The 134,567-nt window shown below is 40.3% G+C and overlaps 12 protein-coding genes and 2 long non-coding RNA genes across 18 annotated transcripts; 6 read left to right on the forward strand and 8 right to left on the reverse strand.

The window, feature by feature from the left end:
• Positions 1 to 2,391: 2,391 nt before the first annotated feature.
• Positions 2,392 to 5,580, reverse strand: LOC132994042 (GTPase IMAP family member 4-like). The gene is given in 4 exon segments (XM_061064129.1): positions 2,392 to 3,000; positions 3,037 to 4,987; positions 4,990 to 5,106; positions 5,565 to 5,580. Coding segments are annotated over 3 exon segments (816 nt in total). The 3' UTR covers positions 2,392 to 3,000; positions 3,037 to 4,304.
• An 8,638-nt stretch (positions 5,581 to 14,218) lies between these two features.
• LOC132986486 (protein NLRC3-like) lies at positions 14,219 to 23,167 on the forward strand. Its single transcript, XM_061052973.1, has 8 exons — positions 14,219 to 14,303; positions 15,035 to 15,113; positions 15,695 to 15,923; positions 16,143 to 17,940; positions 18,690 to 18,863; positions 19,454 to 19,615; positions 19,900 to 19,946; positions 20,460 to 23,167. Exons 1-8 carry the CDS (start codon positions 14,254 to 14,256, stop codon positions 21,050 to 21,052), a joined length of 3,132 nt encoding a protein of 1,043 aa, XP_060908956.1. The 5' UTR covers positions 14,219 to 14,253; the 3' UTR covers positions 21,053 to 23,167.
• Positions 23,168 to 28,442: 5,275 nt separating this feature from the next.
• Positions 28,443 to 32,710, reverse strand: LOC132986591 (zinc finger protein 239-like). Of its 2 annotated transcripts, XM_061053079.1 has the most exons (3): positions 32,632 to 32,710; positions 31,321 to 31,401; positions 28,443 to 30,583 (listed from the first exon to the last, which is right to left on the reverse strand). In XM_061053079.1, the coding sequence occupies exons 2-3, from the start codon at positions 31,336 to 31,338 to the stop codon at positions 29,474 to 29,476; spliced, it is 1,128 nt and encodes a 375-aa protein (XP_060909062.1). In that variant the 5' UTR covers positions 31,339 to 31,401; positions 32,632 to 32,710; the 3' UTR covers positions 28,443 to 29,473. The 2 variants fall into 2 exon arrangements, with proteins under 2 accessions (XP_060909062.1, XP_060909051.1); XM_061053068.1 differs by lacking the exon at positions 32,632 to 32,710 and having other exon boundaries at positions 31,321 to 32,625.
• Positions 32,711 to 40,610: 7,900 nt separating this feature from the next.
• Positions 40,611 to 42,200, forward strand: LOC132954265 (cilia- and flagella-associated protein 45-like). The gene has a single exon (XM_061026797.1). It carries the CDS (start codon positions 40,611 to 40,613, stop codon positions 42,198 to 42,200), a length of 1,590 nt encoding a protein of 529 aa, XP_060882780.1.
• A 10,755-nt stretch (positions 42,201 to 52,955) lies between these two features.
• Positions 52,956 to 57,008, forward strand: LOC132986633 (uncharacterized). The gene is made up of 5 exons (XM_061053139.1): positions 52,956 to 53,085; positions 53,882 to 54,116; positions 55,672 to 56,007; positions 56,192 to 56,479; positions 56,746 to 57,008. The coding sequence occupies exons 2-5, from the start codon at positions 54,026 to 54,028 to the stop codon at positions 56,871 to 56,873; spliced, it is 843 nt and encodes a 280-aa protein (XP_060909122.1). The 5' UTR covers positions 52,956 to 53,085; positions 53,882 to 54,025; the 3' UTR covers positions 56,874 to 57,008.
• Positions 57,009 to 61,182: 4,174 nt separating this feature from the next.
• LOC132986680 (galactose-specific lectin nattectin-like) lies at positions 61,183 to 65,078 on the reverse strand. Its single transcript, XM_061053222.1, has 9 exons — positions 64,958 to 65,078; positions 64,788 to 64,878; positions 63,549 to 63,671; positions 63,410 to 63,439; positions 63,273 to 63,323; positions 63,085 to 63,176; positions 62,469 to 62,594; positions 62,213 to 62,309; positions 61,183 to 61,467 (listed from the first exon to the last, which is right to left on the reverse strand). The coding sequence occupies exons 2-9, from the start codon at positions 64,834 to 64,836 to the stop codon at positions 61,397 to 61,399; spliced, it is 639 nt and encodes a 212-aa protein (XP_060909205.1). The 5' UTR covers positions 64,837 to 64,878; positions 64,958 to 65,078; the 3' UTR covers positions 61,183 to 61,396.
• Positions 61,183 to 74,602, reverse strand: LOC132986662 (galactose-specific lectin nattectin-like). 3 transcript variants are annotated; one of them, XM_061053210.1, is made up of 10 exons: positions 74,468 to 74,592; positions 74,298 to 74,388; positions 73,341 to 73,463; positions 73,202 to 73,231; positions 73,065 to 73,115; positions 72,877 to 72,968; positions 72,017 to 72,142; positions 71,761 to 71,857; positions 71,202 to 71,274; positions 61,183 to 61,373 (listed from the first exon to the last, which is right to left on the reverse strand). In XM_061053210.1, the coding sequence occupies exons 2-9, from the start codon at positions 74,344 to 74,346 to the stop codon at positions 71,204 to 71,206; spliced, it is 639 nt and encodes a 212-aa protein (XP_060909193.1). In that variant the 5' UTR covers positions 74,347 to 74,388; positions 74,468 to 74,592; the 3' UTR covers positions 61,183 to 61,373; positions 71,202 to 71,203. The 3 variants fall into 3 exon arrangements, with proteins under 3 accessions (XP_060909193.1, XP_060909183.1, XP_060909173.1); XM_061053200.1 differs by lacking the exon at positions 61,183 to 61,373 and having other exon boundaries at positions 70,873 to 71,274; positions 74,298 to 74,385; positions 74,468 to 74,602; XM_061053190.1 differs by lacking the exon at positions 61,183 to 61,373 and having other exon boundaries at positions 70,873 to 71,274; positions 74,468 to 74,591.
• Positions 61,269 to 72,192, forward strand: LOC132986719 (uncharacterized). Its single transcript, XR_009675540.1, has 2 exons — positions 61,269 to 61,373; positions 71,202 to 72,192. It is a non-coding gene; the product is annotated as an uncharacterized LOC132986719 (long non-coding RNA).
• Positions 74,603 to 78,133: 3,531 nt separating the features above from the next.
• LOC132986721 (uncharacterized) lies at positions 78,134 to 78,516 on the reverse strand. Its single transcript, XR_009675541.1, has 2 exons — positions 78,474 to 78,516; positions 78,134 to 78,419 (listed from the first exon to the last, which is right to left on the reverse strand). It is a non-coding gene; the product is annotated as an uncharacterized LOC132986721 (long non-coding RNA).
• A 90-nt stretch (positions 78,517 to 78,606) lies between these two features.
• Positions 78,607 to 81,557, reverse strand: ddt (D-dopachrome tautomerase). The gene is made up of 3 exons (XM_061053295.1): positions 81,261 to 81,557; positions 80,302 to 80,477; positions 78,607 to 79,312 (listed from the first exon to the last, which is right to left on the reverse strand). The coding sequence occupies exons 1-3, from the start codon at positions 81,366 to 81,368 to the stop codon at positions 79,240 to 79,242; spliced, it is 357 nt and encodes a 118-aa protein (XP_060909278.1). The 5' UTR covers positions 81,369 to 81,557; the 3' UTR covers positions 78,607 to 79,239.
• A 2,104-nt stretch (positions 81,558 to 83,661) lies between these two features.
• Positions 83,662 to 87,958, reverse strand: chchd10 (coiled-coil-helix-coiled-coil-helix domain containing 10). The gene is made up of 4 exons (XM_061053285.1): positions 87,798 to 87,958; positions 86,435 to 86,666; positions 85,452 to 85,593; positions 83,662 to 83,924 (listed from the first exon to the last, which is right to left on the reverse strand). The coding sequence occupies exons 1-4, from the start codon at positions 87,836 to 87,838 to the stop codon at positions 83,905 to 83,907; spliced, it is 435 nt and encodes a 144-aa protein (XP_060909268.1). The 5' UTR covers positions 87,839 to 87,958; the 3' UTR covers positions 83,662 to 83,904.
• A 6,999-nt stretch (positions 87,959 to 94,957) lies between these two features.
• LOC132954276 (zinc finger protein 420-like) lies at positions 94,958 to 109,339 on the forward strand. The gene is made up of 7 exons (XM_061026808.1): positions 94,958 to 95,464; positions 98,458 to 98,588; positions 99,542 to 100,423; positions 105,814 to 105,880; positions 107,751 to 108,245; positions 108,696 to 108,757; positions 108,818 to 109,339. The coding sequence occupies exons 1-7, from the start codon at positions 95,176 to 95,178 to the stop codon at positions 109,217 to 109,219; spliced, it is 2,328 nt and encodes a 775-aa protein (XP_060882791.1). The 5' UTR covers positions 94,958 to 95,175; the 3' UTR covers positions 109,220 to 109,339.
• An 8,888-nt stretch (positions 109,340 to 118,227) lies between these two features.
• Positions 118,228 to 126,136, reverse strand: tmem176 (transmembrane protein 176). The gene is made up of 7 exons (XM_061053238.1): positions 126,006 to 126,136; positions 124,079 to 124,207; positions 123,310 to 123,420; positions 122,770 to 122,826; positions 121,990 to 122,136; positions 119,699 to 119,815; positions 118,228 to 118,842 (listed from the first exon to the last, which is right to left on the reverse strand). Exons 2-7 carry the CDS (start codon positions 124,202 to 124,204, stop codon positions 118,783 to 118,785), a joined length of 618 nt encoding a protein of 205 aa, XP_060909221.1. The 5' UTR covers positions 124,205 to 124,207; positions 126,006 to 126,136; the 3' UTR covers positions 118,228 to 118,782.
• On the forward strand, positions 125,651 to 132,183 carry si:dkey-9i23.16 (uncharacterized protein LOC571915 homolog). 2 transcript variants are annotated; one of them, XM_061053272.1, is made up of 6 exons: positions 125,651 to 125,788; positions 129,270 to 129,354; positions 129,492 to 129,602; positions 130,683 to 130,739; positions 131,367 to 131,537; positions 131,993 to 132,183. In XM_061053272.1, exons 2-6 carry the CDS (start codon positions 129,274 to 129,276, stop codon positions 132,098 to 132,100), a joined length of 528 nt encoding a protein of 175 aa, XP_060909255.1. In that variant the 5' UTR covers positions 125,651 to 125,788; positions 129,270 to 129,273; the 3' UTR covers positions 132,101 to 132,183. The 2 variants fall into 2 exon arrangements, with proteins under 2 accessions (XP_060909255.1, XP_060909245.1); XM_061053262.1 differs by lacking the exon at positions 125,651 to 125,788 and adding an exon at positions 126,206 to 126,358.
• The last annotated feature ends 2,384 nt before the right edge of the window (positions 132,184 to 134,567 follow it).

Consider the following 134,567-nt stretch of genomic DNA (forward strand, 5'->3'; position numbering starts at 1 on the left):
AGCCATGTTTCCGCAGACTTTTAATTTTTGCACATAGATGTGTCTAAACATGCACAGGACACATGGAAAACACACTAAAGAGCATATAAAACCAGAAAAAGCATAATATGGGACCTTTAATAGTTTTAGCTAGCGATTAGCATTTAGCCATTAGCATTAGCGATCTTTTTAGTGTAACCAGATAATGATGAGATAGATACCAAAAGTTCATCAAATAGGCTACCGTATAAAACATTATTATAATGTCAGTTGTTTTCATGACCAATATATCCGAGCTTTAACTAATATCTTTCTCTCCGACACAGTGGATAAAACAAACGAGCAAGCACTTAATGACACAAAAACAGGGACTAGTCTACAGCTGAAACTCAACAGGCTAAATTCACTCATCACGTTTCAAACGGGTTTAAGACTCAACAGAAAACTGTTTCTGTGTTTCACGGTTAGCATAGAGTCCAGAGATAATTATTTCAATGATTAATCTGTGGTTTTTCCTTCTGTGCTTTTATCAGTCTGCAGGGCACAGCATCACTACCTGTGCAGGTGGAGTGCTCAAGGTGAGGTGATATGACCCCGCCCATCCCGGGGGAGGGACGTGGAAAGAAGAGGGAGGTGGAACAAAATATTTACACAGTAAATTTTTCATGTTAAAGATGTTGGAAATCACTGCATATCAAAATCTACAAGTTATTTTCTTTGCCAATCTTTATTAATGACAAGAAAAGTTCATAACAGAAGAAATAGACTGAATGTAAATATCAAAACAGAAAAAAACACATGAAAAGTAGGCTACATGTTCACTGTTACCTTTAGGCTACTGTTGAATATGGATTAAAGACTGTTTCAAACAGAGGAAAGAAATATTGAATGTAATAAATGAATGGCATGCAGGGGAGAAAATAAAATAACATGTAGGCTATGTTTACTGTCTCTATTAAAGTTTAATGTTGCTAAGAACATGTGTTAACACATATCAAAATGAAATAACAAGATATAATAATGAAATATATTGAGAAGTTGTGGCTTTGTAATCGGAATGGCAAAGTTTGGGACTGATATAGCCTACAGGCCGCATCCTGCACAGAGGTGTTGCTTGTCAACAGGCAAGGCAGGCAACTCCCTGGGGCCCCAGGACACTGAGGAATCACCTGAGGGCTGACACACTGCAAACCACAGTAGTAGCTCAAAATGTGTAAATTTTTCAATGACAGTAGGAAACTCCCCTAATGGGGCCCCATCTTACAGCACTCACTCTCATTGCCCTGCTTAGCATCTTGTGTATTACTCCTGTGAAAACCAAAGTTTGTCAATGAAAATCACTGATGGAAAATATAGAGGAGTTATCTGTCTGGGAGCATCAGGCCACTGGAATATATAATAGTGATTGGAGGGTCCCCTAATACATTTTTGCCTCGGGCCCCAACAGACTCTAGAATCGCCACTGATCCTGCACACTTGATTTCTACAGACTGTACAATGCGCCTCCCTCTGGGAATACTATGCAACTAAACTTCTAAATGACATGTTTAGTAGCGCTTAATTTATTATGGGTTACAGTGGTAACATTTCCAGTTCTTTATGAAAGATCTTGAGTTTATCCCAGGCTGAAGGGGATCATTGGGACATTTCCTCCAGTAAGCTCTGGAAACATCCTGGGTCTACTCCCAGTTTAATGTGCCTGAAAATCCTCCAAAGGCATCCTAATCAGATCCCCCAACCAGTGAGTCAGGTACCATCCTAGATGACAAACTGACCTTAAATGCGAACACTGATGTCTTCTGCAAGAAGGAAAATTGTAAACGGCTCTTCTTGAAAATGTTGAGGGGTTTTAATGTTGACAAATCTCTTTTAAAATTATTATTATTATCATTTTCATCTTTTATTTAGTTAGAGATGATCCGACAAAAACAGTCTGGGAAATATAGTTAAACTTTTCCTAAAGATTGTTGTCTTTGACTTTAATTATCTTGGCAATGTTTTGTCTTGGCAAGTGCCACTCAGAAAGCAAAGGGCATCCTGGAAGACCCTCACCACCCTCTGCATGCAGAGTATAGACTTCTGCCAACAGGAAGGAGGTTTACTTGCATCGTTTTCAGTTCAGTGATATCAGCCGCTATGCCACTAAGGAGGACAACACTAGAGCCTTGTGCTGATGAGTGGTTGCAGATATGTTAACTGGGATCACACCACAAATAGAAGTAAGGGGCCATGGAGAAACTGTTTTTTTTTAATATTTTAGGGAAAAATTAAAGACCGAGAACCAGAAGTGATCCCGTTTAGAACATACCCGAAGAGCAGTGTTTCCCAACCTTATTTCCTGTAAGCCCCTGTTTTATTTACTTGAGGAAAGGTGAGACCCCCAGGATCCACACAAAAGAGGAGAACCACTGCTTTCAAATTAACATAGATTTTAATTGTTTTTCATTGATAGATAACATCACAACAAAACATGCCAACATACTCTTGATCTTTACAAAATAAATTAAAGTAAACTATCAAGTATCCATGATTTTAGTTAAAGGGATACTTCACCCGTTGAAACATGAATCTGTATTGACATTGGGTCATATATGTAGTAGAAATGTGAAATAAATTTTGAAGTTGGTGCCTTCTTGGCCAAGAAAAGGCAGAAAGTGTCTTTTTGGCTCATAAAAGATAAAAGACACCAAATCCCAGAATGCACAGCACTGCAGGCCACTCCCAATAAGGTCCTCTAGTTCAGAATCAGAAATACTTTATTAATCCCAGAGGGAAATTCGATCGTTACAGTTTCTCCAAAATATTCAATATAGCAGTAGAAATATAATAATAAAAACATTTACAGACATATTTACTTCAACACATGGCAGAAAACAGACTCTATGTCTGTGTCCATAGGCAAACAGTGAGAGCACCGACCGGTGTCAAGTAACTAAGTACAAATACTTCATTACCTTACTTAAGTAGAAATTTTGGGTATCTGTACTTTACTGGAGTAATTATTTTTCAGCAGACTTTTTACTTCTACTTCTTACATTTTCACACGATTATCTATACTTTCTACTCCTCACATTTTAAAAATAGCCTCGTTACTCCTATTTCATTTCAGCTTGTTTTCATTCCTGCTTGTCATCGTTCAAAAAAACACAAAAAAAAAAAAACCTATCCAGATAAATCGCGCCATCCGGATAGAGTGAATTTGATTGTGGTTGGATGAGAAGTATACACCGACACCCTAGTGGTTTGTACGCGATCCATCGCACCTGCACATGACACAAATCACGTCACACTCCAGCAAGGAAATAGCAGACATATGTAGCCTAGTACGAAGATGTCCGTGGCAGAGACAACCATACAAGGGTAATTGTTACTAAGCCTGCCCTGGGTTCACCAATTTCTTGTCTAGTTTTGTTATCTTACATCCGTTGCCCTCACAGATTCCTGCAGCTAAGCGTGGATGTACATTTACATTCCAATAAAGGCTATTGATAACATGCCTCTGAAGTTTGACTTTTTGCACCATTACAATACTTATAGACAACTAGTCATCATATCTTCCGCTCCATGAAACACATGTTAATGCTCAGTAGTACACATATATGGTTCTTTAATGTATTTGCATTGTACTAAAATGCGTTCATTTTCAATGGGCATAAATGCGGCTGAAACAGGTGCATCCCACATTTTTCAACAATAACATTTTAATATAACATTGTAGTCATTATGGCCTTTAGAAAAATGTATTTTTGGGGAGGTGGGGTAGTGCACTATAGGCCCCTGTGGCGCAGCCTAAGCTTTTGTCCTTAATGGCATTTTTTTCCCCCTTACATTACTTTTACTTTTATACTTTAAGTAGTTTTGAAATGAGTACTTTTACATTTTTACTTGAGTAAAAAGCTTGAGTTGATACTTCAACTTCTAAAGAAGTCTTTTTAAACCCTATATCTATACTTCTACCTGAGTAATGAATGTGAATACTTTTGACACCTCTGCTAGCGGCGGCCAACGGTGGCTAGCGGCAGCCCTGGCGGCCAGCGACCCCGGCGGCTAGCGGCAGCCAGCGGCGGCCAGCAGCGACCTCGGCGGCCAGGGGCTGCAGCAGCCAAAACATAAGACCGGCCTGTCGGCAGCATCCATCTCACCGCTATATTTATATTTTTTCGCCATTATCAGCTTTCTCCATAGAGCCTGTTATCATAGCTTCCAAGCAATATGGCGGACGTTAAGTTTCGCTTCTGGGAGTGAGTTCCCACCCACTGATCTGTGATTGGTCTGTAGCTTCAGTGGTCGAAAATATGAGGAACTAGCATTGTAGTTTCACCCCGCTAACCACAACAGCTTCCAGTGACGCAAAAATCGTCATATTTTTTTGGACTCTTTTTCTGTCTCTCAGCCTGGAGCTGCTCACTAATCTTCTTCATCGCTTTCTCATATTTATGCTCTATCCTTCTCTTTATTTCTTCTCTTTCTTTGCGTATTTGCTCTTCTTTCTCCTTCAGGATGCCTTGTTGCTTTTCTTCGATTATCCTCTCAGCCTCTTGGAACATCTCGTTGGTGTAGTGATGTCCTCCGTTGTTCTGGACTATACTTCTGATCTTCTGGAGCAGCTTGATGACCTGAGAGCGATTTTTCTTCTTATTGTTGAAGACATGGTACTGGCCGTTACATCTGGCCACGAGCTCCTGCAGGTCGGGGCTTTCAGCCAAGAACTTCTCCATGGAAGTGCCTGTAAGCTGGTCACCATGAGTGAAGAGAACCATGCTGTATCTCTCTGCTGCCTGCCCAAAGATTTCTTGAATCCTTTGCACCGTCTGCTTCGCCTCGTCAGTGACTCTGCCCAGCCTGATGACCACCAGGAACACATGGGGTCCAGGAGCAGCAAAAGTGAAGCACTGGGTGATATTTTCTTCTGTTTTCTCCTCATCAAATCTGGTGTCAAACAGGCCTGGAGTGTCGATTACATGAATCTGTTGTCCATCCACCGTACCATTGCCCTTTGAACAGTCAAAGACTCTGCACTGAACTTGGCTTCAAACCACTTTTTTCCAATAATGTTGTTTCCAGTGGCACTCTTCCCATTTCCAGTCTTCCCCAACGGCACTATTCTCAGAGCCGTATCATTTTGTGCTGTGTAGACGAAAAAAAACAACATTAGAAAAAAAGTGAATGCTGCAGGTGTTCAATGGTTTTTGTAAACTGGAAAAAGTCTATTTCCGTGGGCAGAGCTTAGTTGAGATAAAAGAGATCTTAATTAAATATTTCAAATTGTTCTCTGTATTTTTTTCACTTTTGATTCACTTTTCAGAGAATTCGTAGTTTACTGCATGTTTTTATGCAAAGGTGGAAAAACATGATGATCACATGACTATGACCAATTATTACAGGTCGTCCAGGCTGTCTCATCTCATTGACTTCTTCCGATGTGATGTCAAAAGCTTGGAGATAAATTCCTGCTATTAAAGGCAGGGTTGGTAATTTTCTCCAGATACACTTTTTAAGATTTTGGTTGAAATTGTCTTTAGGTCCTGACAGAAATTAATAACTCATGTGCTCTGAAAAAGGAACATGTCTGACACAATGCATACGGGTGTGCTGTGACATTCTTTTATAAACGAGAACAAAAACTAAATAAAAAATATAAATTGTATTTCAGCTTATTTCTTACTCAACAGTGGCAATTTTCTGTTTTTGTCAAAACCGAAAATGTACTTAAACAGCTAAACTAATTGTAAACTGTACACTTCACGTTATATTAAAATAACAAAATAATTTGTGATCAAATATATATACATATATATCTGTAAACAACAAGAACAAAGAGAGGGTTCACATACCTGTGTAAAATAAAATACATTCAGTACAGCAACTTCATACGACTGGGCTTCAACATGCACACCTTTAAAGGGGAGAAGAAAATACAGCAAACCACAAGAGAAGCCACACGGATGCTCTATCTTAAAGTTCGCCTAATTAGCATATACAAACTAAGTGCTGTACGACAAATAAAACTCTTCAAATACATTAACCAACAGTTAACATGGTATTAAAACGTCTGTGGGCCTAACGAAGTATAGTTGAACCACTATTTAGCATGTTTTTCCCGTGTTTTAACACTTCATGAACTGACCTCAGCGGGGTCTCAGGCCGTCTGAGGAGAGGTGAGCGAATCTACAGGATGTGACATCATCACAGCAGACCGCCAAAACAAAACAAACTCCAAAATAAAATACAAAAGTGCATATAAAAATATATATAATATATTTGAAAAAGATGACAAAATGTAAATTTGACTTAAAGGACGGACTTTTGGTGAATTATAAATCATTTTGACGAAGCATTTTAACACACCTGTTACATATACACAAACTGTCCTCAGAGGAAAACTTGGTCCCTGTAACAATGTTTGAAGATGAAATGCTACGCAAGACTTTATGTTGGGGGTCCCGCAACAGTGAAACCATAACTCTCCTGGTAGCTTTTTAGCTCCAAACTGTTTTCCAGGGACCCATTTTTGTCTTTGAGAAATGTTTGTGTATTCAGTTTAGAAAATATAGCATCAGTTTCACTTATTCAAATTTCACTATACCAAATCTCCACACCTTTAAAGGCAGAGTTGGCACTTTTCGAAAACTAGCATGATTTTGAAAGTAGCATTCCCATCTGCACCCACCCCCCTCCCCTCTGTGCTCCCTCAAAAGAAACGCCCCTCACTTACATGCAACAGCGCCATTGGTCCAGAAGCGGACCTCAGTTCATACTTTGAGTGTGGGCTCGTGCATGCATGGGGTAGAATACGAGCAGGGAGACAGGGAGGCGTGTGATTGGTTCATCAGATTGGTACCTCGTGGCAGACATTGTTCAAAGTTTTTACAGGCTTACAACTTCTACAGATGACAGATTTTCTTTGTTCCTTTTTCAGAGCACATGAATTATTAATTTCTGTCAGGACCTAAAGACAATTTTAACCAAAATCTTAAAAAGTGTATCTGGAGAAAGGGGACATTCGATGAACTGCAGGTTTTTTTTTTGCATTATTCAACACCTTGCTGCTAGATGTCTGTGTGTGTGTGTGTGTGTGTGTGTGTGTGTGTGTCCCAATCACCCTGAATTCAGTCTATAAGGGGATATAAAATATGTGAAACACTTTCCTGTTATTAAGTATTTGTGAATTCATTCTTATTCATAAATTCATTATATCCCCCCACAGCAGTGCCTCCCGCCAGAATAGACTGTGCACGCCCCTGCGGTATACTTTCCCGTCGCAGTCAACTTTCACTTTCCATGAAATGAGTTCCTGCCTCTTGGTGTGACGCAGCTTATTTGTTCTATCCACAGAGAGGTTTGTATTCGACATTTTTAACAGTATGATTATTTTAAACTCTCCTAGCCTACAGTTCAGATAGAATCAACAGTCGGACTTCAGACCTTTTCTAATGTGTATGCTCTCAGTTTTGCTCTTGTTTACCGCCGGGAAAGAGTCGGTGTCGGGCGGCTGATGACGAGTGAAAGAAGAGAAATAAACGAGTCCGTGTTCGCGCTGATGTCATTATTTGTCTTTGCTGTGGTTTAAGACGATCACGGGCAGTATTTGGATCATTCATGTTGAGTCATTTCCACCGAGCTGTGAGGCACAGCTGTGTGAGGCACAGCATGTTGTGTTATGGTGTAACAGAGTAGCCTACCTATACCTATCTATATTGTAACATTGTAACATTGTAACCTATAATAATGACACATCGGGTCTTATTTTCAGAAGGCTACTGTCATAAATGCACTCGCGCTGGTTTTTATAGGATATTGAAATTATACGGAGATGAAGTGTAGGGGGAACTCCGCAGATAGCTGTAAACATGAGCATTATGCTGCATTCGTGTGCTCCTCGGATGGTCCCAGTTTCCGAAATTGGAAGTCGTCCCTCCGACTTCAGTGTGTTCACGTGATTTCAGTTCAGAAAGTCGGAATATTGTAACAGAAACAGTAACAAACATCGTGGATGCGACGAAAGAAATGTGTTGAATGTCTCTGGTACAAGTTATATCAGCAAATAGCCTGTAGCCTAGTTGATGTGCAATGCGTGAACTAATAAAAAGGAGGCATATCTTAACATTAACCAAACATATTTTGTGATGACGATTATGTCGGCAAGTCGGACACCTGACTTTTTTTTCGAGTTTCCGAGTTGTTGTTCCGACTTGAGCAGGCGTTCAAATGCATTTTACAACGCGGAATCTAATTTTTCCGATGTTTTCCGACACCACATGAATGCACCATTGTGTTTACTTAGGTGCCATCTTGGAGCGGTGTAGCAGTGGCTCTGAAAGAAAATGTGGCTGCAGGAGGTCTATAGGCCTACATAAATAAAATATTCATAACTCGCGGATTGTTTTGTCACAAACGTCAGACGTGAAGGCTGGTTATGATCCAGGATTTTAATATTTACAGTCTAGGTTATGTCCAGGAAACTTGGTAACATAAAAAGGCAGTTTTTCATATGAAAATTCTTTATAAGTAGCCTAGGCCTATTATTAATGTAATTCCCTTTACAGTGAATCACACCTCACAAGATGATACTTCTCATATAAAGGTTATGATATTAGGCTATTTTAAATGTTTAATTTATTACAAATAGTTCAGATATTTTAAATAATAAGTTTGAGGAGTGATACAGCTGGATCAAGGTCAAAACGTTTGTTGATTTTGGGTAAAATGAAGATTGTTGGTAAAGTTTTATGGATAAAGAAAAAGATTTTTACATTAACTTAAATAATGTTAATAATAATGGAATCAAACCAAAAATTGATTGAGGAAAAAGTAATCATGCTTAATTTGTGTGATGTGGTTTTTTAATTCTTTGGTAATGTTTTACTTATTTACAAAAACTTTGATATTTAAGTCTTTAATTGGTCACAAAACTCCTGAAAAACGGGGGTTTTCGGGTTGAGCTGCACGTGTGAACGAAAACAGACTTTTTTTTTCACCCAGACTGTATCCGCAGTTTCTCCTGCCAGCCCCCTTGTATTTTTTCTGTATGAGCGAGCTGTTGTGAGAACACAGCGGGATAACGTGTAGTCTCTGTGTGTACTCTGTTGCTTCGTCTGTCTCTTCCGCATCATTCTTTTTACGTCACGTCTTTCATCACGAGACCCCTTTGCCCATCAAACTGCTATTTAAAGTTTTCAAAATGTTTAATACTCCGATACTTTCTCGATACCACATGTTTTGAACAAATATAATCTCCGTTATTTGCATGATTCTTTGTTTTGAAGAATACTGCAACAGGTGCGATGAAAGGAAATTGATTAATGAAACATTGTAAGCAAACTCCCGGACTCTGTCTTAGTTGTACAAATAGGTTGACAACAGTACGGAGCATTGCAGACATTTTATTTTACAATTTAGACAGAGTGCAGGAGTTTGTCTGCATTTTTTTTCATCATGTCCACATAGAATCTATGTCATAGATAGATATGTCTAGGTTTTGGTACAGTCCTACTTCAGTCAGAATAGTGTGTGTTGGTGATGTCACTGAGGTTATCATGTAATGTGTGAGCTTTCTCCCTGCAGGTGTTCACGTCTGTGTGAAGGTGAGGGCTCAGTGATGGATCCCTGTGAGGACAGAGGGGAGGACGTCCCCCCCTCTAAAGGCGCTCTGTGTGAGGAAGGTCAAGCTCAAAGGTGAGATGAAGCCCAGGCCAGTATTCAGACATTATCCTTCATATCATTTTTATAAAGTGAGTATTTTTCTGAAAACATGATCTTTAATAATTGTCAGGGTCCATCAAACTGCACACTGTGCTGAACATGAACCCAGATGTGAGTCCGGGAAGAGTGTCTGGTCTATGGATTGTCCCGTTTTCTTTAAAAATGATCAAAGGTGAGAGATTTCCAAAAAGTGGTTTTTTTTGTTTTTTTTTTATAAAGATTCGTTTGTAGTGCAAACTTAACAGTTTCAGCTGCAAAAACATTTCACTAACACATACAAACATTTCACAAAATGCAAAAACATTTAATTAAGAGTCATAAAATCATTTTGTGAAACATGAAACTATTACACGACATGAAAAACATTTCATGAGACACAAACAAACCTGTTTTTGCCTTTCCTTCATAGTTTAAAAAAAAAAAAAGATTTACTGAACTCTCCAGATCATAACAATTCACCAAAACTGGGTTCAAACCCATGAAAGATTTAATCCAAACACATTACATCCATAAAGACCTACGTAAGCGATCCGCTAGTCCGCTGACCTTTTGATGACCTCTTATAACACTTTATAACAACCAATGGGAGCCTGAGTTGAAAGGAGGTGCCGCCCCCTGTTCTGACGGCCAATTACATGCGCCTGCGCCAATGACTGACATTTCTTGTAGCCACTGAAATTCTCTAAACATGGCCCTGCTGCTTCTATCAATACTTTGGGGTGATTTCTTCATGCACACACTAAGGAGATTGATTTAAAGGATGAGAGGTTTTCAGAACTGCATTACAAGTATTAATAGGGTGAGATTCATATCAATATCAACAGACAGATCTTTGTACAATTAGACATTAAACACCCCCATACAGCTGGAATGGAATGATCCTGGTGTTCGACTGAGGCTCTCACCTACAAATCGTCGAAGATTTGACTACATGGTCGTCAGCCCTAAATGGCACATCTATATCTAGCACACAAAGTTGAATTAAAGGGATTGTTCAGGTTTTTTGCAGCAACATTTTTTTTTTTCTCAGGGAGTATTTTCCTAAATATGTGATTTTAAATAATTGTCAGGAACCATCGGACTGCACACTGTCCTGAACATGAACCCAGATGTGAGTCCTTAAAGAGCACCTGGTCCATGGATCGTCCTGTTTTCTTCAGAAATGGAGAAAATGCTGAACACAGGTGAGAAATTCAAAGAATGAATGTTACCATTTTTTAAATTGTTATGAATCAGATGCTCACGTTCACACAGTTTGCTGACCAGAACAACCAGTCTGTTGAGCAATATCTGCATTTTACTTATCATGTTACTTCAGCATCTTTTGCACTATGCACCACTGCACTGTTTCATATTTAGTCATGTAAATATTAATCTTTTCTTATTATGTTTATTGTTGATATTTAATGTTGTACCTGTACATAAGAGAGCACAGATCACCAAAGTTAAATTCCTTGTGTGTGTAAGCATACCTGGCCAATAAATCTGATTCTGATTCAATATATAAAATGCTACATATATTTTAAAGTTCAGTGCTTCTTAACAAAGATGTGTGCTAAGTAAGTAATCAATAAGACTAAATGTGGGGTTATTTATCTGAGAAAGACAATTAAATGAATATGTTACCATCTATCTAGTCGGTTATTTCTCCTTTCACATTTTTTTTTTTTTTTTTACTTTTTACGACTAATTGGAGCTCACTTTTCTATTCTATCTTTCTTCAGAGATCAATCAAAAATACATTCTTAATGCCCAGAGGGAAATTCAAGGTGCTTAACAAAGTGATAGGAAGCAAAACCTGAATGAAGCGGTTCATAACAGGCCGGATCATAGTACGTTTGTACTGATCCAGATCTCTGAGGACAGAGTCACTCCGAACTTTAAAGTTAAAATCAGTTACTGATTTAGACGGTTTATCTTTAGACCTCTAATAAATAAGGTATAACCCTACGACCCAAAGCTGTCCATGACTTGTGGAGCTGACAAATTTGTGCAGTACACAGTCTGACCACAGGAGGCAGCGGCAAAGACAAACAACAATCTAATCTGTCAAGTGGTCAAAGAAAAGTTTGGTCAGTCACATCAATAGTTTAATTGCCCTTACCTGGAGCGCCGATAGCCAAGCGGTTATGTTGCACCCATGTACAGAGGCTGTAGTCCTCGTCCCAGTGCCTGAGGGTTCGAATCCGATCTTGGCCCTCTGCGTCGTCCCCCACTCTCTTCAGCACTCCTATCCAATAATGGCAAAAAGGCCCAAAAAGTAACTTTTGGTAGCTCAAAAATTCCCCCTTGGCCCACCTGCAAAAAAAAAGTAAAGGTTAGTTTTCTGACATCCTTAATTCCACAGCAAAACTTCTTCAGTACTCTAATGTCAGATTCAGTGAGAGCCGCTCCAGCTTCTACACTACATGGTGAATATACCTTTAAAGAGAAATATGTTTCATCTATATACTTCATCCATCCAGAAAATAACTCAGAGCCCCAAAGATGAATATATATTGTGCACAGTGAGTGTATTTAAGTGACGGACTGATTTAGTCTCCGTGTTCTGTTTCTCACAGGACGAAATGCAAAGAAGCTGAACTCAATGATGCAAGGAGTGAATGGTCTATGGATCGTCCTGTATTCTTCAAATGTAAATGTGACTGCAATGATCAAAGGTGAGGACTTCAAACTGATGATAAAAAAGAGAAATATGTGTTTTGTAGAATGAATTGCGAGATCTCCAGCTTTAAATTCTTTCCTGACTAAACCTCCTCACACATGCACAAAACTCCAGAAAATCTCCTGATATTTCCAGGAGCCCCCTAGTATTTTTTTACACATGAAGTCCAAGTGGGCTGATGTGAGAATGCAGCAAGATATTATCTGCAGAATTCACCTCACACCAGTGGGAGAGGGTGATGACGTTAATATCCTGGGAACCTTGCATGGTGCATGGACTGTATGCATGCAACCACTAAAATCTCTGTGTATGTGATTAAACTGCTTCATTATGTTTTCTGTTCTCCAGTATGTTCTTCTCAGCTCTTACGTTGATATTGTGATTAATTTGAACTATGCATGGCATTGATATAAGGACAGATATTCCCATTAAAGTGATTGTATAGCGGACTCTGTTGCTTCGTCCTCTACTTTTGCGTTGTTCTATTTAAGTCATGTCTTCCTCCTGTGCCATTTGGTAAAGAAGGCAGCTGTGCTGTGCAGCTCCATCCTGACCATGTGCTGTGTAGGAGAGTTGAAGGCAGGGAAGTATCCAAACCAGGCTGTGTTGCAAGATACTTTCATTTGGGCTGCTTGGACAGTTATTGAAATAACACACGCCCTTGAAATACAGAATGAGTCCATAACAGCTCCATAACAAAGCTCTGCCAGTATACCACCTTTGCACTTTTTCACTTTTAGGCTACATCTCTTAGCTGCAATGACCAGTTATCTTCCCTGGTTGTCTCTAGCAACCATCAAGATCTTCACTTGGATATATTCCAATCACCCTCTGATTAAGGTAGGAGCTTATAGTGATTTGAGGTGAAGGCTTCTTCCTTATTCTTTTTTGCAGTGAATCTTGTGTTTTGTACTTTCTCTCTTCTGGAAAAAGGCGCGTCATTCTGCCCTAAAGGGTTTTCAGGCTGCCTGGGTCCTGGAATTCTTTCAGCAGACTCTCATCTGAAGTTCTGTTCGTTGTCTTGGGTTGTTCCAGGCTAAAGATGGAGGTTGGGATGTTTCCCCTTGAGGCTGTGCATTGATTTTTTTTCTGAGAATCCTTCTCTCTCTGAAGTCGTATCAATTTGTCTTTGAGTTTTGTCACTTTTATTCTTGGCATAACTGGTGATGGCAGACTGTACCTTAACCATGTATCTCAGGGAGACAACTAAACCACTAATGCATGCTGAGGTCAGCGGGTGTAACAGGTCACTTCTGATGACAGGCTGAATTATTGAAATATTTCTTTCTACATGCAGACACTAATGTTTACATCAGAGTATATTTACTAATGACCAAACCAGGAATTTAAATGGATCTGAGTTCATTCAGTTGTCTTTACTGTCAGATACAATTAGAGATGTCTAGCCACAGGCATTAAGATTCTAGAAATGTAAGAAATATTACTGAGCATTATTGGAATGCTGATGTTGCTCTGTGTTTTAACTCGACTTCCACATTATGTGTCCGTCCTCTGTGAGCTTGACTGCTCCGCTGGCCACCAGCTCCATAGCAGCAGCGGGGATTTTGAACATTTCAAAAAACCAGAGACTCCAAAAAGTACTTTGAGTTTTCTGTTGTGTCTTTCATCACTAGAAGTACACTGATGTACACAAGTCTGAATTCGCTTTGCCATCAATCGGAAAGGGGTTTCCTCCCCCAGGAGTCTCCTTTTCTTCTGCGCCTGGGGTGTCGCAAAAGACACATTTTAATACTAAAACTCATGTTTAATAAAATAACTCCAATCCCAAGAGATCCAAAAAGTTGTCACAGTTAGTGTGTATGTGACTGAATGATTGTGTTTCTGTGTGTTGTGAATGCAGGACGCTCGGACAACCTAAACCCAAGTATGCTAAAAGTGACTGGTCTATGGATCGTCCTGTATTCTTCAAAGGGGAACTCGACTTCGGTTATCAAAGGTGAGGATTTAAATCTGATACTGAAAATGGGATTCTAAATCTCCAGCTTTGAAACCTTCACTGACTGATGAAGTTCACTGAGCACACATCGAGGTGTTAGCCAACTGCCACCACGACCAGGCCCTGGAAAAAGAAAAACAATGTCTGGACAGATGGATGGAGTATCTTAAACACTGAAGCAGACACCCCCATCTCTCACTCTAGTCCATTTTTTAGATCCTGATGCTGAAGTTTTACATTTCTTGGACTATGGCTGAGTCAGGCATCAAAGGTTCAATCCAAGTCTCTATGACGGACATCATGTTACAGTTCTTACTTTCTTGCTGGAAGGATGTCCTGCATCTGTGTTCATCTAGATCAGTTTCCATTGACTGGACATGAACTGAAAAAATACTTTCCTTCTAGGATTTCAAATTTCCTGAGCCTAACTACTAGCCAGGCCAAGAACTCAGAGTTCTCTTTGCTTCTCTGTTTTCTAGTTAGGGCAACAGGTAATCCTGACCTTGACTACTTCCTATTGTTGGTATATCAAGTTGAAAAAGTGTTGTCCACCAAGTTGTTCTGGCTGTCCTCACCAACAATCCTGAGGAACCTACAAGAGCTCAGGAGCTCCCAGGAAAATATGTGATATTTCATATATTCATATGCATGTATCCCTCATGAAAATGAACCTTGTGTTTCTTTTGTTGAACAAACACAATGGTAGCTGATTCTGCTTTATTCCTCCTCAGAGTCGACAAGGAGAGCTTTGATGTTCCTCGTGATAAGTCCGCCCAGCAGCATCAAACACACCTGGACTCCATATTTGAGGTCTGTACATGATCAACAAGTAGGATAGGATAGGATAGTACTTTATTGATCCCCAGAGGGGAAATTTGGGCGTTACAGCAGCACAGACAAGAAAGCTCAAGAATACACATTAAACAGAATAGATAAGATAAATAAAAATAATAATAAAAATAAAAACAGGGGGTATATACAGTACAAAAAGAATGATGAAGTTAACTGGGGGGAATTGGGAATTGAGACAGTATTTTCAGAGAATTACAAGATAAAGTGACAAGTGATTAAAGTGACTTGGTATGATAAATAGCAGTAAGTAATGTAAACAGCAGTGAAGAGAGGCAGTGTTGTACCACAGTAATGCAGAGTGCAGTTATATAATATAATGTAGTATAATATAATATAATATAGTGCAATATGAACAATATAGTGTAATATAATGAAATGTTATATAATATAGACTAGTATAATAATATAATAAAAATGACTGTACTGTAAACCTATTCTGTTCACAATAATCTCCATGCTGCTCCATATAGTATTTCCAGCTGAAGTTAGGTATGATGATTTTAGTTTGATTACGTTATACATATAACTTTCTGTTACAGCTGCTGGAGAAGAACATTTTCACTTTTGTGAAAAAGGAGCTGAAGAACATCAAGAAAGATCTGGATCCAGATTCCCAAAAATGCACAGAGAGTCAGAGGGCGGATGAGGAGATGTTAGACTGGGGGGATGAGGAGGAGAGGAAGAGCAGTAGAGAAGCTCTTCTGAAGATCATGCAGCACTCCCTGAGGAGAATGAACCACAAAGAGCTGGCTGACTGTCTCCAGCGAAGTAAGAGAGTTTCTCTAAATGATTAAATAATTGATAAAAAAAAGGCCTTTTATCAGTCACTCCAGGAAGTTGCAATATTTCAGTTGAGCAGATTTGTGCAAAATCAACCAAAAAGAAAGCTTGAGACATCCTGGAGGGACTGGTTTATTTAGAGGTTTAACCATATCTGTCCAATTATTATTGTGAGGAATTAAGCTCTTCTTTGTTGTGTTCCTTCAGAACATCCTGTTCCGGTTTATCAGCATAAACTCAGAAATAACTTGAAGAAGAAGTTCGAGTGTGTTTTTGAGGGGATTGCTAAAGCAGGAAACCGGACCCTTCTGAATCAGATCTACACCGAGCTTTACATCACAGAGGGGGGGGATGGAAAGGTCAATAATGAACATGAGGTCCGACAGATCGAAGCAGCATCCAGGAAACTGATTGGACCAGAAACAACCATCAGATGTGAGAACATCTTCAAAGCCTCACCTGGAAGAGACGAACCAATCAGAACAGTGATGACAAAGGGAGTGGCTGGAATTGGGAAAACAGTCTTAACACAGAAGTTCACTCTGGACTGGGCTGAAGACAAAGCCAATGAGGACATACAGTTCACCTTTCCATTCACTTTCAGAGAGCTGAATATGCTGAAGAAGAAGTTCAGCTTGGTGGAACTTGTTCATCACTTCTTCCCTGAAACCAAAGAGGCAGGAATCTGCAGGTTTGAAAAGTTTAAGGTTGTGTTCATCTTTGACGGTCTGGATGAGTGTCGACCTCCTCTGGACTTTCACAACATTGAGATCCTGACTGATGTCACACAGTCTACCTCAATGGATGTGCTGCTGACCAACCTCATCAGGGGGAACCTGCTTCCCTCTGCTCGCCTCTGGATAACCACACGACCTGCAGCTGCCAATCAGATCCCTCCTGAGTATGTTGGCATGGTGACAGAGGTCAGAGGCTTCACTGACCCACAGAAGGAGGAGTATTTCCGGAAAAGATTTGAAAAGAAGGATCAGGCCAACAAAATCATCTCCCACATCAAGACATCCCGAAGCCTCCACATCATGTGCCACATCCCAATCTTTTGCTGGATCACTGCTACAGTTCTGGATGTGTTGAAAACCACAGAAGTTCAAAAGCTGCCCAAGACCTTGACTGAGATGTACATCCACTTCCTGGTGGTTCAGACCAAGCGGAAGAAGAAGAAGTATGATGGAGGAGATGAGACTGATCCACACTGGAGTCCCGATAGCAGGAAGATGATCGAGTCCCTCGGAAAACTGGCTTTTGAGCAGCTGTTGAGAGACAACCTGATCTTCTATGAATCAGACCTGACAGAGTGTGGCATCGATATCAAACAAGCCTCATGGTACTCAGGAGTGTTCACACAGATCTTTATAGAGCAAAGCGGACTGTACCAGGACAAGGTGTACTGCTTCATCCACTTGACCGTTCAAGAGTTTCTGGCCTCTCTCTATGTCCATCTGACTGTCACCAACTCTGGAGTCAATCTGATGTCAGAAGAACAAGAAACCTTCCAAAAGTCTACCACAACAGAAGACCACTCTCCAAAGGCACACCTCTACCAGTGTGCTGTGGACAAGGCTTTAAAGAGTCCAAATGGACACCTGGACCTGTTCCTCCGTTTCCTCCTGGGTCTTTCACTGCAGACAAACCAGACTCTCCTGCGCGGCCTGCTGACACAGACACAAAGAAGCAATGAGACCAATCAAGAAACAGTCCTGTACATAAAGAAGAAGATCAGTGAGAATCAGTCTGCAGAGAAAAGCATCAATCTGTTCCACTGTCTGAATGAACTGAACGATCGTTCTCTGGTGGAGGAGATCCAACAGGCCCTCAAATCAGGAAGTCTCTCAACAGACAAACTGTCTCCTTCTCAGTGGTCCGCTCTGGTCTTCATCTTACTGTCATCAGAGAAAGACATGAACATGTTTGATCTGAAGAAATACTCTGATTCAGAAGAGGCTCTCTTGAGGCTGCTGCCAGTGGTCAAAGCCTCCAACAAAGCACTGTAAGTCCAGAGATAGTTGAATTACAGTTTTCTCCCAATTGTATACACACACAAAAATGGAACTATGCGAGCAAATCTGAAAACTTGAAGCTCATGTATCAACAGCAAGACTCCAAACTGCTAAACTCTAAGCACAGTTCCATCGATCTCACTTAAATATAATTCTAAATACAGTTTTACAAATCTCAGAACACACATTTAATCAATTAGCACACATTGTTCACCGAGAAACACTAGACTTCAAAATGCAACACCCTGGAAGAACACTTTAATCATGTGTCTGAGTATAACAGAGGCCTCAAGTGACTTATACCCAAGCAGTGATCTGTTTATTGCAATTTGCATTGTTTTGGTGTTTTATGCCTTTATTTTAGAGACAGGACAGTGGATAGAGTCAGAAACAGGAGAGAGAGAGAGAAAGGGATATGACCATAGACTGTAAATATTAATGAACGAAGCCTGAGTGAAGTCAGCCATCTGTTAGGTCAGGGGGCTCTGGAGGCTCATCGGCTGCAGCCGCCATGCTGGAAATCCTGCCGCAGCCTGACTTTCAGTCAACCTAACGACAGGCTGAGAGCTGGAGCTGAGGCGGGTTTTAAGCCTCTTAACAAACCGTAACATCACACCCACCTGTCAATCATGTCGCCTATGACACGTGATGTTCACTAAATCAAAACAAAGCTGTTTTTAAAAAAGTCACCTCGTACAGTGTCTGACTCCCTCTATGTTCCCTCTTAATTTCTCTTCAGGCTGGGTGGCTGTAACCTCTCAGAGAGAAGCTGTGAAGCTCTGTCCTCAGTTCTCAGCTGTCAGTCCTCTAATCTCAGAGAGCTGGACCTGAGTAACAACCACCTGCAGGATTCAGGAGTGAAGAAGTTATCTGCCGGACTGAAGAGTCCAAACTGCGTGCTTGAAACTCTAAGGTCAGAATGTCTCAACTTGTTTATCTGATCACTATTTCATTTTACATACAGTATGAGGTAACTCTTAAACATCAACAGTGGGGTGTCAACGTTTTGCAAATGAAATGTAAAAAGACAAGATAGTTATTAATCATTTGGCAAACACAAAAACTGAAGTTGGTTGCTGTTGGCAGGTGCTCCCATCAGCACTCAACATAATTCTGTTTGATGATGTTTTGAATTTCCATGATTCTGGAAGTTGTTGGCGAGTGACCGTGTGTCTTGCAATTATCTGTTTGACCCTCGCTGACCACCATCACCACAGCAACACTTCCGATATTAGTTTGCAAAGGGTTCTGTTGTGAGCAGCAGTCTGTTTAGTAAGAGTTTGCTTTAACGCTGGTGGCGTTGACGCGACTGAAATGTTTCAGGTTAGGAAAAAAGCGGCACAGTATTAATTAATCAGTATGACATACTATTATAGTTCTGTTGTGAAGTAAATCTCAACGAATCAAGTTAAAATTCTGTGCTGACCAAAAGTTTAATTTGACCCTGATTCGAGCCCTCTCGATGCTCTCAAATAATCTTCCATGTTTGTGGTTTCATTGCAGTCTGTCCGGCTGTCTGATTACAGAGGAAGGCTGTGCTTCTCTGTTATCAGCTCTGACCTCCAACCCCTCTCACCTGAGAGAGCTGGACCTGAGCTACAACAGTCCAGGAGATTCGGGACTGAAGCTGCTGGAGGATTCTCCCTGGAGACCAGAAACTCTCAGGTATTGATTTACCTGCTGCTGCAGCGGCAAGCAACCTTTTCGTTGTTTCCTTCCTTGCATGTGCCATAAAGATTACAATGTAGCTGTTAGTGCTTATGTGTGAATCCCAGCTGAATCTCTTCAATCATTTAGACCCATACATATGCAAAACAAGCCAGATACAGTGCCTGAGGCAAACATTAGCTGGCATATGCTGTTGACAGAAAGCAATCTGCAGTAACCTTCATAAGGTGGAAGTATTAATAAATGAGGATGTGCTGGTCTGATCCAATTCTTTCTTTCAGGGTGGATCCTGCTGGAGTGCGATGGTTGAAACCAGGGCTGAGGAAGTGTAAGTGTGTTCTTTTTATGCCTTTATTGTAGAGAACGGACAGTAGATAGAGTCAGAAATCAGGGACAAATAGCGAGAGATTGGAAACGATTCATGGAAGCGAAATATCACAGGATGAATTCTCTTTAAACTATGACATCACTCATTCAGATCTCAGATCTCTAATGTCATCATCATCATTATTATCATCATCATACAACTTATTTCTAAAGTTGTTATCCCATTTCTCTTCAATAAAAACAAATCAACAATTGTGTAATTAAGTTTTGTGTGAAATTGAAATGATATGACGTCACAGCTTTTTAATTTAATTAAAGTTGGATGCTTTGCGTCCATGCATCAGTGCAATCATGTACCTCAAAATATTGCGATTGGCTTACATTTTGTTAACATAAAATGTAAGCAAGAATTGGAGGCTTTAAAACAGTTATCCAAGAACCAGTAGGTTAGGTTTTAAGTTGCCACTTTTTATCTGCGGTCTGTCATCAATCACTGTGTTCTTCTCTCCGTCAGATTACTGTAAACTGACATTCGATCCGAACACGATGAGCAGAGAGCTCAAACTGTGCGACAACAACAGAAGGCTGATCCACATGCAGGAAGAGCAGTCGTATCCCGATCATCCCGACAGGTTTGACTTCTGTCCTCAGCTGCTGTGCAAAGAGGGTTTGAGCGGTCGCTGTTACTGGGAGGTGGAGTGGAAAGGACAGGTGGACGTGTCTGTGTCTTACAAAGGGATCAGCAGGAGAGGACACAGAAACGACTGTGAGTTTGGATGGAACGACCAGTCCTGGAGTCTGGAGTGCTCCGACAGTGGTTACACAGTGTGGTACAACAACGTCGGAGCATCAATCACCCCGTCCTCCATCTCCTCCGTCTCTGACAGAGTAGGAGTGTACGTGGACTACTCTGCCGGCAGCCTGTCCTTCTACAGCGTCTCCTCCGACTCGCTGAGTCACATCCACACTTTCTACAACACCTTCACTGAGCTGCTCTACCCCGGGTTCGGGTTCTGGTCTGACCTGCCAGACTCGTCAGTGTCTCTGTGTCCTCTGCTGGAGGAAGACACACCTGAGGACAAGACTGTCTCCCCACTCCGCTCATAGGTCATACACAGGCTGTAAGCTAACACCATCCGTTCCTTTGTTGTTTCCACAGCCCTTGTCCTCTTTCCTTTTCTACTAAAGACTCCTTTGTTTACAACTGTGAACTGCCTACTGACTACTTGGGTCAGTAGTGAATCTAAATGTGAAAATATTCACAGGAAGAACATGCTGAATCTGATGTGTGGAGAAAAGAGGGCATGTGGCATTTATTATTGATCATACTATTACATTTCTTTACTTTAAAGTGCCTCTTTACAGGTGTGTAATTAATTTCAGAACAAACTCATCTGTGAGTCAACCATAAAAAGTGCACTAATTCTATTTAACTAAACCCTAAAACCACTTTTTTCAACTATAAACCTCTGTATCTGAGTATTAAGTAGTGTTATGGATCAATCCAAGTCCCAATCTCGACATTTCAGTACAAAGTATTGAAATTCTAAATGTTGTGTTAGAAATGTGCATAGTGTCTGCCCTTCCGTTTGAAAAACTCTAACAGCTGTGTGGAGTACAGTATTACGTAGGAGTGCATCCCCACGTCACCAAACCTATAAAAGCCTTGTGACTCTGATTTCTCCTGCTTATTCTGCTCCAGTCCCCGGCATCATAACGTTGCCTCTCGCCCACACCTGCCGAACACACACACTCGCCTCGTTCTCTCTCTCCTCACTCGCTCCCCCCACCCACACGCATGCGCACTGAGCCATTCACAGACAGACATACCCCTGCTCGTATAACAGTGGTTATTTGTCTAAAATGTGAAAGCCATAAATCTTCCAGGGGGCCTCGTGTACCATTCAGAAACGTCCCCCATCCTCTTCTGCACCTCACTGTCCACGTCATCAGCTGTCTCTGCTCTCGCTGCCCCTACTAACGGGTCAAAACGATACGGATCTGGAAGTCCGTGGTCGTGCTCTATTTGAGAGTCTACAGGAGACTCTGGAGGAGAGAAGTCTTTGACTTTCCGTGGCACACGTGCCATTGCTGCTTACGGAGTCGTCGCTCATGGCTAAATAACCTAGCTAAACCTACCGGTACTGTTTTTATTTGTGTGTGTGGGGCAAACATTGTGTCATGTTGCGGCTGATAACGGCGCGAAGGAGTGAGTGGGCGTGTGTTACCCCCCCCCCCCCCCCCCCCCCCTCGAAGTTAATACATTGACATTCTAAATGCATTTTTTGAAATTCCAGGGTCGAGCACTACAGCTGAAAATATGGGGTTTAGTTACTCTTTAATGGTATATTATCGGAAACACTGTTTACTGTATTTTATTGTCTTGAATATTGTTTAGATGTTTATACACACAAATACAGCACAGTTACATGAACCACACAGTGATTTTATCTATTTCACACAAAGTCTCTGCTTATGGCTGAAAGTATTCCTAACTGACTCAAATGTGTCGCTGTTGGGGCTTTCACACTTGCAGAAAACTTCTGAAAAATCTCCTGGTGTTTCCAGGAGGATCTGTATGTGTGAACGCAAACAGCTTTCACTCGGACTTCACCCAGGGGTTTCTCCGGCCAGACTCCTAGTATTTTTTCTGCAGCAAGTCCGACTGGGCTTCCACAGGATATTATCTGGAGAATTCTACTCGAGCCAGTGTGAGGGGCTGTTACGTTTATATCCTGTGACTGCTGCGCGGTGCATAGTGTGTATACATGCGACCGCTTCGATCTCCGTGCACGTAATTAAACGGCTGCGTTATGTTTCCTGTTCGTCAGTATGTTGTTCTTAGCTCTTTAGTTGATGTTGTCTTTCAGTTGAACTACACGTAGAATTTATATGAAGGCAAATATTCTCATTATAGCGTCGTATAGCGGACTCTGTTGCTTTGTCCGCTACTTTTTTACGTCACGTCTTACCTCGGGAGACCCCCGGCCCCCCCTCCTCTCTGACAGGGATAGTCTCTGCTGTGAGGATCATACGTGAACAGCCAGGTCAGGAGAATATCTGAGCTGTCCTCCGGAAATTATCTAGATATATTAAGGAGTATATATGTGAAAACGGCTTAAAAAAAGTTTGATGCACAGAAGTATAATGAGAGAAGTGAAATTAACTCAGTCTGTCTCTGTATCATTTTTAAATAAAGTTATATTTCTGTTAATGAAACCTGCTCAGTGTGTTCACTGTGACTTCACAACAAAACATGTTAAGAGTCAGATTAAAATGATAGACCTGTCTGTGTCCCAGCTGTTGATAAAGTTTTAACACATCTGGTTTTAATGCAAAGTCCTTAAGAAGTTCTCTTCATTAAAACTTTACTAGCAGAGTTTTTATCAACTCAACTGTTTATATTAAGACTTAAAGTGATGTCGAATTAGGGGCACGGCCTCTTTGATTGACAAGTGGGAGCTCATATGTTGTCTCAGCTGTTATGTTTCAGGTTTTTGTCATGTTATCCTCGCAAATCTGAGCATCTGTTTTCATTTCAAAGCTTCCACATGAATCAGAAACTATACAGACAATTAAAACTGAAAATCCAGAGAACACAGACGTGATTTAAAAAAGTGAGCTACCATAAGAACACAGCTAGCATTTAGCCTCTTCCTCGTTAACATTTACATTTGAGAATCAGGGATACAATGTGAAAGTCATCAACTAAATCTAGATATAAACGCTCCATCATGAAGTTATTTATATAAACTTGAGGTAAAAAATGTGTGGATCTATTTCAAGCTAACAACATAACATAAAGAGTGCAGATCTCTCTTTAATCTCCACTGTTGGAGTACCAGCACAGAAGCTAGGCTATACATGGCTGAATGCACGGGGCCGTTTGTACCACGCCATTGAACTAACTTTAAGAGAAACCGACCTGAAGTCCAAGGATAAATCAGGATAAGTGACTTAACTGTCAGAAGGCCACTTTGTTAAAGCACCACTTCCTCCAGCTGTGATAATCAAACTAACCCTTTAAGTCATCATGAATAAGAATGTCAAGCAGAAGCTGAGCAGACTGTTTAAAGATTTTATAGAGACAAAATAATGTGACTACAAACTGTGGTCAGCTCCCCTAGTGGTCAAAGCAAGTCAATACAACATTTGTTATTACATAGTACACTCGTGATCTTTTTAGAGTTTACAGCCACCAAAATAAAGTGGAGCTGACAGGATGCAGTTTTTTTTTTGTGTCAGGAGAGGGCGCCAAGCAGCACGACCTGTTAAAGGAGATCTCAGCTGAAACAGAGGGTGCGTTCGAATTGTCCCTCCTATCTCCTTTCACTATCCACTTTACCTTAACCCCGGGGAAAACGTCATGAGGTTAAGGAAAGATGTTAGGAGAATTCATAAAGGATTTAGGGAAAGGCGATCTCGTTCCTCTGACAATCCGACTGCATTTCCACTAGGCCACGTCATTAAATGCGACGGGCCGGCGGAGGTTAATGACGTGGTCTGCCGTGTTGAAACTACAATGTTCCGAAAATGGACTACAAAAAGCGCATCTAAAAAACGTTCCCCTGTGCCTTCTTACCGGTGAAATAATCCTAATTACCACAAGGTTGGATTGAAATAAAAGCAATATAGACTACCAGGCTACAAGTAAGAAAAGTGAAACCATCACCTTCCTGTCCACTCAGAAATCAACATCAACATAAATATGATTGTATGAAATTAATCATAAATGCTAGATATAACCTACACATAATATTTTAAGCATACAAATGTACAACTGCACAAAACATTCTTAAGTGAATGAAATATGTTGAATAAAACATCATCTGTGTCACTTTATGATCATCGTTCATTTCCGTGAACAGTCGGATGCGCGACTCGCTTTAAATGTTGTGGCCGCAAGGAATTGTGGGACGTCATATCTCATCTCCTTTTGTAAGGGATGGTCCAGTGTATCCTATGCTAAAGGATGTCATAAAGGAAGCATTGACCCACCTTTCCTTAACTTTTAGATCTTATTCCAACGGCTCTTATCATGGCCGCCACTTAAATGCTTCCGGGGTTAAGGTAAAGTGGATAGTGAAAGGAGATAGGAGGGACAATTCGAACGCACCCAGACTTCACTAATTATCAGGAAGGAGGCTCAAAATGTGCAGTCTGCAATGACAGTAGGAAACACCTCCCTAAGGGGGCCCTATCTGACAGCACTCATTCTTGTTGCGCTGCTCTTGCTGCCGTCTCGTGCATTATTCATGTGAAAACCAAAGATTGTCAATGAAAGTCAGGAAAACGAAGAGGAATTATCAATCAGAGAATGAAAAAGAAAGATAATAAAAGAAAAGACAGTGATAAATGCAGCAGAAGATGACATCAGATGTTGATAACCACTGGTGTCATAATGTGGATTTATGCTTCCCTGAGAAAACTATTTAGTTAGAAAATAAATAATATTTTGTACAGTTTACCGCCTCTGTACATGGGGCTCGCGCCCTCACCACTGTTCCACTGGCGCCACTTTTCGGAGATAATTTGATTTCATGTTTTTATTGTTCTGAATATTTGTATTTAGAAATTATAAAGGTTTTATAATGTTCTTATTTATTTAAATAATAATAATGTGGTGGCTGTGGCTCAGTTGGTAGAACTCATAAATACAATTAAAAATGTTAACGTCTCTTTTTTTTGTTGGTGTCAGATTATTTCTAAAATTGATGAACGCTGGTTTGTGAATTTTTGCCTCGGGTCCAAATAAACTCTAGAATCACCACTGGCTTTTAACGTATCGCTTTAACGCATAGGCTGCTTCATCCACAGATGTGCACTTGGTACAAAAAACACGTCTAACATTTTATTGTGACCTTACCTTAAAGAAGTGGAGGACACCTCGGCCAAAGGATAAAAGAATCAGCTGTTTGTCTGAAGATCAGGCTGCTTAACTTAACATCCAGAAACTAAAACTCTGAAGAAGGGAAGACGAAATGAAAGAGAAACTGATCTTTGAAAACGAAAAAAGACAATCTAAAACCAGAAAGCACTTCAAACAAAAAAACAGAGAAAAGTAGAAAGTGACATTAGTCTTCCTCAGGATGTCTCTCCTTGTTATTCATGAAAGGTGACCAGGTTAAAATGATCTCTGAGGCCGGCCAATCACAGGACAAATGTACGATGTATGTGACTTTCTGTAAAAACTTTTTTTTTAAAAGCCACAGTATGAACTCGTGGTTTCAGATCAACAGTTTCAGTCTAGGATTAAAAGGTCCGAATATTCTCAACTGGTCATCATGTCTCAACCAAACATCCTGTTTTTAAGATCAGCAGGTTGAGCATATGCCACACACACACACACACACACACACTTCCTCTTTTTGATTTGATCATGGAAGTTGTGCTGCTCAGTGTCTGGCTGACTTCCTCAATAATCTTTTTTCTGTCACTCATATCATGACACAGCTCTGGTTTATATTTTAATAAACATTCTCTTGTTTTCTATTTGTAAAAAGGGATATGATTTAGGATTTCCCGGGGCATTTGACCTCAACTTCACATCAAAGATCCAGAGGTGGGCACAGTTGATCAAAAGTGTAACGTCAGTCACATTCACCATCAAACTGTAAAAAGAGACGTTAACTTTGACGGCAGTTAATCAGTTAATTATTTTAATAACTGACTGAATTGACCGGTGTTACGGTTTAAAGAGTGACCGTGCTAAGTGGTGTCTTTCAGCTTACTGTCACTTTTTGTAAAGCTTCTGAAAGAGAGAAATGTTGAGAAATGTTTTTATGGCTATTAAAATAAAGATTTTATAGTTTCTCACAGCTTAAGTCCGATCTGATAAATTCCATTTGACCATTTGGCAATACAATAAACACTCAAAAAGTACTACAGTAATACACATACAGTAAATGTAGAAATATACTTTAAGATAAGATTAAAAAAAAAATAAAGAAAAGCATAAATATTCAAAATGTAGAAAATGTAAACAGTGTAATGAGTAAAGTGTCAGCGCGTAAAGTCTCCAGAGGATAAGGTATAGGGAGAGGAGTTAGAATGCGTGGTGGAGCTCAAAGAAGGGCCAGAGCTGAAATAAGAGCCACTATCATAGACCATGTCATAAACCACAAGTTATCATACAGAATGGCTGGTGAACGAGTACAGCCAAATCTCAGCCGGGACACAGTGGCATCCATTGTCCGGATTTTTCAAGAAACCAACAGGTAAAGTGTAAATAATTGTTACCATGTATAACAGTTACTGTACGCCTCAGGTTTCTAATATGTAACTGTATTTTGTCTCTCTAAGGATTCAACGTCTACCTCCATGAGGTGGCAGAGGAAAGCACCTACTGTACTGTACAGTAAATGAAGAACAGGAACTTGCCATTATCAACATGGTGATTGCTGACAATGAAATACAACCTTTACTGCAACAATTCTGTCTCTGTCTTCTTCTTTTCATAAACCATACATTCTATAAAGCTACTCTGATATGGGTCAATCCTTTTTTGTTTTGAATTCCTGCAGCAAAAGAAACAAAATACATGCATTTACTTAACCCAACAAAACAGAAATGTAGAGGCAAAAGAAAATGCAAAAACAAAATGAAAAATTGTTAAAAGTATTGAAAAAATTGTCATAGCAATCAAAAAAAACTGTAATAGGTTGTTGTGGTTACAGACATAAATGATTGGAGATTTTGACATTACATTAAAAAAATGAATCAAAGAGACTGTAACGGGCAGTGTATGGACCCAATTGAAGCACAACAGGAAACTGGCAGATTTAGTCACACACTTTAATTTTTAGCAGCAGGTGATACAATGGCAAACAGGTAATCCCGGTCCAAACTGAACAATGTCTCTATTAGCCGGCTGGGGAACGTAGCCGCTGATGGCACGGGACAACTGACCAGAGCTGATCGTGCCGAACAAACACGATACAGTCAATATTAGAATATTATTATGTTTGAGCTTTTTTGCCAGTAGAAATGGTCCACATGTTTTTTTATTTAAACAGACTGTCATTTGTTCCTCATGTGCTGGTGTTTGTTATCAGGTCACACACAGAGACTAACGCTGTCACAGGTTGTCATAATTAATACAGAGAACTAACACAAGCAGCTGTTAAAGCCTGAGCGGTGATCAGCTGATGTCATCGCCACAAACGGGCGACGCTTCTGTGGAAAGGACGTCTCATGTCTCTTCACCCATTTCCTCGTTCCCTCTCTCCTTCGCTTCGTTTCCTTGCATCTCTGGTGGGACGGATGAAGACGCAAGGGAAGGAGGCAAGTGAAGGATCCATGGATGAAATTTGAGGGATCTGAGACGTAGCCATAGGCTGTTAACTGTAGAGTGCTTTGTGATTCCTGATTGAGCCACTAGATGGAGCCAAAGTGAAACATTTTCTAAACATACAAACGGAAGCTTTGATTTGTTGCTATAGCGACTCATCAAAGTAACATTATTTGCTGTTTTAAACGGATTGAAACACAGCAAATGTTCAGGATTAAATTATGAAATAAATCAAATATTTATTTCATATATACCTTTTAGTTTCTATGACACAATAAATATTTGAATAAATATTTGTATACAGGTTTATGTACAGTCAATTTTGAATAATTTTAATGAATATATAGAGAGCGGTTTGTTTTTGTTCTCAAGTGATGGGCACAAATATTGTCATTTCTCTCTGGATTAACTGATTAATTCAGTCAAAAAAAAGGTGATAAAAACAGCTTTTCACAATGTTAAAACAAGAAAACACTGATTACACTGATGTGTTTGTTGATTCATTTCTTTTTTTTAAACTCACTATTAGTCATTAAAAAGTCCATTAAGCTCCTCAAATCTCAGGCTACAGAAATGACTGGGTCGAAGGAGAATACAAAAATTTTAATCACAGAGCCCAATTTTTTTTCATTTTCTCTTTTTAACATATTTTTGTCTTCTAAATGGCTCTAACAGATTTTGTAATTGCTCCTTTTTCAGTCTATAACTCGTGTGTTCTGAGGCCTGTTTTTGTCAATGAGTCTGGTGTCATTAAAAAACAAAAATAGGAACTTATAGAAGGCGCACTATGATTGATATATCATCCATTGGGTTTGTGTTGCAGCCATTACAGCCTAATTCCTGATGGCAACTTAAGAAATATGGTGCATCACTTCCAAAACTTTTTTGTATTCATACGCCATTTACACATAAGAACACAAATAGAAAATTGGGCCTGTGCTGTAAAAAAAAACATCTGGACAGGCTTTAAAAGGATGGGCAGGTGAAATATTAAATTACTTACTTTTACTGTTTGTTAAAAATCTCTTAGAAACGACCAAACCAATATAGAATACTGTCATGGTATAAATATGTTTCTCACCAATAAATATTGTACGTGTCAAAGTGAGATCCTTGTGTTCTATTGTCTCTGCGACATTATGCTCTGTTGTTATATAAAATAAATTAGCAACACTTTAACGAGCCACAGGGTTGCTTTGTGTGAGGTGATAATGTCCTTTATGCACACACACAGAGGTTTAATTTGTTGGCTGTTGTTGGTTATTGATAGCCTGTTGAGTTTGAGAGCAGCTCAGTGGTTCTTCTTCTTCCTTACACACAGTCAGACTGTCCTCATCTTCCACCTCCACACAGCGGTGTTTCTTTAAGGATTGAGACCGAGTGAAAAATCTCTTACAGTGAGAGCACCAGTACGGTTTCTCTCCAGAGTGCACGCGAAGGTGTCGGCTGTAACTGTACGAACTGTTGAAACATTTCCCGCACTGCTCACAGCTGTACGGCTGCTCCCCAGTGTGGATTCGAAGGTGTCTCATGTAGTTGCTCAGTCGACCGAAACCTTTCCCGCACTCCTCACACTTGTGCGGTTTATCTCCAGTGTGCGTGTTCACATGTTGTTTGTATGTTTTTGATATAGAGAAACTTTTGTCACACAGTTCACATTGGAATGGTTTCTCTCCGGTGTGGATGCGCATGTGTGATTTGTAGTTACCTAACTGAGAGAAACTCCTCCCACACTGGGAGCAGCAGTACGGTTTCTCTCCTGTATGGACTCTCATGTGAATCCTGTATCCGCTCAGGTCGCTGAAACTCTTCTGACATTGCTCACACTCGTACGGTTTCTCTCCTGTGTGGTTACGTAGATGCAAACTGAAATGTCCAGACTGAGTAAAACTTTTCCCGCAGAAGTCACATTGGTATGGTTTCTCTCCGCTGTGGCTAAGCTGGTGTCTCTTGTATGAACTGAGAAAACTGAAACTCTTAGGACACTGATCACAGCGGTATGGTTTCTCTCCGGTGTGAACTCGCATGTGAATCTTATAAATACTGAGATAAGTGAAACTCTTCTCGCACTGGTCACACTGGTACTCCCCTGTGTGTTCCCGCAGGTGTTCTTTGTATGAGCTGTTGCTGCTGAAGCTCCGCCCACACTGGTCACAGGAGTACGGTGTTTCTTCAGCGTGTGTTTGCAGGTGGAGCTGGTACGCCTCCAGCTGGCTGAAGCTGCTGTCACACTGCTCGCAGTGGTGCAGTTTGTCTACAGAGTGACTGAGTTCATGTCTTCTCAGACTGCAGATCCGACTGAAAGACTTCTCACAGTGCTGACACTGATGAGGTCTGCTCAGGTTCACCTGAGAGACAAGAACACACAGAAATATATAAGTTTACAGCCATGCAAGGAAACTTCAGAAGTCAGACTAAGGTTGTCACAATACTGACATTTTAAACTTTGATATGATATAAGGACAAATTGATACAATATTGGTACCACAGAAACAAAAATAGAAGTCCCAATATTGGGCAATTTCATGTTTTTATTTTGAACCTGTCTAATTGGCACACAAATATTGTTGTGCAATTGAGACAGTGTGCTGGAGTTCATTTTCAAAATATTGATCAATTCATTCCTCTCCTATACACCTGTCTTATGAAATAGATGTTGTTTTTTGGATGCTTCAGTACTTTTTTTTATACTTTTGACAATTAAAATTATATATATTTTAGTTGTAAAACACATGATGTGTAAAAGTTTGAGAGTATCAAACATTTTGACAACCTATGTCAGACTGAATCCTTATTAAGGATACTTGAACTTCTCCACGCTATTCTTATTTTTTGACATGCATGTGTAGTTTTAACTTCAGATCGATTTGAACACACACTCCCTGTGGCTGCAAGTGAGTTCTTGTGCGTTAGTGTATTTCAGTTAAAAAGTGAAGCTCAGAGCAGTGGTACAGTCACTGTGACATTACTGTTTTCATTTCCCTAATTAACAAGACAATGCAGATACATGAGAAAAATTAGACATACATGAATCTTGAAATTTTGAATCATGTACTATAAAATGTTCATTTCTTTCTGATCTCACCTCTTTTGAAGAACTCATATCAGCAGCTCAGATTGTTGCAAGTTATCGTCCTGCAAACGTTCCTGTTGGCTCCTTTCAGCTCTGAAATCATCCAAACAGACAGACAGGTGAGAGTAGGGTTAAACCATCATTTATTAGCTGGGACATCCCATTTTTCAAACTAAATTTGTCCAGAGCGGGACGCCCCTTGTCCTGTATTGAAGTTCTATGTAATCATTAGAGGACATTTAGCTGATCCTAGATCTGATCATTATAAAAAAAAACAGTAGCCCATCATGCACTGACCACGTTTGTCAAGTGTCACCTGTCATCCAATCACAGCCCCTTCTTAGTGCATCAGATATGCACACTGCAACAAAAGCGCTGAAAAAAGTGTCTTTCATGGATGGTGTTGTCCGGTTGCCTTGTGGTGCACAAGTGTGGATTAAAATACAGATAAACTGGCAAAAAAGAAAATACTATGCAGCTACGGCAAGCAAGAAGATGTGTGTACTGTTAAGCACTTTATGCCTTTATTTCAACAGGAAACGGACGGAGATGCTGCTACAGAGATGCCATGCTAGCAAGAGGTGAGATGTATATCGTTGCATTTTATGTGACAGTAAGGGCAGTAAGAAATATCATTTGAAAAGGAAACTTCATGCCTCTCTTTAGTGGTTTTTTTTAAATATATATTTTCTATTTGTATTTTAAAGCTTCAACCTTTGATTCATCTTATCATTTATTTTAAAGTCCATAAGAGTTGTGCTCAAAGTGGAGTCCAGGAACTGGCAGAGGTCAATAAGGCGGCAACGAGGGGTCCCAAGTTAAGAGTGGAGTCATTTATTTCCAGCTTAACACAATGACAGAATGAGGTAAAAGAGGTTTATTAATATAGAATTAGCCTACATAACAACACAGCTTTAGTAGAAGGCCTAATACACAGAAATGACACATTTCTTACCACACATTCACACATCCCACCGACACTGCTGTGACAGTGAGCTGCAAACTAAATATTTTCTCCTTTATTTGGTACTGATGCAACCCTACAGCAACACTTCACAGACACCTGACTCTGAAGATGAAGTATGTTAAGCTGTCGGCACGTTTCCGTTACCTGCTGCCCCCAAAACTCATCTCGCCTTAACTGACACGGTAACAAACTCCAACACAACACCGGCCATCAAAAACAAGCTAACATGCTAACACAAGTTAGCAGCGCTGGGCCGTAAACGTTATTCGGTACCGCTGTGAGCTTTAAACGCAGAGTGCTAACACTAAACAAGAACACATCCACATGAAAAAAACAACACAAATTGAAATAAGGACACACCTTTCCCCCCCCCCTGCAGTCTCTCTGCTGCTAATGTTGCCACGCAGATATCGCCATCTTGTCAAATGACGTCACCATCATGACGACGTGCTGCGTGTGTACTCTTCTTCTCCTCAGCCATGAACCGGCAGCACACACCCTCAGTGAAGCGTTACTGACACCAGCTGGCCTCTGATGGCAATTCTGTGTTGGCTTTAAGTTCCGCTCCAGAGGTTGTATCTTGTTGTGTATACTGTATGTATGGAATGTAAATTGCACATTAAAGCTGTTGTTTTTTTCAGGCTATTTTTTTGTTCACTGATGTTGAATTTCTCATTTCAAGTTTTGGGTCTCTTTTAGCCTATAAAAGGTGAATGAGAATGGTCCATGTATGAAGTATCAATTGCAGTAGTTCATGTTGTATAATGAAACATGCCAGTTTAAGGGCCGTTGCCTAATTTCCTTGTCCGACTTGGCGAATGCGAATATATGTCGACGCACGTTAACTCATCCCCTCACAGCCGACTCAGCCTAACGTTGTGAACGCTTTGACTGTATTATTGTTGCTTTGTCCGAGGACTTGCAAAGCTATTCAGCGCAGCTTGTTGCATTAGCCAACTTGCACAAATGAAAATTGAACCAAGGAAGTCGACAACCAGAAACAGACACAGCTCGCCTTCAGTCGCGCGCGCTATGAAGCGGTGTTGGCTGCCGTGATAATTTCCATTTAAGTGAATTAATTACCAGTCGGGCGAACACTTATTATTATTATTATTATTAGCCTAGTTATTTGATTCATGCCAATGTATTCTTCTACTTACTAGGCTACTGGAATTTTTTATTTAGCAGAAAACACCTTTGAAAAAAACATTATTGTTTTACAATGTAACCTAACTTATACAAACAAACAGATACAGGACGTATACATTAAAGCAGCGGTTTCCAAACTGTTTCTGCTGGGCCACCCCATGGAAAACTAAAATATTTTCAAGCACCCACCCCTCACCATACACATCAACATATCAATATACACTAATCAAACTGTCAGTCATGCCCATTGATAACAAATTCATCTATTTTTAGTATTGATCTGAAACACTGTCTGCAAAGTAATAGTAATAGTAAGTAATAAATAACAACTACAGTGTGACAGGAAAGTGAATCAGATGCAGACAAACACAATGCTAAGGAGTCTGCAGTAAAGGCTCTCTTCTTAGAAAAACATATCTCGTTCAAAATTCTAGTGCAGCGTACATGTAATTAGCTTTATTTGATATTATTTGGGACAAAATAAAAGTAGCTGATATATACTTGCATTCCAAAATTGGAGATTAAAGCCAATAAATCACATTTTATTTTTTTAGTTTGAAGCAATGTGGGCATACATGGGAAGCAGGCATAGTTAGAGTAACAATTTCAATTAAACAGTAACTCTCTTCACTATGACATCATAATATGTATTAAGGTCTATTTATCATGTTTCATTCTGTTGACATATTTCACAACAGGAAGTTCTCCTGGACTCCTTCATAAAGTGATCATTTCACTCTTAGACTGTAGGGCACTATTGGCTGAAATCTCTGAATATAGTTTAACTTTTATTTATCATCATAGTTTTAGCTTACTTTGTGCATTTTCTTTTTATATTTTTACTCCCCACCATCATTCAGTAATTAGTGCTTTGTCTTATTGTGCGATTGTCTTACATTGTGTCAATGAGGGGGGTTCAAACTCATCTATGTGTGTTCTCAAAGTGAATTATTAAGTGCTTCATTTGAAAATGGAAAAACACTGAAAAAATGATCAAATGTTCTGTTCAACTTTATTATGACCCTGCCGAGCCTCAAACATCATGAAGGACCATCACATCCTGGACACTCTTCTTCACCACCCTCTCATCAGACACTGGTCTTTGGGAAAAAAGACCAGTGCATTAAAGGGTTATATGAATATTGAATATAGCAAAATGACACATTGCCTGTTTGAATACTTTATAGTAAGGGCGTCCCTTTTGGGTAAGAAGCATAAAAGCATAAACCCTACCACTTCCAGTTGTCCACTTCTTTTTCAAGCCAGCTGTCACCTTACAGAGGCTCTAGTTACTTGTGATCTAAAAAAAAAAACCTTTTGAACCTTTTGTTTTGCCTTTACTAGCAACTTTAATAAAACTAAGGTTTTTTGACCAGGGTATTCATTTATAATTTAAGCATAAATTTGTTTATTTTTCAATTTAAAAACATCACAAGGTGAGGATTTAAATCCTACATGACTATTATATCTCAAGGAATGGCACAGTCTTCACATTCACCGGACATTAGGGGTTAAGAATGTTGAAAGAATGTTCTACCCTAACTTTAATTAACTACAATAGTTTAATTTAAAGACCCAATGGTGGAATGGAAGGGATATTGAGACTGGTCTGCTCGTTACTTCTCAAGTTACCTAGATTGTTTGATTTACTTTTCTTAGTTATCGAAGCACTTTGTAAACGCTTGTTTTTAAATGTGCTTTAATAAGTATGATTATTATTATTATTATTACCATTGGCATATGGTAAACAAATCAAGCAAAATAAGGCAGGGACTAACAATAAGAAAAACTCAACACATTTGTAGGCATACACTCAGATATGCTATATGCACATGCATACTTACCTTAAAACGGAATAGCATCTTTGCAGTGGACTTCAAGATGAATGTTAATCTTTGATAGTTGTGTGGGTTGATGTAGGTCACAGGGGTCAGTGATACAGACTGCAGCATGTTGTGCAGGCTTTTAGCCACATCAAATGAAGGAATTAGCATACACAAAAGACAGAAAAACTGTTTTAACAAGTCATTTCCACTTAGTAGACGAAGTTCAGATTAAACAAGATTAAATAATGCAGCAGAGCGATGTATTTCAATGCTGTTAAAACTGCTAATTTCAGTTAATATTTTTCGAAATTAGGCAATCTTAAACTGGCATGTTTCATTATACAACACAACATGAACTACTGCAAATTAATTAGAGAATAGGCACAAATCGGGGCCTGAAATTATTCATGCAAACTTGACTTAAAAATGTGACCATCGTAAGCAAACTCTGACCCATGCGTATGCTCATGTTGGAGGCAGCTAGGGCAGGGGAGAATTGGAGACAGTGAGGTGGTGAATTGAAGCAAAGTTATTTATTGATGCCTCTCACACATTTAATTTCCCAAAATGTAATGACAATTTTTGACATATCCTTGCTATGGCAAAAAATATAGGCTACATCAGCAGTGTTATTCGGAACTGCACTTAGTGGGCCATAACAATCACAAAAGCAACTTTACATTTGAAAAAACATAAGCAAACAAAGTCAATAAATCAGGGCAATCAATATTTCATCAGCGATCATTTTGACAAGGTGTAAAGTAATAAGCAAGATGTGCCATTTCAGATTCCCAAGAGCTCTTATTTCTATGTGCTGGACTGGGTAGCTTTAACTCCCTTGTGTTTTTGGCAGCTGTCTCAATGGGTATCAGCTGACAGGATGCGCTTATTGACTATATAGACCATGTTTACATTTTTGCCTATAATTCACCTTTTGAGAAAAGTATGTGCTGTATATCAAATTATATCCTTATGTCTGCGATATCACAGCCGTCACTCAGCGCATACCAGCTGGCCTAAACAGCGGTAATATGAGTAAAAGGACCTACATCAGGTTTTCTACACTGTGGAACAAAAGGCCAACATTAAAAGGCAATAAGCAGCAATGTTGGGTTTCCCAAATGTAATCAGTGCAATTGACTACACCCATGTTGCTATGAGGGCTCCATATGAAAACAAATAGGCCTATGTCTACGTAAATCGAAAGCACATCCAGTGTACTAATGTGTAGTGTAAGTAATGTGTAAGTAATATGTGACCCAAAAAAGTGGTAGGCTATATGGCCTGGGCCAACACGTTTCTTTCATCCTGACGCATGGCTGTGTAGGAAGCAGACTAAAGGCACTGTGTATGATGGCTGGCTTCCAGTCATTCAAGCTCAATAAATGATTGCTCTTATGGGGGCTGCAGGTGACAGTGGTTACAGTTTTAAGGTGCTAGCTCCTTACTCATTTCCCCAACCAACTGTGTTGACACACTGACAGAGTGTGCCATCGGCTTTAAAAGTGCAGGTGTGGATGTTTGGATGGCTCCGGTGGAAAACTGTTGTACACCCCAGCAAAGGTTTGGCGAAATAACAGGGTGTTCTCCGTAATACGGCACAGAGGTTGGGTAATAGACCTGAGAGAATTACTGCCCTCCATCCCCCCACCCCCCTCTCCGAAATGAGGAAAAAAGACCCTCAACTCCCCTTCAACATTTTGCTACACTCCATTGAAATGTCTATGTTGCTTTCTGCCACTTCAAGGAAATTTACTGTAAACTCATTCTTAAATTCTGCATTCGATGTCAAAACTTAATATAATTAAAATGTCAGACTGAAACATAAAACAGAGAACCCAAATGCACAAACACAAAGAGTACATTCAAAGTCTGTTCAATGAGAAAAAAGGTCGGAACACAGAAATCCAAGAGCACAGAGGTATCCAATACGTTAAGCAAAAGGCTGGTCAAATATACAGAAACAAGTCAGAATTAAAAGGCAGGGTTGGTAGTTTTCTCCAGATACACTTTTTAAGATTTGGGTTGAAAGGGGACTTCCGGTGGACGTGGACGATATAGGACGTGTGTAGTGGGAGCTCTGCGGGAATGTGATTTTTTACATATTTATTCAAAGTTATAAAACTGTCCACTGCTAAGATTTATTACACGCTGTGAAGTGCTACTTCTGGGGAGCCATAACTGAACAATGGCGAGTCTTCGGCCGAGAAATGAACCACCCAAAGTTGGCCGTGGTAGGCCGCTGCAATCCTCAGGGTCTGGGTCCCTGGCAAAGCCGGATGCTAACGAGGATATGCTACGCTGCATTAAGGACATGATGGACGATCTCCGGACAGAAATCGTCACTAAGTTCAAATCTATAATATACGAGTCTGTTAAGACAGAAGTTTCACGTGCCCTGAAACCGTTGGAAGAAAAAGTTGACGCACAAAAAGAGACTATTTCAGACCAAGAGCACTCGGCTAATGATCATGAAGACCAGCTACCGAGCCTACAAGCTAATGTGGCTAAGCTATCGGCTACAGTGGAGTCTCTGGGTAAGAAATGCGAAGATTTAGAGGCCCGCTCTAGGCGGAATAATTTTCGACTTGTGGGTCTGCCCGAAGAATCCAAGGGACCCAACCCCACAAAGTTTGTGGCCAAACTTTTGAAAGACTTGTTGAATCTCGAAGCTTGAGCCTGAGTTGGACAGAGCCCACCGCACACTGCGTGCTAAGCCGAAGGGGGGTGAGCCACCACGACTGATGGTGATCAGAGTCAACAAGTTTCAGGTCAGAAACATTATCCTGCGTCGGGCTGGGGAGGCTTCACCCCTGCTGCACAGCGGGAAAAGGGACTATATCTTCCAGGATTTCACCCCTACTGTGGCCAGGCAGAGGGCGGCGTTCGTCAAGGTACATTCATGTGCTAACGTGAAGTTTGGCCTCCGGTACCCGGCTACACTACACATCACCATACCCAACGGCCCAACCCATAGGTTCAAGGACCTGGACCAGGCATTGGAATTCGTAAATAAGAGACTTAAGAAGACCCAGGATTCAGATGGAGACTGAGACCGGCATCAGGGAGCACAGTGATGCTGCTTTTTTGAGTTTACAGACTCCGGTCAAGTATTACCACGCACCTTTTCTGTGCCTTCCAGTTTTGTTCATTATATTCTGTTATTATCTATAAGGTCTTCCTGCCTAGTTAAGGACTGCACTATGTGCTTCCAGGAGTGTCGCACTGCTTTTGAATGATGATACTTTATTTTGTGAAGCAGAGAATGTTTATTTTCACTATTTTTCTAATTGATATTATAGGACAGTTCATTTATACATTCTCCAAAGCCGTCTAAGAGTACAGGTAAGTTACAAGTAACGACAGCTTTTGGTTTTGTTAAGGGGTAAGATAGCGCGCACCCTTTTAGGATGCTTCTGCTAGGAGAGAGAAGGGAGGGGTTTGGGACTTGGGGATTGTCTGTTTGTTTAAGTTCTTTCAATGGGGGGGATGGCACATATCTCTTTTTGTATACATATATGTTCTTTGGTCTATTTTATCTACTTATTTTCTTAATCACACTAGGTACTTTTCTTTATTATAGTATCTATAAGCTCTTGCCGTCTTATGGCCCAGCCTAATAATATACCGCCTAATGTAGGTGGAGATATTACATTTGTTAGTTTAAATTGCAAAGGCCTGAACAATCCGATAAAATTAAGTAAGGTCCTACATTATCTACATCATCTTAACACTCATGTAATTTATCTGCAGGAACCCCATTTAAAAAAGATAGATTAGATTAGATTAAAACGAAGTTGGGTTGGTCAGATATTTCTCTCCTCTTTCTCAAGTAAAGCAAGAGGTGTGCCGATACTTTTACATAAAACTATTCCTTTTGTTCATATTAAAACAATATCTGATCCCACAGGCAGGTTCATTATTGTCATTGGCCATATTTATGAGGTCAAGGTAGTCCTTGCAAATATATATGCACCTAACTGGGATGATGAAGCCTTCTTTAAACGGGTATTTTCAATGTTGCCGGATTTGTCACAACATAACTTAATTTTGGGTGGAGATTTTAATTGTTGGTTGAACCCTTCATTAGACCGCTCCTCCTCAACCTTAGTGCCACAATCTAAATCTGCCAAAGTGATTGAAGCTTTCATGGATGAGTTCAATGTTATTGATCCTTGGCATTAGTTTAACCCAGGCAAAAGGGAATACTCTTTTTTTTCTCATGTACACCAGACTTTTACACGTATTGATTTCTTTTTGGTAGACAGCTCACTGCTTACTGCAGTTTCTGGCTGTAAATATGATTCAATAATTGTGTCAGATCACGCATCGATCTCCACAACTATATACTTTCAGAAATTCACAAGCACAAGGCCACCATGGCGCCTTAACACACAACTTCTCTTGGATAAAGATTTTGTCGAACTTAAAAAAAAAATAATAATAAAGATTTAGGTTGAAATTGTCTTTAGGTCCCGATAGGAATTAATCTAAAAAATCTGTCAACTGTAGAAGTTGTAAGCCTGTAAAAACTATGACCAATGTCTGCCACGAGGTACCAATCTGATGAACCAATCACACCTCCCTGTTCATTCTCTACCCCATGCATGTAATATTTACAGTCTATGGCCTACACTCAAAGCATGAGCTGAGGTCCACTTATGGAACAATGGCACTTGTGAAAGTGAGGGGCGTGGCTTTTAAGGGAGCACAGAGGGGAGGGGTGGGTGCAGACGGAGCATTGAGGGAATGCTACTTTTAAAATCATGCTAGTTTTTCCAAAATTACCAACCCTGCCTTTAAGTTAATCAGAAAAATACACTAAGAAATACTGTCACAAGGAACAAGACAAACTTGCACAGAAAGAGGGGAACTCAGAGATTAAGTACTTAAGGGGAGTGGAGGCAACTAGACACAGGTGAGACACATCAGGTAATCAAAGACGTGGGAGACACAGGAAGGAGGGCAGGAAGCAAAGGATCTGCAACGCAAAATAGGTGAAGTATCGAAGTAAAACAGGAAAGACAAGAAATTAAACTTGAGGATAATTAGAAAAAATAGGAACTTAACTATCCTGGAGATGTGCCATAAGTTAAATGTCAACTGGTGTACCCTTTTGGGTCAGTCAAACATTTCATTATGTAGGTGGAATGGGATGATGTCACAGCTTAAAAGAAAGAAACTCCTTTAGATCAAAGCCAAGAGAAGAGAACATGATGATGTCACAGCAAAAAGGAACCGAACCATTTACTTTGTATAGTTGTCAAAGGAGATAAGCAACCAAGTAGAAAATTAGGTGTTTTACTTTTTTCCTGCCTATTTCAATTTCTGACATACTGGACACCAAAAACTCCAGGATAATGAGACGAGGATACAGCCACACCTCCACAACAGGCAGCTCGAATGTCCGCCGGTACCGCACACGGGCCCCCACCTCTCAAGTGGATGAATCCCCATTCGGGAGCCCCAAACCACTGGACAAACATGGAAACTCAGCATACAGGATCGTGAGTCAGCCCAGAAAGATCCAAGAGACTGTTCAAATTCTAGGGAAAGACCAAATTCGCAATATCAGGATCCCTTCAAAAGACCCTCTGCAAAATTCGCTTATCCTATCATCTTCTGAGATGCAGCGTCTCCTCACAGCCTCCCTGGTTGTCACAAAGAAAGAGACGTATGCAAAGAACGAGGCTTATCAGAAGGACGAAGAGGAGAAAATCAAAGCTGCAAAAAACATGAAGCATCAAATGATGGAGATCGACCGTTTACGCAAACAGAACATGCCACTGACTCAAGAGGAGATTGATTCCCGTGACCGTGCACAAAAAGTATGTGGAAGGTCAATCACTTTAAGGATGGAGCAAGACGAGGACATTAAGAAAGTCAACAAGATGATTTTACAGACTCAGTGTCAAGCCATACGAGAGGCGCAGATCCATGAGAAAAAAAGGATCCAGGCAGAGATGGCAGAGGAGGAGAAACGTCTAGACTCTATCATGGAGAGCGAGCGCCGCAAAGCTGTAGAGAACATAGAGAAGATACATGACCTCCACAAACAGAAGATGAAAATGGGAAAGCAGCAAATTTACAACCAAATACTGCAACATGAGCAGGAAAAGCAATTACAGCATGCAAAGAAAGAGCAGGAGAAACAATTGACTCGAGAGAGACATGAGAAATTGAAGTTGGAGGAGCTCAGGGCCAAGCAGAAGAAGAGAGAGGATCAGCAGCTTCTACAGAAAGAGATTACACGTATCAATGCTGAGACCATGCAGGCCAAGAGTAAGATGTTAGAGGAGGAAATGCTCTCTGACAGGAGGCGGAAAGAGTATACACAAAAAAAACTGATTCAGGAGGCTGAATGTGACGCAGCACAGAGACGCATCAAGAAAGAGAGGGAGTTGGAGATTGGCAAGATGTTGGCCCAACAAAATAAATTAAAAGACATCAAGGCAAAGCAGGATGAGATCCGTTCTCAGAGGATCCAAGAAATGGAAGACAGAAAATGGAGGAGAAAAGAGAAAGATCTGGCTATGAAGAAAGCCCAAGAAAATGCTATGCTGCGTGCGTATCGCTTAGAGCAAGATCGCTATAAGGAGCAACAGATGTTGGTCAAGTCAGAGCGTAAGAAGGCAGAGTTTGATCGGATGATGGATATTCAAAATTACACCATGGTCAAACAAAGAGAGGAGGAGGAGAAACGGCGTCAAAAAGCACAGCAACTGAAAGAAGCATTGCAAGAGCAGATAAAGGAGCGTGAGCTCTTAGCCAAAGACAAACGCAGAGAAACCTTACAGGAAACTGAAAAGTTTACTGAGGAAGGAAGGCACATAGAAGTGCTCCGTGATATGATCACAGAGAAGAAGCTGAAGGAGCTGAAAGCTTCAGGAGTCCCTGAAAAATACTGCACTGATTTGGAAAAAAGAGTGTACAACTGGAAGCGGAAGTAGGCAGAAAAGCTCGTCCAAAACATAAATAGGACAAACTCCCAAAGTATCTGCCTTCTTCCTGCCCCTCACTTATCAGCCATTCTCTCCTTCCTCCTTAAAGATCCCTCTCCCTTAAATGTCTTCTAATTCTTTCCCATTAGTTCCCCCAACTGTGTACAGGTTTACTCCGGGTGCTCCGGTTTGTTCCTACAATCATTAAACCATCAATTATTACAATAAAAAATTATATTGAAAAAATTAAATTGACTCAAGTGGAAATTGGAAACTTTAAATTCAAAATAAAGACAGAAACAATTCAAAAAATGTAACCGTAAAATGTTATACTGTATTATTTATTTAACTTAAGGTTAATCTAATAAATATCATGATTACCAGCTGGTTCTCATGTGGACATTTTTTTTTGCAATGACAGACAGCAACAGATTCACATGCTGTCCTTTTCCAGCAGACACATAAAGTAACTCTATTAAATTTGTCCCAACATTACAATAAATATAAAATTTTTAATTAAAGTCAAGGTTCAGAGGTTGGTCATTTTCAAAAACCAATTATTTTGCAAGTAGCATTTACTCAGTGCTCCTTCTACACCCACGCCCCTCACTTAAATGCACGAGCGCCGAAGCGGACCTCAGCTCATCTCTTGCAATGTCGTCTCATGTCTCATTCATCCATCCATTTTCTTCCAATTATCTGAGGTTGGGTCGCTGTGGCAGCAGACACTGTAAGTTAATCCAGACTTCCCTCTCCCCAGCAACACTTTCCAGTTCCTCCTGGGGGATTCCGAGGCATTCCCAGGCACGTCGGGATATATAATCCCTCCAGCCAACTCCTAATCAGATACTCAAACCACCTCAACTGACTCCTTTTGATGCGAAGGAGCAGTGGCTCTACTCTGAGCGCCCCCCTTATCTCTAAGGCTGAGCCCAGCCACCCTCCTGAGGAAACTCATTTCAGCCGCTTGTATCCGTGATCTCATTCTTTCAGTCACTACCAATGGCTCATGACCATAGGTGAGGGTTGGGATGAAAATCGGCCGGTAAATCGAGATCCCTCTTCACCATAACAGTCCGGTACAACGTCTGCATTACTGCTGACGCAATTGACGCTAAGTCTGTCAATCTCACAGTCTATCCTACCCTCACTCGTGAACAAGACCCCAAGTTACTTAAACTCCTTCATTTGGGGCAAGGACTCACTCCCCACCCGGAGAGAGCAATCCACTGTTTTCCATCAGAGAACCATGGCTCAGACTTGGAGGTGCTAACCCTCATACCAGTCACTTCGCACTCGGCTGCAAACTGCTTCAATGCCTGCAGGAACCCCATATTCTCGCAGCACCCCCTACACGATCCCCCTGGGGACATGGCCATAAGCTTTCTTGAAGTCCACAAAACACATGTAGACTGGATTAGCAAATTCCTATGCACCCCCAAGAAGCCCTGCAAGGGTAAAGAGCTGGTCCACTGTCCCAAGGCCAGGTCTGAATCCACATTGATCATCCTGTATCTGACAGTTTTCGACAATCGGTCGGAGCCTCCTTTCCAGCACCCTAGATACTTTCCCTTGAAGGCTGAGAAGTGTAATACACTGATAATTGGAGCACACCCTCCAGTCTCCCTTTTTTGAACATGGGAACCACAACACCGGTCTGCCACTCCACAGTCCCAGATTTCCATGCAACATTGAAGAGGTGTGTCAGCCAAGACAGCCCAACAAGCCTTTAGCATCTCAGGGCGAATCTCATCCACACCTGGCGCCTTGCCACTGAGGAGCTTTCTAACTGCCTCAGTGATCTCTGCCAAGGTTAGTGGTAAGGTTTCCCCCGGATCTTCAGACTCTGCCTTCACTTCAGAGGACATGTTGTCTGGGTTCAGGAGTTCCTCAAAGTATTCCTTCCACCGCCTAACAATATCCCCAGTCTGGGTCTGCATCCCTTCGCCCCTGCTGATAACAGCCTGGGTCAAGCCCTGCTTTCCCTTCCTCTCATCCATTCACCCTCCTTCCCTTCCTGAGTTGTCTGTTTGCCAGAACCTCCTTGAGGCCAACTGAAAGTCCTTCTCCAAAGCCTCCCCGAACTCCTCCAACTACAGGGTTTTTGCTTCTGCAACCCCTGAAGCCACAGCCCTCTGAGCCACTCGATACCTGTCAGATGCTTCCAGAGACCCCTGGGCTAACCATGCCCGAAAGGCCTCCGTCAGCCTGACGGCTTCCTTAACCACTGGTATCCACCAGCGGGTTCTTAGGTTGCTGCCATGACAGGCACCGACGGTACTGTGTTACTGTGTACCTACTCTTAGCCTAGCTTAGCAGTTTACATTGGCTTCTTTTTCTGTCTCTCCCTCTCCTGATCTCTCCTGCTCTACGTGTCAGACGTTAAGTTACTCCTCGTCCTCCTTTAGTGATAATGACACATGTAAGAAATGTAGTTTATTTTTAGCTTTGGAGGCGAGGGTGTCTGAGTTAGAGAGATGGCTCCGCGCCATTGAGTCAGAGTCATCGTATGCAGCAGTAGTTAGCCAGCCACCTGTAGCCGGTGCGGGCCGACATAGCTTGACTTCCCCCCTGATAGCTCCCGAGCAGCCGGGAGGCAGTGGCTGGGTTACTGTCTGAGGGAAGCATAGTCGAAAATCGAAGCACACGGTTCCCCACCAACCACTTCACGTTTCAAACAAATTTTCCCCACTCAACGACACACCCGCTGAGAATAAAACTCTGATTATTGGAGACTCCATAGTCCGAAACGTGAAGCTAGCGAAGTCAGCGGGCATAGTTAGGTGTATACCCGGGGCCAGAGCGGGCGACATCGCATCTCATTTAAAGTTGCTGACAAAGACTAAAGGTAGATTTGATACAATCATAATTCATGTCGGCACTAATGACTCCCGACTACGCCAGTTGGAAGTCACTAAGGTTAATGTGGAGTCGGTGTGTACTTTTGCTAAGACGATGTCGGACTCCGTAGTGTTCTCTGGACCCCTCCAAAATCAGACCAGTGATGACATGAATAGCCGCATGTCATCACTCAACCGCTGGCTGTCGAGGTGGTGTCCAGCAAACGATGTGGGCTTCATAGATAACTGGCAGTCTTTTTGGGGAAAACCTGGTCTGCTAGTTAGAGACGGCAGCCATCCCACTTTGGTGCAGCTCTATTATCTAGAAACATAGAAGAGGTTATTAGTCCAAAACCTTGACAACAACACAGAGTTCAGACCAGGAGGCAGAGCTGCAGTCTTACACGCTTTTCTGCGCCTCCCTTAAATCTGTCTCCCAGTCACTATAGCTGTAATTCTGAATCGAACTGTAGTTATACTATAGGTACTGTGTCTGTCCCCCGGCCCAGACCCGTTTTTATAAGTCATCCAAACGTAGAAAAAAAAGGCGTAAATCATCAAAATCTCATTAGAATTAAAACTACGAATACGATTTTGCTAAAGAATCAGAAAATTCACTGCAGACTTTTGAACATTACGTCCTTAGCATCCAAATCTCTTTTAGTGAATGATCTGATATCAGATCAGCATATTGATTTACTTTGTTTGACTGAAACCTGGCTGTGTCGAGATGAATATGTTAGTTTAAATGAATCCACTCCTCCCAGTTATTTTAATACTCATATACCTCGAGACACTGGACGAGGTGGTGGAGTAGCAGCTATTGTTAATTCTAGTCTTCTAGTTAACCCTCGACCAAAGCTGAATTTTTCTTCTTTTGAAAGCCTTGTTCTTAGTATTTCACATCCAGTCTCAAGAACCTTTCAGCCAGTTCTAGTTGTTGTAGTTTACCGATCCTCCTGGCCCATATTCTGAATTTCTATCTGAATTTGTAGAATTTTTATCAGATTTAGTCCTTAGCAGTGATAGAATAATTGTTGTAGGTGACTTCAATATCCACATGGATGTTGATAATGATAGCCTTAGCACAGCCTTCATGTCATTATTAGACTCTATTGGTTTCACCCAGGGTGTTAACGAACCTACTCATTGTTTTAACCACACCCTGGATCTTGTTTTAGCTTATGGCATTGAAATCCAAAACCTTAGTTTTCCTAGAAAATCCTCTTCTATCAGACCATTTCCTTATTACATTCAACTTTGTCCTACCAGAATTATCTCTGCTTAATAAAACTGTGCTTTCTAGAAGTTTATCTGATAGTGCTGTAGCTAGATTTAAGGAAGCTATTTCAGCTGCTTTTGATTCAGTACCGTGTTTCAACCCAGTTGGAAACTCTTATGATAGCTTTAGTCCCTCTCAGCTAGATCAGTTTGTTGATAGTGAAGTGGATTCGCTGAGAGTTGAGAGTCGGAGAGCTGAGAGTTACTCTTGATTTGATTGCTCCCCTAAAACAGAAGGTTATCAAGAGAATAGCTCTATGGTTCAACTCAGAAACCCGTACTCTAAAACAATCGTTGTGAAATCTTGAAAGAATATGGCGCTCGACCAAAACGGTAGAATCTCGTTTATTCTGGCAGGATAGTCATATAAAATATATGAAGGCTCTACGTCACACTCGAGCTGCCTACTACTCCTCTCTAATCGAGGAAAACAAAAGCAATCCTAGATAACTTTTCAGCACTGTAGCCAGGCTGACAGAGAGTCATAGCTCCATTGAGCCTTGTATTCCTTTAGCCCTCAGCAGTAATGATTTCCTTAGCTTTTTCAACAACAAAATTCTAGACATCAGAGACAAAATTAGTAACCTCCCGCCCTTACCTGGTGCAGATAAGTCTGATACGGCAGAGACAGTTCCAGGACCAGATATTAGTCTAGACTGTTTTTCTCCAATCGACCTTTCAGAGCTAAATTCAATTATTTCTGCGTCAAAACCGTCAACCTGTCTTTTAGACCCAATCCCAACCAAGCTGTTTAAGGAAGTCTTTCCCTTAGTTAGCAACTCTATATTAGATATGATCAATATGTCTTTACTGGCAGGCTATGTACCACAGTCATTTAAAGTAGCGGTAATCAAACCTCTACTCAAAAAAACCTACTCTAGATTCAGGAACTCTAGCTAACTATAGGCCTATATCCAACCTTCCTTTTATCTCAAAGATCCTGGAGAAAGTGGTAGCTAATCAGCTGTGTGACTTTCTTCATGACAACAGTTTATTTGAGGAGTTTCAGTCAAGATTTAGAGTCCACCATAGCACTGAGACTGCACTAGTTAAAGTTACAAACGATCTACTTCTAGCTTCAGACAGGGGACTTCTCTCTGTGCTCGTCTTGTTAGATCTTAGTGCTGCTTTTGACACCATTGACCATCAGATCCTATTATACAGACTAGAACATTTACTTGGAATTACAGGGACTGCTTTAAGTTGGTTTGAATCCTACTTATCAGACCGATCTCAGTTTGTACATGTTAATGATAAGTCCTCTATGCGCACCAAAGTTAGCCATGGAGTGCCACAAGGTTCAGTGCTTGGACCAATTCTCTTTACATTATATATGCTTCCTCTGGGAAATATTATGAGGAAACACTCCATACAGTTTCATTGTTATGCAGATGATACTCAGCTTTATGTATCAATGAAGCCCAATGGCACCAGTCAGTTATGTAAGCTAGAAATGTGCCTTAAGGACGTTAGGACCTGGATGACCAGAAATGTTTTGCTACTTAACTCAGACAAGACTGAAGTTATTGTGCCCTAAAAACCTCAGAGAGACTTTTTCTAGTGATTTGACTGTCCTTAATGACATCAGCCTGGCATCTAGCACCATGTTAGGAATCTAGGAGTTCTATTTGATCAAGATATGTCCTTCAGCTCTCACATCAGGCAAATTTCAAGAACAGCCTATTTTCACCTTCGTAATATATCCAAGATCAGGAATATCCTGTCGCAAAATGATGCAGAAAAACTAGTTCATGCATTTGTTACCTCCAGATTGGATTATTGTAATTCTCTTGTCAGGGCGCTCTGGTAAGTCTCTAAAGACTCTTCAACTAGTCCAGAACACTGCAGCTCGTGTACTGACCAGAACTAGGAAAAGGGACCACATTACTCCTGTGTTGGCTTCTCTGCACTGGCTCCCTATACAGTCTAGAATAGAATTCAAGATCCTTCTCACTTACAAAGCTCTAAATGGCCAGGCACCATCTTATCTTAAGGAGCTACTAGTGCCGTACTGCCCCTCGAGAACATTACGGTCCCAGAATGCAGGCCTACTAGTGGTACCTACAGTCTCTAAGTGTACTATGAGAGGCAAAGCCTTCAGTTATCGGGCTCCTCTCCTCTGGAATCGTCTTGCAGCCGGGGTCCGGGAGGCAGACACATCTGTATTTTTAAGAATAGACTTAAAACTTTCCTTTTTGATAAATCTTATAGTTAGGGCTGGTGCTGGTGTAGATCAGCTCTTAGTTATGCTGCTATAGGCTTAGACTACCAGGGGAACTGGCACCTTGAGCTCCTCTCTTTCTCTGTGCATATACAGTACGTCATACTACTGCATGTATCTATCTGTAAATCTCAGTCACTAACCACCTACTTTCCTGGGAGCCCTTGAGCTCTCTTAGGCTCCTCGAGATCGTTGGTTGACGGCCTGCCAGAAGAAGTCTAGGCCTGTGAAGGCTGTTTCGTCATGAGCCTGGGATCCGGCCGAAGATTTCTGCCTTTTAATAAGGCAGTTTTTTCTTACCACTCTAACTTTTGCTGCTTTGCTAAAGTGCTCATGATGGATAGGCCGGATCTTTGTAATATAGCAATAAGTAAGGTCTTTTACCTGCTCTTTTGTAATGTTAACAGAGAAAGAGTAAGGTATTTTACCTGCTTTTTGTAAAGTGTCTCGAGATAACACTTGTTATGAGTTGACGCTATACAAATAAAAATTGATTAATTGGTTCAACAAATAGGTACCTCGTGGCAGACATTAGCCAAAGTTTTTACAGGTTTACAACTGCTACAGATGACGGATTTCTTCATTCCTTTTTCAGAGCACATGAATGTCGGGACCTAGATCATAAAGAAAAATCTTGTGTTTTTCTGGAGAAAATGACCAACCCTGCCTTTAGAAAGGAAATACATTTGCAAGTGTAATATTGGCAACTGTTAATTTATAGAAGGAAAATAAATGGTTGGAAAACATTTTCAAACTGACTGTGTTCTCAGTTGTGGTCATTGACTTGGTCTTCTGTATTGATTTGGTCATTGATGTAGACATTGCAGTGATGTAGATTTGGATCAGTAGTTGATCCTGTTGCGTTGTTTCGAGAAGGGGACTGACAGGGTCTGGCGTGTGTCTGATTGTCAGCAGACGAAATCATGACAATAAATGTGAACAAAGAGAAAACCAGGAGAGCATCGGTTCTCACGGTGCCTGTGAGAGTTAGAAGAGAAAAAAAATGTGCTATTGTGGCAAGAGTTTGGTGATGTAATAACTAATTAAGTCAAATAACAACCGACAACACCACCTGAGGTCCTGCACCCCAGGAAATCTTATAACTCCAAATGTAAATAATTAAGACACACAGATTTGAAAACTGGTGAGGCAGAGACATAATTTATTTTTATAGAGCAAAGGGAATATGCAAAATGAGGTAGACTGAAGCTGTAGGGAAGGAAAAATTGTTAAATATAATAACACAAATACTAATAAGGGGAATTAAGATATATTTTTATTTTATCACAGAATATAAAATGTTCTAAAAGAGGTTAAATGTAAAGTTGAGGCTTTAGAACACTACCAATCCAGAAATAAACCAAAACTGAGCTGAAGCCACGAGTGAAGAGGCAGACTACACTGAGGAAGGTGTGGGGGTGCTACCACATGCTCACCTTCGTGCAGCACAGCAATCCAAACTTTAGTGCTGTCTATTTGTGACCCAGTGCTCTTAACTCACATGCAAAGTGTGGGGACCTCCCCCTGGGTACCTAGCCTACCAACTAAGTGGCTGAAAGAAAAGCACAAATAATTAAATGACAAAACAATGTAAAAACAAGCAAATTCCAGTTAGTTGTCGGCAAACTAATAAACAAAAAGTCAAAGTAATCAAAAAAACAAAAAAATAAACCAAACAAAAATAACAGGGACAATCAATGAGTTAAAGGGACCAAAAAGTAGTAAGGAGACTTTACTGTACTTCAGTACAAAGGGGAACAAAAATAGTACTAAAGGCAAAACACTGCCAAACTGGGACAAAACAGTACGAAAGGCAAAACAGTACTGAAGGCGAAAATCCTTCAACTCAATGCTTCAACTCAAAGCTAAAAATACTGAGCCACCCTACTCACCACCACAGGGTTTCAGTCAAGATGAAACTGGAGAGCAAGGAACCACAGGCCAGATATTAAAGCTGCAGCAACAACCAAACAAGGATGTTATTAGTGATGTGAAAAGCAGTTCTTTCAGTACTGAATCAGTAGAATCAGTTCAGTAAAGTGATTCGTTCAGTACTTCTCTACAGCTCTGCCTGTGAATCAGAATTTAATAAGCTGAAACACGGCCGAACGTTTAGTTCTGCTCACGATCATACTGAGAACAGCCGGTGGTGAATAATAAGCCAATGAGCTGAGAATTTAGTTGGGTAAAGCTACAGTTTGCAAACTGAAAGCTGCTAAAACAATCATATATATTTTCCCCGACAGTTCTGTTCAGTACACGAATAACTAACTGACTGAGAGTGAGAGAGAGAGAGACTCGGAGCTCCCGTTCAGTACGTTCAGTGAACGAATCACTCACTGCCTGATGCCACGTGAGAGAGAGAATCTACAGTACTACAGTTCAGTGAACGTGCGAGACTGCGAGTCACACACATAGGCTACTAAAACAGTCAGCTGAGTGAAATTAAGTTGGATATAAAAGCCGTTTGCAAACGGACAGCAGCTATAAAAAGCACATACATTTTCGCGACACCTAAATGTTAAATAAAATATTTGCTACTTCCTCGATTTTGGAGACATGAGAGGGAGATGTAGGGGCGGGCTTGAGCGAGACAGGGCTCCCGACCGACTCCGTCCTGTTGGTTCAGTCAGTACGTGTCACTGACATGAAATGGAGAGGGAGGGCGGGCTTGAGCGTCTCTTACGGTCTAAAGAGAGAGACACGAGACGGGAGAGCGCAACTGAAGTTGAGAAATTAACGACTCTTTTCAGTAAGTGATTCAGTTCAGTTCGCTCAAAACCAGCAAGAAACACATTGAATCAAGGCTGTACCTACCAGCAGCAACACCAAACACAAATGCACATGCCAGACAGGAGCAGGACGCCTGAACCTAGCATACAGCTGCCTTAATAAGCTCACCTGATTAGTTAGTGGGGGAGGGGACAGGTCTACCACTATACCAACTTATATTTAATAAACAGTTTAAAAATAAATGGTTAATGTGACTTTACGTTAAATGAGCGTAATATCTCCCTAGTAAAATATACATCTGTCTAAAACAAAGAACATTTTAAAAATAATTATGTTAACAAATAAGCGTAGACTCAACCTCCGATGCTTTTTCAGCTGTCTAACTGTCACGGTCGGTTGAAAAAACGAAGGACCCAATTGCAGAAACTAACAAAAGTATTATTTTAGCAAAAAGGAAAGAGGCAAACAAAAACTTACTTAAAATCAAGTCAAAAAATGTCCAACTGAAAAAACCACAAAGGGTAAAAAAACAGTGAGCCTCGAGGAATCACACAGGAGCAAGAGAAAAACTTACGGAACGACATACGACAAACAACAACAGTGATCTGACAGATCAGATGGAAATTAGCTAGCAAGCTAAATCTGGTACAAAGCATCTCTTCTCTTCTGAGACTGATGTTTTTTTTGTACACTGTCCCTGACGATTAAAATAAACGATTAAATGAATTACACAGAAGGGAAGAAACACAGAGACTAAATAGACAGGGGTAATCAAACAGAGGTGATAAGGGGCACCATGTTGTAAAAAAGTTTCTGGAAAGACTTTTGTGACAGTTCACAAATAAATCACAAAACAACACAAACACTTCACCTTCAGTTTGTTACAGTCGATGAAAGGGGCTTCATACTTCTTCGGGACATAAGGTGCATATATGCAGTATAGTTTCAAAAATAACACAACCGTGTGTTTGTGTGTGTGTGTGTGTGTGTGTGTGTGTGTGTGTGTAGGATGTGGTTATTTCGGTGTGCCTCATGCCTGTGTCAAACAGGAAACATCTCTTTTCTGCTACCTGCAACGAGCCCCAGGTTTTCAAACGCTGACCTTCAGCAGAGTCACATGTTGCTTCCATGTTCACTGGTTGTTTCCTTGTTCATATGTTTAAACACATTGTTTCCCTAATAGCTCCAACATGCTTTTTTACATGATACTAAACCTGATATAAAACTCAGAAATTTCTCCTTGACTTTGATGTGCCTTTTGCCAAAATTACCAATAGTGCACGTTACATTACAATAATACAAATATTAATAAAAATAAATGTTATTTATAAAGCGTTTTCAGGAACTCCAAGACACTACACATCCGTAAAAATAGAAAGATCAAGACAAAACAAACATTACACACAAAATAAAAGACACACATTAAAAGCTTGTTGTAGTGTTGAATATGTGTGGGGAGTGAGTTCTAGAGGGAGGGGGCAACTATGGAGAAGGCTCTGTCCCCACCAGGTTCGGTGCTTGGTTCTTTGTGGTGCAGACCAGATGTTGGCAGGATCAGCTTCAGGCTACTTTTTTTTGTGTCTGTAGGTAAATTTGGTTGCATCTGGCATTGGACGGTAGAAGACATAAGTGAGGTAGGAGGGGGCCTGGTGGTTAAGGGCTTTGTGTGAGAGTAGCAGGATTTTGAATTGAATGTGGTACGGGTGTGAGTGAGAAGGGATGCAGCAGAGTTCAGGATGTATTGCAGTTTATTGCGGACTTTGGATGATGTGCCTTAAAGGCTACTATTGCAGTAATCGAGTCGGGATGTGTTTTTAAGGTGAAAGAAGGTGGTTCTTGTGAGCTGGGTGACAAAGGAGAAGTGGCGGTCAAAACTCATTTCAAGATTGCGGATATGACGGTAGGGAGAGAGTGGAGTTGTCTTTTGTGAGGCAGAAAGCCCTTTAGAAAGAAGACATTTTAAAACCGGGGAAAATGTTCAGATGAAGAAAGTCAAGTTTTAAAAGTTTTTTAGTTTGAAACTAAAAATAATTAACTACTTTTCAGTTTTTAATACATGTTTCTGAAAATCCAATGAAATTGAGATACAGACTGATGAAATGCATCCACCCTGCACGTCATCCTGTACATTCGTGCAAAGTTATTTAGAGTTTTAAAAATGATCAGGAAATAACACCTTATTTGTCTGTTTCTAACGGCGCTCTTGCTCTTCACTTCCTCTAAAACATCTCCGCTTTCTCTGTTTTGTTAGGGGCAGCTTTGACTTAAAACTAACTGTAGTTCTGTTTTTTTATACTTTAAGAGCTTTGAGTGGTCAGAAGACTAAAGAAGCTCTACATTCATATATCAGTCCATTTACCATTTTATAAACTACAGTCCTTATTTTATAGGAAAAAGTGGAAATTTGACAAAAAAGAGGAAAACAAAACAAAGACATAATTTTATGAGAAAAAAGTTGTAAACAGCAAGAATAAGTGGCTTTATTATCAGCATTAAGTTGAATTGGAGCAGCCTGAATTAAAATAAAGAAGTAATAAGTTAAAAGTGAAACCTTTACTAAAGTAAAATGTTCCTCAGAGTAAACTTGTCTCTTTCATTCTTTATTTCTTCTTCAGACTAACATGTGAATGACGGCTCTTTGAATCTAGCGAGAATGTGAGGTTCATGCAGGACATGTGGTTTAAAAGTTAAAGACACCCACCTGCATGACAAACTGGTGCATAAGAAATACACCAGAACACAGGAAATAAAATCCACTGATGACACTGCTGGCTTTCATTTCCTTTCACATCACTCAAACACACGCCATGGAGGCTTATAGAAAACATCTGGTTGTCTGTGTCACTGCAGGTAAAATACTTTTCTTTATTTCTGTTTTTTCTTCACATTTTAAAAACCTTTTAAAAGTTTTCAGCACTGAATATATAGGTAACCTGCACAAGGCTGAAACTCACCTGAAGCCTTTGAATCAGGCTTTTATTTTCACAGCATGGTCATGTGGACCTTAAAGAGACACTTAAATGCATTTCGGCTCAAGCCTTCATCAGGAAGTCAAACAGATAAAAATGAGCCCATTTAGAGTGGGACTCCACCATTAAGAATTTTCCACTGGGAGCTAGAGGTGTGGCATGTCCCCTGAGGTGTCAAATCTTTTCAAATCAAAAAACAGAGCACGGTCTCTTGCTCAGGGGATCCATCCCGTATCCCGTTGGCTTGCTATTAGGCAGTTAGGAATAAATGCACAGCTGATGTAAGGAAAGTCACATTCCCTATTATTCAAATTGGAGTACTTTTTTTGAAGTTTGGAGAGTTTGAAAAAATCTTCAAAGTGTTATTTTGATGAGTTGACAGAGCCAAAGTACCTGAAAAAAACGTTTCCATAAAGACTTTTTGTTTTCTGTAGAAGAGGAGTAGCATTCCCTCTTCCGGTGCAGACATGACCTGTGAAGCTACAGATGATGTGTTTTATTGTGTTGTATTATCTCCAACATTGTCTGTGTTAACTCCTCTGAAATCTGTAATGACTGTTTCCACTCTGTGTTTAATAAATTCCAAATGATCATGCATTAGACTGAGATTTGTCAATGGCTGCTTTAAGAGGGGGAAAAAGGGGAACGCCTTCTGGGACCCAGCTGCACAGGGGAGCCCTCATTTGTAGAGCGCCAATTCATTACAAGTGTTATCTCAATACACTTTACAAAAGAGCATATGGGATAATATGCAGGAAGGATTTCTACTTTGTATTCCTCGCATTCCTGTTGTCTACACTTCCTTACCGCTGAGGTGGAGGTCGGAGAACAATGCATGAATGAGGACGGTGGTGGTTGTGGGACGACACAGCCCGATGGTAGTGGCTGGGCGTCAGGGACGTCGGGTGGTAGTAGTGCTAGATCACCTTGCTGAAAATTGGGGGAGCTCCGTCTCCTTGAGAGCCTGGCTTCTGCTGCCAGGACAAGGGGGGCAGCAGACTGTTCTCACCAGCAATGAAAATTAAAATATGGATAGCACTGTATTTTGTGCATTTACAACATTTTCGGTATTGCTGCCATTTAGAGTTAGTGAAAAACCTTAAACAAACAAAAAAAAAAGGAGTAATCCGGTAGAACTGAATCAGTTTTATTTCTTCTTTGCAGATCTCTGGCTGGTCAAATTTACTTCTATAGCACATCAAAACGATTTGAACCGACCAAAATGCTTCACAAACATGGATGATTGATAATAAACAATGTGAAAACAGCAATGTCCATTGCATAAAAAAATCAAAATAACACACTGACAATTCCAACATTTAGATTTGTTTTGAAACCATTCAGCTGTGCTTTAAATGAAGGGAGAGGGCACATCTGAAAAATGAGAACATGAGAGTTAATTTAGGATGACGTCTCACGCCTGCTCTTTCCCTTAGTACTGCTGTGCTGTGTGAGCTCAGATGAAGAAAGAGAGATGGTTCAAGCCAAACTGGGTCAGAGAGTCACCCTGAACACCAGAGAGGACAGGTGTGACAGCAGGGCTGAGGTGGTGTGGATTTTCGGACCGGAGAAACCCGCCAGGCGGGTCGCCAGAATGAGGAACAGAGTTGTGACGACGAACTACACCAAGTCTTTTGGGAACAGACTGAAGCTGGACCCTCAGTCTGGATCACTGAGCATCACTGAGCTCAGAAGCAGTGACTCCGGAGTCTACATGTGCCAGTCCATCGGCGTTAACATCTTATCCCAGCAGTTCAACCTGATCGTGTACGGTGAGTCCATATGACTGCATACGATGAGTCTATCGGACCGTGTAGGGTGAGAGCCCCTCAGGGAGGCTTCATTGTGAATAAAGGATTGATTTTCCATCCTTGAATTTGTTTATGTAAAATGACTCAATAGCAGGAATATCTCAGCTGCACTTGTTAAAATCTGCTTTCTCTTGTTGTCTTCCAGCTTCTGTCTGCAGTCCGTCCATCAGGATCAACATGACTGCAATGAACAGCCACTGTAGCTGGCTCACAGTGGAGTGCAGTGTGCAGAACAGCAGGGAGCTCAGACTGTTGTGGTTCAGAGGCAGAGACAAGCTGAATGAGACGAGCCGTCCAGATCCGTCCTCTACGTTGCATCTCTCTCTGGTGATACCGAAGGGTGATGAAGGCGAGTACAGCTGTGTGGCTGAAAACCCTGTGGATCAGAAGAGCAGCAGACTGCACACAGCAGACACGTGTCTAAACAACGGAGGTATGATGTTGCTGAAGCTGGGGAACACAATGCTCCTCTTCCTCTTTGTCGCTCTCCTCTTTTTGCACATTCTCTCTGATTTATTCTGAAGCAACTATAAAAATTCTGTTTGTTGGAAAACTTTCAGATGTATGAATAAATGTATTTTCCAACAGATTCAGTGATTTAAATCTGAAATATTTGAATCAGAGTCAGGCACATTCTTTTAAAAGGTCCCAGCAGTAGTCCCTTTCTTTCTCTCTCTCTCTTTGTATCTCGTCCCTCAGAGACGCTCAGCTGGTGTAACTCTGGAGTGACAGTACGGCTTGTTTTCTCCGCTGTACTGGGTTTGGCCTTGATGGTTCTGGTGGTGGACCACGTCAGATTCAGGCGACAAACCCAACAAAGATGCTGAGTGTGTCATCTCATCACATGGGAAAAGAAAATGCAGGAAAACATCTAACGCATAGAAAAAGTACCTTTGAAAGTCCTGCATCAAAGGAAAACACTGTTACTTCAATAAAAGTGATTAAAAAAATACAAAACAGTACTATTACCTGTTTTATAACAATGTCCGGTATTTGTATGGACCACACGACACAATAAATATCACGATACATGTACAAGTGGGGCTGAGAATCAAACTTGCCAAACAACAAAAATGCTTGTCTCTGCTGCAGGAACTTTTATTGTGAAATGCTGCTTGACATACGTGAAGGTACTTCCTGAGCGCCACAAGAGAGAAGAATTTGTAGATTTTCAACACTGACACGTGTAATTTAGAGTTTTTCTAAGTCACCATGGCCTCTTAAGAACTCCACAATCAAAGAGCTGATGTTTTTGTTGTTTTTTTAATAATACCGGTGTTATGGTTTAAAAAGTCACCATGTTAACGGGAAACTTTTAGCTGAATGCATCTGCGGTTACCGTAGTTACAACAGATGTTGAAGATGGAAAGTGTCCTGACTATAGTTGCTTTGTTACGTTTTTTTATTGTTGTCAAAAATACCAATCGTGTAAGTATGTAACTATGACAACCACGTATACATTCTGCTGAAAGTCGTCATTAAACACGGTCACTCTTCAAACCTTAACGCTGGTTAACATTAATGTTATCTTAAGTTAATTATTAAAGAGATACTTCACCCATTTGCATTAAGCTTTGTGTCATTAGAAACCTGGTAGTATTTTTGAATGGTCGTGCTTCCCGTCCTCATTTCCTTTGTATTTTTAGGTCTGACAAGGAGCCTCTGATGACGCAAAAATCGTCATTTTGCATCATTGGCGGCTGTTGTGGTTAGCGGGGGTGAAACTACAACGCTCTATGGAGAAAGCTGATAAGAATCGACAATGGCGAAAAAAGTATGTTTCAACTTCATCTGATATGGATGGAGGGGAATTTGAAGGTCTTGTGCTCGAATCGGATTTTCTTGGCTATCTCTACGAACCGCAATATAGCAGCGAGGCAGTTTCTGCCAACAGTTTGCCTATGAACACAGACATAGAGTCCGTTTTCTGCCAGGAATTTCCAAGATGCCAATTCCTTCTTGAAGAAATCTCGGAATCAGTTGAGGAAACGGCTGAATGTGTTGTAAATGTCTGTAGAGGACCTTAGTGGGAGTGGCCTGCGGTGCTGTGCATCCTGGGAGTTGGTCTCTTTCATCCTGATGAGCCAAAAAGACACTTTCTGCCTTTTCTCGTTCAAGAAGGCATCAACTTCAAAATGTATTTCACATTTCTTCTACATATATGACCCAATGTCAATACAGATTCATGTTTCAATGGGTGAAGTATCCCTTTAAAGCCTGGCTCACACTGCAGGATACCGGGCCGATTTGAGCTCCGATTCTTCCTTCCCGACAATCTCAGGGTCACTCCCGACTCAAGGCTGCTCAGACCCGATTATCTGCTCAGATTATCTTGTGAGTGTGAGCAGCAAAGAGCCAATCTTAACGTCCCCAATCTGCCCGGCGATCGTCAGGGACGCCCCGATTTATTTCAAACATGATATTGATATTTAGAATGTAAAATCTTGATGATTACGTCATGAAAGGGTCCGGCAGAAGTTGTGTATGACTACAATATAATCACCAGAGACAAGGGAGGAATGTAGTCATGGCGACCAGCGGCAGGACGCAACCCGTCGTTTTTTTGTTTGTTTGTTTTTTCGGTACAGATCATCAGTGCAGCACTTTTCTGAAACTTGTTTCCATATATCTACAATTTTATCAACTTTCCTATATCCTACAACAACTTTCACTTCCTTCTCTTTCACCAACCGCCGTCCGTTGGAGTTTTCAAATTAAACTTTATTAACAACCGTCAATGCTCCGTTCCCCATTTCACTCGTACAGTGTGAGCTCTCCGGCCGTGTCCGACAATCGGGTCGTACAGTGTGAGCACATAAATCTCAAGGTCTGGTCAGGCGTCGTAAACGATTCAGTCGTACAGTGTGAGCTGACATGCCACCCCGACTTTTATACAATCAGGGATAAATCGCAAAAACAATGATAACTTCTAAATTAAATAAATGCATCAATTTATCATTGCCTGTAAACTTCACCATGACTAATGTCACACCTTTTTCTTCGCACATATATAAATAGAGGTGTTTGGTGAGATGAGGGGTTGCAGGTTTTTTTTCACACGCTTCTGTGAGTGTGAGCATACCTTGGTTCTTTTTTGCACATTCATTCTCACACTCTCCTGGAAGACGTCGCTGTGAGGACTGCCGTAAGATTTTCATTGACCATAAGTGATGGTCATTTTGGGCTCTTCATCTTCAGACATTACACTCTGTGACAACATATTTCTTGGCTCTTTGACAGTTTTTTAATGACTGCTGCATTGTTAATCATTATATTCAAATTGGCATCATAACTCTGCGTCATTTGTTGTTTGACCTACTTTTGATGCACTTTGTTTTGACGATCAAAGAGTCCCCCCTGTTGTCCCCCCCTGGTGTCTCTTCCTGGTGTCTCCCCCTGGTGTCTCTCCCTGGGGTCTCTCCCTGGTGTCTCTCCCTGGTGTACCCCCGGGTGTTTCCACCTGGTGTCACCCCCCTGGTGTCTCTCCCTGGTGTCCCCCCCGGTGTCTCTCCCTGGTGTCTCTCCCTGGTGTCCCCCCCTGGTGTCTCTCCCTGGTGTCTCTCCCTGGTGTACCCCCAGGTGTTTCCACCTGGTGTCACCCCCCTGGTGTCTCTCCCCGGTGACTCTCCCTGGTGTCTCTCCCTGGTGTCCCCCCCGGTGTCTCTCCCCGGTGACTCTCCCTGGTGTCCCCCCCTGGTGTCTCTCCCTGGTGTACCCCCGGGTGTTTCCACCTGGTGTCCCCCCCTGGTGTCTCTCCCTGGTGTCTCTCCCTGGTGTCTCTCCCTGGTGTCCCCCCCGGTGTCTCTCCCCGGTGACTCTCCCTGGTGTCCCCCCCTGGTGTCTCTCCCTGGTGTACCCCCGGGTGTTTCCACCTGGTGTCCCCCCCTGGTGTCTCTCCCTGGTGTCTCTCCCTGGTGTACCCCCGGGTGTTTCCACCTGGTGTCCCCCCCTGGTCTTCCTTTGTTCAAGTGTGTTTCGTATAAAAAAAACTCTTGCCTTATATTGAGAACAATATGGTAATATACAATTAAGTCACTCTTGTTGTCCATCTGTAATACATCAGGTCCACTCTCTCTGCAGGTTGTAGCGACCACATGACTTTGTTGGTTTTCCATCACGCTGTTCGAGCACAAATAAATAGCACTTACTAAGTGATCTTCTGTGTGCGAGCTGAGGTAGATGAAAGTTTGTTGGTTGTACTATCCAGTCTAGTGTTCTTTGGGTCAACAGGTTTGGAATGAGGTTGTGTGCTATTTTATCTTTGTGCTTTTATCTATGTGGTGTAAATAACTTCTCAGACATTAATTCATGACTGATAACAACAAATCAGTGGGACCACCAGAATAACTCCTCCATCCATGTATTTTCTTCACATGCACTCTGTGAGTAGGTTACATACACTGTAAGACTTTTTCTCATTGTCGACTGCACAGCTCCTACATTACACCTTTTGTACACTTTTTGTTTTTTTACATTTTACATTTTTTAAATTTTATTTTATATATTGTAATTGCTTCTTATACTTTATTACTTCTTACACTTCTTATACTTTAATATGTAAGTTGTTGCTAGTTCTGCTTTATTTCCTTGTTAATTGTTTAGCAATAATACACCAAGAAAAATTCCATGTATGTGTAAATGTACTTTTAAAAACACGATTCTGATTCTGATTCTGATTCTGAAAACAGTCTCAAATAAGAGAAGAAAAGAACAAAACTCTGTTTGAAAGCTTTGATGCTTTTCCAGGATTGTGAACTATACCATACAACAAATAATAGATAAGTACAATTGTCTTTTCTGCTGAATCGAGTAACCATTGAGATTAGCTAGTATTTTAGGTCTACTTGTATAAGTTTGTTTGACATATTTGATTAGCACCAATGTACATTTCCAGATGTGGAAAACGTGTGATTCTGACACCAAGTGGCAAACATCTATCAGGTAAAGATGTTCTAAATTCTTAAACTATAACCGAACTTTAATGAAAAACATCGTAATGTTGCTGTAAGTAAATATGACAAGAAAAACAAAGTACGTCACAAGTACTTTATTCATAACAAATATTTTGATTTCAAGTGCAACTTTTATGTCTCTAAAATCTTTAGTAAAAAAATATATAAGCAATGGACCTGTGGCTTCTTAAGAAAGAAAGAAAGAAAGTAATTTCATACATACAGCATGAAGTCATCAGCAAATCATCATTTTATAAAACATTTAGCTTGTGCGGCTGATTGGGGCTTATAGTTTTCCAAAAGATCAAATAAGCTGTGTCTGCCAACACAATTCAAGGTATTCAAGATACCCTCCATCAGGCTGAGAGGTTTCTAGTTCAGATCAGCTGCTGTCAGGTTCAGCAGGTGTCTGTTCTCCTCACACAGATGAAAGGCCTTCCAGTACTACATAAATAATTGTACCAGCCGCCTGCAACACAAAATGTTCCACCATTAACATTACAAAGGTATGACACTGATTGTTTATGTTTCTTCAATGAAAAAGCAAAGATAGTTTTCCATGTAGTATTATAAGAGACAGAGAAAATGCAATGACCTGAATAAATGTAAATTTGCAAAGTACCATTAAAGTATTTGTAAAAGTTTATATTTTAAAACGTAAGCATGAAATTCATGTTTTTTTTTTTTCATGAAAGATACTTGATGTCCTGAAGTTGCATCAGTAATGGTCTATCCAAATCTTATTTTTTTTAAAAGTGTTCTAAATGTTTGCGTTTCTCATCTTGCAGATTGACATGCTAAATTCTGAGTTCAGACTTTTTACAAATCTCTTTCATGTTATAGTTATTTCAGCACTTCACATCTGTTTGTGGTAATATAATCAGTGTATTTCTGTTTATTTTGGTTCATAGCATGACTAAATTAGTTCTCAGCTGATGTGTGACATGCTAGATACAGTGATCGGTTTTTAGACATATATAGAAGGTGAATATTTGCAGTTGTGTAATTAAAGTGAATTAAAATTTAATTTAATTCTACCAAACTGGCAGCAACAACATGAGGCCATCATTTAGTTTATAAAACCTGAAAGGTCAAACCACTGGTTACAACTAAAAAATATTTTCTTACTTCGCTAAAAAGACATGTATTCCAATCCAGAGGTATTATAAGCTTAAATGAAACTTTAAGTGACAGATGGAGGTGTTGTGACTCACCTGTGGTCCGGAGGTAAATGCACGGGTAGCTGCTGGGAGTGTTCTGAGAGTACCAGTTGGTGTAGCTGAAGCGGCTCTGGTCCACCCACCTCCAGGTCTGCACACATGAACACACAGTAAATTAAACCTGCCGCAGACATCTGTCTGTCCATAGACATCACAGTGTAGTCCAACTATGTTTTTTCTGTCACCTGTTACACAAACTTTGATTAATATATTTATATTTTGTATTATTTATGTATGATAAGCTAATGACCTGGAAGTAGTATCCTCCTATCCAGGCGGTCTGGCCTCCTGCACGGCTGGTGAGCGACTGGAGGAAAGTGTATTCAAACAAATCACTGGCAGACGCCAGGGAAGATCCTTGACCGGCACAGTAGGACTGAGGGACACACACACACACACACACACACACACACACACACACACTCTTATTAAAAGGGGTTCACTTGTAGTTTTAAGCAATTCAAAATGTAATTAAATCAAAGTGCATAGACACCAATAGATAGATAGATAGATAGATACTTTATTGATCCCGAGGGAAATTCAAAGCAATTACTATTCATAAAAGATGATTTTCAAAAGCAACCTCACTCTACCACGTGTGACCAGTAGGGTAAAAAAAAAAAAGTACTGTCGGGGAAAATCTTTAAAAACAAAAACACAAAATGTAATCAGGCATATCAGCAGGCTGCAACTCTACTGCCTGATGGGAGCAACAAACTCTTCCTGTCAAACAAATCTGTCCCAGTTTGTGAGTAATATTTCAGGATATGGTCCTCACCAGGGCAGAAAAACAAACAGACACCTTCACACACACATTTCCCATTGATTTTTGCCAATAAAACTTTGAATTGAACATAGTTAATTACCTCAGCGCTGCTCCAGGAATAGGATGAGCTCACATAGGAATAGCAGTTGCTCCTGTAACGTTCCCAACCAGATGGACAACTGAAGAAACGTTCTGCAGAGGACAAAGAGAAACAACACATCATCACTCTGACAGAGAAATCAGAGAATCATAGTGAAGAGGAAGAGTGAATATTTAAAGACAGCAAACCATTAATTGGAGAATCGATCTCTGCAACATCTAACATGGCAGCATATTCCTCTAAAAGTAGAGACAAAAAAAGAGTCATGTTTGGATCAAAATATAATCGAATCAGGATGCAGACAATCATGTGTTTAGCTTTTTACCTTCATTTATATGAAGTTCATCTTCTTCCACTGAGAGAGGAACAGAAAACAAGAGCTGTGTTAGAGAGCGATTCAGAGAACTCGCACACAACACAATGAGTCAGATATCAACTGTGTTTAATGTGTGGGAGCAACTTACACTGATTGTCCTCCTGCAGCTCTGGAACTGCAGTTGCAACATCTGCAATAGCTTCAAAATCTCCAACAATTTCAACATCTGCAACAACGCCAACATCTGCAACAGGTTTAACATCTGCCAAATCTGAAAGGAAAGTCATCTCTCATTTATTTTATTTCCACTATTATTCTGCTTTTAACAACTGGTTTTTAATAAGTTTGTTCAACCATTGCATGAAAAACATCACCCAAATGATCTTAAACCAAGATAAATCTCAGCTTTTATTCAGTCTTTCAATTTGTATCTCATTTGCTTTCTCTCAAACATTGATTTGATTCCTGCGGCTGTAATGTTTGGAGAAACTCTGAGGCAAACGCAAAGAGTGTTAGAAAAGAAACTCAGCTTAAAATTGTTTTAATGCATCAACCTTCTTGGATGTGTGTGTTGTGACAATCCTGCCAGGTCACTGGGTGTCTTTGGCTTTGCTGCTGTTTTATTTTGTTTAATTTCAGTAAACCTGTAACCTTGTGACTATCTACCTCGGATCAGGAGCATTATACCAAATTAATCACACCTGTGTGTGTGACGTCACCCGCTGCACATTATGTGTATGACGCGCACCCACACACTCTCCCTCTTCCATCATCTGGGAAGTAAAGGACAATGCCAACTTTCACCATCAAGTGACAGGGGATGGTTACAGGTTCACTTTCATTCATAAAACTGTGTCTACATATGTAAACATTAGTTTTGTGTAAGTGTGCGTTCTGGCTGGAGGCTCATCAGCAGGATCAGCTGCACCTGGGCCTGGTGCAATCTGTCTGCAAAGAGCTGCTGGTTTCTCTCATTCACCCTCTGACTCTCTGGCTCTTTGGCCCTGGTTTGCTGAGTCTCTGTGACTCCCTGATTCTTCTGGCTCTGGTTCTGGTCGACTGGCACTGCTCTGGTTTGGAGAACCATCATCTGACAATGACTCTTTAGCTTTTGTTCTGTTTAGCACATACACATTAACATACTATCCCCAATGACCTACATGACACTATGGATTTATCGTTGCCTTTTGTAAATAAAACTACTTTTTGACCTTACCAGCTTGTTTTGTCTCCCTACTTTGTCACAATCTATGAGCCAGGTTGTCACAGTTTGAGTCAACATAATTAATATTATAGCTCTTGTTTCCAATCCAAAAAGAGGAAAATCTGTGTATCTTTGACAAACATCTATAAGAACAAGTGGCAAAAATTAACAAAATGAACTTACCCGCTGCAGCTGTGAGAGCAAGAACTGAAAGGAGCAGGAGAGCCTTCATGTTGATGATGAGGAGGAGGATGATAAAGTGACTGGAGGCCTGCTGGGAGTCAGAGACAAGTCAGTTACAGAATATGTTAACATGAACAGTCAGACAGAGAGAGAGAAGGTAGCTGTCTTACCTGTCAGTTGAATATCTGCTGATGCTCAGGTATCAGGTGAGTGATGAAGAGGAGGTTGTCCGGCTCTTTATATACACACACCTAAACTTGAGCTTTGACCTTGGGCTGAACGTGAGTGTGTTTGTTTCATAGTGTGTTCAATCAACGAGCCCCAGTTTGCGGGAATCGAGGCCAATAAGGAAACATTGATAGAAACATTCTTACTGATAAATGACTGATAATAAAACATGTTCCGGCACTAATGATAACGAAGGATTCTGTCTGACATGATTCTGACTGACACACTTTCGTCCGCACGTACAGTGCTATTGGAAAAAGACTTGATTAATGATTAATGTGTCATTATTAAACACTCTGAAAAAACTCAAAGCTCAGTAAGTGCTAAGTGAAATGAAAGTAAATGCAAAGTCAAAGTGGAACATTTTAAACAACCTCAGTTGACCCCTGGCTGTACAGGTGTAAAACACATGATAAAGAACAAATTTGCATAAAATGATCAATGAAAAATAAAATTAACAGATGAATATACTGTATATCTGGAAGGATGGACTGACTGATATGCTTGAGATGACCAGGGTTCAAGGATTCGGATGGTTTGGTCGAGATGCCTAGTCTGGCTGCTGTGAACGCTGCGCTGATGCAGATGAAAGGAAAGAATAGTGTCCAGGATCTTGTGAAAATGTTTATCATATTCCTGTCTCAGTGATGTAGAGCGGTTCATGAGGTAACGCCTGAGCTGCATACCTAGTGTTGATTTGTTTTATCAGAGGCTTGTATGGGCTGAGATAGGAGTCGAGGCGAAAGATGTAGGTGGGGTAGAGGTTCCCAGCTGATCTGTTTTACTTTGATGGAGTGTGAATATGAGGGACTCTGAAGTGTGGATGGTAATGTCAGATAGCTTAGGATGGTGGGATGGATTGCAGACGGATGAAGTTGAAGGAAATTCAGAGCATCCGAGGAACCCAGAAAGCTATAAGGAACATGGATTCGAGAGTGGAATTGATTGTAGGGGGTGAGTAGCCTGAATGTAATGTATGGATGCAGAGGCTGAGAAGGTCAGAGGTGAGTGGAAGGTGCTTGATAGCAACCGCAGGTTCCTGTTTCCTTAGACCTTTGATCAATGTGATTAAGTAGTAATGAGAGACAGAAGTGCAATGGGGTTGCAGTAGCTGATTGGATAAAAAAGTTAATTCTGGCTAGATAGGTCTGAATAGTGGAGGACCAGATTTATGGATGGAATGAGCATGGATGATGAAGTTGCAGATGGACGCAATGTCCAAAGATGGAAAATATGACTGGTATGCAGAGTGATATGCTTTAAGCATTTCCAGCTAGTTAAATAGGCAGGCGATGTACTGGCAGCTGTTAAGAATGGCTGAAAATGGTGGGACTGATGAGGGATGCAAATCTGAATTTCTGAAAGGAGAATAGAGACAATGCATTAGCAATGGTGTAGTGGTAACCCAGAATGTGGGCTGCCCTGAGGATGAACTGGTGATGTGATGAGAGTGACCTTAGTCAGCGCAGAAACAGCATGATGGCTGGGGAATGAAGACAGCCTTTGTTGATGATTTTGACAACGGCTGTGATATCTGAGTGTAGGAGTATGGATTTATTTGACCATTCATGCCCCAAAAGTATTTCAATGATGATAATCGGGTAGAGCTCATGAAGGGCAGATGAAGGAGTATGGGATTCAGAGTTCATAGTATGTATTTCTGGGGCCAGATGGAAGCGACCATCTTCCTCCATAGTAGCCATCAAAGCCTATGGAAGGGACAGCGTCTGTATGAAGCTAAGGTGATCGGAGGTGATCGACGGTTTAGTCTCTGATGCTGAACTCTCTTTTAGATTGGGGACAGGCATACAGCACCATGATGGGTAGCTGGCTTCTGCACTGTGAAAGCAGCAAGAAGAGGGTTGGGTCTGGGTGCTGTGGCTATGCCTGTGGCTTATTCGGTTTGGGTGTCCCACTGATGGTGGAGATGAGGCCTGGGATCCGCTGCGAGTTGGTGAGATTTTTTTCGGGGAGTTTGAATGGAGATGGCGGTGCTGCGGTATGCTCACTGCGGACTGCAAATGGCTCTGCTAGGATGCTGGACTGATGTCTGACTGCTGTTCCATGGGTGGATGATAACAGGTTTCGAACAGTTCATCATACAGGTCTTCATCAGAGTTCTGTCTATGTGTGGTCAAAGAACTGAGACAAACAGGGTGGACTGGGCTGGCTCAGTATAAGTAGGCTTGTCATTGAGGTGTGGTTTGGGCAGAGTACTGCTCCCAAACCTAAGATAATATATCAACTTAATTAATTGAAGGAAGTAAAACGCCATAGTGTTTGGCCTGACACGCTAACTGAGTGGGAGATTTTTGGTCAACGAGAACCAAGTTTAGTTCACTCTGGAGACAGAGAAGAAGAAGAGTCGTTGAGCTCTGTGTCAACGTCTGATATCCAGCATCTGGCACGCAATTCTTTGTATTTCTAAGTCTGAAAAGGAGCTTTTGATGACGCAGCGTCATTGGCGGCTGTTGTGGTTAGCGGGATGAAACTACAATGCTAGTTCCTCATATTTTCGACCACTGAAGCTACAGACCTATCACAGATCAGTGGGTAGGACCTCACTCCCAGAATCAAAACTTGTGCTGCGTTCCATTTACCTCGGAACTCGGAACTGGGAATGACTGTCATGATTTGGTTTTGTGTTTGAGTTTCCCTGTTTTATCCCAGTGTTGCTTGTTTCCCTTGTGTGTTAATGTTTCCTAGTGTTCATGGTTTCCTAGTTTTGTCTTCAGTGTTTTCTGTTTTATTTTGTCATTTATTATCCTCGTGTATCTCTGTGTTCTAGTGTGTTTTGTTAGACTCTTGAGTTCTGTGTGTCTTTAGTGTTTCATGATTTATTTTGTATTGTCCTCAGTGTTTCTGGTCTTGTGTTTCTCCCTGCCTTGATTGCCCTGATTGTCTTCACCTGTGTCGTTAGTCTCACCTGTGTCTGATTACCCCATGTCTATTTAGTCTCTGTGTTTCTTCCCTTCTGTGTCAGTTCATTGTATGTGTTTGTCGGTGTTGGTTGTCATGTGTCAGTTTACCTGTGGCTCCTTGTTTTCTCCTGTTTGGATTTTTGGAAGTAAGTTTTTGTTTGCCTCTTTGTTTAATTAAATATTTTTGTTAATTCTGCATTTGGGTCCTCCTCTTGCTTTTCTCGAGCCGTGACAATGACGTCCACCCGAGTAAACTGTGTTCCAGTTGGAAGTCTGAAAAGCAACATGGACGCGTCCAGGAGTACCTTTTGTGTTTTGTTAGCTAATACCAGACGATAACAACACACTTCGTGATAGTTTCTGACTGAAAATAACATGAAAACACCTCCACAGAGAGAACTTGCACGATACCATCGGTCTGATTGATTTAATTACACAAAAAGACGACTAAGCTGCTAATAAACTAAATAGTTACATCTCAAACATCCCTTTCGATGTACGTAGCAACCATATTGGATCTGAACGTGGGCTACTTTTTTTTTCTCTCCCAGTTTCCGAGTCATAATTACGACTTCAGGGGGCATTCCAGTTGACTTCCGACTGGGAATATCCCACTTACGAGATCACCTGGAACGCACCATTAACGTTAGCCATATTGCTTGGAAGCTATTGGTGCAATCCAGTTGATCTCCTAAGTGGGTAATGTAATTAAGTGGCTTGTCGTGCTGTGCGTTCTGGAATTTGGTGTCTTTCATCCACATGAGCCAAAAAGGCACTTTCTCTCTTTCCTCGGCCAAGAAGGCACCAACTTCTAAATTTATTTCAAATTTCTACTACATATGACCCAATGTCAATACAGACTCTTGTTTCAACGAGTGAAGTATCCCTTTTAATGTTAGCTTAAGTTAATTATTAAGGGAATTGGCTGATGAACTTAACTCAAAGGCAATATCTTTATTCATGTTTTAACAGCAATCAAAGTTTTGATTTACCCACCTGTACAAATAAAAGATGACCCTCTTTTTAAGATGACCCCCCCCCCCCCCCCCCTTTCAAGGAACATTTTTCAGAAATAAGTGACTGAGTCAAAACCAAGTCATGTTTTTATGAAAACTATTTTAATTAAACTTAAAGAGCCCATATTATGCCCTTTTTGGGGTTCGTATATTTAATCTATGTTCCTACTTTTGTACGTTCACAATAGCTAAAGTTCGAAAAAAGTGTCTGTTTTCATGTACTGCTCCTCCTTGCTCCCTCTCCGCTCTGAGTCCGTCAGCTACGCTCTGCTGTGCCCACACTGTTAGACCCCACGTGGGCCAAGTCTGCTCTGATTGGTCTGCCGATCCGCTCTGTCGTTATTGGTCAGTTGCCCAGCACGCGTCTCGGAAATTTCAACATGAGCTGCAGGGCACGAACCAATGGACTTAGATCAGTGATCTCACACTGACATTGATGCCGCACTGACAAACTTTTATCGAGGGGGGCTAGAACCGAGCGTTACATGCGGCTAATGCTACAGCTAACAGGAGGACATAGCAGAAGCCGCGTTTCCGCGGACTTTGAATTTTTGCACATAAGGAAGGTTGAAGACCAGTCGTGCTGCTGCATTTTGTATCATCTGCAGGGGTTTGATAGTGCATGTAGGAAGACCTCCCAGTAGAGAGTTGCAATAGTCTATGCGTGATATCACAAGAGCCTGTACCAGGAGCTGTGTAGTGTGTTCTGACAGGTAAGGTTTGATCTTCCTGATGTTGTACAGGGCAAATCGACATGACGGGCAATTGAGGCCACTTGAACCTTAAATGTTAGCTGGTCATTAATCATGACACCCAGGTTCCGGGCAGACTTTGTGGGCATGAGATTGGTTGTTCCAAGCTGGATATTGATCTGTGGTTGCATAGAGGGACTGGCTGGGATGATAGGAGCTCAGTCTTTGAAAGATTGAGTCGAAGGTGGTGTTCATGCATCTATTTAGAGATATCAGCAAGGCATGATGAGATTCTTGCTGAGACTGTAACATCGTCTGGCAGGAATGACAGGAAGATCTTTCTGCACCTCATTGCTCTATACCTCTGTCCTGGGGGAAGTAGGGTGAGGTGAGTGTTCAGTGGATGTGTGATGTCCTGTTCTATTGAGGTTGTAAGGCGTGTGATGGCCTTGTTATTGAGTTCTGTTAGGTTGGGTGTGGGGAGACCGATTATTCTGGTGGTTGTGATGTGTGTGAGTATGGCCTTGTTTTTCCACAGATAACTTGTTAAAGAAGCAGGTGGAACAGTACAGTAAGATGGGCTGGATCATGCTCTGATATAGCAGCAGGAGGAGATGGGGGCAGCATAGAGTCCTTTCAGGTTTCGGCGGGCTGGTGAGAAATTAATTGTAGATATCTTTAATTAGTATTGTTACTAGTGAAAATTACATTGTGTGTATATATATCGGCTTGGAAGTATAACATGTCAAAAAGCAATTATTGATATCTGCAATTGCTATTATGGCTAATACTTTAATGTTGAAATGGCTTGCCATACCCTCCAAGGCTGCTTCCCAGACATTCATTTATGACTGATAACTTGTGCAACAATTCAAACCAGAATAACTCATCCATCTAAACAGTCTCAAATAAGAAGAACAAAAATCGGTTTGAAAGATATGTTGCTTTTCCAGGATTGTGAACCATAGCATACACCGAATAATATATAGATAAAATTGTCTTTTCTTCTGAATGCATTAACCATTGAGATTAGCAAAAGTATTTTAGGTCTACTTCTATAAATTTGTTTGAGTACCAATGTACATTTCCAGGTGTGGAAAAGCTTGGGATTCTGATACCAGGCAGGACACATTTAGTAAAGCAAAGATGTTTTTTAATATTCTTAAACTATAACATAATGACACACATGCTAATGTTGCTGTAAGCAAATCAGACAAGAAAAACAAAGTATGTCACAATATATATCTTTATTCATCACACATATTTTACATTACAAAACACATAACACAAACACATACTTTTATGTCTTTAAAATCTTCAGTAAAAAAAAAAAATCAGCAATGGACCTGTGGCTTCTTAACAAAGAAAGAAAGACAGTAGTTTCATACATACAGCATGAAGTCATCAGCAAATCATAATTTTATAAAACATTCAGCTCGTGCGACAGATTGAGGCTCATTGTTTTCCAAAAGATCAAATAAGCTGTCTGTGCCAACACCTATTCAAGATACACTCCATCAGGCTGAGAGGTTTCTAGTTCAGATCAGCTGCTGTCAGGTTCAGCAGGTGTCTGTTCTCCTCACACAGATGAAAGGCCTTCCAGTACTGCATACACTATTGTACCAGCCGCCTGCAACACAAAATGTTCCACCATTAACATTACAAAAGGTATGACACTGATTGTTTATGTTTCTTCAATGAAAAAGCAAAGATAGTTTTCCATGTAGTATTATAAGAGACAGAGAAAATGCAATGACCTGAATAAATGTAAATTTGCAAAGTACCATTAAAGTATTTGTAAAAGCTTAAATTTTAAAACCTAAGCATGAAATTCATGTTGGTTTTTTTCACAAAAGATCCTTGACTTCCTGAAGTTAAATCAGTAATGGTCTATCCAAATCTTTTTTTGAAAAAAAGTGTTGCAGTTGTGTAATTAAAGTGAACTAAATTGTGATTTAATTCTGCCAAACTGGCAGCAACAATGTGAGGCCATCATTTAGTTTATAAAACCTGAAAGGTCAAAACACTTGTACATGTATAAAACTATTACTGTAATCCAGAGGTATTATAAGCTTAAATGAAACTTTAAGTGACAGATGGAGGTGTTGTGACTCACCTGTGGTCCGGAGGTAAATGCACGGGTAGCTGCTGGGAGTGTTCTGAGAGTACCAGTTGGTGTAGCTGAAGCGGCTCTGGTCCACCCACCTCCAGGTCTGCACACATGAACACACAGTAAATTAAACCTGCCGCAGACATCTGTCTGTCCATAGACATCACAGTGTAGTCCAACTATGTTTTTTCTGTCACCTGTTACACACACTTTGATTAATATATTTATATTTTGTATTATTTATGTATGATAAGCTAATGACCTGGAAGTAGTATCCTCCTATCCAGGCGGTCTGGCCTCCTGCACGGCTGGTGAGCGACTGGAGGAAAGTGTATTCAAACAAATCACTGGCAGACGCCAGGGAAGATCCTTGACCGGCACAGTAGGACTGAGAGAGACACACACACACACACACACACACACACACACACACACACACACACACACACACACACACACACACACACACACACACACACACACACACACACACACACACACACACACACACACACACACACACACACACACACACACACACACACACACACACACACACACACACACACACACACACACACACACACACACACACACACACACACACACACACACACACACACACACACACACACACACACACACACACACACACACACACACACACACACACACACACACACACATTAAAAGGGGTTCACTTGTAGTTTTAAGCAATTCAAAATGTAATTAAATCAAAGTGCATAGACACCAATAGATAGATAGATAGATAGATACTTTATTGATCCCGAGGGAAATTCAAAGCAATTACTATTCATAAAAGATGATTTTCAAAAGCAACCTCACTCTACCACGTGTGACCAGTAGGGTAAAAAAAAAAGTACTGTCGGGGAAAATCTTTAAAAACAAAAACACAAAATGTAATCAGGCATATCAGCAGGCTGCAACTCTACTGCCTGATGGGAGCAACAAACTCTTCCTGTCAAACAAATCTGTCCCAGTTTGTGAGTAATATTTCAGGATATGGTCCTCACCAGGGCAGAAAAACAAACAGACACCTTCACACACACATTTCCCATTGATTTTTGCCAATAAAACTTTGAATTGAACATAGTTAATTACCTCAGCGCTGCTCCAGGAATAGGATGAGCTCACATAGGAATAGCAGTTGCTCTTGTAACGTTCCCAACCAGATGGACAACTGAAGAAACGTTCTGCAGAGGACAAAGAGAAACAACACATCATCACTCTGACAGAGAAATCAGAGAATCATAGTGAAGAGGAAGAGTGAATATTTAAAGACAGCAAACCATTAATTGGAGAATCGATCTCTGCAACATCTAACATGGCAGCATATTCCTCTAAAAGTAGAGACAAAAAAAGAGTCATGTTTGGATCAAAATATAATCGAATCAGGATGCAGACAATCATGTGTTTAGCTTTTTACCTTCATTTATATGAAGTTCATCTTCTTCCACTGAGAGAGGAACAGAAAACAAGAGCTGTGTTAGAGAGCGATTCAGAGAACTCGCACACAACACAATGAGTCAGATATCAACTGTGTTTAATGTGTGGGAGCAACTTACACTGATTGTCCTCCTGCAGCTCTGGAACTGCAGTTGCAACATCTGCAATAGCTTCAAAATCTCCAACAATTTCAACATCTGCAACAACGCCAACATCTGCAACAGGTTTAACATCTGCCAAATCTGAAAGGAAAGTCATCTCTCATTTATTTTATTGCCACTATTATTCTGCTTTTAACAACTGGTTTTTAATAAGTTTGTTCAACCATTGCATGAAAAACATCACCCAAATGATCTTAAACCAAGATAAATCTCAGCTTTTATTCAGTCTTTCAATTTTGATCTCTATTGCGGTTTCTTAAACATTCCTTAAACAGACTTTCTTCACATGCCATCATGCCTTTTTCTACCTTATGACCCTCTGTAAAAAGAACTCCAATCCACTCTGCTCAGACAACTTTTTGTTATTAAAAATATGTGAAAGATTTGATTCCTGCGGCTGTAATGTTTGGAAAAACTCTTTGCAGCAAACGCGAAGAGTGTTATAAAACAGACTCAGCTTTCAAAACTGTTTTAATAAACGTGTGTGTTGCACATTATATGTATGATGCGCACCCACACACTCTCCCTCTTCTATCATCTGGGAAGTAAAGGACAATGCCAACTTTCACCAAGTGACAGGGGATGGTTACAGGTTGACTCATTCATAAAACTGTGTCTACAGATGTTAACATTATTTTTGTGTGAGTGTGCGTTCTGGCTGGAGGCTCATCAGCAGGATCAGCTGCACCTGGTGGAATCTGCCAACAAATAGCTGCTGGTTATTTTTGCCTTTTGTGAACGTGCCAGCGTGTCTTATCTTCCTACTTTGTCACAATCTATGAGCCAGGTTGTCACAGTTTGAGTCAACATAATTAATATTATAGCTCTTGTTTCCAATCCAAAAAGAGGAAAATCTGTGTATCTTTGACAAACATCTATAAGAACAAGTTGCAAAAATTAACAAAATGAACTTACCCGCTGCAGCTGTGAGAGCAAGAACTGAAAGGAGCAGGAGAGCCTTCATGTTGATGATGAGGAGGAGGATGATAAAGTGACTGGAGGCCTGCTGGGAGTCAGAGACAAGTCAGTTACAGAATATGTTAACATGAACAGTCAGACAGAGAGAGAGAAGGCAGCTGTCTTACCTGTCAGTTGAATATCTGCTGATGCTCAGGTATCAGGTGAGTGATGAAGAGGAGGTTGTCCGGCTCTTTATATACACACACCTAAACTTGAGCTTTGACCTTGGGCTGAACGTGAGTGTGTTTGTTTCATAGTGTGTTCAATCAACGTGCCCCAGTTTGCGGGAATCGAGGCCAATAAGGAAATACTGATAGAAACATTCTTACTGATAAATGACTGATAATAAAACATGTTCCGGCACTATGATAACGAAGGATTCTGTCTGACATGATTCTGACTGACACACTTTCGTCCGCACGTAAACGGTGCTATTAGAGAAAGACTTAATGATTAATGTTGTCATGATTTGGTCTTATTTAGTTTTGTATTTCAGCGTTTAGGTTTCCATGTTTTAATTTCTGCTGTTTATCCTAGTGTTGCTTGTTTCCCTTGTGTGTTTTTGTCCTAATGTTTCATAGTTTAGTCTTTAGTGTTTCGTGTTATTTTGTAACTTTGTACCCTAGTGTTTCTTTATGTTCTAGTCACTAGAACATAAAGAAACACTAGGGTACAAGAAAGTAACAAAAACACACTAGAATCTAGTGTGTTTTTGTTACGTTCTTGAGTTCTCTGTGTATCTTAGTGTTTCTTGATTTATGTTGTAGTTCTAGTCTCCAGTGTTTCTTGTATTTTATTTCTGCCTCTGTGTGATTGTCCTGATTGTCTTCACCTGTGTCTTGTTAGTCTCACCTGTGTCTGATTACCCTATGTCTATTTAGTCTCTGTGTTTCTTCCCCTCTGTGTCAGTTCATTGTTCGCCTTTGGCCTTTTTGTTTAAATAAATATTTTTTGTTAGATCTGCATCTGGGTCCTCCTCTTAATTTTTCTCGAACCTTGACAAATGTGTCATTATTAAATACTCTGCAAAAACTGAAAGCTCAGGAAGTTTATTTGTCGAAAGTCAAGTAAATGCTAAGTGAAATAAAAGTAAGGGCCAATAACACTGTCATTTTTCTCATTTTGAGTTCAAAATGACATAAAAACCACACTTGCCTAACAAGTCCAGATAAACATCTTATGTTGAGATATTACAAGTTAAAAATAAGACCTGCATTTGGTTTAATAAGTAAAAAATATATTCTTGCAGCAAGCAACATTGAAGTTTCTTGATGTGAGATGAATATTTTTTGGGGACATTTTTAATGATTCACACTTTCAGTTTTTGCAATTGTTGTTCACTGTTCACGGGGAACAGTTAAGTGTCAACCAGATATCATCATGCGTTATATTTATGTCAAAAACCTAGAGATTGATAAACTAAAACTGTGAGCGCATTTTTTTATTATTACCTGTATTTCCACAGCAGCACTAAGCTTACACGTCTTTGTGTAAGCAACAGCACTCCATTAGCCCTGCAGCGAGCTCTAGGCAACCCTGACAGAACCCCTTCTCGCATGATGTTGTCTTTGTCCCACCCCCCTGATGTGTTTCATGCTTGCAGTTGCTGGAAAAGCTCTCGGGTTGGTGAATGTGAGCGCAAAACATATAATTTACAAATGGTAGTAAATTTGTGCATTAGCGAAATAACATAATTTGCTTGTGATTTCAAAAGCTTGTGTTTACAGTTTATTATTTAAGGAAATCTAGCGCCATAGTGTTGGGCCTGAACACGTTAACTTAGTGCAAACTATTTTTGGTGAACGACAGCTAAGCTTTAGTTCACTCTGGAGACAAAGGACAACCGCTCACGTTCAGAGGTGCGAAGAGTCGCTGAGCTCTTTATGTCAACGTCTGATATCGAGCACCAGGCACATGTCCAACATGGCATGCATACGTAGAGTTAAAGTAGAAGCCTGATCTGTTTCTTCCAATGATGACACTAACCGCTTTTTCAAACAGTGTTTGTATTCTGATTTTTTGTCTGAAACATTTATTGATTTCATGAAGTCACTTTGGAAAACTTGTTAGCTTTTTCTTGGGTCCCTGCAAAACATTTTAAACTAAGTTAGTCATAAATCATAAGGCTATAGGTTGGGTTTAACTAGTTCATTTTAATCTCTGTGAACTGAACTTTGAGCGAGCTCTTACAAAGGGTGATCTTTCACAACACTGATTATCACAGCAATAAGGAAATAAGCTTTCATGTCTTTAAAACATGTTTAAATCTGCACGTGTTCTGTAATGTGTCACTAAAAAAGCACAAAGTGTGGCATTATCATGTTCAAGTCTTAAATTAGTCTTTAATAAAACAGTCACAGTACAATTTAAGTTGATAAAATGTCTTCATTTAACCAGTGAGAGGTCTGAAATATGTGGTGGCATATTTACTGGCATTTGACGTTTACAGCACTGTATTGTATGTATGCACCAATTCACAAACCATAAACCAAAGAGAGAAGGGGGAGAGGAAGGCGAAAGGTTCAAGGACATATTGGCTTATGGTTGGCAGGAGCAACCAACGATTATGGGGCAACTTTTATGATATGAAAAAAAAAAATGTTTTAAACGATGGAAATCAAAGCAGTTGAGTCTCACATGAAATCCAGGAATTCTTTTTCTTTGTTGGAGTTTTCAACTGGTCTTAAAAAGTGTTCAATTCGATTTTTTTAATTGTGAATCTCTGTTATTGTAAATCACTGACCCATGAGTCAGGTCACACCAATCAATCAATCAATATTTATTTGTATAGCGCCAATTCATAACAAATGTAATCTTGAGACACTTTACAAAAACAGCATGTAGTCTTTGGTATATTATATATTATATTAGTATTAACATTATCATATTATTAATTACAAACATGAGTGAGGACCCCTGAGTGTAGAGGATTCATTAGTGGGTAGGAGGAGGGTGACTACAATGTTGGGGTTTGTTTTAGTTATTTTTTAGGCATTTTAGGTACCTTTTTATGCTTTTATTTTCCTTTTACGTTAACGGGCTGGATATATAATCCCTCCAGCGAACTCCGGGTCTACCCAAGGGTCTCCTCCCAGTTCGTTGTGCCCCGAAAACCTCCAAAGGGAGGTGTACAGTAGGCATCCTAATCACATGCCTGAACCACCTGAACTGGCTGGCCAGTTTAATGTATCCATACTCATCATATTGTAATATTGTTTGAGCAATTACACTTCCAACTTATCTCCATAAAATAGTACAGCTTCAGAAACAGTTTGTCAGTTTCTTCTTCTAAATCTGTTGCATCAATAGATCCCTTTTTCTCAAACTGGAGTTTTTGCCTTTTTTGACATGAACATGTTTTTTAAGATTTATTTCTGGGACTTTTTTTATTGTAGAGATAGGACGGTGGACAGAGTCGGAAATCAGGGAGACAGAGAGTGGGGAATGACATGCGGGAAAGGAGCCACAGGTCGGATTTGAACCTTGGTTGCCGCTTGGAGGACCACAGCCTCCATTCACGGGCGCGCGCACCAATCACTGCCTGCGCCACTGCGCCAACAGTGCCCCTTTAGAAATGATATTGTCAGTAATTCAAGGGGCATTATTATTCAATGAGATGAGCTAATAATCTTCATCTTTCATTGTATAAAACATCCCTCAAACAATTATCGGGAGTCATCTCATGGGATAAATATGTTACTTAAATTATTATCCATGTCATTAAGTGTGTACAACAAAAGACTTAGAAACTCTTTGATTACAAAGTTATAAATAGGAACCGTAACCATCTCTAAGAAAATGGAAATTATTTATTGTTGGCAATGTTTTTGCTTGTTTCTATTTTTTTACCCCTTGTTTTTTGCTATTTTATACTTCATCTGTAATAGCTCACAGAAGTGCAATACCTGACTGGATATTTCTACATATGTCTACATATTCTCTGATAAAATATTTTCTCTTAATTTCTTAATTGTATTGTATTATGGTACTGGATTGATGTCCTCAGTCCAGATTTTCCATGAGTGTTAAGGTCCCTATGTACGAACACACACTCATTATAGATCCTGTTCAACAACTCTGTACTTGTGTCTGTAAATGACTCTATAAACAGGCACCTGGCGTTCTATAAACACACCTACTTATAACTTGTTTAGCTTTTTCATTAATCATTTCCATTATATTGTCAACAATTGTCATATTGCCAATAATATAACAAATCATAGTTTAGATAATATAAAAAGTTACCCCTCCACTTTTTTAAATGTATTTTATTTGTATAATACAAGTCATATCTATCTGAGCTTCATTCATATCTCCAACCTTTAATTATGTTTCTGTTACTGTATTATACGAGTCACATATTATGCTAAATACACTTAACCTTGTTTTTCTAACACTAACATGTGTTTCTAGTTCATCTACAAACCCCCCAGTAATGAGAAAAGTTCATCTTCTCCATCCATTTGCCTGCTCCACTTTTCAGAAAATGTGTGCTCAAACAGGCCGTTTGGAGATTTTCCCTTCATGACATGTATTTAACATTAAATGATTTGATGACACATTGAAGACTTTTTACTTTTTCTTTTACCTTGTTGTTCTTCACTTTACCTGGAAAGGTTTCAATGAAAGAGATGTCATTGATGTAAAATACTTCAGCTACATTAATAATACTCAAAGACGGACACGAGAGTAAAACTCAGAGTGCGTTAAAATAAATCAGTCTGGTCTTTAATCATTAAAAATAGATCTCATTAACATCATGTGTGAACTGTGCTGAAAACAAGAGCTCTGTAGATTCATTTACTTCATAAAGTGATGAACACTGATTCATTTCTTCTTCCTCTCGTCTGTCTGTAGGAATGTGAGTGTAAGGCAATGTCTGGAATGCCGCCGTCCTTCACAGGAAGCTCATGACCGTCCCCTTCTTGCCGACCTGGTGAGGCTGCAGAGCGTGGAACACGATCACGATCCTGTCAATCAAAACACAGCTGTCAATCATTCCGCTTTGTACAGATTCTTTGTGCTACATTATGTCGAAGAACTGTAGCGACCGAACGTCCCCTCAGCGATTAATGAAGTATTCATTCACAGCTGTCAATCATTCACAGTGTGCATCCATTCAAAGATTACAGAAACAAAGACTGTTCAGGGTTCAAGTTCAGAGCTCTTAGTTTGAGATATGATTCATCACAGATAACCGACCAATCAGAGAGCAGCAGTGAGTCTGTGCCGTTAGTGTGTTAATGCATGTATTCGTTTAACTTAGAGAGGTTATTGTGAGTCTGAAGATTACGGTTGTCACAAAACCAGATTTTAAAACTTTGATTAGATTCTTGTAATAATCAAAATAAAAACCATAATAATACCTGTTTGTTACCATGGCAACAAAAATAAAAGTCCTAGACACCTATTATTGGGTTGGCTGCAAATTGTCTAAACTGAATAAATATATTGGTAACATTTTGGTATCAAGTAAGGTAAGGGGAAAGAGGAGGAGGGTAAGAAAAGGGGTTCGGAAGTGGAAGAGGAGGAAGAAATCTACAGAAAGCTGAGGAGGAGAAGAGGACAGAGAGGAGGAAAAGAAAAAGAAGAAGGCAGAGAAGGAGGAGGAGGGAGGTTAGGAGGAGGAAGAGATGAAAATTAGGAAGTATAGAAGAAGAAGAATGTATTTGTGTTGTGAATGATAAACGATGAATGTAAGATCTTTTAGTTTTGTTAAATTCTCCCCTCATATGTGGGCGGAGCCCGATAGATTAAAGGTCAAAACAGAAGTATTAGCTGTTTTTAAATATGTTTTCTAATATTTATCCCTCATTTTCACTCAGATTTAGTGGACTCTTAATGAGACTGTAAACTTCAATATCATAAGTTTGTTTCTATTAATCAAAGACACATTTCCGGAGGCTTTAAGGCTGCAGAGTTAGAAGTAGAGTGTAGCGGCGACCTGCTGACAGCTCACCTGTCCTCGGTCAGGCCGAGTTCTCTGGTCAGGAACTCAAAGATCTTGGCGCTGTGCTCCTTGTTCTTGTCAGCTGTGTCAGTCACACCAATGGCAGACACCGACAGCATCACACACGGAGAGGAGGAGCCAGAGATCAGCATGGGACAGCCGGGCTGCACGACCACGTTCATCCTCTAAAACACAACCAAACCCAGTGAGCAGCTGTTTTTATACAAATATATAAATATAGATAGAATCATAAAAAATGACATTAACTCTGACATTGTCCAGATATGATGTGGGATCTTCATTATAGACTTTCTCAGAATGAAAATAACAAACTTCAGCACAGCGTTTAAATGTGTGCAGGAGTTTGTCATTTTAAATGGATGAATTCCTCGTCTACACACCTACTTTTATTTTAGTCATTTACTGAGCAAAGTATCTCAAACATCTGCTGCTTTCAGCTTGTTTAACATCTGGATTCCTGCTCTTGTTAATATGTAACATTCTGAAGCAACAAAGCATGGTGTCTGTGATTTGATAACAATAATAACAATTTAAAAAAACAAAACCATTTGGTTAATCTTTTTATCATGGTTTTAACAATATCCTTATCTCTGGTAATACATTTTACTCATTACAAACTTACACGTGATCATTTCTGCAGTGTATTCCAAGAGATAAGACAAAAACAAAGTAATGTAAAAAAAATGTATATAAGCTTGTAAATCGATGAAAAATTGCTTCTGCTTCACTTTCAGCCAATCAGAGACCAGAGTTCGTGGGGCAGCAGGGAAAGGACCAATCAGCATGCAGAGACTGAACCAGTCAGTCAGAGTGATTTGAGTCTGTTTCTAATAGAATATTTCATGAATATAAATCTCTCCCGCTGCAAATAGGACTAAAAAAACAGCTATGACATTGAACCACGCAGGCGCAGCGCGGTCAAAGGTCATCCCAGCAGATGAACTTACGTCATCAGGTTTCCCCAAAGCGGCGGCGGCGCACGCGCTGAATTTCTTCACGAAATCCTCCGAGAACGAGCCCGCAGGTAAGTTCGTCCGCAGCTCAAGGAAAGGCATGTTAACGGGAGGACAGGACACCGTAAGTAGGCTACCGACCGGAGACACTCTGTACCGACAGGAGGGAGGAACGGGGGAACCCGGCAACCAGAGACGACTACCGGTTCTGACTGTCAAAATAAGAGCGGAGCGTTAGAATAAGGCTTCTGACACACAGACTGTTCGGATATAAATGTAAAAAAAAATTGTAATACAAAAAATCAAAGAGACCCTTTTTTGTAAGTAGTAAATAGTATATCCACTAAAAACCTGGAGTAATAATTTTCAATTAATTATTGCAAAATTGCATACAATATGAATCTGATATTTTGTGCTGTTTAATTAAAAATAAAAAAAATGTGTGCAGAAGGTGGAGTTTGATTTGTTTTCTGTTCCAAGCATATTTTTTCTGCACAAACCCAAATTCTGTAGAGAAAGAACCACACTGTCCAAAGCAAGCATATACGACGGAGGATTAGGGCATTATGTGAATTCTTTTTAAAAAGAAATTCATTTCGAGAATAAACTCGTAAATTTACGAGAATAAAGTCGTAAATTTACGAGAATAAAGAGAAATAAAGACTGAATTCTCATACATTTACGCCTTTAATCTCGAAATTAAAAAATATATTTATTTTTTATTTTTTTAATGCTCTGTTTATTTTCTCTCTATGCTTTATAAACTTTAGCTTGGTTATTATCATAGACTGTAAATATTACTGGTTATTATAGACTTTAGTTTTAGCTTTTTTTTTAAACTTAGATTTACTATATTTGACACTTTGATAATGTTAAGCTACATTTTTGGATGTGCGTATTTATGTCTTTATGTCTGGAAGAGCTTATTTCCTGGATATTCATTCTTCTGTTGCTTTATTTACTTACTTTCCAGTTCTGGATATCTCACTTTCTTATTCTGAAGGCAGAACCGGATGTGTGCACAGCTCGGCCTCAGTAGGTTCAGTCTATGGTCCGGACTTTGTGTGTTTTAAGCTGCAGCGCCTCCTGTTGGTTCACTTCAGTCATTACATGATGATGTTGGAAAACACATTTTAATGTGAAGGGTAGTTTGACGCTAAAACGTGACGTCAGAGAGATAAAGAAAACACATGAGAAAACACCATGTGCAGACAGACCGTGCTCCCTGTAACAGTGAAGGATGAGATTATTGTGCTTGTTGATAAGAGGCCCACAGCCGCTCACTCACACCTTCACCTTAAATAATACTCAGGCTGGAAATCTGTGCTTCTCAGTAAAACCTCAAAAAGTAAACAGAAAACCAGAGGACTCTTCCAAAGAGATATTGTAGCAATAACTTCTGCAACTCCACTATGGAATAGTGTTGTAGATAATGATCATTGGGGCAAAGTCTGGTCCCAATAAATACCTTCTTACCACAGATTCACAGATTTTACCCAGCTAACTAATTTCTTCAGAGACATAAATAGGACATCAAATCAAACTGCTTTTTCTGTCAAGGGCGTGTCCTTAGCGTGGGGAGGGGTGGCATTGCCCCCCTTGAATTCTGATTGGCCACCCCAAAATCAGAGACAATGATAAGCTATTGGCTTTGTCAGAGACTTGACTTACCCTGCATTTGTGTGGGGTCGGACACATCGGAAAAATAATTTTCCAAGTTGAAAAATGCAAATTTTTCCTCAAATATAACTTGTGTACACACTGTTTCTTTTTTGCTGTCGTTACAACATTCAAACTTTCCAAACTGAAAGCTCGTGAACACACTGAAGTCTGGAGAACGACTTCCTAACTCTGAAACTAGGAGGATGAGTGCAGCATTATCCTAACTATTCTGGCTTCTTGCAGCAGGCTGCTAGTAGTTCTCAATGTAGCACATTTTATTTCATCAGTCCTTTAAATTGTAGAACAACACTATTCTCATTTAAAACATCAGATAGGTGCATACACTGTAAGAGACGAATGAGTCCAGCAAAAACTGCTAGCAAACTCCAGAACACGGTCTAACTCTCAAATAGGGAACAGAGTATGTAAGAGTTGTCAACGGCTTACGTAGAGGCATAAAGCCTTCTCATGAAATTATTTTTTTCATATCAGGGAACTGTCGGATAATTTGCAGAACAAGCCGTTTAACACACTCTGCAAACTTATCCTTTACCTCATGAGCTGAAGCTTTGCCCATGTTCCTCCATCTCGGCAATGTTTTGTTGTTTGTTTTTATTATTGTACTATTTATTGAATTACTCATATTGTCTGTATATATTGTTTGTAGTGAGGTACAGTAGATGTATGTGCTTCATCTGTACTCCTGTGTCCAATCACAAATAAAAAGGCAGACTGAGCTTGCTCATTAACCCTTTATTAAAGTTCATCACTGTACATTAACAAAAACATTTCACACACGTCACAGTCATCAAAGAGAAGGGACCAATCACAGCCTGAGGTACAGTGTTCTTACATATTCAGTCTACATCATGTTTGCACTCGGTTTTATTATTGAAATATAAGATGTATTATTAATAATAATGCATCATTTAAGTTCTGTCATTATTAAAAACATGTCCGTCCAGATGTCCATTCTTCAAACCAGTGATGACACACCTGCAGAAACACACAAACAACACGTCAACAGGATTTTAAACTTCTGTATGCAGATTTATTTTTACTCTGATTACCCTCCTCCTGTTAGAACACATTTTAAATCATATTTTTAATGATAATGTTCAGACTGGGCTGACAGACTGGATGTGCCTTTGTCTCTCTGGAAACTCCTCAATAAAGTTTTTAAATATTCAGACTGTAACATGTTTGGTAATCTTCTCGTTTGTGTTCTGGTCTTCACTCTCATGGTGTGTTAAGAAGTGAAGCTGCAAGTAACTTACGAGTTAGACACTGAATGTAGTCAGAGTGTAAAACATGAAGTTTACATAAAGAACTTATTAAAAAAGCTGCTCCGGTTTTCTTCTTTGAAAGTCTGTCTGTTGTCATCACTTTTTTCTTTCTGTCCACTGCTTTGCATTATTGTGCATGGTGACATATGCACAGTATTGATTTTTATTATGTAATTAAAGTGGTTATCGTGAAAAAAAAACGTGTTTATAGTGCAATAAAAACATTTCTTCCAGGGCCCGACCGATATCAATATGGGGGAGAAAAAAGACCAGATACCGATATATCGGCCAGAATCTTTCTTAGATCTATCTTCGATTTGCAGAGACGGATGGATTTAGATAAGCTCATTTATTGTGTTGATCCCTCAAATGCAGTTATCAAACACTTGTCGTACAGATATACAGTATGATGTAGACAAGAGGGTCACTCATCTGGAAAGTAGCGTGTACGTGCATCACCGCTTGACATTGTGATATTGAGTTGTTGTAATCCATATGGCACAGTCTGCTGGTGACCGCCAGAAAAAGAACTGATAGTGTAATACAATGATACACAAATGAAAAGCTACATGACTGGAAGATAAATCTAGTAATGTGACTATATATCTGGGATAAAGATTGCAGAGACCGATAGTTAATGGATATGCTAATATCTGCCGATATTATCGGCATGCTGATTAATCGGTCGGGTTCCAATGTCTCCTTCTGCCCACTAGATGGTGCCAAGACATTTTTTAAAACTAAGATGGAGATGTTTTACTCTTACTTCAATGAATGACAGATCTGCATGACTCTGTTCTAGTTATCAGAGTATCAGAGTCTCCTTATGTTTATATCCGGCTGAGCTCTATAAATGAACAGCAGGTTTTTATTACACATTGAAGTGATTCAAAGTGAGATTCACTGACTGAAAACTTGTGTCATTTTGTTCCTTTAGTGACATAACCTGCTGTTGGAAAAATGTTAAATCAATTGCGATGGATTTCATCAGAGTTGTAAACATTTAAAACTGCATTATTATGATATAGTGACTGAAGTATTCTGATGTTTTGGTCAGGACTGTGGAGGTAATCTACAATTAAGTGAAGCAGCATCATTATCAGCAGACTGTGGCAGGTGTAGTTTGATAATTTGACCGTAATCGTGTTTGATCTGAACAGGGCAGTATAAATCCTGTTTGATAAATCCAGCCCGTCCTCCTGCTGCTGTGATCTGTCACCCTGTCTTTCACACTCACCGTGGGAGAACTTGCACTGTTTAAGCGCCTCGCTGTATCCCTCACAAAGACTCAGGTCGCTCTGGTTGGTGGCGCAATCGAGGAACTGTTTGACCTCAAAGTGACAGGGGCCTTGCTGGGCCTGGGGGGGCCGGGGGGGCTCCTGCAGAGGAAACACAGCTGCTGTGACTCTCAGTGTGTATCAAATGTTCCCACTGAGCCACTATCAGAGAGGACAAGGATGCAGATAAAAACTGTTTCTGTTTCCTGCAGCATGAAACTCCTGAACAGTGTTTTCTGACAGAAAGTTAAAGCAGTAAAAATATTCAAAATATAGCGTATACTTTAACTGATACAGATATACAAAAACAGACAATAAACCAAACCTCGCCTACAGAGCTTCACTGCTCAGCTTGTGCTAAAGTTTCTCCATACAGGAGTCAGGCTGCTGTTATTCACTGCAGCTATTAAAATACCAGAGTTATAAAAGTTGATATGATTCTAGTAAAACTCAAACGATATCAACACCTGTTTGTTACTAGGCAACAAAAATCCCATCCAACAAAAGTCCTAGACACCTAATATGGTGTATGTTTTTAATTATCAGGCCAACTCCTGCACAAAAATGTTTGCAACGTTTTGGTACTATAGATCCTCTTCCTTGTTCTCCTTCTAACCTTCTTCCTCCTCCTCGTCATACTTCTTTTTCACTTCTCCTACTCCTCTCTGCCTCCACCTTCTCTTCCCTCCTCCCTGTCTTTCTCCAATTTCTCTTTACCTCCTCCTCCAAACCCACCTCTTCCTCAATCTTTTCTTTTTTCCTTCTCCTCCTAATTCTCTTTCACTCCTTCTTGTCCTCCTTCTCCCTCCTCCTATTTCTCTCTCTTTCTCCTCCTCCTTCTCGTCAACCTTCTCCATGCTTCCTCCCTCCAACCTTCCTTCTCCTTCTCCTAAACTTCCTCCCTGACTCCATCTTCTCCTCTTTCTCCTCCTCCCTCTCTCACCTGGTATGCAGGTTTGGCTGGCTCTGGGGTGCTGCTGCTGCTGCTGCTCCCCCCACTGAATGCTCCGGTGAGTGCGCTGCCGACCACGTGACCCACAGCTGAGCCAACCGCCACCCCCGCCGCTGTAGTCGCCATCTGAGCCATGAGCCCGGGGCCCTGGGATGGGGACGGGGCTGGGGCCAGAGCGGCCGGTGGAGGGTGAGCGGGTGCCGGAGCGTAGGACGGGGGCGGGCTAGACAAGGAGAAAAAAAGTGAATTGATGTATTTATTAGAGAGGTTTAAAGGGTCACTACACTAAAACCGATTACACATACTTACTTTTATCAGTTATCTAATATTCTCTGCTTTTTTAATCCTTCATATTATTTTCAGTAAATCTTTATGTTTATGTTTTTAAATGTATTCTGTGAACACTTGACTTTACTCTGACACTACCAGAGATTAAGACAGTAAGACAATTAACTTTGAGGCAGGGAGCAGCTCAAAGTCAGAAAAGTAAGCTTTTAAATTCCTCCTCAAACTAAAATGATAACTGAATAGATTTTTAAATCTATTGATTCTATTTAAAATCAGACGATATCAATATACCTGTTTCATACCACACCAACTAAAAATAAATTCTAGACACACAATATTGGGTATTTTCTTGTTATTCACTATCAAAAGCTACTGCAAACTCCTGCACACTGTCGGAATTGCACAAAAAATTTAATTAGAATAGTTTTTGGTAAAAGTTTTTGTTATACTGCAGTAGTATTGTCTGCCATTGTTGATGAATGCATCCCTCTCCTACACACCTGTCTTATGAAACATATATAGCTCTATAAACGCGTTGGTACTTTTTGATACTATTGATCATTAAAATAAAATACATTGTTTTGTTTTTTTCTAAATGTTGACCACCTTTGCAATGCTGTCTCTGCATTATGGTCTCTTATTGTAGTTACTAAATCACGTTGAGTGAGCTGAACCAAACCTCATTCAGCTTCTGTCTGATTTAACTCATGTTGGAATAAGCTCCACCTGATCAGGGCTTTGCCGGTCTGGACTGTCTGGACTCTGTGGTGACCTTGACAGGATCTGACGTCACTTCAGACCTTACATGCTGTCTGATGACGCAACAAGCGTGTAAATAAGTTATGTGTGTTTTGTCAGATGTGACGTTTCTGAGGTTATATAGCCTGTGGATGACTGTAGACATAATACTTTAGCTTTAATGACATTATTGTTTAGTTTAGACTGAATAAATGCCAAGTCCTGCCCTTCAAATATATACAGGAGCCACACACGCGCACTCTCTCCCACAAACACACATACACACACTCACAGAGTAGTAAGGGTGAATATAAAGTGTGTAGCCTACCTGGCCGGAGCTGCGGACCTGCTGCGGCTTCCTCTGGCCATCACTGACCGCACACAATGATCTGCTTGTGGGAGAAGAACCGAAGAGTGTGTCGGTGTGCTTCTGATCCTCCGTTCAGGTCAGCGTTGATTGACCGCAGCAGATCTCACATGTGAGAACGACTTTACACACAAATATCGCGAGACTTCACGTGTTTTACTTATAAAAGCTTCCCGAAACTTCTAAATACTTTTTTTCCCCACTCTTTTTAAGTTGAATAAGGGTGACATGACGTTACAAACATTATCAGTGTATAGTAGACATGTATGTATGTATATACGTGAAAAATAAAAAAGAAAGGACGATTTAATACATGACAAAATATGGAAATACAAAGAAATAAATACCAGAGACTGTAAATATTAAGGTCTCTTTCTTACCTTTCCAACCTGTGATGATGGTCTGGATACTGTTGTGCTATATATAGAAATTAATTTGGGATTTATTGGGACTTATGTTTGAGGAAACTTATGTATAATAACAAGATTGAACAGAAAAGGGTAAAGAGCTAAACTCATAGCTCTGCAAATGTTAAATCAAACGTTAAATAATGGGAAAAATACAGATCCAAACCAATTTATTAATAACATCATCACCGATGCTGTGGCTGTCGCACAGTTGGTAGGGTCGGTTGTCTCTCAAGGTTGTGGGTTCGATCCCCAACTCCTGCAGTAACATGTCCGATGTGTCCTTGGGCAAGACACTTAACCCCAAGTTGCTCCCGCTGCTTCGTTGGCGACTTTTGAACAGGTATGAATGGGATTAGTTACTTCTGATGTTCACTTTACATAGAAACCTCTGCCATCAGTGTCTGAATGTGTAGTTGTGACATGAGGTATAAAAGCGCTTTGAGTATTCAGAAGACTAGGAAAGCGCTATACAAGCTCAAGTACATTTACCTAAAACAATCTAACACTGTCTGCCCTCGGATACCTGTTTTTAAATATCGTCACCTTCCTAAAATAATAACAAGTCTTTCTTTGGGCAGGTCTGACATTTTTTGCTCACCCATTTTTCCTTTATGGCGCCTGCATAAGCTACAGTTGGTTACCCAATATTTTCTCCTCAATCTAGAGAGAAAATGGTTTCTTCCACCGTAGCCCACCTGCTCATGAAAATGCTTTAGAATCAGAGCAGATACATAGTCTTCTTTGGATAGGATAACTGGGTGTTTTGTCTCCTCAGGCATGGCTGCCTTACTTAGTCTCCCTCCATCTCTAAGCAATCCATTGTCCAGAATGGGGTCCAGTTTGTATATGGTGCTGCTCTTTTTTACTTCATGTTTGCCAGATGTCAACGTGGCAATTTCATTGCAGAACCTTTCCTTTTTGGGTGAAGCCGATTACGGATGCTTCAGCTTCCAAAAGTTCTTCAGGAGTCAATCTCTGTCTTCCTAATGATGTTTGCATTCCTGTGTTAACTTTTCCTTTTTTACTGATCTCCATTAGAGTCTTCCTTATTTTAAGGATCCATGCAACGGCTCTTTTCAACCTGTTCCAGTCCGAAAAGAAGGTTGTAGAGTCGCATTCTGTGTATCCTCCACAATCACTGCACTATTTATGAACTCCCTTTTTATTCCAGGGTCATCTGCAGCAATGTTAGGAACCCAACTCTTAGTCGGCTACATTTCCTCTTCTTCCCACAGAAATTCAGGTCCATCAATCCATCTTTTATTTGTCAACAGGTGATTTGTCTTCATTCCTCTTGAGGCTTCATCTGCTGGGTTTTGAGTGGTGTGAACATATCGCCACTGTGTTACATCGGTTGCTCCTCAAATAGTGGATATTCTATTTGCCACAAAGGTTTGAAATCTTTTGTCTTCATTTCTGATTTACTCTAAAACGGATGTGCTATCAGTCCTGAAACATGATTTTTCAAGTGGGAGCTGTATTTCTGCTCGAAGCATGATGTCCACTCGAACAGCAAGAACTGCCACAGTGAGTTCTAAGTGAGGAATTGTCACTTGTTTTAGTGGTGTCACTCTGGCTTTGCCCAAGATGAAAGAGACATGAACACTGTTGCTGTTGTTCTGCATCCTGAAATATGTCACAGTGCCATATCCATTTTCACTAGCGTCAGAAAAGTGATGCAACTGGCAACAAAGGATCTTTCCAAAATCTGTTGGCTTAAAACATCTACCCACCTTGAATGCTTGCACTCCTTCCAGGTCTGTCAACCATTTTGTCCACTGTTGTTGGAGAGTTAAGGGGATTGGATCATCCCACCCATAACTCTTCCTACGCAGATCCTGTAAAATAAGTTTGGCTGGAAGAGTGAGCGGTGCGAGAAAGCCCAAAGGATCAAAAACTGAACTGACCACAGATAGAATGCCATGTCTAGTAATTGGCCATTCCTTGATTGACATCTTGAATTTGAAAGTGTCCGTCTCGACACACCATTGCAGGCCAAGGGCTCTTTCAACTGTTAGTCGGTCTTTGTCCAGATCCAAATCCTGCAAATTCTTTGATCTTTCTTTTTTGGGTATGGATTGTAATACTTCACGATTGTTGCTTATCCATTTAGTCAAGTGAAAGCCTCCTTTTTGACACAGAGTTGTCAGATCCTTTACCATTTTGGCAGCTTCCTCCTCAGACTGCAAGCTCTTAAAGAGCCCATATTATGCCCTTTTTGGGGTTCATATATTTAATCTATGTTCCTACTTTTGTACGTTCACAATAGCTAAAGTCCGTAAAATGTGTCTGTTTTCATGTACTGCTCCTCCTTGCTCCCTCTACACTCTGAGTCCGTCAGCTACGCTCTGCTGAGCCCCCACTGTTAGACCCCATGGGCAAAGTCTGCTCTGATTGGTCTGCCGATCCGCTCTGTCATTATTGGTCAGTTGCTCAGCACGCTTCTCGGAAAGTTCTAACAAAGAACTGGTGAGGTAAGGACCTTGCAGAAGTTGACTGTTGAGAGATTTCCCTTTGAACTCACAGTAAAATACCACACAAAGTGTTCCTTTCTTTGGATGATACACTCCATGATGTGGAATATACCATACACTTCCATCAGATCTTTCCATTTCATTTTCTGGCACAAGTTCAGCATATCCTTTACTGATGACATCATTCATAAAGTTGGTATACTCCTGATGAAAAGCCTAATTTTTCCCAAAGACATGAACTGTGACCGAAACCAGTCTCTGCAAAGTCGTAAAATTTACCATCTGTTGAAGTACTGCTGAAGAACTGAATTAAACCACAGCGTTCAATTCTGCATCAAATTAACATTTATGTCTTTCTTCACCTAGATATTTGTAATTGTCACATTGAACGTATTATAATCATCTTTTTTAAACTCAAAATCTGATCTTCAGAACAGGAATAAGAGTTATATTATGTTTAATAGGAATTTGAGGTGGAGCGCTATTGCCATCTAGTGTTAGAATATCCATGAATACGTAACCTTTATAATTATACATTTAGATGTGTTATAAAGCATACTCTTTGATATTAGCTATAGAAGGTGTTATTTAAAGACACCAACTTCTTTTCCTACTTTATTAATATGTCTTATTAAGAATGTTGACTGTATAACATGTTTTTGTTCACCTACAGGCTGGGATTAACTGAGGATGTTCCCAGGTGGTGTGATTTTCATCTCAACATGAATCTGATAGAAATGTTTGTCTAAATATATGACATGAACCTACATCAACGTGAATCTGATAGAAATAATATTGAAATGAATGTATGGTGATGTATATATGTTTAGATTCTTATTCTTAATCCTATTGAGTAAACTCGGTTTAGTTTAAACAATTGTCCTCCGGTCAGAATGGGAGTCACCCGTGGGCGGCACCCCTCTTTGCCTGCAGACCCCCCTCCTCCCATCCAGGTGATAAGAGTTCACACTGAGCTCAGAGTTTTGGTTCTTCTTAGTTTTTGGTTTGTGAAGTTTAGAGCTTCAGCTCTTGTTCTCTTCTCTTCGGACTTCGGTCCGAATCACTTCTTTTAAGTTTGTGCCGTAGAGACGATTCTCTGCTGAACTTTCTTTTTCACGCACAATTTTTGGAACATCAATTCTTTCTGGCTCAAGCAAGGTTTTTGAACTTTCTTCTCCAAAGTCTTTGCTCTTCAATTTTGAACGCCAATTCCTTAATTTGGATTCATCAAGATGGCCATCCGGTTAATCTGAATTGGAAATCGACGTATCAAAAGACTCTTAGACTTATTTTTTCCTGTTGGATCCTCTTGGAGCTTCTGAGACGACGGCTAAACCGACGTACAATCTCCATCCCAGCTGCACACTCCGACCCAGGTGTTAAGGCATCTAATCTGGCTCGTGGACCTGGGCCTGAAAAGAACCGCTTGCCAGAGACTGAAACGCGGGACCAGCCGGCGGAGTTCAATTGAACACATCTCACAGTAAGACTGCTGGTGGCAAGGGGTGTAGGAAGATGAAGTCTTGGGTCATGTCTATTCAGAGCCCTCCTTTAAATCCTAATAGAATCCCAAAATTCCTTCATCAACTTTTTCTTTTTGACCATTTTCTGATCAAGTCATTCAAACAATACCGCGTCTTATCTCATTACTAAATATATAATGTCACCATACATTATAATTGCATTATCCTGATCATAATAATCCTATTCTTTATCTGTTTCATCTATACATTATTGTTTACCCCTTTTATATTAAATTTTACACATAAAATTCAGGACTTCGTCTGTGTGTTTTCTTGTTTAACATTTCCAGAACTTACTTCTTTCAAGATATGAAACTGACTGATTCATTAATTAACTTATGCCATTAAAGTTATTTTCTTCCTTTAACAGGAAGTGGTGCCCCTTCTTTTAATCCGAGGTTAAATAAAGATATAACATCTTAATAATTTAATTACGCTACACTGAGTTTGTGTAGTCAGCTTTAGCTTTTTGTTTAATGTGAAGAAGAGTAGGATGGTTCTGGCAGCAGATTTAGCAAGAAAGGCACTTATCTCAGTCCTTGCTCAAATGTCCAGGGTGGAGGCATCCAAAACAGATTCCTTTCTCTCTTAGAAAGTTTATCTTGTTCCTATGGGGTTTCCTGTCCATTTGGGGGCACTAATCCAGTGTGTGACCTTGAACACAGCATATACAGACGCTGCATTGTTTTGTAGATGGACACATTTACTGTTGAAAAGGTTTGTGATGTTTCAATAGCAGTAATAGTTGTTGCAAAACCGTTGCCTTTGAAGTTTGGCCTGGTTTGGGATTTCATTCTGTTAAGGTTTTTACTTCCTGTGCAGTGTTGTGTGTTCTGAATGTTTCCAAACACAGGGTCAGACAATATTTCATCTGATGTTCCATGAACTTGACAATATCCATGAATTGAGCTCTGCGATTACATTTTTCCAATATGTCACATGCAGAGCTTCTCCATTTTTCTATAAGTTTTAACGGAAGTTTGAGAATTATTGTTTTCATATTTGCAGGCATATCCAGTTCTCTCATGTACTGTAGGTCCTCCATTGCTTTACAACATTCTCGTAAAAACAGTGCGTACGCTTGCAAAGATTTCACATCCTCCTGTTTCACTTCAGGCCATTTTAGTACTTTTTCCATGTATGCTGCAGTGATAATGTGTTCATTCCCAAAGTGCTCCTGTAACAGGTGCCTGGCTGCAGAATATCCTCTGTCTGGAGCCATGCTGGCAGCTACGAACTAAGTCTCTTGGCTGACCTCTTGTATACTTATCCAGGTTATATAAGCAGTCCCCTTTGTTGTTGGTGTGATGTTCCACACAATGTTCAAAAGCCCTGATGAAAGTGTTGTACTGCAGAGGATCAGCATCAAAATATGGAATTTCTCTTGGTGGCAGTAAATTCAAAGTTTGCTGCTTTATTAGAAGTGAGGTGATTTCATTTTGTTTTTCCAGTATATTATACAAAGCTGCTGTGTTGTGATTTTCTGGGAAAGACGGTTGGAACTGAAATGCAGGATTTGATATTTGTTCATAAGGGTTCAAGACAGGTTTGTCTGTTGGCCGTTTGTGTCAATCCACAGGTTTTGGTCTGTATTCTTTGAGAGGAGGGCTGGAAGTGGTAGATGTGCCCTTTAATGGTTTTCCTTTTCCAAAATATGATTCCATTCCATTTGATTTTGTTGTTGAAAAAGCTTGGTGACTGGAAGCTGATAACACCACTATTTTTGCTGCTGAGGCTGCCATCTCTGTTTCAAACTCTTGTTTCTCTTGTCTCCTCCTGAGCAACACAGCTTGCTCCTCCAGTGCGTGCTTTCCTTTAAACCAGATGCGTGTGCGAGCAGCGCAGCTCTCTCTGCCTCTGCCTGGATGCGCGCTGAGGCAGCATCCGTTTTGCCTTTTGTTTGTGGTCCTTGAATGACTTTTTATGCTTGAAACTTTGGTTCCAAGATTTGAAATGTTGTCACTCGGATTTATTTCACTCTCAACTCTTTCCTCGTTTCTATCAGATCCTGAAATTGCTTTAGACATCCATCTTTTCACATCGGCAGCAAATTCATTGAAACTCAACATTGTTGCTTTAAACCATATTTCGTTTTAATCCATTTCATCAGGAGGTAGAAATTGCACGAGAGTTTTGTGGGTTTCCTTTGCCTCGTCATATAGAGTTTTGTATTTGTCCAATGTACAGTGAACCTCAGTTTGATATGATTTGTCTTGCATTAAGTTTTGTGTTGTCTTTTTAAACTCTGATGCCTTATTTAGTTTTACTTTCTGTGTCTTCTGAAGTTTGTCCAGTTTGTCCAGTAATGCTTTTTGGGTTAATTCCACTGAACGTTTAACAAGTAATGCACTTACAGTTAAGAATAAAACACAGAGTTCATGATCTGTTACAGGGTAAAATAATTGATTGTGGATAAAAACATTGCATAGTCACAAGAAGTTACATTCAAAAGTATAAATAAGTTAAAATGCTTAAATATCAGTTTTCTGTTAAAAGAAAAGGTTAAAGATGCTAAAAGAATGTTTAATAGTTTTCCTCATTACACTAAAAGTAGAGGGCCTACACAAGGAAAATGCCATGACGCAAAACAAACACATAATTTGGCTCCAACAATCTTAACGAAATTAAATACGCTACATCAGTTTGCCTTGAAGCACTTCTTACTACTTCTACACGGTTGTGTGGCAGGTCCGCTCCTGGCCACAGGGGGCGCTGTGCTTCTGTATTCATATTTTCTGCTTGTCAAATACAGTCACATGACAGCTTCCTGTAGCCTTATCAACAAAGACTCCTCGCCTTCAGGATAACTTTTCTCCGTTGTTCCTGTACGGTACAAACAGGTCGGGATGTGTCTCAGATAACACCGCTGTGTGTTAACATCGCTCCTTGTTGTTTTAGGACAGAGACAAAGCACAGAGCGGAAGTTTAAAAGATGTCGGCCGCCGTGGACTTCCACTCTCAGATCGCCTCCATCATGGAGGTGCTGGCTAACGCGGCCGTGGCGGAGATCTGTAAGGTGGTAGACGACGGCTACGCGGTGGTTCACCTGGAGATGACCCGCAGCCAGAAGGAGAGCGAGTTCCTGCGGAGGAAGATCAAACTGCTGGAGCTGCAGGTCGCCCGGTACCGAGCCGAGAGGGTGAAGGCGGCGGAGGGATCTGTGAACAGCCGCTTCCATGGGGTCCGCCTCTTCAGCCGGCAGAGCAGAGACTCAGCGGCCGGTAAGAAGCCCCGACACCCGGCTGTTACTCACAGTTAAACACCGGTCAGAAAACTGTTCAGAAAGCTTCTAATATACAACAGTTTAATATAGCTAACAATGTACAAGTTCAACATAATCCAAGAGGGCTTTCACCAGAACATAGTCCAGTTTATATATTTTATGTGCTTAACTCTGTCTTATTAATAATCCGACGGAGTGTAAGAGCTACATTAAAGGACAACAAATCAGATAATAAAGAGGTTATACTACAAGAATGTACAAGTGAAAAAAGTTGTACTTTTTGAATAATATATATCCAATATTAGTAGATAAAAGATAATTTAATAACATAATTACTTTATTCCCTAAAAAAAGTTATCATATTTTATCTTTGTTGTCCATATAATCCGTCAAAACAGTTTTCATTCCTCTGAAGTCACAAAATTTATCTGATAACTGTAAAGAAAAGAATATGAAAAAGGGGCGGGGTTTTAACGGCGAACTGTGGCCCCGCCCACTGTGTTTATGTCGTATGTTGTCAGGTGCGGGTTGGAGGTGGAAAGTTGATCAACAAAATTTATATATAACAAAGTTTACATATAACATTGTTGAAATAAATTTAGTTAAATATATTAATCTAATTTGTGTTCAAAATATATCCTGAGTGAAAAGTTTGTGTAGTCCAGTGTTTCCTGCAGCACTTTACAACATGCACCCTCTGCCTTAAATACCGTTGTTGAAAAACAACCCTACATTGACAACTAAAATCCTCCTACGTCTCTATGTGAGGTCCAACAGCAGCTCCACATGGATCAGACCCCCACGGTTCAGGCCGCACGTAATCAACAGAAACGCACGTTTTCTCTGTTTAGTCTCACGTGTCAGTCTGTATCTATCATGCAACGGTTACAATCAGATATTTATCGTAACAGCCTGCTGTAGTCTGTAGCTGCAAACTAAGAAAAACAATCTATTTTACAGAGAGCTGTGTTCACTCCTAAAAATAATAGTTACTACTGGATGTTACTGTTGCCCCTGTGATCAGGGTGGCTGATGATCAGAGGGGCAATACAGCTCAAAGAGATGAGGTTGGGACGAGCTGATTATTTTTCTGGCCTGGTGAGCTATGTGGGCGAGTTTAGCTTTGTGTTAGGTAGTGAGGGACTTGTCCCAAGATTCAATGAGTGAGCAGTTAACCTGAGCGATATTGACCAGGGGCCCGTTGGAAAGAACTGAGCTCTGAGTTGATTTACTCTCAGATGGGAAACTCTGAGTTTTCGGTTCCAGATCAGCAGATTTCAATTAGTTAAATCAACTCTGAGTAGGTTCACTCGGTGTTCAGTGCGTGCACCACAACGATAAAAATCCAACATGAATGGAGCCCTGATTCTACGATTCACCATGGCAACAGGTGACAAAAAAAGAGATCCTCCTCCTCGAAATATAGCCTATCTTCATGCGGACATACGGAGAATATGAACAGGTTTTAAGAAGGAAAAAAAAGGAACATTGCTGCAGCGCAGCAGCAAAGGAGAGAGAAGCGGTGTAAGAGAAAACAGCTGCTCGCGTCAGCGCGTAATGAAGTCTATTAATTTAATATTTAATCAGAATTATAATATTGCAGGTCATAGCCTAACTGGTGGAATGGTATTAAACCTACAATTTATTTTCATTAAGATGCAATCCAGCAGAAGAAAATCGACTTTAAAATAGCTCAAAATGAAATATAAGAACATAAAAGGCTCATATAGATTTAAAGTTAACTTCATTCAGAGTCTATTTGAATGTGCATTAACTTTATCATCACACACACAGGCTAAATGTCCTCTCACCTTTATCCCGTTTAGTTTATTAATTAATTAGGCCTCAATAAACATCTCCCGACGTTATTGTAGGCTCTAATTCCCTGAGGAGTAATGCCTTCATACCGAGACTCGACTAAAAGACATGCCATGTTCGATAGTTTTATACACTGTTATATTGCCTACCTAACATATCATAATAAAACAATCTGGATTTTTATTCAGACAAACGGTGAATCTTCACTCACACGCTCGTGATACGGACTGAATGAAAGGATGAGGAAATGAAACGAGGTTCTGGCTCTGAAAGAGGGAGGAGACCTAGAGAAACTCGGGGTTCACTGAAGAAAACCTGCTCCCGACCAGGTTAGGTTCACAGACTCAGTTACCATAGAAACTGACTCAGAGCTAAAGTAACCTCTCCCTCTGGAACGGGCTGGAGTTAAACCTCTTTCTAGGGTTTGAGTGACCTCCCCTTCTGAAACGGAATACCCAGAGTTTCCCTCATTTCAGGATTAACTGACTCAGAGTTTACACAAAACCTTCTTTCAGAAACGGGCCCCTTAACTCATATCTTGATATTGTTTAGCTGAATTGTGATACTCAGTTGGATTAAGTGGAAACCACATGGGCCAAACACCAAGTGTGTTTTACTAACAGTCGGCTGCACAATATCAACATGTACATGGAAAAGGACATAAATTACCTGTTTGGGGAAAAAAGTTTCTCAATGTTCAGCATCCTGTTCGGTTTTGTTGAAGAAGAGATATGTAACTCTGACACCTTGCGTTTAAAATGGGTACTGCACTCTTAAATTCAAAATGTTGGAGAGAGCCGTCACCCCCCGCCCCTTCCTACCTAGAGTCGATATGTACGTCGGTCGCCATATCGTGGACACTGAAGCTTCAGTGTTTAGCCAGCTCTGCATCAGTCTTGCAACATTTCTCCACGGTAACCTCTCCATTTTTCAAAAGCATCCCCAATATGTTTTCTAGTTTTACCACGTCTCTCCTCGTGGAGCTTATTAGTAAGGTCATTTTATGATTTAATTCAGTAGATATCTTAAATGTTGCTCTTTTAAAATGTCTTCATAACTTGTTTCACAAAGATCTCACAGTACAGACGTGGATTCATCAGCCATGATCAGACTCTCATAGGTGGTTCATGTAAGTGTTATTAATGTGTTTCTCCTCCTCCGGTTACCCATCAGGCCCCTCTCTGCAGGGCAGGACCAGGTTTTTGAATCGGGGTCCAGCAGCCCAGCAGTCTCTGCAGAAGACCCCCCCTATAATCCTGGACCAGGACCCTGATCAGGAGGTCGTCACCACCACTAAAACTGAGGTGATTATAGCAGAGCGCACAGACAGAAAACAACGTCTTCATGCAGGTCTATGGCTCCAATAACACATACTAAAGTGCTGCCTACTACGTACTCAAACAGTGCATACTGCGTACTAGCCTGACGGTAAGTATGCCGTTAGCAACATACTCAACTAAAGGTCACAGTAACAGTCCATCAGAAACATGGACCTGATCCTTCAGGCTTCGACTTCGGTTGTGGCTTTTTGAATTTGTGTTTTGATGTTTTGCATTCGCCTGACGTCTCCCAGCCACCGTATTAATGTTTCACCCAAACAACATCTGTTAAGTGTTTACCCTTCAGATCTCTAGACTCATGTCTTGAAATATATCTGAGCGTGTTTTATATCTTTAAACTATTTACAGTATAAACTCTGTAAAAGGAGCCTTCACTCTACCTACTTTGTCCACAGGGGGCGCCATAGTCCACACAAATTTAAAATCCTAACAGCTGCTGTAAATAAAAAATGAAATGTTTGATAATGATGCTTTTTGGTGAAACACTTCAAGAGGGAAGTCATGTATTGACTGCCTAACCTTATCTACTCTAAAAAAAATTGTTTAAGCAATTCAAGTGATATTTGAATATTTTTTTCCTAATCCAGTCCATGACTGGATTGCATAATCCTATCAGATTGTTTAATCTTTTAAACAACCTGAATTCAAGATTTAATCCTGTTGAGCATAAAGTAAGGCAGTGATGTGTTGAATAAGTGTCCAAAGTGAGGTTGGAAAAACTGTCTCTGCTTTTTATATAAAAAAGAAAACAGAGTTTAAAAAAACCTTCAAATGTCTGAAAGTGAAAATTGAAATAATTCTTATTTATCCATGTAAACAATAAGCGGCAGGTTTAATAAAGATTTATGATATGAAAACAGCAGACATGATGAATTTGTGCTCTGATCAGATCAGGTCGTGATCCGTTTGTGTCTCAGTCTGCAGAGCCTGAGGAGGAGGAGGAGCTGCTCATAGTGAAGGTGGAGGGAGCCACTGAGACCGCCACCGCCCACCAGGAGGCGTCATCGAACCCCTGCATCAACAGAGGAGACATCGACCCCCCCACATCGCTCCCCACCACCTCAAAGGACGGCGGAAGACAGCTCAGTGAAATGGAGGTCAGTGGATCTGACGTCGTCACCTTTGTTGTCAGCAGGACACCTGAGACTGACCGCAGAGACCCCGCCCACTGCTCACTGATCACAGGAAGTGAAGTAAGAGCAGGGGGCGCTGAAGTGACGGCTTCCTGTGATGGTGTAAGAGACGGCAGGAGGGAGAAGGCGTTGTCCCTGTTAGAGGTGATAGTGATTGATGGAGGGGGGGAGGGGTCAGGTGAGACTCAGAGAGGGAGTGACAGACATGAACAAAAATCTGCCATGATGCAGCGTGCTGGGCAGGTCAAAAGGTCAGTCCTTCTTCCCAGTGACCCCATTGGACCATCCAGAGGAGGCTCTGCCTCCAGCATTAGCCTCTCCAGTAACCCCCCAGGTGTTTCTCTGCCCCGCCCAGCGAGCCTCCACAGACCCGCCCCCAGAGGCCTCCACCTGGCCTTCTACCACGCAGCCACAATGGAGCGTCCGTACGGCTGCACCCGCTGCACAAAGCGCTTCTTCCTGGAGTCGGACCTGCAGAAACATGCGGCGCGGCACACCCGGGAGAAACCATACGCCTGCTCGCTGTGCGGGAAGAGCTTCGTGTGTCAGAGCCAGCTGGACATTCACCACAACGTTCACACAGGGGAAAGACCGTTCAGCTGCTCCGTCTGCAGCCGCCGCTTTTCCCACCCCAGCAACCTGAAGAGGCACCAGAAGATCCAGCACTGACCCCGTTTGACCAGGACTCCACAGCCCAGATCACCAAAGAGGAAGAGGAGCGGACACAGGACGGACCGATTTACTGCATACTCCAGGCATTTAATTTCCTATCCGAGAAATGGAAAGAGAGACAGAGAAACAAAATTCAAATATTTATCACGTTTGTTGCAAAGTCAAATATTCAATTATACTCCAAAATCATCAGTACTCAGTATTTTTCCATATGGGTTTTTACATTAAAATCTGATACTTTAATAATTGATTGTACCAAAAAGAAACAAATCTCTAAAAAAACAGATTATTATCATAATCCTCAGTCATGTTTTAACCATAAGTTTTTTATAATCATATTTAGTTAAAATCACACTTAATCCATTAGAATCACCCTCCATGGTTCAGGGCCGCACATGATCCATGGATGGATGAAAAAAAATGTATAAACATGGTGTGGCCTTTAATAAATACTACCGCTGTATCTCTGTGCAGATGAGAAGAAGAAGGCAGTGTTTAAATGGAGCCATATAGACCTGCTGTTGAATAGGAAGACATTTTAGTATTTCGCTGACTTTCACACATAAAACATTGATATTTCACTGTGTGGTTACTTTGTTTCAAACGCTGCTTCTTCTGTCCTCTGCTCCGTCTCACTCCGTCTGACATAATGCATGTATCAGCTATTGGCTGCGTGTGACAACAATCAGGTGCTTCATGTTAGTAACATTACAGCCTGCTGTAGTCTGTCGCTGTAAACGTAGCCAAACTCCGTTACAGAGGGCTGTGTTGGGTACAAAGTCTGAAGCTAAAGATCCTTTGACTCGCACGGCGCACAGAAGTGCAGCCAGTGCATGCACAAACCATGCAGGTTGCAGGATGGGGCAGGTCTGCCACAAACATAGAAAACTGCAGAACGTAATTATATTAAATGTTTTATGCAAACATAGTTAATCAGGACAGATGTAGAGTGACAGTAGATGTGGATAAAGAGCTTGGGGGGGTGACCAATCAGCAACCTCCTGTGTTGAAAAATGTGGAAAAAAGACAGTTCTGAGTGTCCACTTGAGGCTATCTAAGGTCACTCCCCATTAGGTAACATTTTAAACAGTACAGTCTCTGTAGCTCATGTTGAGATGAATTCTTTATATAACTCCTTTGTTTTGATTTCATCAAGCTTAAGAGTTTTGTACCGTTGCATAATTAAGGGTGTGTCTGAGTTTACCAACAGCTGAGTGTGTTGTGGCTGTTTGTTAGGGAGAATAAGCCCCACCTCAGTTCCCCCTCTTTGTTTATACGTTTTCTGATAGTTGGATGGAGACAGCATTTTCAATATGGCCACCGCCATCCTTGGGCTTTAAAAGTCTTCCTCAGAAACTGTTTTAGGTGTAACCTAAGTGATGAGGGCTGGACATCAATACTAGGCATGAGGCATGAGGCGTGGTAGTTAAAGGGAGCGAGACAAAGATTCCTCATAGATTTTTTTTTGAGAGAGAAGGTACGTGACATTATTAATTGCTTGCCTTAATAACAAAATGAGGCAAAATTATGCTTAAATATTCTTAACAAGCTAAATTGTCCAATTCATTATAAAGACAACACACATAAATAATAAATCAAAATGTGCATAAACTTAAAACTGCCTCACCAAACTGGTAAAATAATTCACTTTTGACGTACTCAACAAAGAAAGGTGGACACACAGGTGTTGTAAGTTGAAGAGCAAACTGAGCTATGAGACCTCATCGTCTTTAAGGGAGTCTTGATTGGGGTGAGTGGACTCACCTGTGGCTGATTGCTGCAGCCAGCACAGGTGTGCATGTTGCTCCTCCTTGAGCTCAGGGTAATCAAGGCAGGCATAATTAATCTCAAGAGAAACCAACGGTCGATCATGATACCAGTGCAAGGAGACTGTGGAGTCCATTTGAGTACAGTGCCTTTCTATCAGCTCGAACCAGTCTGGCAATTCTAGTAGATTAGCAGTTGCTGAAATACTCAGACTAGCCTGTCTGGCACCAACAATCATGCCACGTTTAAGTCACTTAAATCAACTTTCTTCCCCATTCTGATGCTCGGTTAGAACTTAAGAAGATCGTCTTGGCCATGTCTACATGCCTGAATGCATTGAGATGCTGTCATGTGATAGGCTGATTAGATGTTAGCAATAACAAGCAGTTAAACACCATACCTAATAAAGTTGCCGGTGAGCGTATATGTTTAATAAAAAAGATAGTGATAGGAAAACCGTCAAGTCAGTCTGATACAAACATCAATGATATATCGAGATAAACCCTAACCAAAGCCAAATTAAGATGATGTGTTTTGAATTTCTGCTCCACAGTTAGGGGATGTCAAATGTAGAAGCTCCCTCATCAGAATAGTTGTAGGAGACTTAAAGAAGTTTCGTAAGAAAGGCAGTAGAACATCTGTTAGTTTGTGACTGAATAAAAAGTGAAGTCAATGATAAAGGAGGTGTTTGGCAGATTGTTGTGCCATGTCTGTAAAATTAATTTTACCCTCATAAAAGTTTTTCCAAAAGTTCAGGCAGACTGTCACTTAAAGATAAACTCCCGCACGCTGTCTATCTTGCAAACAAACATTTATTGGAAATGTTTCTGCTGCATTTACTCATCAACTTAATTTTTATTTTCACGCAGAAATAAACTTAGGGGGCTGGCAGAAAAATTCAAGGTAAAGACAGGTTTAAAAGTTTGGCTGTTTGCTTTCACACATGCAGCTCAACCTTGACATTTCAGGAAGTTTTCAGGAGTTTTGTGCAGGTGTTTAAAAGGGCAAACGTTACAGAAAAACCTCCAAAAGACACGAGAAGAATCAGAGCTGCTGTCCCATTCATGTGTACTTTGTATTCATAGAAACTGAACTCACAAACATGTCAACTTTTTCACTTCATTCTTTACAACTTTATATTCTAGTCTTTATTCACATGAATCATTGAACTGAAGAGAACAAGTTTGAGAGGATGCTCCATCTCTGCACGACCTGCAGTGACTCTCTGAATGAACCAAAGAGCATCGTTTGTGTAACAGACTCCTGCTGAGGATCTTTTGTATCATTAAATTATTAAATATTTTTGAAATGCTTTTTTATGTTTTTGTCAATGTATTTGTATATGTACAAAACAACATTAGAATACACCACAGATTTTTTTTAACAAGCAGGGCGTCTGAGCTGCTTAAGTGTCTTAAACCTGCAGTATTTTTAAAGTCCAGCAGGGGGCGACTCCACCCGTTGTACAAAGCAGTCTGATTATATAGAAGTCTATGATCAGATGTTCCTACTTGTCAGTTGATTTATTCCCTCAGTAAAGTGAGTTTATGTTCTCTCTCTAGTTTCAAGTCTTCTTCAATACAGCATGATGTTCATTTTGTAAGTGATGGTCCCATTTAGAATCAAAGAGACCAGGAAAAGGGGAGGAGTTAGCATGGGGCTACCAGGGAATGACAAGTCGGTACCATGGGAAACATTAAGTCTCGTTCGTTGTTTGGTTGTACTAAAATACGTTCTTAGTAGATGACATGTTTCATGTGTCACTTCATGTTTTCAGGAAGAACATTTTGTTTAGGGAAGCAACCATAGTTGAAAAAGATGGATGAGCTGGAGTGGTGCTCCTCTCCGACTCACCCTACTTATCAAAATATGTTACTTCTGGCCCTGAAAATAAAGATGGCGATGATGTTCATTTAGAGTCAAAGAGACCAGAAAGAGGGAAAGGAGATTGGTCTGGGCTACCTGTGAATGAGAAGTCGGAAAATATTTAGCATCCAGATTATCATAACAGTAACTTGTAAATAAGCTAACCAAGCTAATGTCTCCAAAAACCCTCTTAAGGAAAATGAAAAGCAAAAACATGTCACCAACATCCTGCGCTGCCAGCGTCATTTGCACACACAGTCTGCAGTAGAGATCGACTAATTGAGCTTTCTTATTGCTGTCCCGCCCCTTCCTTTGACCAAAACAATCATTAAGCTTCCTGATAAAAGGTCAAAGGTCCCTCAGGCGGGTACAGTCCACAGCAGATCACATTGTCGCGTCAGTTTGAAGCTGACACTCGTGGTTACGGAAAGTTCAATGACTCTTGTGTGAGTGTTTCTCTCACGGCTCTTCCTCTACTCTGATAATCCGGTGCACACAGTGCTTTAGGAGTCTCATTTTGTCATCACAGCCATCAATCAAAACAATATACTCCTTTATATAGGATCACATAACTAAATAAACTAAACTAAGCAGAACAATCAACATCAACTTGGAAATCAGTCAGCATGATAACAACTAAAGCCCCGTTTCCAGCCAAGCGGTCCGATTCAGTTATGTTCAGTACGGTATCCATTTATTGGTGTCAAAAGTTGGGAATGGTACCAAAAATAAGGGATCCCTACCATCCTACTTTTTTGGTACCCATCTGTTGGGGTGCCAAGAGTACCGATCCGACCCTAAAGGGTTCTTTGTTTACTGTGTCCCGTTCTTCTTCTTGAACATTTAACTTAATTAATAGCGGACTACACTGTGTTGGGCTGCTATGATGTCACACTATTACATAGCTGGCGCAGCTATATCCATCTGGCTTACACTCCACTTACCAAATAAGGGTACGTTTGGGCAAGTTTACCGTACCGAACTGTTCCAAACTGTACTAAACCAAACCCGACTGCTTGGTGGAAACGGGGTTTAACTATAAAGACAGAATCCATGTTTGAGAAAACTTTGTTTGAAATCTATTTTTAACTTTTATAGTTTGACCCTCATATCTGTTAAGATGGAGGAGGCGGAGCCTATGACCTATGCTGCAGCCAGTTGGCGGCGCTCCAAAGGCAAATGTTTGTGCTTCACTTTTTGGGAGTTGTGATATCAGCCATCTTCTTTTATACAGTCTGTGAAGAAAAACAGTAGACCACACATCAAGTGGTGGAGTCACTGTGACCACGCCCACTTAAAATTATTGAGTCATTGTTATCACCATCACTATTAACCCTTTATGGTCTATAGAAGTAAAAACCAGCATGTACATACAGTGTAAGAGCAGCTGTAGGAGTTCAAACTCCCGGATTAAATTTTCTCTCGTGGAAGAAGAAACATCTGAGACCATGTGAAATCTTGATTAACTTCTATTAAACATCCTCTTTATAATGTTTAACATGTAAACAAATGTCTATACTCAGTGTTTTTTAATATGCCAATAAATCATATTTTCAAACTGTTTGATTTTATTGTGAAGCTGAAGTGATCGTCACTGTCAAAGCTGCAGTGTAAAGCAGTTTTGAAAATGTGGGATCATACTGAGCATATACATCTGAAACATAAACCCAGTGACTGCAACAATAATGAAACCCATCATGTGAGAGCACACTGTAACTTTGTGTCCTCTAAACACCTCCCTTCTCTTTCAGGCCCAGGGACGTCCGACACACCTGAGCAGCCCTCCGAGCGAGTGGGAAGAGAAGAAGGAGGTGACAGGTATTTGTCAGTCTATCTGTGACATCATATCCTGTAGTGGACCATTGAAACATTTTAACCTGCACTGATAGCTTCATACAGCAGCAGTGATGGTTCATTATTCAGGGTATAACAGGGTTTTTCCTGTATAGAGAATTCTTTGGCGCCCCCCAAAGAGGTTTTACCCAGCGCCAAAGGAAAATCTTGAGCGCCAAAAGAAAAAAAAGACGATTCAAATTGCAAATCAAATCCTCTGTGAATGTATGTTAAAAATGTCAATACATTAAACGACTGTTGAACAAGCAGAACATAAACTTAAATACGACGTCTCTGACTTCTAGCAGTCATCTCCCCTCTCATCCATTTACGCATGTGGCTCCCGCTGGATAGCCAGCTGATTGACTGTTAGTTTCTTTTGACTGGTTCCGGACGCTCTGCTGACACCCACAAGCGCTAAATGCGGGGTGATTTTCCGTTTGGCGAGTTAATTTCACAGCGCAATCCACTTCATGGCGGTAAATATTTATCCCAACAGTAATGTTAAAACTATACTAAACACGTAACAGCGCGTATAGTCACCCCCCAAAGGCCCATTCTGAGCCAGGAAAAACCCTGTGTAATTATAGTTTTAACATCAACATGTGTCAAACATCAGTTTAATCTTTTCCCTCAGATGTTCTGAAATGCCTCAAATCAAAATATGAAAATGCTTAAAATATCAGTCTGCCTTAGTGAAATGACACACTGGAAAAAAACACTTCAGTTTCACTGTCAGATTCCACGGCATCGGTTGAATTTCCATCTGAGCTGGGTACTCCTGAGCTTATAGCACCCTCTCTAGTCAATGCTCTTGTTTCCACTGCAGGCAATGCAGCCTGTCTGTCTCAAGAACATGCAGACTGTCCATGAGCCTGCTGCAAGCATGGATCAAGCTGAATAGAACAGATCAACCCGGACAGCAAGTCAGACAAGGGATGCATAGAGCATCTGGTTAATTTCAAAATAAAACAATATACAGACTCCCTATCAGATATCCCTTCACTTTATCAACATTATGCCAAAACAGGCGGTGACTGAACGCTGCACACACAGATCCTATGGAATCCACCGGTTACAGTAGTCCCTGACTCAGGGTTTAAAAGGCCTCTTAAGATACATCTAAAGTAAAAACCAACACTGGGTGACTGAGATGTTTAAGTCCTCAGTCAGCCCTGTATTAAAAACAGATGTGGATCTGTAGTGGACATCACTGCATGGGCTCAGAAACCCTTCCAAAAACCATTGTTTATGAGCACAGTCCTTTGCTGCTTTCACTAATGTAAGCTGAAACTCAGCTTTCAAAGAAGAAACCTATATAAACCAGATCCAGACCACCGTCCCCTTGTCTTGGCCAGAGGTCATTTAAGATGGTCTGTGGTGAAGTGGAAAACTGTCCTGTCTAACAAGTCCAAATTTGACTTTCTGTGTAGAAACCGTGGACGTCGTGTCTTCTGGGCTTAAGAGGAGAGGGATCATCAGGCATTCTTATGATCATATGTTCATACTTTGTGGCATGGGTAACCTGCACATTTGTGAAGGAAACATTAATGCCGAACCATAAATACAGGTTTATGAGCATCATGTGCTGCAAAATAGGCAACTTCCTTTCCAGGACAGGCCTTGTTCATTTCATCAAGACAATGCCAAACCACATTCTGCACGTATTACAACAGCATGGCTCCGCAGTAGAAGTTACAGTGACTATTTTCAGGGGTTTATGAATTCAACTTAACTAAGTTAAGTAGCAGGATTTTGTTAGAAGTCTTTGAAATACCAAAAAATATCATCACACTTAAGAAGATGGAGCCAGCAAATGATTGGCATTCCTGTTTCATACCTGTGCTCTCATCAGGTGACTCCCCAGAGAAAAAAAGCCCAACTCAATCACTGCTCTACTGGCCAGAGAGCAAGCAGTCTGGAGGATCAGAGCGGCCTTCTTGTTCCTCATACACAGCAGTCTCTGCAGCAGGAAGTTCATTCAGCCTCACAGGCAAAGTGAGGTCAATCCCAGAGCCTGACGTCATTGTGATTGACTCGGGACAGGATGGCTGTGGTGGTCTGATACCTGGAGCGTGTAGATGGGATGGAGTGGAGGGTGTAACCAGGTCTCAGAACCCCTCCCTGCTGTGTCTGTCTTCAGGGGAATCCACTTGGGACATCTCTGCCCACACCACCTCCCCTGTTACCATGGATAAAGTAAACCTCCTGCAGCAGAACTCATGGTCAGGAGTCCAGCAAATGGACCACTTCTCTGATCAGATCAGAACCAGGCACCCAACACTCAGAACCAGAATTCCTTGTCCCAGGAGCCCAGCCTCCCCTTCCCCTGCTCCATCTGCTCACGCCGGTCAACCAGACCCAACTTCCATTCTTTGGTCTATACTGGGACTTGAACTGGCAACCATCTGGTTCTCAACCCAAGTCTCTTTAGAATGAGCTACTGCACCCTCTGTTCTTTAAGCCCTCTTGTCTCAAAATGTGCCCAAAAATCTTTTGAAAAAACCCCACAAAATACTGGCACAGCAACACAGCCACAACCAATAAATGTGCCATGTAAGATTTATAGTTGGGGTACAAAAATGTAAGCATTGACAGCAGTCAGTAGTCTGAAGAGACTGAGGTGGAAGGGGGTGGGGGGCATTAAGGCTTGAGACCCCTGAGTGCAGAAACAGCTGATGATGTGTATCAGTGTGTCAGGTGTCAGAGAAACACACAGCTCTGAAGTGAAACCTTATAAGTGAAAAATACTAAGACCTTTTATGTCCTGGTTCTCTTTTCATACCTCTGCTCTCATCAGGTGACCAACAAAGGACTGCCCACTTGCTGCTTGACTGGCAGGAGAGACAGATTGGAGACACAGTAAACTCTGCAGCCAATGGATCACTTCCCTGATCAGAACATGGTCTACCAGACACCTAGCATACAGGAGCAGGAATCTGGGTCAAATTCTCACTCCACTGTAAGCTCCTCATCCACGAGCGCACCCACACTGGAGAGAAGCCATACCAGTGCTCTCAGTGCGACAAGAGGTTTGGCAGGGTTTGCAGCCTGAAGCAGCACCAGATGCTTCATACGGGGGAGAGACCATTCCACTGCCCCCACTGCGAAAAGGCTTTCCTCACTTCTGCCGACCTGAAGAATCACATGATGTTCCACACTGGGGAGAGACCGTTCCACTGCCCCCACTGCGAAAAGGCTTTCCTCACTTCTGCCAACCTGAAGAATCACATGATGTTCCACACTGGGGAGAGACCGTTCTCACTGCGAGAAGACGTTCTCCAACTCCACCAGCCTGAGGGTCCACCAGAGCGTCCACACTGAAGAGAGATGCTTCCACTGCTCCAAGTGTGGCAAGAACTTCTCCTTCCTCAGCGAACTCATCTGACACCAGGCGATGCACCACAACAAGTGACACAAAGAAACAGAGATACAGGGACACAACATTATAGAGACACCAGGAAACAGAGACAAAGACAAATATATAAAAATACATTAAGATACACCAACAAATATTATAACAGTACAAACTTTTCACGTCGCTGAAATTTAACTGTTCAGGTCTGGATTTGTTCATACTGTAATAATGGAGAGATTGTTTGCTCCTCATTTCTTTGAATCTTTTCTTTTCTAACCAGGAACAATAATTGGCACAATAAAACATAGATGAGTATGTACACTGGGTGGACCTGATTACCCATAGGCCTGTCTAAACATTAACGTTTTTAATTGTCTTTTAAAAGACTCAACAGAGTCAGAAAGACGTAGTGAGATGGGTAGAGAATTCTAGAGGATTGGCGCTATGGACTGAAACGCACGATCCCCACGAGTCTTAAAATGTGTCTGCGGGACAGACAGCAGGTGTAGGGTGTTTGACCTTAGTGAACGGGTGGGTGAATACGGGTGAATGAGTTCTGACAGATAATCTGGGGCCTGACCGTGAATGGCTCTGAAGGTGAGAATGAGAATTTTAAACTTAATGCTATATGCCACAGGGAGCCAGTGCAGTGTTTTCAGTATCGGAGTGATGTGAGACCGTTCGTTTGACCTGGTGAGTAATCGAGCAGCAGCATTCTGGATTGACTGGAGACGGTTTAGGGCGGACTTGCTAAGTGAGGTGAAAAGAGCGTTACAATAATCGATACGAGATGAGACAAAGGCATGCAAAATCATTTCAAGTTCTGTGAAAGACACTAATGTTCTCAGTTTACTGATATTTCTTAAGTGAAAAAAGCATGATTTGGCTAGCTGTTTAACATGGCTGTCTAGTGGTAAATGAAGGATTGTAAATTACTCCCAGATTACAGAGGTTGGTGCGAACAGCAGAGGAGAGGGGCCCAATGTTGTTCAAACATACTTGTCTTGGGCAATAACTAGGACTTCTGTTTTTTCTGCTTTTAGTTGTAGGAAATTATCAGTTGCCCAGTCGTTGATAGCATTTATACAGTCTAGGAGTCTGGACAACGTAGAGGCTTCGCTAGGTTTAAATGGAAATTGCAGTTGTATATCATCTGCATATAGATGACATGCAATATTAAAACTTTGTATAATCATTCCTAGGGGAAGCAAATGGAGAGAGAACAACAGAGGTCCCAGGACTGAGCCTTGCGGGACTCCACGCGATAAAGGAGAGGAGTCAGCTATTAGTCAGCTTTGTTTTCATTGTCAAATCCATAAGATCCTCAAAGCTAACAAGGTGGAAGGAGTCCAAGACAGTAGGGGTAGCAGAGGAGCTGGCTCTAGGTGAGTGAGAGTTCGGCTGCATATTGGACCTTATAGCCAATACCTTATCAACAAAGGAGGAACTTATTGCAGTCATCAGTTGAACGGCATGGTAAGGTGGATGGAGATGGTGAGACAATATTGTTGATTGTGTCAAATAAAACCTTTGGATTCCTTCTAGAGGAAGAGATTAAAGTGCCAAAGTAAGCTGTTCTGGCTTCCTGTACTGCTTCATTAAAAGAATGCCGCAAATCTTTGAGATAAAGGCGATGTACCTCTAGTCCAGTGGATTTCCATAGTCGTTCAGAATTGCGACATTGCTGTCTCAGGCAGCGGACAGCATTGGTCATCCATGGGGAAATGTTAGGAATGGCCTTAGTCCTTGTCTTTAAAGGTGCCACTGTGTCCAGTAACGTGGCACAATGAAGATTAATAGATTGCAATAAAAGGTCAGTATTGTTTAGGTGTGAATGACAATCCCAATCATATTGTGCTAAGAACTGATCGGCTGTATCTGTTGTAATGATGCGGGAGTGAAAGGTTCTTACAACACTGGGAGGATCAATGGTTACACAAAGATCAGAGAAAATACTTCTATGGTCACTGATCAGTAAGCCTTCACATCGGACATGGTTGACATCTATCCCTAGAGACAAAAAACAGGTCCAAGGTGTGGCCTTTTATGTGCGTGGGGCCTACAACATGTTGCTTGAGGTTAAAATACTCTGTATTATTGAGAAATTCAGTGGCTGCAAAATTGGACATCATCAATATGCAGGTTAAAATCCCCAGCTAAAAGTATTCTGTCCAGTTTAATACAAGATGTTAAAAAGTCAGTGAACTCAGTTAAAAACTGTGCTGCTTGACCAGGAGGTCAGTTAATTAAAATACAATAAAAGGGATTGATCCTTCCAATTTTGGTAAGTTGTAGTTCAAAGGTGTTGAAATGATCTGTGCTCACCAATTGACATGAGAATGTGTTTTTCCAAACAACAGTGAGACCTCCCTCACGGCCAGACAAACGTGGGGTCCCAATAACGGTACAGTCCCTGGGGCATAGTTTATTTAAATGAACATATTCCATATCCCTCTGCCATGTCTCAGTTAGGAGTAGAAAAGACAAATTTTCTCTTGAAAATAGGTCATTTAAAATATGTGACTTATTTGCTACTGAGCAGGCATTGATCAAACACATTTTAATAGAGTCTGTGTTAAGAGCTTTAAAAGCTTTGGGGGAGCAAGAAATTAGTCGGATCACTTGCCCACGATGGTGATCCTGACAATCACGAAGGTGTGAGTGGTGGTAAGTGATTCTGACTGCCATGGTAGAAGTAGCAGCCCCACCTAACCTCAAGAGGGAGCTATTGGGGTCTGCATGAGGAAGAGAGCGTAAGCTAGTCTGGTGAGTGGAGGCTTGTCTGGGGGAGGTACCTGGAGAGCTGGATAGTGACGGCTGAGGTCGGAGGGAGGAGCGAAAAAAGTGATGAGTCATTGAGGGCGTGGAAAAAGGTGCATCAGGTGGTGAGGGGATGTGTGATGTCAACAGTCAGGCATGTGTAGTTGATTGCACCGCGTGTTGAATGTTAGCATGCATTCGACTACCCTACCAGTTTGGATGGACTCCATCCACTCTAAAAAAGGAGGAGTGGTTCCAAAACAGGTTAAAATTGTCGATAAAACCAATGTTGTGCAGTCTGCAGGTGGACTGAAGCCATGTGTGGAGGCTGAGTAGACGGCTGAAACGCCCGGCCCCACGGGCTAGCGTGGGTATGGAACCTGAAATAAAAATGTATTTTCCACACTTGATTAAGAGATTAAAAAGATTCTTAAAATCCTTTTTGGTCAGCTCAGATGTCATCCGGGCAGTGTCATTTGTTCCAATGTGAACAATAACACAGACTTTGTACAATGCATGGACAGAAAATGATACCACTAGCCCCTGGAAACAGTCTGTAGAGGCCCTCTACCCCTTTAAACACAGAGCCCCAAACTAAGAGGGACAATGGCCCTTTCCAAATAGCCACAGTTCAGTAGGCAGTACGTACTATTCAGTAGGGAGTTTCAGTATACTGAACTTTCGTGGTCATTCAGTATGCATTTCTTGTGTCCACCTCAGTATACTGAACATTTCAGTATGGATACTAACTTCCGGGTTTTATGCAGTATGGATCGGATGTGTGCTTTCAGGAAATGAATTGTATTTTACCACCCACAATGCAGTGCGAAATTAAACTTAAATCGTCACATCACATGTTCCTCCAAATCAAAACAAACGAGCGTGGATTAATTGAATCAATTTTTAATCTAGAGTTAAAGTCCCGACTGAAATCGCTACTTTTAATTAACAACAGAAAATATAACAAATATCTGCATTATTATAAAACCTTTCCCCCTCTATTTAAATAATGATTTCACTATTTAAATGCGTCTTTATTTGTTTATTTTACTTTATATTATGTATCTTACTGTCTTTCATTTGTACTTTCCTTTATGTACTGTACGTTATTTAGTTATTTAATCTTTTACTTGATTTACATTGTGATATTGTTTTTTTTACCTGACTGTATATGCGCATTACTCCTCTTGGAAAAAGCTAAACAAACAAAAAAAACGCGTGGATGCGGCCGATTCGGATAACGTAAATGACACCACTTCCATACTGAATCAATCAGACGAAGTAGGAACAAATATCTGCCTACTGTGCGCGCCTACTGAATAGTAGGTACTAAACAGTATACAGCACAGATAGTAGGTACTCCCTAATGACTAATGCCAACCGACAGATTGAGTAGGTACTTGGCAATTTGGATGCACCCAGTAACTACACCTGCAGAGTTGGTGCTCATTTTGCACGTGTTTTAAGCCAATAAGCATCTTTCCACAACAACTGAAAAAAACTCAAACAGAACATCGGTGCTAAACATGCCAACAGCATTTTTTGCAGTCGTCTTATGGAAATTGAACTTCCATTTGATCTTGTAATTTCTTCCAAAAAAATTGGATGAATTCCTGAAGAGCAGCTAAACGGAGGGAGGGATACTAACAGTTAGTGAATAAGAAAAAGACAATTTAACACTATATCCAAACTAAAGACATAAAGACCTAAAACAAGAGAACAGTAAATAAAAATCAAATACTTAACAGAAACCCTTGAATGCAAAATAGAAACGCTGAGATCGAAATTGGCTGCTTCAAAGCAAGTTTGACGCATCATTAACTGCTTCTTTTTCCACTAGAGGGCACCAGAATAAGCCATGGGCACATTTTACTTATCATCGCCTGATAAAGATGTCAAAGTGACCGTTAGCTAATAGATCATTGTTTTATGATCACTGCCCAGAGATTAAATTCAGTGACTGGATCAGCTGAGGTGACACCGAAAAGCTCCCACCTGTCACTCAAAGAGGCCACGCCCCTTATTCTACATCCCTTTAAGCCTTACTTTATGTAAACAGGTGAGTTAGGATGGCTCCAGTGGTCAAGTAGTTACTGTTTTTGTACTCGGCTGTAAACATGTATTTCTGCTGTTAAGTTGGATATTTTAAATATTGGGCTCTATGGGGATTGACTTTTTGGTACTTAAGTTTTAGCTTCATCTGTCAGCCCTGGCGGTTGTTGATTGGTTTAGAAAAGGTCAAAATGCTCCAGCAACACTTGTAGTAAGAAGATCAACTTTATTAACAATTTAGACCGACGCGTTTTGGCTCGTGGCCTTCATCAGGGTCATCAAGCTGGTTGTTGATTGGTTGTTATGTCAGAGTTCATGTCACATTGTGGGAGTGAAATGTTCCCTTAGTTCAGAGAAAGACTGCTGCTGTCCAATTTTATAACAACCAGCAGGGGCGTCACTCTCCATCACATACAGGACCTCTCTGTGTCAGTGTGAGATAAAGTAATCAGCCCCTCATTTATTGACCCTCATGAGAATTCTGTTGGTGCAGTGTTACTCTCTGTGTTAGTGTGTTATTATCATGTTTTTTGGCTCTACACTGAGCTGAAATTATCCACCCTCTCCATGTACGTTTTCACTGACATCTCTAAACACAGCAACATAATCAGACGAAAATAAACAGACAGACACAAGTACGCAATCATTATTTAAAGAAAAATGAAGGTCAGTGTAAAGATCTTAGTTCTAGTTCTAGTCTGTTAAACGTTCTCTCTTTGCGTACATATGTTTGCTGAGAGAAAGCATGTCTGAACTTTACACCATGAGGTAATACTGACCGATCAACACACACAAACAAACACACATACGCGCACACAAACTTACAACCACACAAACTGTTTCTCAGGGTTCTAATGGGTCAGTAAGTCCAAAAAAGTCCACATTAGAGAACACTGACATTCCTACAGTGTTTTAAAAAAAAGGGAGAGAATAGAGAGAGCGCTCTGTGGATGGACAGGAAACGGTCATCAGAGGGACAAGAATACGACAGGACCCTCCAGCCAAGACAGACCAAGCAGTGTTGGAAAAATGAAGCTAATGCAGTAGTGCGAAACACTGCAATTCCTCAAGTGTGACCCAGATGTCCCACACACAACCATTATCAAAATGTCCATTTGATAGAAGAAATAAAAAGATTTCATGAACACCAGACCTTATTTGAATTTGAATTGCCCCCCGGGGACAAATAAAGTTATTTTTAAATTTGAATTTCACAATTTGTTTTAGTACATTTTGCAGTGGATGTTTCAGCTTCTAGCGGTCAGTGTTTTTATTGAGAGCTATTTACACGGACACAAATGTTTGTGTACTCTGCACAGCTTCATGATAGTGGTGGGATTTTCTTTTAAACGATCCGGATCTTTTTGTTCAGCTGTGTAATAGAGCTCAACAGTGTTGTTCTGGAAGTAAAAATCTCTTATCTTAATTTTCTTCATAGCAGATTAACCATCATTAACCATAATGTCATAACCATCCAACCATCCAAAGTGCTACCTGGATTTAAAACGATGGTTTATACTCCTGTGGGAGACAACCAGAGTCTCAAATCAACATCTCTGATTGGTGGAGTCCACTGTTACCATGACAATGTTAACTGCCACCTGGACTTCAGCTGCCAGCTGCTACCACTGAAGTTCAACCCACTATATACACAAACTACAATATTACAACGTTATTATCAACTATATTAACAATACAATAAAGATAAATTTAGAAAGAAGCTCGCTCGACTATCGTCTGTTGGATTGCGTTGGAATCCCAATGGATTGTGGGATGCGTAGTTCCTTCACTTACAGAAAAGTATGTACACTGTCTTGTACCTTTGCCTTTGTCCATTTTCCAATAGTTTTATTCTACCTAATCAAATGTTTTAAAGTGACAAATATTCAGATAGCTGGTTGTGGGTGGTTGGCTTGGTTCCAGGATTTAAAATATTGGATTTTCTTAAATGTCAGTGGAGGATTTGAATGAGGAAATTAATTAATGTATTTATTATTTATTTATTTATTTATGTATTTATTTAGTCAGCTAAATGTATAAAAGTTTGACCCATGTTTGAAATGTGTGCATGCATGTATTTACTGAAATAATGCATGGTAATTTTACTTCCAAGAAGAATTCCAATAATAAAACTATTTTAAATGATGTATGGTCAGAATACTAATTTCATACAGTTAGTCATGGGAACTTAAAATTCAAGTCAATTTAGCTAGAAGTTATTGTAAATGTTGTGATAACTCAATATTTTGTGTTTGTAAACCACTGGTTCTCAACTGGTGGGTTGAGACCCAAAGTGGGTCGCGGAGCCGTTTTCATTTTTGGGTTGTGGAGGTTTGCCGGTAAAAGAAAATTGTGTCAGAAAGTCCATGAAGCGAAAAAGCCCACACATTGAGCCGACTCATTCACTACTAACACTCTAACTCAGATTGTTAGCAGATGAATCACACACAATTGTGTGTTTTTTGTTTTCAGGCTCAGTTGTGTAATAGTTTTATTTGCTTTAACACATGTTAACAGTCGATATGCACAGCTGCAGGGACAAACATCTGGTGCCATGATGGAGATCTTTATGTTTTCCATGACGTCTGAAGCATGAGGCCCTGAGATCTATGTGTGTGTGTGTGTGTGTGTGTGTTCTGTTGTTTCCCTGCTCAAACACACACATACACGCCTACATTACAAACAGAGGACTATCGTTGTACACTGACCAAGTGAGGACCTATAGTATTTTTCTGGTCATATTAAAAAAACAACCATAGAATCATAATTGAATAGAATAGATCTTAGTCATTTATATAAAAACAATGAGACGGTTTAGCAGCTATTGTCAGCGGCAACTCAAAATCCAGAACTACGAATAAAAACCTTTAAAAAAACAGAGCGCTGGGTTGTGCGTCTGACTGCACTGCCATCTCAATATAAAAAGTAATAGAACAGAGTCAAATAGGATCAGTGTAGTTTAAGTGTTTTAAATATTTACATAAGCATTTCTTTGATACAAAACTGAAAATAATAATGTTCAGTTTAACATTAAGAGATAACATTAAGCCTGCAGATCAAGAGTACCAAGTCTGGATGCAAAAAGGACTGTGTAAACAAAAAGGATTATACATAAACAAACACACACACTCACCATAGACTGTATAAGAAGAGGCCAAAACATTCAGAGCTCCCCCTACTGACTGGCTGCAGTATAGATCATAAGCTCCGCCTCCTCTAAAAAACCCTCCACCAGTGAGTCTGCACCGATGCCGACTTTCGGATCACGTGCAACGCCTATTGTGTCCGGTCGTCATGGATGAAGCAATCTGTGAGTTCAAACACTGCTCCAACTAAGATAGACATTTAATATCCTCATACAGACGTTAACAACTTCAAATGTGTACTGAGGATCAAATATATGTTTATTTATTGTAAAGTGTTTTATATTTACAGGGACTGTTGCAAAAACAAAAGAATATTAAATAATGCTGCAGACAACTTTTCGCTGTTAATATTTATTTCTTATTTTTCTACTTTTGATGTCTTTGTGAAATCTCAATTCAACAACAAAAAAATACACTTTTTGCTGCTCTGATGTTCAACAATATTATCCTTGTCTTTGCATTAATTTAGGACACCCTGTTCTAAAAATTACAATAAATTAACTGAAATTATAAATTACAATAAACAATGTAGGCTCAATCTAATAGTTTTGTTATAAGTCTACACTAATATAATTTACTAAAGAAGAAGAAGAATAATCTAGGCTACATAAATATTCTTACAGAATGCATTAGCTACAAAAAAAGCCGTTCCCGCAAGATACCGCTGAGTAACCATGGTAACACAGAGTTCCTGTTTCCACCTGAGAGAGGGAAGTTGTTCCCAAAGCCTGCCGCTGTATTTCTACCCTACACCTTGATGAAGGGGACTTCATTCAGCTGTGAGTGTCACCTCTAACGGAGTGCACTCCGTCACGGAGGGGGAGAGTGTAGGGGTTGGTTTGAAAAAGGGCCGAGCTCTGATCTCTTCTTCTCAGACTCTGGATGATGTCACCAGAACAAGACTTCAGAGCCTGTCATGGGGAGGATTTTGGCTCCACTTTGAACGACGGGAAGAGGTGGAGCAGTGCTACTTGAAATGAATTCATTTACGCAAACATACTCAGGCGCCGACCAAGTTGTATTTATCAGTAAATATGATTTTATTCTTTATAAAATAAACAAACTTTATCATAGAGTTAGTACAAAAACAAATCTTTATTATATCTGAGGTTAAAGTAAAACAGTGCACATGATATTAATTAAAATCACACTCACACACATGCACACACACACGCGCACACACACACACACTTCCAGGGAACACTCGATACTCAGGAAACAGGAGACAGCAGACAGGGGGTGCTAATAAGCCTGTCTTTGCATTTCCTCCTCACCTGTGCAGTCCTATTGTTTTAAAAATCAAACACATTTTAAGGGAACTTAAACACACATTTGTCAACTTTTATGTTCGTAGTATTGTTTAATGTTTGTTGTATCAACTATTTTTTAAGTTTAAAGGATTTCTTCTCTCATCCGTCTAAAGTGTTCAAATATTCTGACTGTCGTGAAAACATTTTAACTTTTGTGCCCCTCAGCTGGTCTCATGTCAGACACAGCTGATAATGTTAAAAACATGTAGGAATATTGAATCTGATCATCAGGTGATTGATGTCTGCTGGTCCTATCAGAGATCAGTTCAGGTCGGGGGGGGGGAGTAATGTGGGTGTGGAGGGACCACCATCAGAGAGAGACTGAAAAAAAAAACAGAAAGAAAGAAAGAAATCAGCATGATAGGGTGCTTGAAGCGTTCAGGTTATTAAAAAAAAAAAAAAATGCATTGATGTTCATTATGATGTACAAAGTGTATTGAGCTTGAGTGTTGGAAAGATCTTTCCTGTTGGTATGAATTTAGTTTGAAATTTAAAGGATCTTAAAACTGGTAGGGGCCAGAATCACTGGCCTAGATTAATCCTGAGTTAATCACGAGGATAAATTACACTTGAATCAAACCATAGTTAATCCTGAGTTCAACCTCAATAAAACCATTGTTAATCATTAGATACACACCCGTTTAATCCTGAGTTAATCTGAGGTCAAGTCTTTGCCAATCCTGAACTAATACTAAGTAAATACTTTATTACACATGATAGGTTTAGTTACTCCTGAGTCAATCCTACGTAAATTCAGAGATAATCCTGGGTTAAACCTGATAAATCCTGTGTTGATCCAGAGTTCAGTTTTCATTGAAACCCTTTGGTGATGATTACTACTCAGACATATGGTCATGTTATGGTTGGTACCAACTGAGACACAGCCGTGCCGCCCCATGTAATCACAGCGTCACTGACAATGAGTATTTATTAAATAAACGAAAGACAATGACATGAATCCTTTGCCTTGTTTCGTGAATGATCTGTTAGCTGCTGAAAACAACATAAGATGCTAATAATGATGTCATCAGACTGACTGTTCTGAGCTGAGAATCACTGGGAATTTAAATACAACTGTTTCAGTTTAACTATTGCAGCACAGTATGATCAGAGCCAGGTGTGTGTTGGGACTTGTATGTGTATTTTCTGATAATAATGAAAGAAACAGTGTTCTTACAGCATACTGTCCGAAGTTGCGTCGCTGTCTGAAGAGGAGGAAACAGACAATGGAGGATACCACCGTCTGAGCCAACGTGAAGACGAGGAGGGACGACTTCAACCCTTTGCTCATCTTCTGTTGAACACACACACACACACACACACACACACACACACAGTATTAACTCACATCATTCATCAATTACAATGAAAGCAAAGAACATATTTTAAAGATTCTTAAAAGGTGTTTATAAAAGGAATTTACTGGAAATGTGTATAGACAAGAAGACATTATCCTGCTTGCCTGAGAAAAGAACAAGACCTCTCAAGTCTGTTTTTATGTGATAAATGTAAAGTGTTTAACAAGCTGTGACTCGTATAGTCACAATGGAAGTTTGGGTTGCTCATTACAAACACACCTCCATTATTACCCATTAGAGTTTTGAATAACCATATCTATGTGTAACTCTGAAGATTCAAGTTCAATAATCACGAGGAAGAAAGCAGAAATCAATGCATGAGGGAGGTGTGGAGAAGTACACACTCTCTTAAAGGTACAATATAAAAAACTGCTATGTTTTATGGTTAAAACCAGTCCACAAATATGTATGTTTCACCCCAAAATCATTAAGACCACAAATGTATCTATCTTTTTAAATTGTTATTGTCATATCCAGCACACCGTGGATTACATTAAAATGGAAAACACAAACATTAGTGTGGAGAGACAATGAGGTGGAGATGAGGTGGAGCTACTACTCCTAGCGACCCTAAACTAGAAACAGTGAAAATGTCGATCGCGAGTCATGCCAGTCGAAATACTCCATCACCCGCCCTTGCTGTTGTAATCGCTCATGTCTATGGACTGGAAACGTAATGCACATGTGCAAAAAGACACAGTTTTTAGAGGAACTGCATATTGCCAGTTTACACGAAGATGGAGAGGGTGCCATATTCAAAAGTTTTACACTTTGGAATTAGGATTCATAACTTTGTGTTTTCAGGCATCCTACATGCTGTTGTGGTATTAATGAACAGCCAAAACCCGACAAAAGGTTCCCGTTTTCAACTTCAATAGTCATGTAAACAGCCTCTTAGTTCATTACTCTACTCAATAGATGTTAGTCTTGTCAATTAATTAAGGACAAATTAGTTTTACTTAAACTTATTTATGGGTGTCCATTATCAGGAATTAATGCAACCAATGAGAATAGAATGTTCAAACACATTTGATGGTTTATATCTTTGTAAGAAGATCACTGTGATTATTCGGTCTGTTTGGATAATAAATGTGTCCTGTGATGTTCATAGACAGATAAAGCTTCCTACTTTCTTTACAAGTAAAGGTTATTTTCAGTTTTAAACTCCTCAAAGAGACGTTCAATACTTCAACATGTTATTAAAAAAAATGCATTTTTCTCACAGTCACATAGTCATACTTGGAAATGATTCCTCACAGGAAACGACATGATGAACTAAACTAACACATCTTTTTACATAGAGAACAAGCTGTTGTTGTACTTTTTATTTATTTTCTTCTTTCTTCATTTTCACTTAAAACTGATTTTTAAACATTGATAACAGTCTGCTGCGGCGGTGAATTAAAAGATTTTCAATTGTAATCCTATGTTTCATTTTTTAATTCATGTATTTGCTTTTTACAACACAGGGATTGTGCAATGTGTAGCGTGAGAATTTAAACTGCATGTCAAGCACAAACAGCTGTATCTGCAGTATGATGAAATATTTTTGCTCTCTGTTCCCTAAAAAAGGCAACTGGTCAGGAAGTAGAGTCAGACAGTCAGAGTCAGCCCTTTATCAGCTCGGTGGGTTTTTATTGCATGGACATGTTTCTGCAGCTCAGAGGAGAAACTAAAAGAATACATCTATAATAAAAACCTTCTGACATATATGTAAGGTCTTCCCAGGTCCAAAATGAGACACTCTAATACGCCTGGGACATTTGTTCTGGGATCATATAATTTACATATAATTTGTTATCTATGGCTGATTACCTTTGCCCTCTTTTGTAAGCAAGTTCTCCTCAAATGACTCCATAATGGATGCACTGAGATGCTGTTTGCTCTGCAGGTCAGTTAGGCGAGCATTTAACCCTTGGTGTGTGTTTTGTAAATTTCAATAGTTTTGTGAATCAGAACCTGACTGTTTTCCAATAAACAGCCAAAGTGAAACCCTCGTGCATGGTACAACTCAGACTGCAAAAAGAAACAACACTCCTGATACCAAAATAAATATCTCTCATAATCTGAGAAGCTTTGTCTGTCTGCATGACAGCCTGCTGACACTAACCATGGCGTAGTATCTCAGGTTGCAGCTGTTATGCTGAGACTTCACGCAGAGCGGACCTACGTTCCTATCGATGTCCACAGAGTAGATGATCACAGCCACCACAGACAGCAAGGTGGACACCACGCTCACCAGAAAACACACACGGAGCTGCAAAATAACACAAAAATTCAACAAGAAAAGAGGAAGCCATGGGAAGTAGGGTTGTTGCTTTACATTCGCCTTTTGTTATTTACACAAAAAACTGTGGAAGATTTGAGAAATAATCATAGTTATTTTAAATAATTATTCATATTAAAATAATGTAAAGCATCATGGTAGACAGACATTGCAAAGGCTTTTCACCAAGCAGCTACTAATGTTGAACAATTCAGCAATCACTCTTGTTTTGCCTCCAGGATCATCTTCATGCTGGCACTGTCGGTGGATTTAGCACGTACAAACATTAATCATCATAGCCTATATTATTTCAGAATGTGAATTTACAAATAAAAGAATCACTAAAGCTGGTATAATCACAAAATCTAGTATCCAAACGTGATTTTTTTTTTTAAAACTACAGCCTATCAATTGCAAATACAAAAGATTTATTTTTACCTCTAACTACAGCACCCCTAATTTACATGTATAAACATATTCCCACAGCTCTCCTGCAGAGGAGTAAGTTCTGTAACAGGGACACAGCTGCAGGTCCAAACCTGAGTGCAAGTCACAGATCATAAGGACCTGCAGGTTAATGTTTGATGTGTCGCTGTGTGTGTAAGTGTGTGTGTTTAGACTCACAATGTTCATGGTGCCCTGTTTGTCCAGGATGATGGCAGTCACTCCTGCTATGATGAACTAAAAGATGGAGGACAATCAGTGTCAGAGTCAGGTTTATATTTGCATCGGGTTTATATTACCGCCAGGTTTATATCAGACTCTGATAAAAACCTGACTCTGACTTATATAAGTCAGGTTTATATCTGAGCCAAGTTTATATCAGAGTCAGTCTTATATCAATGTCAGAATTATTGATGGGCCAAAAAAAGTCCTTACCAAGAAGCCCAGAATTTTAAATGTGTTATTAAAACAAAGATCAAAGTGTGTCATTTTCTTCGACATATGATGTTTACTGAAACCTCAAACAGACCTGTGTTTCAAAACAGTGAGATGGAGTCTTTTTTTAGAAATCCAGGAGTCAACTGAGCGATATGGGAAGGGCTCATTTTAAGTTACACTCTGTCCAGTTTAGCTCAAGTTAATTGTTCCACCTAGCTTCTTTGAAAACGTGTTACATCAGAAGGAATCAACATTAAAACCAATGAAGTAGAAGAATCTCACCATCAGTCCGCTCCACCAGGGGACGCCGAGGAGCACCACCTCAGTGACCTCAGTGCAGTGCAGGGGAATCGAGTAAGTCATAACCATCAGTCCCAGCATCACCTGAGCCACCTGGACACACACACACACACACACACACACACACACACACACACACACACACACACAAAAAATCTAAATAAAGCATTTTTTCAAACGCTATATCAGGACTGACGTGGTCTCAGTGATGTCATCAATGGTTACTGAAGAGGAGTTTTGAAACCCAGTGATGGCGGTCGCCATGTTTGGAAATTCTGACTGTACATGAATTTAGATCAATCTAAAAACAGACAAATCAGCTTTAACACTTGCAGAAAACTCATGAAAACTCCTGATATCTGCAGGAGGAGCTGTATGTGTGAACACAAACTGACACATTTTTCACTGAAGTTTCTTCTTGGTTTCTCCTGGCTCAAGAATTCACCTCAAGCCAGTGGGAGAGGATGGTGAGGTTTATCTCTTGTGACCAGTGAATTTGCCATAGTCTGAATGCACAAGACCGCTACGATCTCTGTGCACAGAATTAAACGACTGCATTACGTTTACTGTTCTCCAGCATGTTCTTCTCACCTCTTTTGTTGATATCGTGAGGCAAATATTCTCATTATAGAATCGTGTAGCGGACTCTGTTGCTTCGTCCGACCTTTCTGCGTGTTCTGCATGTTTTTTTCCGGAGCAGTCCTACTGGAATGATCTAGATATGTTCAGTGTTCATGTAGTTGTTACTCACCCCCAGACTTTTGGGTTCTCCTTTTTGGATGGCAGCACGTAGAGCCTGCTGTCGGTCCGACAGCTTCACAGAGTTCACATCCTCCAGCACCTGCACCGTCAGATCCCTGGAGATCGCCACCGCCATCACCTGCAGGGGGCAACAGAAGTGAGAGTCTGTAGATCAGATCTCACAGAACCACGTGGACGTGGTTACTGTAGACAAAATCTCTGGTCTAGTGGGGTTTTTTTAACGTTACTAGGTCTTTTTTCTTTTATTTACGACAAAATGATGAATACATTTTTAGGGCTATCAAATTGTTATTTTTTTAATTGCAATTAATTCCTGAATTTCAAGCATTAATCGTGATTAATCATATTTTGTAATGCAAGTTTGATATTCCATGATTTTGCATTTAAAAACTGTTCTTGTTGCCTATTTACTTCCTAGATAAAAAACCTTATTTTATTTTGAAAGAATATAATGAACTACCAGTAAATCAAAGACTTCCCTGATGGTGCTAATAGCATCAGAACATTTTGAAAATTATTTTAGAAACAGACATTAAGTTAAAAATAAAGTAGTGTTTTAATATTCAGAATTCAGTGTACTGTTTGTGGCATTAGTGTGATTAATGTTTGATCAAATGTAAAAATAAATATTTAAATCTAAGATTCAACAAAGTTTTTCTTGGTGCAAAATGCAAATGAGAGCATATCAAATGCAAGCCTTTTACTTTCCAGCAATAAAGACTTCAATCTCGAAGATTGGATTGGGTGAAAAAAAAAGGATTATTAAAAGGTTGTGCAGATACATATGTAGATCAATGAACTGGATTTGCTTTAAATGTCTGTTTAAATCATGTGTCAGAGTGTATACTTATGTTGCCCATTTTACCTCACTGGTTAAGCTAAAATGAGCCAAAGGCTAAAAGGACTTATTTCACAAAAATCAAAGTTTCTTTTCAGATTTTAACCTTTTTTTAAGAGTCTGTCAAATTGATCAGAAGCAGATATCAGAAATCGAAACAGAAATACTTAATAATGTCCCAGGGAGAAATATTTTGGATTTGTTGGTAAACTTAATGATGATTGCTCTATCCTCTTTTTTCAGTGAGTCATCTTTGCTTTGCCATGCTCACTTTCTGTATAGCCTACTCCTTCAACTCATGCACCACTCTGCACCGCCCACCTCAGTAACCTCACACCAATAAGGACTGTTGTTAATTATCAGTTAATGTTACTGACAACTACAATTAAAGATCAGTCATCGTGATTGTCTAATCTTTAAGAGTTATAGGCTATATCTTATTTCATTGAAGTCCCCTGACAGTTATAGTTCACTAGCTTTTTACTTTTCATTCTATGTCAAAGGTCATTTTTTCATTATAATTACACAAAGTCAAATTCATTTTATGTGAACGCCGACCTGGTTAAAAAGCTGGCTCCTATAAATTAAGAAAAGTCTCCTCTTCCTCCTCCTCCTGACATGTTTTATGTCTGAATAATGTTTCACATCAGTGTATATGTGAAATATATCCCGGGTTTATTGAAATTCCGGTGCTGTCAGAGGTGTGAACCAGAGCGCAGCGTGTTTCTGTCCGACCTCCAGATGAGCTCCATTTAGAGGAGCAGCACTGACAAGGTAGACGGCTCTCTTATACTGGGAGGACACGGAGAACTGGGATGCTGTCCCACTAAACCGGACCCAACGAGGGGTGCGATAGATCCGGTCAGAGGACTGTTTTGCTTTGTTTACGCGTTCTTTACGAACTAACGGATCAGGAGCGAGTTGCGTAATCAGACTCGGGCTGTTGAAGTTTCTGCTGTTTGAGAGAAATCGTTTCAGTGTTCAGGAGCAATCTGTTTACTGATCCAGCAGTGAAATACATGTATGTTACACCAGGCTGATTTTAATCCTCATACAGCGGAAGATGTTTCATTCTTACCGTTTTCTCTGCAGATGACTTCACAGACGAGTTCTTCTTCCCCGACGTCTCTTGATTTAAAAAGCTCCTCCTGACATCTGTTTTTTGGAGCAGGGTGGGAGAGTGGATGTGTTTATTAGAGCGAGAGAGAGAGAGAGAGAGAGGGGGGAGATATTGTTCTGATTCTGGTTGAGATCCAACGGAGCTCCTCCTTCTCTTCCTCTCATAGTTTCGTTCTTCAAAAAAAACCAAAAACTTTATTTTCGGGATTTTTACGTTAAATTTATCTGCAGGTCGCAAAAGACGGACTGAAACCCCGTGGATTCTTTAGGAGACATACCAGGCAGCTCTGTAGTGTTTAACTCTACTTCGGGGTGAGTAACTCTGTTCAATGCGACACGGTTTAAATGTTACAAATAAAGGTAAACAGTAAGAAGTCCATCTGGAGGGCAGCGTCAGTCTCTGTTGTGCTGGTCAACAAAGACAAGGGTTAATGCGTCATATGATCTCCATAAACTGTAAAATGTTTACATCGACGTCAGATTGGATTTATTTCATTTCATTTTGTACTTGAATTTGAGAAAAACAAAACTGTAAGAGGGAATTAAACAGGAACTTAATCAAGCTGTTAGATTTATTGTTAAGATCTCTTTGCATCAGACAGTCTGGCGGCATGTTTGAAGCTCCAATAGTTCTGAACCTTTAAAACTATCGAAGTGTGTCTTCCTGTGTGCAACAGCTGAATAATATATTTTACATTTATATAGGCTAGTTTACCAATTCATCAGATTACATAATAAACACCTCATGCATATGTGTGAACACATCAGAGTTTGGGAAGCATGATCAAATATATTTTTTTAAATAACAGAAAGAAACAGATTTTCTGGCCACTGATCAGTCCTGGGCCCTTAGAATGATCCTAACCTAACCTTTCCATACAGCACCGTGTCTGTACCTGCATGTACACTTACTTCATCTTAATGCACCTTTTCTATAACCTTTTCCTTTGTCCATATGTACCCTCTCTTGAACCTGTGTCATGTATACATCGTGTGTACCTGTACACGGTCTGTACCCTGCATACTCTATTTTGCAGATACTTCCCCATAGTGTCTATATTTCCTTTAACTTGATATATCATGTGAATACCTGCGTACCCTGTTACACTAGTTTGTACCCCCTATATCTGTATATACCATCTGTATGACCCAAGCACTCCCCATGTATGAAGGTATACCTTCATGGTTGCGGTGTTTATCTCTAAAACTGTACCCTCTCTTTATCTGTCAGTACCAGTATACACCCTGTCTGTACACGGATGTGTACAAACCTTTATGTTTCCTCCTGATATCTTCATGAGTCTTGTGTGTACCTTATCCTGTTAAACTATATTTTTTCTACCTGAAAAAAACTCTGTCTGCACCCTGTTCATGTGGATCGTGTTGATGCTCTCTATTTCTGCTTACATCCATTCTATACCAGTGTGTATTGTATCTAGGCCTGCATGTACCATGTTGTTCTTTTATGCACCTTGCATACGTCTGTACATCCATTATCTTTATCTGTTTTCCCCTGCCTTACTTACATTTATCAGCTGTATACCTTTATGTGCCCTCGCTACATGTGTGTACCCTGTATATGCCTTATGCAGGTCTTTATCGCATTAACACTATCTATGGCTATAGGTACACCATCTATGTCATTATGTAGCCTTTCTCTGCCTTTATGTTTCTTTTTTGTACCTTTAATTCTTCTAAGTCTGTATGTACCCTGTCTATACCTTTATGTACCATGTCTATGTCAATATTTACCGCTGTGTATACCAGTCTATATCTTTATTTCTCCGGCTTGCACGTCTTTTATATATAGCTTTCTGTTCTAACACAATAACATTTAATGCAAAATATTCTTTCTACAGCGGGTCTACAGGTCATCCACTAAGTTTCTAATGACATTGAGAACATTTTGCACTCCCAAACTAAATTCTCAAACTACCTTCCTTTGCCCACTCTGATAATTGTTTATGTGAAAAGTACATGACATAAAGCAGCATATGGACAAAAATGCGTGCATGAAAATAATTAATGACCTTGTTTGTCGATTTGTAATGCATAAAATGTTCCCTTCAATTCCACATGGTCTTGTCAATTCATTTCATCATAAACCTGACCCTCCGTCCCTCACTCCTCTTCAGTCTGCACTCTTTTCTTATCCCCCCTCCGCCTCCCTCTTTCTTCATCTTTCTCCTCACATCTGCTTCTCATCCTGTTGCATTCCTGTCTTTCCTAAGAGGATTCCGACATGTGGTTTTCATGAACTCTCCCTCTCTCTCCTCTCTGTTCCCCTTTTCTCTCTCATTACCTCTTTCGTACACATTTCTCAATCCCGCCTTCTCTTTCCCAACAGACCCATGCATGTAAACACTAAAACAACACACACACACACACACTAGTTAGAGTGGTAGGATTCCCACTGTCCTCTGCCCTCTCTACGGTCACATGGTGTGTCTCTGTTGGTTTTGGGGTCTATTTGTGTTCTTTGTTTTCTCATACTGTCTGCTCCTCTCCCTCCCTCTCCCAGATTCTATGAATCTGTTATTGTGTCTATCCAGCATTAGGGGACATACTGTACCTCCTACAGCCGTGTAATGTTGGGATTAAGGTGAGCGCTACAGGTGTAATGACCACATACAGCATAGTGTAATGACTATGATATTGTATCTACACCATAGGAGGCTCCACTATCAAATACACACTACCAATGTCTGACTGCTACAGCATTAAGGACTATATGTTTATGTGGCGTACTCAGGCTATTTGAAGGGCAGAGGGTGAAAAACATAAAAAGGGCACCATCTGTACGCCATGTTGTCTAGGCTGTATTTGGCAAAGTAAACGAACTCAGGTGTATTTTCATCAATAGAAGCATCCCAAAAAGGCACATTGACTCACAAAAAGGGGTGTAAAGTTAGACAAATTTTCCAACATGAGAGGGCATTATATCACGTGTTATCCATCAGGAGGGAACCTGCGAGGGCACTTTACTGCATTTTATCCATGTGGAGATTACTTTAGTCTGCACCTCAGGAAGTGTTATCCATTGGAAGGACACTCTTTAATCATGTTTTATTAATTGGAAGGTAGTGTATCTGCATCAAAACAGAAGAAGAAACTTTTTGTGAATGTTAATGTTTGGGTACATGACACTTGTTAGAAAGCTGAATGGTTTCTAAAATTACAATGTAGAGTTACTGCTGTTCTAATCTTACCTCCTGTTTTTCAGCAACATGTCCTCTGAGGGGGCAGAGCCAGCAGGTGAACTCAAGTTACATCGTCTGACAACCTGGTTTGACCCTGAAACTGCCGCGGTGAGATCAGGACAGATTTCTGTCTTTAAACCTACATGAATGAAGATTTAGAATAGTTTAAAACTGTGTGTGTGTGTGTGTGCGTGCGTGCGTGCGTGCGTGCGTGCGTGCGTGCGTGTGTGCGTGTGTGTTTACAGGTGGTGACCATCCTGCTGGGGTTGTTCCAGGTGCTTCTGTCGGTTCCTCTGGGGTATGCCAGCATCCAAGCGCCCTTACTTTTCATCCTGCCTCTGGTCTTAGGAATCTTTGTACGTAACTGTAAACACACCTTTACAAACACACCTGCTGTTCAACAGGAAGAGGCTGAGTCACGCTGTCCATTTTTATATACAGTCCGTAAACATGGGACTGTGATTATAAATAAAGAGATTAAAAACCCTAAATAGGAAGTGGTGCCCAGCTCTTTAATTGCTTATCTTGTTTTTAACATTTCTATGATGAAATTATCAATTTAATAAAGGCTTTTTACTCTTTTTTTTCAGAAGAGTGCCTTGGTTTTTCCATCATTAAGACTTTTGATCCCTCGCAAAACTGATCAAAGTTTGAACTTATGAAACTACATGTCACGTCAGGGGGCAAATCTCGTGTTAAAATCGCAAAAAGTTTGAGGAGGTGTAAAATGACCACCTTTTTTATTATTTTATTTTTAAAACCAGGTGATGCAACTGCAAGAAATTCCACTGAATGAAATATATAAAATATACTTCAAATAAAATCTTAGCAAAGTTATTAAAGAAGGGTTTGTCTTCAATCAAATCTGAACCAAAGTGTCTGCAGTGTCATGAATCATTTCAACAATCAGCTGCAGCGTGAAAAACATGAAGCAGCTTCTCATTTTACAGGATCTGTATGTACACACATTCAAAGGATGTAATTATAACACTCACATTAAAGGTCAAATAATAATCTGCTGCGAGCACCAGATAACCTAGCAGTCATGTAGTGTGCCCCATGTGCAGAGGTTATAGCCCTCAACGCAGTGGTTGTGCTTTAAACTTGACCACTTTTTTCTGAATCTGTCATCGTCTGAACACTTGTCCCTATCATATTTTAATAAATTTTTACAGGATGTTTGACATACTTGTATTTAAAATAACTGAAACACATTTTCAATTAAAATACAGTTTGGATATATGATTTTATGTATTTAGATTGTGATGTTAAAGAATGAAAGTGTCAGGAAATATGCATAGGTTTCATTAAAGGGTTTGAAATAATAAAAACTAATCTACAGCAAGATTAATAGTTTAACAGTGTGTGTGTGTGTGTGTGTGTGTGTGTGTGTGTGTGTGTGTGTGTGTGTGTGTGTGTGTGTGTTTGTGTTGCAGATAGTTGCAGGAGGGTCGTTCACTGTGGCCAATGAGAGGAACCCGAGCAGACTGCTGGTATGTTCACACCTATGGTTCACACATAATAACGAATCTGAGGTTTAACAACCTTTATTTATTCTAACAGAATATCTGAACGCTTTATTTTTCACTTTAAATGAATGTCTCAGTTAATTGCTGGTTCGACATCACTAGGGTTGTCATGGTAACATATTTTTAAACTGTCAAACATTATAGATCAAACAATAATGATACCTCTTTTATTAACACAGCAAGTACTTAGCTGCCAATATTGGTTAATGTCCTGGTTTTAATGACCAAAAGTTGCAGACAAACTCGTGCACACTGTTGAAATTGCACAAAAACATTGGCAATGTTTGGAAAAGAAGGAGACCCTCGCTCCTCTGCAGCGCCTCTCTCTTTTCAAAATGTTGCCAATATTTTTGTGCAACTTAAACAGTGCTCTCGCTTTCTCTTGCAACAGCTTTTGGTTAAAATATGACTGAAGATCTGTAGTTGTTATTTTAGTTGTTATAACTTTTTGATACCAATGATCATGAAAATAACAGAGATTGTATTTAAAAATCTCATCAGTAAAGACAACACAGAATACATTTTCCTTCACTTTAATCAGTGTTTAGATCTCTTAAAGTGCTCAGTCATGGATCTTGATCTCCTCCACAGCTCCGGGGCTGCGCGTGCAGTAACTTGGTCGGCCTGCTGGGGGCGACGCTGGCCTTCTGCCTGTACTGTTACAGGCTGAGCAAAATCCAAATCACAGAACCCTGCCCCCCCATCATCCATGACATGGACTACTATCGCTCAGCTCGAAAATGTCCCGGAGAAGTGCTGGCAGTGAGTGAGAAAAATAAAAAATTGACTGTATATAAAGATGGACGACCAGTCTCAGCCTCCTCCTTTTTTACAACATTGAACCAAAATGCCTACACGTTCAGAGCCAGTCTGTGTAGTGGAGATTCGCTGTTGGAGCTTCAGAATAGACGTCCCACCCCTTCCTCTAACCACACACACCGTTAACTTCCTGCTAAGATCCTGATTACAGAGAGTTCAGTGACTCTTGTGTAAGTGTTTGATATGTTTCCTCTTAATAAGCCGGTGCACAGAGCCCGGCTGGAGCATCAACACAGCTGTTAGTCCGAATGACTTACAGCCTGTAAGCAGGGGGAGCTACACATGTTTTCGCTTCACTTTCAGGGAGCTGTCATGTTGTCCATCTTTTTACACAGTCTAAGGAGCAAAGTATAAAGTTTATTAAGGTCTTGTTGATTGTGTTATGCTGTTTCCCACAGGCTCACTGCTGGTGTCTGATCCTGCTGCTGCTGCTCTACACCACAGGAGCTGTGCTGATGCTCATCCTCCTGTCCGTGTCTGCTCTGAGAGCACTGAAAAAAGACTAACACACACACAGCAAACACACTTACAAACTTACGCATATACCATTTTAATGTACCATTAAAAATCATGTTATTCCAAAACAATATTTTAAATGTCTGCTTTAATTATCTCAGTTCTTGTTTGATTTGGTGACATCACAGTGGGGAACAGAATGAGTGAGTGAAAAAAAAAAGAAGCCACTTAGACCGTAGTGAAATCTAGTGGTGAACTTGCAGACCGGCTTGTATCTGCTCCCTGTAACTTATCAATATTATGTGTGTCAAGCAAAACTTCCGGTTATTAAAAAAATTATGCCAATCCAAAAGTGCAAAACACTGTAGTTCCTCAAGTGTCCACCAGACACTAGCTCCTACAGTGAGTCCAACCCCATAGAGCCCCATGTCAAAATGTCCAACTTTACAGCACAAATAAATAAACATGATGAGCTCATTATCTCTTTGTGATAACTGTAGGGCCTGAATTTGTATACAGTGCTAACCACTGCACCACCTTCAACATGATCAGTTCATTTGAAATCTACTTTTCAATGAAATTTTTGTTCAACTTCATATTGCATTGAATAGCTGGCTAATCTTGAACAGCTGACCCTTTCAACCTGAACCCATTTTTCCTGAACAGCTGGCTAATGTTTCCTGAACAGCTGGCTAATGTTTCCTGAACAGCTAGACCATTTACCTGCACAACTGGCCCTGTACAGCTGTCCCATTTTACATGAACAGCTGGCTAATTGTACCTGGCTAACAGTTAGACCATTTTACCTGCATTTTACAGATTTACAAATTTTATCTGAGCGTGAAAACAAGAAATTGTCCAATATTGGGTGTCCATGACCTACATTTTTGTTGCCATGGTATCAAACAGGTATAAATATCGTTTGACAAAGTTTAAAATCTTGTTTAAAATCCTGGTCTGGAGACAGTCCTACTACAGTGCTAGTCTCATGAGAACCAGGTCAGCCTCCTGTTTACAGCCAAGGCTAAGCTAGCCCTGGTTCAGTCTGTATGTGAGCCAGCTCTGTTACTAAACAGAGGCCCTTTATGATCTACGGGTGTGATTCAGCTCTCCTGCTCTCCAAACAAAACTGCTTTGAGCTCAGAAACTACACATTTGGCCTCTCACAGCACAAACTGCGGCACCCTGACAGCCGCAGATGGAACCTAGCCGTCACATAGGGGTTTCCCTTATATCAGCTGAGACCAGGACCGTACCATTATCACACCATGTAGGGGACAACGGCGGGAACCTGGGCCCTCATTTAACAGAGAAATACGTCGTCAAAGAAGACTCGAAAAGTAATAATTTACAACAATTAATTAGGGATGGTTGGAATTACAGTAGACAGAATGTTTTTTTTTCTTTTTTTTTCTTTTTTTTACTAAAAGATACATTTATTAAAAAATGTTTAGTTACATAAATAATGAAAAAGGCGTAATAATTGTTTTGTTATTTTTAAAGACCAGATAATAGTCTATATAGATAAATATATAGCCTATATAAGAAACAGGCCTACAAATTGATTTATGTCAATACTTAGTTATTAGGCTTCACATTGACTGGGTATAATACTCATGACTCGAGGTGAAATAATTAAATGAATATTTAATTACATTCAAAATGCATTCATAGTATACTAGTAATGTTTGGTTGAAGACATTTAATGTGCTTTGATAAAATATACATAAAATATGTAATAAAAAGAGCTTTAAATGCCAGATCTCGCAAAGCTATACTGAAACATATTTCCAATATATAGTTATTTATTTTAAACATACATTTCCACATTTATAGGGCTTAAACTAGGTTACATCAAGAATGTACTGATTAAATCGTGTTTGAAGTAAAAGTGAAATAAATATGTTTCGGGTAATTACCGGTACACTACATAATATGCTCATATATTTTAACATTTTGTAAACACATTAAAGGTGCACTTTGTAGATTTGGTAGTGAAATTTGAAAGTTGGAGAAATTAAACAATTACATGCTTTATTTTCTGAACTTAATACACAAACTTTATTCAAAGAAAAAATGGGTCCCTGGAACTCTGTTTGGGGCTAAAAAAAAAAAAAAACTACCAGGAGAGTTACGGTTTCACTGTTGCGGCCCCCCACCATAACTTCTCAGGTAGCATTTTACCTTCAAACAGTGTTACAGGGACCAAATATTCCTCCAGGGACAGTTTGTGTATAGAATTATGAACATATAACACATAATCTGCACATTTCTCCAGCTTTCACATTTCTCTACAAAAACTTAATAGCGTACCTATACAAGTATACAAAGAAGGCTATAGCCTGCTTTTAAAGAATAGAATAGAATAGAATAGCATAGAATAGAATTACTTTATTGATCCCAAACTGGGAAATTGTGGCGTTACAGCAGCAGGTTATCCAACACACAATATGAGTAAAAAACACAATGTTAGCAAATCTTAACATAATATAATATTAAATACAAAGTAAATAAGTA

The sequence above is a fragment of the Labrus mixtus genome, chromosome 2 (assembly GCF_963584025.1).
Source record: "Labrus mixtus chromosome 2, fLabMix1.1, whole genome shotgun sequence".
NCBI lineage: Eukaryota > Metazoa > Chordata > Actinopteri > Labriformes > Labridae > Labrus > Labrus mixtus.

Bases quoted from the DNA above. Each gene is read 5' to 3' on its own strand.
- LOC132986662 (XM_061053210.1), bottom strand. From the start codon at position 74,346: ATGAAGGCTCTCCTGCTCCTTTCAGTTCTTGCTCTCACAGCTGCAGCG. The intron at 71,858-72,016 runs GTCATTAGCTTA...TCATGTGTGCAG, and splicing joins TAGGAGGATACTACTTCCAG to ACCTGGAGGTGGGTGGACCA. The intron at 71,275-71,760 runs GTGAGTCACAAC...TTTGTGTTGCAG, and splicing joins CATTTACCTCCGGACCACAG to GCGGCTGGTACAATAGTGTA.
- si:dkey-9i23.16 (XM_061053272.1), top strand. From the start codon at position 129,274: ATGTCCTCTGAGGGGGCAGAGCCAGCAGGTGAACTCAAGTTACATCGT. The intron at 129,355-129,491 runs GTGAGATCAGGA...GTGTGTTTACAG, and splicing joins TTGACCCTGAAACTGCCGCG to GTGGTGACCATCCTGCTGGG. The intron at 130,740-131,366 runs GTATGTTCACAC...TCTCCTCCACAG, and splicing joins GGAACCCGAGCAGACTGCTG to CTCCGGGGCTGCGCGTGCAG.
- LOC132954276 (XM_061026808.1), top strand. From the start codon at position 95,176: ATGTCGGCCGCCGTGGACTTCCACTCTCAGATCGCCTCCATCATGGAG. The intron at 100,424-105,813 runs TGACCCCGTTTG...CTTCTCTTTCAG, and splicing joins GGCACCAGAAGATCCAGCAC to GCCCAGGGACGTCCGACACA. The intron at 105,881-107,750 runs GTATTTGTCAGT...TGCTCTCATCAG, and splicing joins AGAGAAGAAGGAGGTGACAG to GTGACTCCCCAGAGAAAAAA.
- chchd10 (XM_061053285.1), bottom strand. From the start codon at position 87,838: ATGGCCAGAGGAAGCCGCAGCAGGTCCGCAGCTCCGGCCAG. The intron at 86,667-87,797 runs GTAGGCTACACA...CTCCTTGTCTAG, and splicing joins AGGTCCGCAGCTCCGGCCAG to CCCGCCCCCGTCCTACGCTC. The intron at 83,925-85,451 runs GTGAGTGTGAAA...GTGTTTCTGCAG, and splicing joins ACAGTGCAAGTTCTCCCACG to GTGTGTCATCACTGGTTTGA.
- ddt (XM_061053295.1), bottom strand. From the start codon at position 81,368: ATGCCTTTCCTTGAGCTGCGGACGAACTTACCTGCGGGCTCGTTCTCG. The intron at 80,478-81,260 runs GTAAGTTCATCT...GTTGTGTTTTAG, and splicing joins CTTTGGGGAAACCTGATGAC to AGGATGAACGTGGTCGTGCA. The intron at 79,313-80,301 runs GTGAGCTGTCAG...TTTGATTGACAG, and splicing joins CTCGGCCTGACCGAGGACAG to GATCGTGATCGTGTTCCACG.
- tmem176 (XM_061053238.1), bottom strand. From the start codon at position 124,204: ATGGCGGTGGCGATCTCCAGGGATCTGACGGTGCAGGTGCTGGAGGAT. The intron at 122,827-123,309 runs GTGAGATTCTTC...TCCATCTTTTAG, and splicing joins CCTGGTGGAGCGGACTGATG to TTCATCATAGCAGGAGTGAC. The intron at 118,843-119,698 runs GTAAGAACACTG...TTTTTTTTTCAG, and splicing joins GCAACTTCGGACAGTATGCT to TCTCTCTCTGATGGTGGTCC.
- LOC132986486 (XM_061052973.1), top strand. From the start codon at position 14,254: ATGGATCGTCCTGTATTCTTCAAAGGGGAACTCGACTTCGGTTATCAA. The intron at 15,114-15,694 runs GTCTGTACATGA...TTTCTGTTACAG, and splicing joins ACCTGGACTCCATATTTGAG to CTGCTGGAGAAGAACATTTT. The intron at 15,924-16,142 runs GTAAGAGAGTTT...GTGTTCCTTCAG, and splicing joins GGCTGACTGTCTCCAGCGAA to AACATCCTGTTCCGGTTTAT.
- LOC132986633 (XM_061053139.1), top strand. From the start codon at position 54,026: ATGACACTGCTGGCTTTCATTTCCTTTCACATCACTCAAACACACGCC. The intron at 56,008-56,191 runs GTGAGTCCATAT...GTTGTCTTCCAG, and splicing joins GTTCAACCTGATCGTGTACG to CTTCTGTCTGCAGTCCGTCC. The intron at 56,480-56,745 runs GTATGATGTTGC...CTCGTCCCTCAG, and splicing joins CACGTGTCTAAACAACGGAG to AGACGCTCAGCTGGTGTAAC.
- LOC132954265 (XM_061026797.1), top strand. From the start codon at position 40,611: ATGAGACGAGGATACAGCCACACCTCCACAACAGGCAGCTCGAATGTC.
- LOC132986680 (XM_061053222.1), bottom strand. From the start codon at position 64,836: ATGAAGGCTCTCCTGCTCCTTTCAGTTCTTGCTCTCACAGCTGCAGCG. The intron at 63,672-64,787 runs GTAAGTTCATTT...CTTTCCTTTCAG, and splicing joins TGCTCTCACAGCTGCAGCGG to ATTTGGCAGATGTTAAACCT. The intron at 63,324-63,409 runs GTAAAAAGCTAA...CTCTACTTTTAG, and splicing joins TGAACTTCATATAAATGAAG to AGGAATATGCTGCCATGTTA.